The sequence below is a fragment of the Phaseolus vulgaris genome, chromosome 3 (genome assembly GCF_051622355.1).
Source record: "Phaseolus vulgaris cultivar YP4 chromosome 3, ASM5162235v1, whole genome shotgun sequence".
NCBI classification, from domain to species: domain Eukaryota; kingdom Viridiplantae; phylum Streptophyta; class Magnoliopsida; order Fabales; family Fabaceae; genus Phaseolus; species Phaseolus vulgaris.
Window position 1 is genome coordinate 54,869,285 of NC_143500.1, and position 144,179 is coordinate 55,013,463.

Consider the following 144,179-nt stretch of genomic DNA (forward strand, 5'->3'; position numbering starts at 1 on the left):
GGCTGCATGGATCAAATGACACTATTATGTGCTATCAAAATCATGACAATTTGACAATACCAAACCATGTAAGTCAACATACTTCTAATGGTTTCGCATGAAGTTTTCTTGGTTTCCCCCTAACTCTGATTTTATATATTGAACTAATGTTAGGAACCAAGAATTGAAAAAAGAAAAAAAAAATATTTTTATTGAGAAGAATGAAAAGAACAAGAAATAGGACAGCACTCTCTCTCCTCCAAGAGTTTCCCCTTCACAAAGAGCTAATGCTTAGTCTACAAAATGAACACTCATCCCCTCTCCTGTCCTTATATCCTAACAAACTATCCTCCTCCATCTAATCTACTCTTTCCTTGTTTTATTAGGGATTCTACAGGTCTTTACCACATATGCCCAGACAACCTAAGATGAGACTGCACTGTCTTCTCAAGAATAGTTGTTACCCCAAATTTCTCTTTAATGCATCATTCCTGACACATCTTTTTTATTAATTACAGTGGCGATAAAATAGTGGCATTTCATTGTAGTGAACAGATTACATTGCCCATGAGATAAAATCCACTCATATATCAAAACAATTACATAGAAGCATTATCCACTGTAAAAAATATATACTATTACATTAAACGTAAATTTGTCCTCTAAGAACATCAATCAAGGTAAAAAAGAAACAGAGAGAAAATAATACTAAGCAGGTTCTAAGAAGAAAAGTTTAAAATTAAAAAAAAATCGTGAATAGATGATAATTACTCCAATTCAACACATATGTTGTATAGATGATAAGCCAGATACCTGAACAGGAAGTTCATCAACAGAAAAATTGAACTCCTCGCCCCACATTGGATTTCTTGAACCAGGGACCATGGAACTGCATCAGCACACCAGGGCCAATGAACAATGTTGAGCAAAAATGTTGCTTTTGAGAATATATACAGAGTGTGATTATCCTATCCGTATGTCACACTTCCAACAGACTCTGACAGTGCACATTCCTTATTTTCTTGTCATTATATGGTCAATTCAGATAGTACATATATTCCCTTTAAAGTAATTATGACACAATACATATACATACATACATAAATATATATATATATATATATTATATATTTATGCATGCAATCAAATAGACATATGGGTGCAGTACACTTATTCCCAAGCATCACAGTATTATTCCTCCTAATTAATCCTAAACTTACAAAGGCAAAGTACAAATAAGATTAGCAACAAACTAAATGTCTCAACAAAGGAAAGTAGGAGAACTAAGGCTGATTTACAGTAGAGAGCTCTAAGCTAAAAGGTCAATGGCTCCACCTGGAATGATCCTCTACCCCTTTCCCCCCTCCCAAGACACAACTTTTCTCTTCACCACAATTATTTTGGAGAGATAAATTCAAATAAAGGAGGGAAATAACTAGATCAACTAACCTGAATCGCTTTTCATTGCCACATGTGATGATAGCATAAGGATCCGATGTGCCATTTAAGTTTGCACCAACAAGATTCTTAGCAGCCAACAGTTCTAACTTCAAAGAGAATTTGAAAACAGATCCACATATCATCAATAAATTCCAGCATATATATACTGCAAGAAAAGTTGCCTTCTTCCATTGGGAAGGAGGTCCGACTATACATTGCTAGAAAACCTAATTACCTTGAGCAGGTACGCTGAACTGCCTTGAGAATCAACTTTAGGCTGCCCTATCTACAAAAATAAGTGCAGAAGTGCATGTCAACAAGTTAAAAATTACCCTACAAAGCAACTATCAGGAAAATCTAGAGCCACTAAGTTATAAACCCAAACAGTATTTTTGTTCTTGACACAAACGCAAAATAACTAGTGATTACTCCTAGCAGAGATAAAACTGAATGACAACCAAGTTCAAAATTACTCCATGAAGTAACTAACAAAAAAGTTAAGCCACTAAGTTAACAGCATTTCCATTCTTGACGAGCCACGTATGCAAACGAACTAGTGAACACAATTTACAATCCTAACAAACGCGTAGTAGAGACAAAACTGAACGTCAACAAGTTAAAAATTTCTCCGTGAAGCAACTATCACGAGAATTTCGAGCCACTACCAGTACTTCCATTCTTGACAAACAAGAAACGAACTAGTGATCACAATTCACAATTATAACGAACTGAACACAATTGAATCCACGCAACTGCTCCAATTCAGGGAAACTAATCAATTGCACTAAAACCATAAAAAGATAAAAGAAAATCGAAAATAGAATGCAAGATCATTCTAAAGAACAAAACACAAGTGATCGTCAGAAAAGATTAAAAAAAGAATCTCCAAAATCCTTCCGTGATTTAGAAACAACACAATAGAAACATTAACGAAGCATTGGAAGCGAGGAAGTAACCGAAGAACTCAGAAAACAACGAAAATAACCGTGTCGTCGGCGATGTCGACGGCGGGGGAATTGTCGGGAAGCGACGGATCGTTATTGAAGTGTTCGGTTCGGGCGGCGAAGAAGCGATAGGCGAGTACAACGAAGACGGAGGCAGCGACGGTAACTTTGATCTCCCATAGAGAGGGAAGGAGAAAGGCGAAGAGCGCGGAATGAACGGTGCAGTTCATGGCGATGGCCTGAAGTGGCAACCTAAACAGAGAGAGTAACTGACGAATCAAAACCAGAGCGGTGAAAGAGTTGTTCTAGGGTTTAGGGAATGTTGTGAAGCCATGACATTAAGAAGAAGAAGGATGAAAGAACAAAGAGAGTCAAAGTTGGACCGTTGGAAGGAAAGAAAGAGAGTGCGGAAGTGTCAAACAACTGCACTCTTCTTCTTGCCTTTTTTTTTTTTTTCTTGCCTGAATGAACTAAACGGCAAGATAACATAAAAAAATTGGGATTTAGACTTTTAGACACCCGATAATTATTCCTTTTAGCAGTGAATCATAATTTTATGCCACGAAAATAGTGCAATCATAATTTTATGTCACGAAAATAGTGTATCTTTTTTTAATCTTGGATGTCATGCTTGTAATTCATTAACTCAAATTAAAACATAAATAAATAATACTATATGGAACTAATTATGATAATATATACAATTGTGTGAACTTTCACGTGAATGAATAAAAAATATTATAATTTGGATTTAAGAGAAAAGTACATTTCTAAAATTATTTTTTAGTCATTTACTATTAATTAAATTAATAAATATGAATTATGATAGTATATAACTTTTTCCAAGTGTTTTACCCTCTTTTTGTTATTTCTTTCTTTTTCATCTTCTTTAAACTAAAGTAGACTTTCACGGAAACTTGTAGTATTGGATGCAATATTATCAAAATCAATCCAATTATTGAATCAATTAAGATAATAAGTCAATGGTGGAACCCATAGACTGTTAAATCGACTGATCTGGTATATATTAAATATATATATATATATATATATTTACTAAGTTTTATATATCTATATACCAATATTTCAAACAAATAAGTTTTAGAATAACATAAATATTACAATAATTATATAATATTGGTAAAGACATAGATATTGTGGCATTTATGTGTTCACGGTCATAAAAATAATTAACATACTTATTTATACCATTATATAAAAATATTTTTTAAATAACTACTTTTTTTAATTCAAATAAATAATCACAACAAAAAAAATCATACAAAAAAAAAATTACCTGCAATAAAATAAAAAAATTATTTATCTATCTATATCTATGTATAAAGGAGATTTTCTATTATAACCATTTTTTTTACATAAATTTTTTTCGATTCTACCACAATTTAATATATTTTATTTTATTAATACAATAAAGTATTTAGTCATTTCATATGAATTATTTAAAAACTAAAATTATTTTTTAATTTTTTAAATTGATATTAATGTACAATTTTTATATAATTATTCACTCTTCCCTTCTTATTTTAAGACAATAAAGAGAGCATACTCTCACACATTTCCCCACCAAATTGCACGTATAAACTAAAATAATCTTCACTTCCAATCACTATCTGCACTCCATTTTTTACTTTTCAATTTCGACTCATCCAAAAAAAATTGTATTGTTACATTTTTATTATCGTGAAAATTGAGTAAAAGAAAAAAATGTGAATACACAGGCGCAATTTAAACTATTTATCTTTTAATAAAAAAGATAATTACATATCAATTTTTTGTTATAATGTGTAACATCTCCTTAATATAATGTGTAACATCTTCTTATATATGTTCTCATACATTAAGCTATTTGGATGATTTGATTTAGTTACAAAGATGAAAGTATTACTCAATACCATTCAACTTCTAAGATCAATAATAGTGATTCTTCACCCATTAAGCTTTAGGTGCAACATTAAATCAAGGAACTTAAATAACATGCATTTATAAATAGAAAAACACATAAATGTTGCATTGTTTTCAATCCCAACAAGAAGAATTTAGCTACTCATGTTAATATTTCCAAGAAAACTCAAGATTGAATAACTTGCAAATAATGACATGTGGCTTTAGATGATATGCTTCAACTCTCAGCCTTTTTTTTCTTCACCTCGTCAAAACCTACCTTCTTTGAACCAAGCCTTTTTATTTATAGTGTTTAGTTGAATTTACATCTGATAAACTCAACAAATTTGGCTTCAAAACTTTTCTTTGCTCAAGCTTCATGGCCTTCGCTCTGATGGAAAAAACGCACGCGAAAGCAACACACATAATCATGAATCAACTACAAAAAATAAACAACGCAGGATTTAACGTGGTTCGGTCATCAACTGCAACCTACATCCACACGGGCAACTATTATGTTTTATTTTTGTTCTGTTGCACACCAATTACAAGTACAATGATCTTTTTAAATAGAGATTATAAAGGGGACACAATGATTAAGCACACTCACTAAACATGGTGTTTAGTCAGCCCAACCCAATTTGTCTTAGCTTCATACCCAACAATCTCCCACTTGAAGCCACGGAACAATGTTCACCTGCGCTTCAACTGTGTACATGTACTTCTGTAATCTGTCGACGAAACTCAATGTTATACCTCTAGTTGCCACCAGCCTTCTTAATCCTTTTGAAGACTTTGTTAAAACTCCCCTGAGTTTCAACACGTTAGTCATGACTGAAACTGCCACTGAACCGTTCTCTGTTCCTATCGGCTCCCACTTGCAAGAACTATCGAATCCTGAAACAACCTGAGAACAAACACTCTCCATATTTAACAAGAAATTGTTTGGAGAAGTTTCAACAATTGGAATATTAGTTCTCCTAACCCACTGTCGTCTAGGAACCTCAACTGAAGCACGACCCGTGCTCCCACTACCATAAGTACCTCTGACGAGTCTACCTGAACCTTTCCATGCTCGTTCATCATGAATCTGACTTGTGGTTATGATTTTCTCTCTTGTAAAGATAACCCTCTTCTGCCCACGAGATTCTGTGAACCAGACTTTGTTTATCTTTCAAACTGGGACAACGGTCACACCTTCATACGGTAATCCGGTCATATACAACAAACCTCTCTTTCTTCCGCGGGTCATGACAAGATTTCCCTTGATGACATTCCACTGTTGCTTTCCGAACTTCACATCATGTCCTTGTTCGTCCAACTGCCTAACAGAAATCAAACTTTTCGTTAAGCTTAAAACAACTCTGACATCCTTCAAAGTCCAGAAACCGACTGGCGTCTTCAACACTATGTCACTCATACCCATAACATCAAGAGTTTTGTTGTCCGCTAGCTCTGCACCACCACCGTCGCTGGTCACCGCCGTCGCATTGCACTTCGTGCCATCTCAGACCAACACACCTATAGAACACACACACAACCCTAGCTTTGGGACGCCGCTGCAGCCGCAATTTTTATGTCTCGTCAATTAATTTCTGTTGATCGGATATCTAGTATGCAAACAAACCAAGCTCTGATACCACTTGATGGAAAAAATGCACGCGGAAGCAACACACATAATCACGAATCAACTGAAGAAAATAAACAACACAGGATTTAACATGGTTCGGTCGCCAACTGCAACCTACATCCACACGGACAACTATTAGGTTTTATTTCTGTCTCGTTGCACACCAATTACAAGTACAATGATATCTTTAAATAGAAATTGTAAAGGAGACACAATGATTAAGCGCACTCACTAAACATGGTGTATAGTCAGCCCAAACTAATTGGTTTTTGCTTCATACCCAACATGCTTAACAACACATTCTTAGGCTTGAGCTCTTTTTTGGCCCAAATCCGCTCAATGTTATGTGCTTGCGCTCAACAGATGGTCTTAATTTTCATAGTTATGACTTTGTTGCTATGTTTCCTCTATCTCGTGCAAGATTTCAATAATTTCAACATAAGATCATTCAATGCATCAAAGTAATCATTATAAGTGAGAAGAAGTATTTTTTAAGACTAAATATTCTCTATTATGTCCAATTTAGATATCTAAACTAATGTAATATCTAAGACTATTTACACCTATAAAAAAAATACATGGAGGGACATCTCCATGTCATTTAAGATTTAAAGAAAGATAAAATAATATAGATATAACCTTATATACATAGATTAATGTCATGTCGATGTTTGTATTAAAGCGTTTTAATGCATCATTACTCTTCACCAAAATTCTTGAGAAAATAAAGAGCACCAACACATAATTTTTTTCAAACTTTACACCTTAGAAATGAATTTTGTAATTCAACCAAACAACAATGGAGAAATAACAATCTTGCTTTAGTTAATGGGTAACCTAAAACTCTAATGCAAAAGCAATTTATAATAGCAGCTAGATCGATAAAGCATAAAGATCTCAAACCATGAAGAAGAAGAGAAATTCATAAATTAGTGACAAAAGCATGGGATATTGCAAAGGCAATTTGGTTTCAACATGGAATAGTATAATACATAATTATGACAAACTTTGTTTTGAAAGTCACTATTATTCGACTCGATTTCTCCTTTCAACCAATGATTACCATTCATAATCTATTTATTTACTATGACGAATAAAATCCATGCTTCAAATCGAAAGACTCACCTAAGAATAAAGAAGGATACATGTATAAATGTTTGAACTTTGCAACTATGCATGTTATCTTTCAAAAGTTTATGAATAATTAGATTTTTTCCTCCTTATTTGTTGTTCATTCTCTTTGTTTTTTTTCTTCTTTTTCATGGGTTCTTATTCTCTTATACGTGCTTTAGACTTGTTCCTTCTTTTGCCATCTTCAATCAGTTACATGATTTCGGTATTTACCATATATAGAAGAAAAAGATAAAAAGAAAACATAGAAAATACTAATGATGTAAATTTTAGTTTTTTAGGATTTCAAAAAAAAAAATGATAGATTGTATGATAAATGTGTTTTCATTCTCCTTTTCATCATTTATATCCAAAAAATGTGTTATCTATTTCTTTTTCAAATTCAAAATTTTTCAATTAAAATTAGTATTTGTCAAATTTATTATATTTTAATATTTAAAAAAAAATATGTACAAAATAAGGAAATCATCTTTATATTGTTATAAATTCTATCATCTTAATATCAATAAAATATATATTTTTTCATATCCATGACATCTTCATAAATGTTACGGTTCTTGGGTAGCATTTTTGAAGAAAAACACTCTTTCTTACTACTTGTGAGTAACTTAAGAGTATGAGTTTTTAGTCATCCTCTTTCATCTCAAAATTCTAACATTCCATATTTTTTAATTATCCTTGATTTTCCACTTCCTCTTTGTTTTCAAGGAGAATGCAGTTGTTTTTCTTATTTAAAACGATTTTTAAAAAATAAAATATCAACATGGAGTGTAACTTAATTTTTTATGAATAAGAATGTAAAATAATTTAATTTTGCACCGTCAATATTTATATTAATTTTTTTTTTTAGTTTTAAAGTCTTATTTTAAGATCCAATAAATCTAAAAAAACTTAAAAAGAAACTGAAATCTGAAATTAATCTATACCCAAAGAAAGCTAACACAAGGCGAAAGATTTGCGAAATTAATGAGCGAAAGAGTGAAAGATTCAGAAAAAAAAAGTAAAGTTGAAGAAGAGGGTGGTAATAAAAGCGTGCAAATGTTAGGGTAGTGGCGGACACGTGTGAAGACAAGGAACGGCAAGTTCCAATATATAAATAGCGGCAACCTGCGTTTCCTTTCCACTCTTCCTAGGTTTATAACGTTAACTGCTGCTGCTGCCACTACTCACTCTGTTCTTGCTCCTCACGCCGCCAACTCGCCATTGTCAATCTCTCTTCACTCTCTCGGTACTTTCTCTCACCCTCTCTTTCACCTTTTACACTCTCTCTCACCACATGCACGTCCACTTTCGCCTCTTCAACTTCCATTCCACCTTCATTTTTAGACACTTTCGTTACTTTTCCCGTTACGCTGCTGTTGTTCCACTTCTACTCAACGTGTTTATGAGTTCATGTCTGCGGTTTTTCCGAGTCTCTGTTTGTGTTGCAATTACCGATCCTTCGTTTTTTTCGATTACGGTGTGCATTGAGTTAATTGTGTGTAGTGAATGGTGGTGTGATTTTAGATGTTGGTACGAGGTACTGAAATTTATGGTTAGTTTTTTTGTGTCGTTGAAGTTTGGAGTATTTTGCACCCTTGATCACTTTTCGGTTTGCTCTGTTTTATTTACAGAGGGCCGAAAATGGATTTAAAGTTTCAAATGGAATTTGAAAGTTACAATTTTGTGTGTGCGCGCGGGTGTGATGCTTATTTAAATACAAGATCTTTTGAAATAATTTTTTATTTAAAAAGTGCTTATTTTGTTATTTTCTGTATATCAATTTCAGAAGTACATGTAATGGGTTGATTTTCTATTCGTTGAATTTGCTCATGTATCTGAACACTCTGAACCTGACCAGGAAAACTTTAAATGGAGCTAAGTTTGTGAAAAACAACCTGATGTCCCTACTCACCCATTCCTTCTCTGTAATTATAGAAAGAGCGAATCAAAATTCACTTTATAAGTTGCAAAGAAGGTGCAATATAAGGGTTTGAGTAACATGGGTCACTGTGAGAAACCCCTCATTAAGGTGGAGCCCTTTCTAGATGAACAAATTAATAGTACAAAAGTATTTGAGGACACAGAAGTCGATATAGTGAGTTGGGCAAACAAGGGTGATTTTGCATCCAACAAAAGTGAGGACCCTGATGCAACTGACTATTCAAGTTCGTTTGCTGACACTACGTCTGGTGCTGAAAATGGTTCTAGATTGAGTGATGCTGAAGTGGAGTCTGAGTTCTTGGGTGATAGTGGTGGCTTAACAGACGCTTTTGATGGTTCTGCATTTCCAATGAGGTGACTTTTCTTCCAAATCAGTAAATTTTGAATTCATTTTCTTGGAAATAAGATTGGTACCAATATCTAAAGAACCCAGATCAGGTCATATAAATTGTTGAAAATTGATTAAAGTTACATGTAAAATTCATAGTATGAACTCAATGTTCAAATTAGATAGTGGGTGTTTAGCAATTATAAATCTTAATATATCTGCATACTACTTTAGTAATGATTATTAAAAGAGCGTTAGTGTAAGTTTAAAGGTTCCAGTTGTTTATTGTATGTTGGTTTGATGTTCCAGTAAGAACATAGGTTATTTCCCCACTTTGCCTCTATGAAACTCCATAGATATTAAATGCACTTCAATTTATGTTATTAAATTCAGATAATTGTTTATCTAATATAGTTATAGCATCCAGTGAAGATTGGCATTGAAAAACCTATCACCTGTTTGTATGGTCTGTCATCATTAATGTTAATTAGTAATTGGGTGTGGGAGTGTGGTATACCACTCTACATGGTTATTTGGTGTTTATTGCATGGACGTTTTTTGTTTGACACATTACGTTTTTGTGGTGTAACTGTAGGAAGAGGAAGTTGACAGATCACTGGAGGAACTTTATAAGACCTCTAACATGGCGATGCAAATGGACAGAACTAAGAATTAAAGAAATTGACTCACTAGCATTAAAATATAGTAAAGAGCTTGCAGAATATGACAAGGGTAAACATACAACACCTGATCAATTTTCCATAGAAGAGTTTGGTTCAAAGTCATTGCCATTTTTGGGTGAACAACGTAGAAATAAGGCCAACAAGAGAAGAAAAAGGAAGAAAATTGAAGACACAACCGAAATTGGATCATATACATCACATCATTATATTTTCTCCTATCTTGGTACAACTCATTTATCTTGATACCTAACTTTCTTATGTTTTCATGGGTTATACCAATCACTTGTCCATGGTTTAGAGATAAGTGTGACTCTTTGCTTTACTTACATTGTAGAGAGTAAGAAGTCTGATCATGATGGTGGTTTGGCTGATGATTTTGGCAATCCAGGTTAGAAATTTGCTTCTGTAATGATACCTAATGTCTGGCTGCTGTCCAATGTTAAATCAGTGATGTCTTTAGCATCTGTTGCTTTCTTTTCCCATAAGATATAAGGATACAACAGAAAAAAACTGTTTTATTCAACACAATTTGCTTGTCAGTGGTTGTGCGTAGAATCATCTTTCATTGTTTTGACTATTGGCAGTTTTAGTCTACCTGTCATTTGCCTCATAATCACATTTTGAGTTGCATCTGATTCACGACTAATGCTTTTATACTCTCTTTTGGTATAGTGATCATAGAGCCACATGCTGATTCAACAGACAGGTTTGGCATCGGGGAAGTTCAACCTTTCTTGGATTTCAGTGAAACTGATGCTTCATTAGAGCAGCTCCTTTGGGCAATAGACAATCTACATGCTAGGGTCCACAAGCTGAAGGGTGATGTTGATGCAATAATGTCCAAAAATGCATCAAAGTTTTCTTCATCAGAAAATTTGAGCCTTCTTCCTCATGGTGATGTGCAGACTAGCTCTGCCCAAAGCCCTACAATCTCTGCAGGGAATGGAGATGCGGCGTCTGTCGGGGTTATTTATAATTCAATTCAGAATGGAGTTGACTTTGATATTGGAGATTTTGTTATGCATAGTGTTGTTTCAAGTTACGGAGAAGTTCCAATGGTTCCTGATATAATTGAGAGTACCGTCGGCTTATTATCTGCTGCTGATGTCACCTTTCGTTCAGCCTTGGCTGGGGACTCGTGTGAAGATGTAAGTTTCCTCAACCTATGTAAACATAGTTTTAGTTCTTCCAATAATTATGCCAATTCCTTCCCAAATGATACCTATAAAAGTGTTGTATATAAAATTCAATAGATAAAATTTTATTTTCATCTTTTTGTGTCCACTAATATGTATTGTTCATTTGCTAAATTTTCTGTGATTTATTCCTCACGGTTTCTGTTAGAATGTTGTAGATACATTAGCATCCTGTAAGTAACGTTCATATTAGGATCAATTAGATTGATTCTATATTAATGCTATCAGCTTAAAATAAGGTCTCTGAATATTTTGTTACCATGTTTCCTAAAATTCAAATACCTTCGTTGTGGTCTCAGCACCCAAAATTCATCATATGCCTCAAGGTTTCTCTCTTCTAGATGATTGAGTTTGCCAATCGCTGCATCCTTTGAGCACTTTTTCCTCTTCGGTAGTTGCTGGGTCCTTTGAGCATTTTTGTTCTTCGGCAGCTGCCACACCCTCTAAGCCTCTTAGTTCTTCGATAGTCACCCCATCCTTCAAGCAATTTTGCTCTCTAGCAACTGCCATGGTCTTCGAGCCTCTACGTTCTATGGCAACCACCATTCACACCGAGCCTCTGTGCTCTCTGGCAGCTGCCACTCTCGAGAGTCTCTTTGCTCTTTGGTAGCTGCTGCGTCCTTTGAGAAGTTTGCTCTCCGGCATGCTCTTTTGAGCATTTGTTGCTCTCTAACAGGGTGCTCTTTGAGTAGGCTTTCCTCTCTCTAGCAGTTATTGCACTCTCTCAGTATTTTTTGTTCTCCAATAGCTGTCGGGGCTATCCGAGTATACTTTTTTTGCTCTCTGATAACTGTTGTGTCCTGTGAGCATTTTTGGTCCTTGGCAGCCACTGTGTCTTTTTGACCATTTTTGCTCTTTGACAACCATTGCACCCTCTGAGCCCTTGTGCTCTTTAGCAGCCACCCCACCCTCTAAGCATGCTCTTTGATAACCATGTGCTCTTCGCTACCGCACGTCCTCTTAGAATTATGCTCTTTGGCAGTTGCTGTGCTTTCTAAGCATATTTGCAAATTGAGTTCTTTTTGCTTTTTGGTAGTTGTTGTGTCTCTGAACACAACAACTATTTCTCTCTCCGGTAGCCACTGTGCTTTCCAGGCACACTTTGCTCTTCCGGGAGAGTCACCATGTTCTCCAAGCATTATTTTTGCTTTGTACTATTAGTCGATTATTTGAACATTTTTTGGTCTCTATTAGTTGTGCCCTTGGAACATTTTTGCATATTAACTACACGAGTAACAAACTTAGTGCATATGACCTAGATGCTCCAGCTTTAGAAGGAGTGTTAGAATTCTTCAGATTTTTGTATGTTTTTTCTCCATAAATTGAATAGTTCCAATGTGTTTACAAGATGGACTTCATCACATGTCTTCTTAGTTTCTCTCTTCTCAACAGTGTTGATGATGTATGTAGTAAACAATCCAACATATAATGTTTTTTGACATGTTTGGTCGCAGATGGTGGACAATGTCTTGATACATGAAGTAGCAGAAACAGTTCAGAACTGGGAGAAAGGTGAAGGGGAAGAAAATGTGAATGTTGTGTCTATCCCCATGTCAGATATTAATACAGCAACAAACAGTAGAGTGGCTCAAGAGCAATCAAGCCTAAAGCCCTGTATGTATAGCGATGTGAACATCCCCAAGAACAAAAGAAAACGTGGGGAGCGCAAAGCGTGTTCAGGTGGTTGGAGCAAGAAATGCTCAGGGGAATCTGAGAATCACTGAACATGACTTCTCAATCTCAAGTGGCTACATCATTTATAGCCATTTTCTCTCCCTCATAACTTCACAAATGTTACACTTAATAGGTCATACGGTGAATATCTATTATAGAGTCATTTCTGGTGAAGAAGGAACTAGTTCAATTCTGATTTTATACTTCACGCCCATTTTCAACCTGGGTTTGGATTTTTAGATCCTCATCAGTATATGAAAGAAAATTCAATTTAGTTTTTACATCAACATTTGCTTTTAATTTGATTCAAGGGGAGTCATTGTCAACGGAATCTCATTCTCACAAAGTGTATAAAATTTATTTGAAGTCTAATTCAATTCTACTTACTAAGGTGAGCTGCATAAATTTCATATTAAACTGAAATTTGCTTTTAATTCAATTTAGTTTTTACATCAACATTTGCTTTTAATTTGATTCAAGGGGAGTCATTGTCAACGGAATCTCATTCTCACAAAGTGTATAAAATTTATTTGAAGTCTAATTCAATTCTACTTACTAAGGTGAGCTGCATAAATTTCATATTAAACTGAAATATATAAAATTGTTTCGTGCTGGTTTGAGAGATAAGAATGAAAGAAAAGAAGAGATGATGAAAAAAGAAAGCAGAGATTGCACGTGAATATGCCATGCACACATCATGATATCTTTGCTTTGCAGTGTTCGCCAACTAATGCATTTCATTTTAGTTTTGCATCATCAGTTTGTCGGCTTCTAAAATATTCTTGCTCTTGTGTTTTGTTTTGTTTGAGTGTTTTAGTAATCGAAAGCTATATAGTTTAAACATGAATTAAAAAATACATATAATTTTATATAGTTTAAATATGAATTAAAAAATACATAATTTTTAATATGTATGACATATCTATATGTTATATAATTATGAATTATATAATATCTATATGTTATATAATTATGAGTTATATAAATTGATAATAAAGATTCATGTGTATTTTTTATTTTTTTTGAGTAAAAAAATATTTTTTATGACTGATTCAAAAGGATTTGATCTTTATTTTTATAATTATATTAAAAGTTTATAAAATATTTTTAAAAAATTAATGTATTTTTCTTTTTTTAACTGTGTTAGAATCATGTTAGAATGATAAAAAATTTAATAAATATTTTTTGAATTGGATACTTAACCGATACATGTTTTACAAGTTGTACGGATAGAATGATAAAAAATTTAATAAATATTTTTTGAATTGGATACTTAACCGATACATGTTTTACAAGTTGTACGGATAGAATGATAAAAAATTTAATAAATATTTTTTGAATTGGATACTTAACCGATACATGTTTTACAAGTTGTACGGATGTCTTCGGTATGAACACGCTGAAACTCATAAAATAAAACAATAGTAGTTTACAATGTAAAGTTGAGAAACGCCATATAACGCAGTAGCAGCATCTCTTAGATGGTGTTGTTCCAATGGAAAGTGAGGAAAATGATTTGCATGGTCTACAATGTACAAAAAGCAAAAGATATCTGAAACCTCTTCTTTTTGACCCTCTCCCACTCACTCCATAAATAATCATATGGAATTTCTCACCATATGCACTTAATTAAGCTGCAAAATATAATCATTTTCATCACTAATTAACAATCTTTCTTAACCAAAATTCCCAAGATGCCAACCAACATCTCCCATCATAATGTCTTTTTCTCTTTGTTGCAGCTTTTTCGACTCTGGGGATACAAATACGTCGCACCACAACACCTTTAACAATAAATTAATATTTTTATATATCAAGTGGCAAAATAATTCTAACCATATTGGCTTTAGAGTTTTTAAATTTACTTCACTTGTATATATCCATAATGTATTAACTCAAAATGTTCTCGCCACCAAGAGATATTTAACAAATCATGTTTTTTTTAATAAAACTCATTCAACATGTCACATGAAAAATAATAAAAAAATATAGAAACTAGACTAAATTCAAATGAAAAAAGACATAATAAAATTTAAAGAAATTCTCAATAGTGGCCTAAATAATTATATTAGAAGTTAAAAAAAAAAAAAAACTTTCTCTAATACATAGTTCCAAAATGATAATACAAATAAATGATTGAATAAAAAATCCAATCAAATAAACTCTCGTTGGCATTTAACTTTGTTAATAAAATTCTAGGATATAGTTGCACGTTAGTATCATTATTTATTTTTTGGATTGACCTGTTTTTGAGATTATCTTATTGACTTTCACTTCAGTTTTAAGAGGATATCTTAGTCTTCTAGAGATTTAAACTAATTCATTGTTTTCACTTAATTTTTTTTAATGATTCTTTCTTTTCCATCTTTTCAACCCAGAACTTAAAGATCAAATTGATTTCTTCTAAGACAATATTTGTCGAGGTAGATTTAAATCTTGAGAAACAAATTTAAAAATAACTTGTTTAACAACAACTAATTTATGACCATTAGTTGCAAATTTGAGATGAGAGAATTCTTATAAAATACTGGATTTTCAAGAGACAATAAATTATTTTTTTAACAAATAATCCAATTCATAAATATCTTCCAAAGATAGCATATCAACAAAAATATCATCAAACCAATCAAACTACTTTTTTCTTTAGATCTCAAAAGATTAATAATTAGTAGTAGTTAATGTTATAACAAATATGAGTTGAAATTTGTTATAGAAATAAGAATAAAAAAAGTAATAAATAAAAACAATCTAATCATTATTTATGTGTCGATAATATATCTTCTAAACTAGTCTAACACTTAAACATACTTGATTATACTATAAAAAAATTGTCTATGTGAAAGAAGGAGTTGCATGAGTGTTTTATAGTTAGAGTTGGGTTGTGGAAGTATGATTTGTATGATATGTGAAAGGGTACAAAGTGTAGAGTATGAGTGAATAATTAATAAGACTATTTTTGGGGCAAGCAAAGAAAATAAAGCCTTCTTTTGAACGTCCCCATTATGATCATAAACAGAAAAGATGAAGGAGCTTGTGCAATAATTGCACAACACAAGTTCAGAGTTATTAGAATTATATGGGTCCTTTAGTGTATGCATGACACAGAGCGTTTTGAAATGGTGATGTCCACATGTAAGGAAATTATAGCTCCTTTTCTAGATATACTTTGAATGGGAAGAAATGTGATAGTGATAGGAGTAGGATACATTTGTTGAGGCAATGAATTAATAGCATATACGTCCAATTTTATGCAACTTTGTTCACCCTTCTCCAAAGGACTTCACAGATTTATGGGGGGAATATCATTTTAATTGAAGATATTGTTACTCAAATATTAAACATAAAACATTTCAAATAGATGAAATTTGGCAACATGTTAGTCACGTTTTTTGTATGCAGAGGACATTTATAACTATGAACATTTCAAATAGATGAATTTTTTTACAAGCATGATAACTTTGTTGAAGATTTGGAATGAATAAGAGAGGTTGACTAAATTTATGAAGGCATTTGCAAAAAGGGATCCATGTTATAATTCCTTGTATTGAATCTGAACATGTTAGAATAATGAGTGATGCCAGCTAGAGAAATAATACGTGAAACCCATATAACACTTTCTCTCCTACTAAATTATCTCTCAAAGCGTGTGCAACTTTCACACTATCAAACAACATTTACTCATTAGTATAAAACCCTAATCATCATCCACTCACTTATTGTTTATACTATCACCAACTTCAAACTTAACATCTTATTTAAAACATTGATTTACACAATTTTAAATACAAAATCTATATTGGATTTCACAATTAAAATAAATTAACAATTACAGACAAATCTGAAATTAATGTTTTAAAAATACTTGCTAGCATTTGTCTTGCTATATTAACTATTTGAACAAATTTCAATACATTAAAACATGGAAGTAGTTTACACAATGAGAGTTTAGTGAATAAATTTTGGTGCACTTATGATGAGCTTAACTTAATTATATTATATGAAGAATGAGTTGAGTTTGTGAAGTGTGAGGAAGTGAACAGAGTTGAGGTTTAGCAGCCCATGATTTTTCTGTGATAAAGGGAAGGCAAGCATGTCTTACACCAATTAAGTGCCTCAGTGTTCTCCTCTTCATAGCAATCATACAAGATTAGGGGCAAAATATGATTAAGGCTCCAGAAAGTAATGAATTAAATAAGGGTATTGTTTCCTTTTTGAAGAGCCAGGGGCCACCTTTGTAATTACATTAAAAGTAGTAACATTTTTACTTTGCTTTGAAATTTCAAATCTCTTTCTCTCACTCTGAATCACAAGGCATCATGGCAGCCAAAGCAAAAGAAAGGGGTTGTGTTACAATAAAGAATGGGAGAAAAGGAAAGAAGCACGTTGCCAACCCCATCTTAGTACACTCACACACTTCACCAAAACCCTCTTCTTCTTCTTCTTCTTCACTCTCAACTCAAATGAAAATACTTTGCTCCCTTCCTCCAACTCTCTCATACTTTCAGTTTTCTTTGTTCATGCAAGATCCAAAGAACGATTCAAACTCAAGGTATGTTATGTTCCTCTCCAAACACTTGAACACACTCACACACCCATGTTGAGAATTTAATAATCTTATGTACTTTGCTTTCTGTCATCATATATATGCTTACTCTATTCTATTTTTCTTACTGATAAATGTTTCTAACAAAATGTGTGATCATCTATAGTTTAGGAGATAATTTCGATTTTTGCCTTTTTGTTGGTTAGTTGTAGAGAAGATGCTCACATTATTCCTTCTAAGGCCTTAAACTAAGCTTAACTCTTGTCCTGGACTAGTCAAAGATTTGGTCATCAAGTTAGATAGGTTCAACCTTGTGTAACCTCCTCAATTTTTTTTTTCTTTTTTTTTAAAAACTTTCATATTAGAGATTAGATATTACTATGCAACTTATCGAAAATTTAAGTCTTAGTGATTTTAAAAATTTGATCAACTCCAAAACAGCATCATTCATGCCTAGATAGGAAAGTCAATTCTCTGGCTGACCTCCTTTTTAGCTTTTTAAATAGTGAGCCTAAATTTGGAAATTCTCCAGTTTAGATTAACTCTGTTGCAAGGCTTAAAAATGACCCTCCAAATGGTTTCTTAAGGTTGTGAAAGAGTTAAAAAAATTCAATTTATGCTCCACTTGTACAATTACTTCAGCATGCTATTTTGGAAAAATGAATGTAGTGAAGGGTGTTATGAACCAAGAAGCTGCTGCATCATCTGAAGAACTCACACATAATATGCACTTTTTTGAAGTTGCAGGAAGCCCTGGTATCAAAGAGCAATGGAGGTGACTAGCCTATGGAAAAGTATGTCGAAATCCACAGAAATTCCGGCAGGCAATTCCAGCATATGGAAGACAGCATCATCAATGCCAAAATCCCCTCAAGTTCCTACACCAAGTCCTAACAAGAACAAGCTAAGAAAATGTGCCTCCCTAAAGGTTGCAACATCCTTCACAAGGGTTTGTCTTTGTGCACCTATGTATTCATATAATGAGATTTTGAGAGCTGAGGTGCCACCTAGAAGAAGCAATAGTTACCCAAGATCGAAGCCATTGCAAAGTGCACATGAAAGAAGTCCTAGTGCTAGACTTAGCACAGAGGGAAGGAGAGTATTCCGGGGCAAATCATTAACTGATGATGTTCTAATGAGAAGGTTTGTGATTGAGGAAGAGGCAATGATGCAAATTAGAAGAAGAAATCAAATGGAAGTTATTAGGAAGAGGAGTATGATTAGGAGAAAGAAGCTTGGGCCTAGTCCTCTTAGTAGAATGGTAATGGCAAATCATAATCATATTGGACAATTTAATTGATTGCTCCAATTCCTGTAGTGTCAAGTCAACTCCAATCGCTGAATTTTGTTTTGTTTTTTTTTGCCACTGAACTTTTTCACCTGGTGTCACAAGTTTCTATAGTTCCACCACTACTGGGGTTATCTTCTGATTGCAACATTTAATTTTACATCACCACCCAATTTTAAGTATAGCTACCTCAGAATCACAAATTTAATTTCCTTTACATGTTCATTCATAGATTTATGTTGGAAAAATTCTCTTCTCAGTCAAAGTGTGTGTGTGTGTTTGTACTAGTTCATTTTAACTAACATTCAATCAAAAGCTTTGCAAGAGAACTTTTTGAGAGAAAACCAAACCAAACCATACCAAACGTATATCCCATGTTAACTTCTGAAATCAACAAACTCAGCCAACTAACTACTATGTGTAGACTTCTTAATTTGCTTATAAGACACTCTAAAAACACAATTCTTTAATAAAACTTGAAGAGCAAGGATAGTGGTTATCTAATTTGTATCTGAAAAGCCAAGTTAGGTTGTTTTACACTAAATTTAGAATCGTTATTTTGGAAGATTAAGAAGGTGAAGAGTGTTGTTAGTTGGTAACTTACTTGGAAATATTTATGGAATTTATGAGATATTATGAATTGATCACCAACCGAATCTTATTATCTTATTAATGTTATCGTTAGTGAAATTAAGTGAACCTAAATACTTATGAATACGGAATTTGGGTTGGTATTGATGGAAAATATTATGTAAAATATAATGGTCCTAGCACTTCCAAAAGATCATTTTGTCCTTAGCATCCTTTTAAATTTATTAATTAATATAAAAAAACACCTGGAAGAATAATAGGACATGGGATGTAATAAAGTAACAAATTAATTGAATGAATTTGCATTTCTTCAACTCTATAGTTGTATTCAAGTTAAACATTTAATTTTATCTTCATATAATAGTTTATTAAAGTATCTTGATCATTGATGTTTTTTATACATTTGTTATTTGGTTTTAATTTATATGTACAACACATGATTAAATTAATACAAGAACTGAACTAAAAGTGTGAGAAAAATGAAATAAAGATTGTGAATAGACACTTATGCTTCAACTGAAGATTAAATAGAAACAGCATATGATGATGATGATGTGATAGAAGAAAAATATTGGTTACCTACCAAGACATGCTTTATAAATTATTACAAGATAAGCACTAGTTTCTTCTCTGTCCGAGGAAATAATAAACACAACCATGTTTGAATTAAGGCAACCATAATTAATAGCCAAATTTAAAAGTTGTTGCTTGTCTTTATGATTAAATATGTAATTGAACAGTGGTGGTTGAATGTTAATGTTTTATATTCCAACAATGGTTGAAGTCACATAATGTTTTGCAGTTGTCTGAGACGAGAACACAAGTGTGTGGCTACATGCACATTATCTCTACGCACCTTCTAACAGTACCTCTACTGTGTCTGTGGGGTACGTCACTGCAACCACCCACTGCATTTTTCATTCACTCAAAACCACGCACTACTTTTCTAACCAAACACATTATGCAAATCATATCAAACATTTCTAATTAACCATCATAATATATATATATATATAATCAATAATATAACTTTATAACTCAGAAAGTTCAAAATTAATATAATAATAAATCATTTTTTATGATATTTCACTTTTTAAAAGCTGCCTAAAGGCTGTAAATTTTCTAGACACGTGTGTCATTGAAAACTCCAAACTCTCTAATTGATTTGATTCCACTTCTTAGGATAGAAGAGAGCTTTCGTTTGCTTTATTTTTTTTATAAAAAGAATTGATAAAATAGAGAAAAAAAATTATTATTATCATTATTGGCTGGAAATAATTTCATGAGCAGATGGGGAGATGCATTTTTGTGATATTCAAGTATCGAATAAAGGTTTATGAGTACATTTTAATAAGAACATAAATGATAATATTACTATTATGACGATGATTGGATTGAGGATAATTAAATAAATGCGTTTTTTAAATATTGTAGGTAAAGTTGTACAACAATATCTAAAGTAAAAGTTTTTATATAAAAAAAATAATGTATGTAAAATTTATGTCTATAAGTAAATAATTAATTTTTCTTTATAAGGATAAATGAGTTTTACATGGAGGTTGACTTCTTAAGAGTTGAGTTATGTATGCTAAATCTTCTAGTGTCAGGTTTTATCACTATGCAGATTTTTAAAAACTCAAGTGATGTGTTTAAGTGAAATCACTTTGTCTTTTTATTATTTAATTAATCATACATATGTACATTTATGAGCATATTGTGAAGCATGTCATTAATGTTCTTAATAAGGGGTTTCATAATTCTCAAAATGTTTTTACATTTTGTTGTGACTTTCACTTTTCATTTTCAATACATGACATTGAGGGAAAATGCATTATTTTGCGTGAAGTAAATTAATGTTTTCCTTTTAAAGAAGTTTGTTTACTCCTTTTGACATTTTGCATGTTTAAATCTTACAAGAGCAACACCTTCAAGAGCCTTCTTTATGGGAATTCACTTAGGTTCATAAAGATATCACAGAAAGGACACTACAACTTATAAGTCCCATAGGTGCAACAAAAGATTCAAATAAACTAAGCTTTCAAGAATGGTGTTCTTGGTTGGTCTTTGGTTTCTTTCTAGGTTGAATGTGGTTCTGTCATGGGTTGATTTTTGGTTGAATCAAGGGCTAAGATCTTGTATAAAGGTTGTGGAACTTATGTGAATGAAAGGGTAGTGATTATCAATTTCCTTTCTTTGGTTTCTTTACTTAAGGAGAAAAGTTGGTGATATTTCTTGAAGGTGTGGCCACTAGTGTGAACAAGATGGTTCGGAGTTTGTTTTTTATGATTTTGTAAGCTTGTTTCGTCTTACCTTTTTAGATCAATTATGAGACAATGCAATTGTCTCTCATATATTTTTTGCGCTTGTCATAACATGAACTTTAGATATTTCTTCTTCAGAGAGAGTGCACAAGAGGATATGTCTAACTTTGGTGTTGAGTTAGTGTAATGCCTTTTCTTTCTCATTCCATGATTCCTATTCAGTAAATTTTTCAGAGGAATTAAGAATAGGAGAGATATGTTTTTTACACAACAGTCAGAAGATCCACGTTGTTGAAGGAAGGATGCCATCCTTAACTTTCATATATCATATTCTTTCCCTTGAACATCCTTAACTTTCACAGTCATCTCAAGCAACCTGCTTAAGAGCCTTTACTGTCACAAGTATTTGAAACCTCTCTAGGCAAGATTTATGCATCTCTTCAAGTATATGTATTCTACACCTCTCTAGGTACAAGTATTCTACACCTCTCCAGGTACAACCATTCTACTTATCTCCAGGCAACTAGTCTCAATCTCCCACTGAGATCAATACCTCTCAACAAGTGATAAACACTCTCAAATTGAGAGCAACAATGAAAGTGCACAAGATTATCTTCACACAGTGAAGGATTTACAATATATGACTCACTCCCCAAACAATGAGTGCTCCAAACAACAAGTATCAAATACAATAATAGTAAAACCATTGACACTAAGAATATGATCCCATTATGTAAGCTTGGTATTGTGTGTTGTCTTCTTCATTTTCAAGGTCTTTATATAGTGTTTAGATTATGATAGTTGAAATTTTGATTTCTTCTATAGGCTAAGAATGAAAACTCTTGCTCTAATTAAGTATTCTGCGTTTTGATCATGTGAGACAATTACAAATGTTTCTATTCATACCTCAATTATGAACATTGTTGCATTAAGTCTCTTTACTCAAATATCTAATGTAATAAACCACGTTGTTTTTTGTCTTCAATGCCCTAGACACTCATTATGGAAGCTTTTGCTTTGATAGAATTTGTGTGTCTTCAATGTGTATTCACTCCTTTGAATGCTTGTATCAACCTTGAATTATTTTATTCTTTTGTTCCAAATGTGATCGTTGATACTTTAATGCTTTACCCTAATCATATCTTTCATTTAATGATATTGTTCGTCATCTTCTTTTCCTTAGACGTTGAATGTAACAACTTCTGCTTTGATCAAAATCCGCGTGTAAACAATTTGAAAATGTTTCCTTTTAATTCTTGATGTGAACGTTGAGCCTTTAATTCTTTTTAAATGATCTCTTCATTTATCTTTGCAACGTTGTTCTCTTTGAATATAGTAGACGCTGGGTTAGGAAATGTTTCCTTTGAAGTAATGTTCGCGTCTTCATCACATATTTTGTTGATGCTCTTTGAATTATTTCCTTTCTTGTGATTTGTTTGAATGTTGATGTATATATATGGAATGATCTTGAATCACGTTCTTCACTTTGTCACTTTGTCGTTAGACGCTAAGTATGGAAAGTTCTGATATACATCTTAATGCATGTTTCTCACTTGATGATTCTCTTAAATATATTCTTCTATATACATATTCTTCTTCTTCATTGATTGCAAAAGCTTTGTGAAACTTTAAATTCTTCGCGCAAATCTCACTTTACAACAACTTCGTTTTCCCGTTAGACGCTATTTAAAGAAACTTTGTACTTGTTCTCTTTTGCGTCTTTATGTTCTTAAAACACATTTAGAAACCTTTCATGAATAACAATGATTATCATAATCAACATTACAAAGCATGGGTATCACTGAAACAAAATCTTTCAATATCTTTTGAATTATCAAGACCTTCCAATCTCAGATATTAATTCAAAACATATTATCAATATATTCTGGATTTATACTTGGAATAAATCTTAATAAACATAATTTATTTTTAATATATTCCATAAACCATACTTCAAAAAATATTTTACCGTGTGAGATACATGTGTTTTGTTTTATATTCTTCATTGTAAAGCATTCTATACTTGGCTTTAAGCACTGTGTTTTGATATAATCTTAATTTATATGGATTCACATAATCAAAACGAGTTTCGAGAACATTTGATAATTATTCAAACATTTATAGAATAAAAATATTAATCTTGGAAACTTTCCTGTCAAATGATCGTTGTCTGCCATGTTGACTTGATCATCGTCTAACGTGTTCATGGCTTTCAACGTTTAGCATTTGAGTGTAATTTTCTCTAACGTTGTATTGAGCTTGGTCCATTGAGTTCTTCTATAGACATCTTCTAACGAGTTACTTGAATTGACATGCGTTGTGAGACCTTCGTATAACTTTTTCACATTTGAACATCATCTAACGAGTTATTATTGTTGGCCTTGCAAGCCATGAGTAGGAGTTTTGGTTCATTTAATTTTTCATGTTTAGTGAAGATATAATCTATCACTTCTTCATATTGACATTGTCTAGTGCTTTCAGTGAAGTCAAAACTTCTTTGTTTTTTTAGCGCATCATCTGACGAGTTACTTCATCTTTCTTCTTAAAAAGTGTACTTGTGATTTTGTTATGCTTTGCCGATCTAGTAAGTTTTGCACTCTAAATATTGTTGATAGAAATCATAACACATCTTTTTAATTTTATGTTATCATCAAAACATACTTAGAGTCTCTTATCATAAGATTGTCCAATGAGTCAAGGAATCATCTAAAACTAATTGGATCGTCTAGTATCTTAACACTCTTCTACTTTGTGTTTTTCATCCTTCATACATGAAAAACTAATTCTTGAAAGATTAATTCATTAAATCAAGGATAAAAAAAATGTGAATTGAGTTTTGTACCAATTATTTAACGCTCTGAGCTTGTTTTGTCTTGGATTTGTATTTTATGATATTAATTTCCATTTGTGTTTAGAAATCAAATTGGGAATTAATTAAATATTAATTTGATAACTAAAAATATATTAGATCGAATTATATTTTAATTTGATTCATATTTTCTAGTTTAATGACATTTCTTATATTGAATTGATTAAATCAGACACTTAATTGTTCAAAATTGGATATGATTATTTAGAGAATTATGATAAGAGAAATTGTATGGATCTTGAATCTATGAATTGACATTTCATCTTCTTGTATTTCATTTTTCAATTTTGTTTGTTTTCAATCCCTAAACCCCTAAATTAATTTGTACATGAATAATATTAAATATTGAATACAATCAATGTGTCCTCTGAAAATCAATATAAGCTGTGCTCTATATTACAAATTTTTAAAGAAAAAGTATTAATTTTATTTTAAAAAAATATAGTTAATTCGATAAATTTGTGTATATTGTAAAAAGTGAATATAAATTTTTCTCAACTATGGGCATATATACTTTTTCACGTTCAATATTGTCAAGCGTCTAAAGCAATAGGTGAATTGGCTCCATTTCAACTTAATACTTAATATTGTTTAACTTGACCATATACATCTTTATTATTGAAAGTATTTTTCATTGAACTCAAAATTAACACTACAAGGAAAAACATGAAATAGAAACCAATTTTAGATAAAAAAAATAATTAATTGTTATATAATTAAATTAGAGAACATTTTAGAAACTAAAAAAAATTGGTTTCTAAATTAGTTTCTATTATTGTTAAATAGTTTCTAAATTGATATTTAATTAGCTACCAAGGTTTTAACTACTAATTATTTATATTCTAAATTTGGTAGCAAAAACTTTGGTTGCTAATTAGATACCAATTTAGAAAACATTTAACAATAATAGAAACTAATTTAAAAACCATTTTTTTTAATCTTTAAAATGATCTCTAATTTAGTCACTATAGCAACTAATTAGTTTTGATCTATAAAATTGGTTTTTATTTCATAATTTTCTTGTAGTGTAACCATGGATAATAGATTAGTTTAACAACTATTTGCTATTGTTTTTATTAGCTAATCATATATTATTATTATTGAGGTTTAATATTTTCGTAGGTCCATAATTTTGAAATTTATTAATTAGGTATCCACACTAAGAAATTCTCAATCTTCTATAATTTGTTAATTGGATTCTTAAAATAATAATACTGTTTCAATTTTTTATTGCTTCAATCAAGCATAAACTAATTTCAGACACCCAATAACAAAAATTGAAAAAAAAAAATTAAGGATGCAAATCACAAAAGAATGGTTCTAGAAACTTATTAATTTTTAAAAAAAGTTGAAAGATGATAACCCTATTGTTTAATATTGAGATTGATAAACTAGCATTGATTAATCCTTCCTTATAATAGTATTATGTGATGTGATAAAGATGGAGCATTGAATGGTGGGAAAACAGAATATAGTATACGTGGCCCCAAGCCAAGAATTTTCCACACGGTTCTTTTGGGTTTATACTAACCCTGCCCTAGTTCAAACCAAATCATTACCCTCCCTTTTCTCCCTTTCTTCAATTCCTCCAACATGACTCCACAAATTCAATGCTTCATGTATTCTTAGATAATTAAGAAGGTTAGAGAAGATATTAACAAAATTTCCACTAATTTTGATTAAGTAGTCATAAATAAGTGCTAAACTATGAATTAATATTAATAGTGCGATGATATGTATGTGTGTCATGAGTACGTGGATGAGTGTACACACTCTCTGCACTTATGAAGATGTGTGTGTATGTTTTTGTGTGTGATGCGAGGAAAGGAGGGGGTGTGAGTGTGTGTAAGAATGTATGAGTGTGAGTATGTGTGTGTGGATGAGTGTATGAGTGTGTGTTTGTATGTCCGCGTGTTGTGTCTGATAAAGTTTATGTTTGAGATAAATAATAATATAAGTGTTTCAAAAGTTTACATAATACTATTTGTAGATATTTTTAGTATCTTTGTAAAGAATGTTCTCTCATTTGACTACCAAAATGATCTCTCAAAGATTGTCAACATTAGAAGATCTTGAGAAGTGTGTCGAATTTTTTTTATGCAAACAACTTCATTAAAATGAGAGTTTATCATCGTTGCATAGTTCATTCGCTTTGTATGATCTTGACTTTTACTCTATTAAGATAAAAGGAGTTTAACGTAATCTTGATAAGCTATGTTAAGTATCAGAACGTTCCTTCAAAACATTCCTTCAAATAGAAGTATGTATTTAAGTGTTACATGGAGAGAATTCAATAAAATCCTCAACATTTATAAGAACAAATACAATAAAAAAAGACTTCTCTTTGTTTCAAACAACTATCAAAGGATTGCCACAACTCTTTTTTTCACCCCTCTCTATATAAAATATATCTTTGAAGAAGAAAGCCGACGAACTTACAAAGTTATGGACAATTGTAAGTTGAAATCTTAAGATTGCAAGCATAACTCGTTGATAGAGCATTATTATGTTCTTTAGCAACCTAGAAGATTGAACTTCATCTTGTATGTTATAAGACGTAACACCTTTTTTAGTGAACAATCTTGTGGTGCAATCAGATATTTTTCTAACCAACCAAGTGTCTTAGCTAGAGGTGAATATGTTCCAATTAGTTGTTTAGTCAGAAGTGACTACATTTCAAACAATACTTAGTTTTAGCTATGAGTTATTGTATTCCAAACAACACACAATTATTTAGTGAAAAGTGATTGTAATCCTAATAATATTCAATTTTAATTAAGAGTGATTTCATTCCTCGGATTCCAAATAATATTTGATTGTTTAAAAAAAAACATTTCAATTCACTGCACACAATTTACAGGGTTAAACACGTTGCTGAAAAGTTGAAGGTATGAACGACAAATATTTATGAAAAAACTTAAGCAATCATCAAAGAAAGAATATTTTTAAGGTGGTCCATCCTGCATCAGTTGATAGTTAAATGACCTTTCCCCTTTTAAAATCTACCTGCCTCCTCTGGTTTTGACTGTAGCCAAACCAAGACTTTTCAAAAGATTAACGTGGCCTTTAGTTCTTAAGATTACAGATTTTCAACAAAACACCAAGTAGTTAAGGTTTGCCAAAACAAACACGTAACCAAACTTAATTAGAATCACGATGATTTGGATAATTTATTTTTTGTTAACCACGGCACTGAACTGTATCATCATCATCATCATGAAGGGAAGAACATAAATTACAGCGCAAGATTAAAAGAAAAATTGTGTTTTTCTTATTCATGACGCTGCCATATTTCATGGAAAATGTTACAAATCAAGCACTCAAATAATAATAATATGCGACAAGATAGAACCTTTCAGTGGTTCTTGAGATGCAATGGAAAGCTAAAAAATCCCCTTTTTCCAATTTCTTCTATTTCAACGGATATATCCTTCTATTATGCATTCAGAGACTAAGTATGCACGTGTTTGCAAAAGTAGGCGCGTGTGTTTGAGTCTCCAAAGAAGCGTGGTGTGGATGAACAGGTACATGGCAGGGCCATAAATAAAAGTCCATGCTTTTTAATTTGTTATGCAGTATTTTTGTCAGATCTAAAAATAACAGTGGAGATGAAAATGTTGGTAAGGTGGCAATAATGAAAGTTATAATAGAATTAATAAGGAAGAGGAAATAAAGAGCATGGTACCAAACTCAACCGTTTATAATAAGTGGCATGTAATTCTTTTGTAGGTGTCCACATAGTCTTCTCATTGAAGTAAAGTTGGTTGAAGTTGTCCACATTGAGTGAGAAAGTGGCCAACCAGCCCTTCTTTCTCCTTCTCTCATCATCATGCATCATGGAACCATAAGAAAAAAAAATTAATTATAAATCCCACAAAACATAGAAAATTATAAATCCCACAAAAGGTGAAAGGTGGCTTGAGGAAAAGTAACTTCACACAACACAGCCTAAGGGAATTGGATTCTAAGCTCTAGAGAGAGATATATTTGATCCAAGTAGCAAGAATCATGTGGTGCTGGAAAGGGGAGGGAGGCTAGAAAAAGAGGTAGATAGAGGGTACCCTCTTCTTTGCACTGTTCTGTGCCTGTTACACCACTTTTTGGAGTTCTTCTAGCAACCTCTGCCAACACAAACAAGGTATCTTCTCTATGATCCTTGTGTTTTGTGTTTTGTTTTATTAATAGGTTTTGGGGTTGTGCTAAATTTGTTAGTTATTATGGTTATCTTATAAATCTTAAGGGCATGGACTTGTCTGACTCATGATTCTTCCTTTTGCTTCTTAATTTTCATCAACATGGCATTAACTAACCTGGCCTCGGGATCCTCCTGCCATAATCTCCACTATAGAGCCTGTCAGAAGGTTATCTTTTCTCGTTTTTGTTGAAACTGTAGGAGAACAACTCAGTTCCTCTCTGTCATGTTCACAACTTGGTCTTTCTTTCTTCTTCTTCTTCTTCGGAATTGACTAAGCTTTCATTTCACAAATCATGTAGGATTTTCTTTCTACTCAATTTTCCTTGGTGCCTAGAAAAGAATTCTCTTTCCTCTTTTGTTTTGGCGTTTAATTTTGACAATTCCGCTTTCTTTTTGCTTTCATTTTTTTCAGTTCAAAGTTTCGTTCTTTTTCTCACCTTAGATTATACTGATATGAACTCATGTCCTCCTCATATACTCCATACTCTTTCTATGTGTACCTTCAATGATATAGTCATGTACCCTTAGATTGGTGTGTTTGTTTCACGAGTGTCCAGTTAAAAACTATACCGTTTTCTTCTTCTTGCGTCCGCTGCATAAAGGGGCTTTTTCATTTAATTTCGTTCTGGTGGGCTTTACTCTCCATAAATTTCTTCCCTTGGTAAAGGAGAAATATAATATGTACCAAAATTATGATAAGAAAACATGATATTGCCATTCCATATAGATTGCTATATATAGCCTTAGATGATGTTGTCACAGAAGAATGAATTATGCGTGGGTATAGTTGAAATGAATCTCTTTGTTATCTTGTATTCTAGTCCTCGTATGTCTCTTCTCTTTTTTGTTATGAGAATCAAGTTCTTAATTCATCTTATATTTGAAGCTAGCTGAAAATTTTATTAATTCTATAATAGCACCAGCATGCACAGGACGTGATCTTTTGCCTTCATTTTCTGTTTCAGGAAGAGACAGTAATGCTACTGATATGGGAAAGAAGGGGAGTTGGTTTTCTGCAATCAAGAGGGTTTTCACTCACCACTCCAAGGGGAAAGTAAGTAATATAAATGAAATGCTTGATTGAATTTTGTACGCTGTTCTTGCTTGTTGCTATATTTGGCATCTCCAATAGATGACAAAAAGATTAGCCATTTGAGACTGGAATTACAATGAATAATTTGCAGTTAGTGAATTAGGTTCCTCCATGACCACTAATGGATAATTTAATATTTTGCAAAGTGATCTAGGAGGTTGTTTGCCTTTCATTCCAGCATGTTACATCATATTGCTGTTTTATTCATTAAAAGCAAAACTACTTGATGGTGGTTATTTCTTTATTTGAAAGTCAATTTTTGTAGCATGTTTTGTTACCAATATGTCTGACCATCTTGTATAATACAGCCGGATGCAGATAACAAAGGCACAAAAGAAAAGAAGAAAAGTCTAGGAAAAGTAAAGCATGGAGAGACCAATTCATTCATCCCCCTCTTCAGAGAGCCAAGTAGCATTGAGAAAATCTTTGGGGACTTTGAAAGGGAGCAACAACTACTGGGGTTAAGGCCTGCCACTCCTCCTGAGAGACCCAAAACTCCACCTTATGTCCCTCCAAGAGCTCCTTCTCCTAGGCCTCCTTCTCCAAGGGCTCCTTCTCCAAGGCCTCCATCTCCAAGGGCTGCTTCTCCCAGGGCTTCTTCGCCACGAGTTACCAGTACCTCTCCCAAAGCTGCATCTTTCCGGATTTCTCATCACCACAAGGAGGTTGGCTACAGACCAGAACCAACTTTGAGGCACCAGAATGCCTCAGCTACTAAGATCCAGGCTGTTTATAGAGGTTATATGGTAAGCTTTCATGTGTTCTGAATGCCATAACTAGAACTTTGACTTTGTTAATGTGTGTCTCCTTAGGTCTATGTTTATGAATTAAAGTAGATATACTGGTTACAAATAAAATATGAAAATATTTTATCAAAACTTGTTATTGATGCATTCCACCATAACTACAAGTTAGGCTTTGTAAATGTGTATCTCCAAAGCATTTAATACTTTCTCCCTTAAGTAATTAGGATGATGCTGTAAGGGGTAGGTAATGGATGCTTCTCATTTATGCTAGAAAAGCAAAAATACGTAAACAAAAATCACAGAACTCAAGGGTACATGATGAACCCAATGTCTATTATTTCTTTAGGTTCATATCATAAAAATGAGAAATATTAAGTGGAAACTCTATAACATGCTTTCTTTCAAACACATTTCTTACTACTATTTGAAATTTATGGTGACTAGAAAGTGATATGGATCATGTTCCCTACTTAATTAGTCTTGGACAATAATAAAAGATGTGTTGGTAGTATTCCTTGAAAAAATTCATGTTTCTGACAGTGCAGAAGAATAAATAAATAATATAGTTAATTATTCTTCATTTAAATGCACAATATTCACAGTTAAAATGGAATATAAAAGCACATCATGTTGTGTAATTATTTTCTGGCAAAACCAAATTTCGCCATGTCTTTCGTGTCAAGCTTGAAAATTATGTGCATAAATAGGCTGATTACTGTGCTAACTTTGAGAGAATGAATGGGCTAATGAATTAAAATTGAGTCAGCAGTTGCATGAAGAATGCTCCTCCTTGATCCAATAGTTTTAACTGTTTTTTAATTTTATTATGAAAAAAAAAAGATCAACCTTGTGACACGTTATACTTGCAATGCAATGCAGGGAAGGAGGAGTTTTAGAGCACTAAAGGGTCTGGTGAGGCTCCAAGGAGTAGTAAGAGGACAGAATGTGAAGAGGCAGACAGTAAATGCCATGAAGCACATGCAACTGTTAGTGCGAGTTCAATCTCAGATTCAGTCTCGAAGGATCCAGATGTTGGAAAACCAGGCACGATATCAAGCTGAGTTCAAGAATGATAAGGAAGCAGCCAGTATCTTGGGAAAACTCACTGTAAGCCTCTCTAACTTGAGCATGCAATTTTTTTGAGAACATGGGAAAATGGATAAATGCGCGTTGCTTGTGTTGATAAAGAAAAAGTTCAATTGCTAGCTGCTAAGTAACAGGAACTAACTATGGCTTAAGTGTCAAGATCTAGAACTCATGGTTGCTCAACCCATTATAGATGTCAACTACTCTTTGCTAATTTATGCACTTCAATATTAAAAGGCTAAAAATGCCCTTCACTTTGTAGAGTTGCCTTAATGGCAAAGTTGTATTTGATCTCAAAAGTCCTTGCAATCCCTGCAATGTACTTTACCAGCTATTGTTAGGCCTCCTAACACCTTTAAATTTAATGACTAGCTGAGCCATTGGGTGGGTTACACAATTATGCCCTACTTCATTTGTAACCAGGTAAAAATTTTAAAATTGTCAAGTTGTATGTGGCAAATTATAGCTGTTGCATAATTCCTAATCCTAGGAGCAAACAATCTCAAGTTCCAACTTTATCTTTTCAACTATAGAGGTTCATACTCTTCCTTGTGACATCTATCAAGGTAGATATGAAGTTAGTGACTTAGTATGATTTTAATCAATATAACTTGAAAAAATGTGGTGGATTCTAATCTAGTATACCTTTTATTTTAAAATGTGTACTTGCATGTATTTCCAACTGCGTTCATTTTTATGTAAATCAAATCAAGTGATTTTAATAATTTGGATTTTTGGGTGTAGTCTGAAGCAGGTAATGAAGAGTGGGATGATAGCTTACTGACCAAAGAGGAAGTAGAGGCAAGGTTGCAGAGGAAGGTGGAAGCAATCATCAAAAGAGAAAGAGCAATGGCATTTGCATATTCCCATCAGGTACTCATGATGAGAACCTACTACACGTTCCATTTATGCTTTGCTATTTTGATTTCTTTGAAAGTAAAAGGAGAATTAATTCTCCAAACAAAAATGGCATTTTGTGCATTACTTCTATTATTTTCTTTGTCCAATTTTGAATGGGATCACGTATTCTATTAATTGCTTAATTCTTCAAAAGTAGCATTTTAAAAGTAAACGCTTGTTTGGAAACTTCACATTTGAGATGAGAGTTGTAACCATTAGTTTCTTAAAATCACATCCAAGACTTGGAACCAAATACACTTAAGGACAGCATAGTTGACTTTGTGTTTCCTTTGGAATAATAAAATCTCTAAATGTTATAACTTTGTTGACTCTGCCAAACAGCTATGGAAAGCCACTCCAAAATCAAGTCACACCCCAGTGACAGATGCACGATCAGGTGGATTTCCTTGGTGGTGGAACTGGTTGGAAAGACAAGCACCTGCAGCAGCAGCAACTCCACAAGAAAGACAAGTGCTGAAGAATTTTCAACTCACACCTCCAAGACCATACTCAGAGCAAAAGACTAGTCCAAGACCCGGATCCAGCACTCAAAGACAACAGCAGTCTCATTTTGCCTTTGATAACATGGACACTCCCACACCAAAGTCCACAAAATCAACCATAGTGACATCTTCAAAACCGGTACGAACACCTCCATATAGAACTCCTCAGGCAAACAGTTCAGGCTCTGGGTCTAAATATCTGAGACCAAGGGGTGTGGGAGCCAATATATCTTTTGATGTGCCACTGAAGGATGATGACAGTCTCACAAGCTGCCCACCATTTTCAGTGCCAAACTACATGGCTCCAACCCTCTCTGCCAAGGCCAAAGTACGTGCTAGTAGTAATCCTAGAGAAAGGCTTGGTGGGACTCCAACAAGTACTGATTCAAAGAGGAGACTCTCATTCCCATTGTCACAAGGAATAGGGTCTTTCAAGTGGTCTAAAGGGTTCTCAAGCAAGGATCAAAGGGTGCCAGATAAATTTCAGCCACTTGAATCTATAGGGAACGTGAGTGTGGATTCAACAGTGTCTTTGCCCGCAAGGGTGGGAAGAAAGCCGTTTACAAGATTTGTGTGATTTTTTTTTGTTTTATTCTTTTTTAACCATTTTATTTTGTCCATGTTGGTGGTGTTATCAGTTACATTATGATTATGATTTGAGTGTATTGGTGATAGTTTGATGACAGGTATACCCGTTGTAAACTAATAAAAACATAGGAAACCGTGGTTTGGTAACTTTAAATTTTCTTTTCTGGTTTCTCTTTTGTTGGGTGCAGCTGAAATCAAACTACAAAGAGACTATAATTAAATACTATTAACAAAAAAACAGGTTTAGAGCATCTGCAAGAAGAGGCTGATTGAAGATCCAACGGACGAGAAGCAATCCTATTTGAAACTCTCCTCGCTAGCATTCAATTTCTTGGACCTAGAATTTCATCTACTTCTTTCAATTTATTTGTATCAAGCATTCCTAACTGATGATGAATACAAAAAGTCATATGAGTCTTCTTTTTTATCCATGTAGGAATTTAACATGTGTGTCAGACTTACATTAACTCATACATTTTGTTCAACTCACTGAACTAGACTCTTGATATAAATGTCCATTTATATGCAAACTTGCATGTTGATCTATTCAAAGACATTAATATATTCCAATTTTTATTTGTTTTTTTTAGTATAATAATATTAATGGAAAAGATAATGTTGGAACATCATTGGTAGAAGCCAAAAGCACCTCTTGGGAGAAATAGATGCAGCCAAATCGTATTAGGTAAGCAACAGAGATAAAAGATGCTAATACATGTGGAGACACATTAACAGTGTTCACATGGGCTAAGGAAAAATTTCAACAAAGTGGTTCAAGTCTCTGCAGTGAAAGACAATGAGTGATAAGTCTGGACCACTGTGGACAGTCCTGAAGCGGTTAACTAGACAGGATTCAGATTCGATATCAAGAAAGGTTGTGAAGTGCTGAATCATAAGGTTCATAGCAAAGGTGGTTTGCGTAATAAAAGGAGGCAGGGACAACAATTTTTAAAAAGAGAAGATTAACAAACCCTCCAAAAACTCAAGAACGAATTACATTTGACAATCTCTGCAGTGCAGAAAGTCCCTTTATCATTTCCCTTAAGAGCTGCAGTAGCACAAAAGAATCCAGAAGCTGATAAAGAGTTGCTGGATGCTATAAAACAGATTCCAAAGTATGAAATTAAATGCTTTATTGGATCTTGGAACGTCTATAGATGTAATGTGATCAATAGTTTACAAAGCACTTAATCTGGGAGATTTAAAACCCACAAATGTGATAGTACAACTTGCAAACAAAAGCAGTGCTCAACCTTTGAAGATGTCTTGTAGAAGGTTAACTAGTTGATTTTTCCAGCTGATTTTTACATTCTGGATATGCAAGAAGAAAGCTCCACACAAAGTCAACACTAATTCTAGGAAGAGTATTCTTAGTGACTGCGAAAATGAAGATCGATGTTTACAGAGGCACAATATCTTTAGAATTTGGGGATGATTTAATTCAGTCCAGTGAAAAAATATTGATTATGATGAAGCCGGTTGCACTTGAGATGATTATTCATGTGTTGTATGAACAAAAATTAATGTTGTTTTAAATATCAATCCTAATCATCTGATAACTTTCCATCATCAGAAACCCATATAATCTTTTGAGATTGAACAAATATAAAAGTCAAACACTATTATTTAGGTGAATTCATCATAAAAGAAAAATGATGGTTTGACACCCATTACTCCACTTTACATCCCACTAAATATTAATATTTTAATTATTTTTAATTTTAAAAATTATTTTAACATTTTATATTTTGTCTAATATTTCAGACATTTTCTTCGCAAAATGAGTCCCCTTTAGAGCAGCTTGGGATCTTTTCGTTTCAGTTTTGGTTGTGAAGAAAAAGGATGAGAGAGAAAAGGTTTGGGGTGCTGACAGTGATAATGGGGGTTGGAGAGAAAAAGAGTGAAAGTGGGCTAAGAGGTGCAGTGAGTAAGAATATGGGTGTGAGATGGAAAATAGTTAAGGTGGGCTAAGAGGGACAATAATGAAGGTGGGCTGAGAGGTAAAAAAGAAAAATAGAGGTGTGAAGAAGGTAAAAAAGTTCTCCTCAACATTGCATGCAAGGATTACTCCTTTCCTGTACCAACTACATCATATCTAGCAACACATAAAGCTTTGTCAAATCACGATTTTTCATTAAAAAGTTACATATAACTTTTTAAAAATTAACTTTTAATTATCAAAATACAATTTAAATAAACTATAAGAAATTATACTTAATTTATGTAACTACATTTTACATTATATAAAATTGTAGAATTTGAAAATATAATAAAGATTTTAAAGATATTTAAATAATGATTATTTAATTTTAATATTTTAATAAAAGCAATCATTTAAATTTCTGTGTCCCAAATCCCAATGATTATAAATATAATACTAAAATAATATGTTAAATAAAAGATATTATATAAATTAGTATTAACAAAATTATACAGTATTTATAGTTTATTTATATAAGTTACTTTCTCTTAAAATTATATAAATTTTATAAAACTAATATTATGATTGTTTTATATATTAAATAATAAAATTTTAATTTTAAATATTTTATTACCAATATAATTTAGCTCTACGTGTCAAAATATATAATTACTCTATCTTATTAAATTTAATTCGCCTTTTTTTATATATACTACAACGAAACAAGTTAACGGTTTCATATTAAATTAGCATAATAAATAATAAGTTATGATAATATAAAATAATTATTCTATCCTATTTCCATTTTGAAAGGAAAAAAAAAATTGAGAGACTATAAGGTGATTTTCACTAAAGATGAATGCAAATTCAAATTTGCATCTTAGGTCAAATAGATTTTTTTAGATCATAAATGTTAACCATTCAAAATTGTGTAACCGTCCAATAAAAATCTTGGCAAATAAGTTTATTCCCAATGAAACGTGTTATTATAATATTATTATAATAAAAACATTGCTTTGAATTTAGTATAATGTTTTTCATGCGCTACTAATTAACTTTATATAAATTAATGTCACTTTTTTCTTTTTCTTCTTCATTAAAAGTAATGCCCACCACATCACTTGTGTTTTATAATGACTATATTGACACGTCATTAAAACAGTGACAACATATCATAAAGTTTTTTGCACTATTAACAAATTATGAATTAGTATAAGGCATATTTTCCAAAGCAAGTATTACGAAGCTATAAAAAAGTGAATATTAGAAAAACTAATAATATTACCATTATAATATATGGTTGAATAAATGTGTAAAAAGAATATCATAATTAACTTTAAAGTCAAAGTTATAAATATATTTTGAGTATAATTTTTAAAAAATAATACAAAATCTCTACTTCAATATTTTTTTTATAAAACTCAATTAACTAATTTATTGCAATTAAAGAAATTACTCACGAGAAAAAAAATTAAAGAAATAAGATTGTCTATTATTTTGTCCAAACCTCTGCAGAGGAATTCAAAATTTCATAATGATATTTTTATTCATGTGCTCTTTTAGAAGATGTTTATGAATAGAATGATTTGCTACAAAGAAAAAAGAACTTGTTGCCTCCTGAAAATTCCGGTCTTTTAGAAGGATTCTTTTGTCTCAAATTTGCAACTAATGTAACAAGTCTTAAATTAGTTGATGCCAAACAAGTTACTTGTAAGTATGTTTCTCAATATTTAGTTTTGCAAAATTGTTTTGGATCTCTTTCGGGTGAACAAGAGACCCAAGAGTCATGTCCGACCATCTTGCTTGCAGATACAGTTGAATTTACACCGATTGCTATTTTCTTAAAAAAAAAAATTGGTCTCTAAGTTCTAGATTGAAAAGATGGAAAATGAAGAACCATTGAGTGAAAACGATGAATTAGTTCAAACCTCTCATGAGACCGAGACGTCCTCCTACAATTGGAGTGAAATTCAATAAAATTACCTCCAAAACAGGTTAACCCAATAAAAAGTAATGATAGTGACCTGCAATGATATCGTAAGATTTTATTAATTTTGTTGAATGCAAATGAGAGTTCATTTGATTGAATTTTTTAGATATTGTTGTGTTTTTTTTTAATCTTTTTTTGGAGCTACACATTAAAGAATGTTTCATTATTTATCTTTTTGTCTTTATTTTTTTTATTTAAACTATCGTAGGTACTTAGATTGATTTTTGTTTTTTTTGAATGAGTTTATCTATTTTTTTTTTAGTTTTATGTATCATTCATGTGTGATGTATGGGACTTAACATGAATTTTATTAAAAAAAATATGTGAATTTAGTTTATAGTATTAAATTTCTGTTATCCTTAATAAAACTTTATAAATATTAATGGCTAGTGTTCAAATTGCTAACTTGTCAATACAATTTGTTAAGGTACTTTTGTAGAACAATTAATACGTATGAAATATCTTGAATCAATTCTACAAAAATCACATAGCACAGCATTTAATCTTACAGAAAAAATAGAGAAAGAATACCCAAAATAATGGGTCTACCTAACCTTAGAGTATTTTTATATTAATCTAGAAACATAATAAAAAAATTATAAAATATTTATCACCGTCTCAATAATTTTTAACATTGATTACCACATGCCATAGTAATTGTGTTATCATTACTCATCCCATGAGTAGTTAGATAAACAATTATTTTTTAATAAAAATATTTATAAAAATATGTATTTTTTCTAAACTAAAATTAGTTGATGCAAAAGTTAATTTTATAATTTTTTGTTTTAAAATTGTGTATAGTTAATTTTAGTTTATATATTTATAGGGAAAGGTAAAATGGTGTAGATGGTAGTTATGATTTGACGTATAATTATTGATGTGTTTCTTCCTTAAATAAATGTAAATGTTTTATAAGATTTCTTATTATCATTCAGTTATTAACTAATTTATTGGAAATATTTTTTCATATTTCAAAATATTATGAAATATTATTATGACTCACTATTATATATTTTATAATATTTTTATCCAATCAGTTGATATTAGTTCGTCCGATCCGACCGATACAATTAAAAAAAATAGCTTTTGTTTTTGTTTTTTTAAAATTTGGAGGTGAGAAGTGATTTGCATGCATTGGTGAAATGTGTATATAATGTGTTGGGTATTGCTAAATAGAGAGTTCCTAGGAGTTGTAGGTAGATTGGTAGGAAGAGTGATGATTTTGAAGTTTGAAGAACATTGATGTTAACGAAAGGCCAAATAATTAATGCATAGCTTGACTCTGCCCAACACCTTTTTCTCTCACCCATCACACATCAACTATTTTTCCTCAAGTGGGACCCATCCGAAAGAGTGCCTATTTTTCACATCATATTTCACTCTCAAATTACTTCTTCTAACACTTATTGTAAAACTACTTCTTTACGAATTTAAATACTAAGAATACGAATTTCCTCAAAATAATATATTACACTATACATCCCGAAACTAAAGAAAATAAAAATCATTCTAAAATAACTAAATTCTACTTTTTCGAACCTCTTTCCTGTCACATGAAATATAATTTCTTTTCATAATTATCATATCAATTTACATCACACACAAACTAATTATTTAAACAACCATAATGATATATAATACAGCATATGTATATTTAGATCACAAATCACGTTTTTCTAGAAGTTATACTTGAATTTCTTCTATGTTAAGGAACAATTAGTTGCAAGTATACACATTTGTTGATCACCTTAAATTTTGATTATAATAAATAATATATATATATATATATATATAAATATAAATATAAAGACAACCATCAAACAATCAAAGAATACAAAATGTCAGAAATTTCATAAGTAATTATCAACAACTTAAGTTTCAACGTCATACAAAATTAAATGTGAAATAATGATTAAGAATGGAAGCAAGACAACTTAAGTTTTGACATCAAACAAAATTAAATGTCAAATAATAACTAAGAATAATAGAAGCATGAATTGTAAGATGATTAAGATATTGGAAAACGATTTTAATAGTATACTAGACGTCCAAGAAAATCATCTATAAGTTTGAAATATTAGATTCATTAACTTTAAACATGATCTTAACATGTGTACAACCTACTTCTTAAATAATGTATAATCATTTTAGTACGGTCAATACGATCAACGTAATTGCTTAAATAAAATATGTCCTTTTACTCGATAAAAAAAAGTATAACTGTGAATTGTCAACCAAAAGTCAAACATACATTTTAAAAAACTTTAACACCAAGGATAACACACAAGTACTAAGCCACATCTTTTTTTGGAATGCCTATAAATTGAGACTCATTATGCACATGAAAACTTGATGGAACATTCATGAAAAACTCATACATGCAAACAAAATTTCCAATTAAGATATCAGATGGTAAGTGTTTCATCTGATAAACTTACACATACACAAAATTGAATTGAGCATATTTGTTGCAACAAATTGACTTAATGAAATGTATTTTCTAAACGATTTTCAACTAGTTACATTTGATGAAATACAAATTATGTAACCTCAACACTTTATAACCTATTTGGTTAAGCAGACATATTTGGAAATTTATTTTAAATGCAACCCTTTTGTCTGAGAGGTGACATTAGACACAATTTTTACAACTCAATTGAATCACTTGATTAATGTATTTTTTAATTAATTTGAAAAGTGAGCAAATCAAAGTTATTGTGTTTGACCAACCACTTATTTAAATACTTTCTCTAAAACCACTTTCAAGAAAACATATTTAGTACGTAATCTCACACTAACTCTCCTTCTTGCATAATAATAGATGATGATAACATATAATGTAAACAAGATAAGAAAGAGAGAAAATATACACATTCATTTATATTAGTTTGTCTGTCGCAACATACTACATCAAATTATTGACCAACAAGCCAAATTCAATTAAGTAGACTACTACTGCGAAGTTCACTCGAGTATTCTTTGGACTCGTAATCACTCATAGCTAATCCATTGAGTATTCTTGACACAAGTCACTCCTGACTCAACTAAGTATTTGATGGGGTGATTTCTCAACAAGTGGACCAAGTCAACTGTAGTACAATTGATAAGAAGGGTTGTCGTATCCACAAGAACTAGTTGTTGGACATCTTAGGATATTTGTCCAATTAGTGTTTGATGAAGTCTAGCTTAGTTTTGTCTTGTGCCTACATTTTATCTTTTTCAAAATGAGATGATGGATCCAAGATAAAAATTTTAAAATTGTTAAAATGCTTTTGAAAATGGTTTATGGAAGTTAAATTTTTTCTTTGTAAATATCTTTTGGTAAGTTACTTACAAATGCATTGTTTTTCAAGTTCACTTATCCTTATTGCCAAACCAAGTTAACTCTTTAATCATGGTTATTTAGAACAACAAACTATCATAATCAATTTCTTAACTTACAATAGCTCGCTTCTGCATTAAGATGGATCAGTTCAATAAAAACATTCAATTTCATTCCCAGACATTGAATTATTTGGATAATTTGAAAGAGTTAAAAAAAATGAAAGTGTTTCGCAACATCATTCAAGTTCTATAGGCAAGAGCGGTGATTTCTTGCATATTAAGCATTAAGCATAAAATAAAATTAAAGGAACTAAAATGAAAAGGCATTCATAAATAACAAAGTTCATACATTGCTCTTCAATCACAAAAATAGGACTTTATCTACACATGATGAAGTTTACAAGAAAAACTAATGAATGAATAACTAACAACTAGAGACATTAAGTCTTAGAAGTTGCATACCCACTAAGATTGTTTCTTTTACGCCTTCTTCCCTGTTTATAAAGTTGAGTGGTAAATTAATAATTATTCTTGAGATAAGAAAATTGATTTAAGCTCTCTATTACTCCAAAATTCATTCATCACCTAAACAATCATCATTCTCCTATTGCTCAAAGCTCGTACTAATGCTTTATTCATTAAATCTATCTCCAACCTTTCTTTAATAAATTTACATAATTATCTTTATCTCTAACTTTACTTTAATTAATTATTATTATTTACTCTATCGTTATACAAATTCCAAATTCTTCTTTTAATCTTTATTCTTATTTGACTTTTAAAACATTGTCTTTATTTTTGTTTTTAAACAATAAAATCCTATAATTCATTTTCCGAATTAAATAATTATATAGCTTAATAAATAATAAATAAATACTTTATGTGATTTAAATAATAAGTTAAAGTAGGTACCTAGGGTTCTGTCCATTTATTATATACAGCAATTTGGTATGTTTACTGAACAACCGTCAACTAGATTTTTCACTTGGTACTTAGGAATATATTTCACAATACAACAAATTACTTCTCAAGCTCTAATCTTAAAGAGAATTTAGAAAATATACTTTTAAATTATTTCTATTAAATAAATAATAAATATTTATAACCTATAGATGCTCTATTCTTTATCTATTTTAAATTATATTAACTATATCTCTAAAGAATATTCCAGGTCTTACAAAAGCCTGGACACATGTGTTGCTATTAATTATGATAAAGTGAATACTATTTATGTTTCCTTTTTCACTATAATTTAAAAAAAAATTATTTTTCACTCTAATATACTATATATATATTATTGATATTTAAAATTTGTAAAGTATAAAGTATAACCTTTAACAACACATAAAAAGATATGGAAGGAGTAATTATTCTTATAAACAGTATTTATTGTTATGCTCCCTCTATCCAAAAGCGAATCAGCAAAAAAAAAAATTGTTATTCCCTCTCAATTCCTTTTTAATGATTAGACTTTTAAAATATTTTTATTTCTATTTAATTTTCATTTTTAAATTCAATACAATACTAATTATTCTTTTATCCATTTATATTCTTGTTTTTCATATAATTTTTAATATATATATACACATATTTACATAAAAAAGTAAAATAAAAAAATCTTATAACTATTTTATTAAGATTAACAAAATTTATTACTTTCTTACTTTTTCTAAATAAACCTTAAACAACCTTAAAAAGAGACAAAGTAAATATTTTATTACATTTTTTTCACTATTTTTCTTATTAAAAATCTTAAATGTGTGAAATTTCATCAAGTTTATACAGTAAGCAAAAAAAATGTTCATGTTAATTATAAATGCTAGTTACGTTTATTTAATTTTCATTTTATCAAAAAAATATTTTAAATTATTATTAACCATGTTTATTAGAGATTATTTTTGAGTTTAAATTTAAGGATATTTTAAAAATATTAAAATTAAATGTTATTGAATTAATTTAAACTAGTTTATATTTGAAATGATTAAACATGTTTTTTTAATGTTTATATTTGCGTTTAGAGGGAGTATTATTTTTCTTGCTTCAAAAGGAAATATTTTTCTGATGCATTAATATTTACAAGTTAAATATAAAAATAATTGAATATGACATCATATTCCGTGTCAAAATTCAAATATTGAAATAATAAAATTGATTTTAAAAGTTTAATGAATCTGGTTGCAACATTTATATTATAAGACTTTTTTTTTCCTAGGTGTTGTACCATCAACATTGTGTGTGATAAGACATTTTGCAGTTGAGGTGCAATACAATCAAATACCAAAATATTTTAAGAGCTTAATAAACTAATTAATACATATTAATTGTTATACTAACAGTTTTCATAATACAAGGATAAGGTATTGTTAATCTCAGTTTATTTTTGCTGATCTGAAAGTTTATTTTACAGCAGTAGTTAACCTAATACAACAAAACTTTCAGCTAACTTATATTGTTTAATTAATTATAAATTAAATCAAATACTTAAATATATTTTCCATCCTTATAATACATGTTTAATGCTTTTAGTTTTTTTAGTTTTTGTCTTTAAAAAAATTATTTTACTGTTTAGAGTCCTATGTCAATTATTTATTGGAAAACAAGTATGGTGTTCTTAAATAATCAAATATCCGTAAAAGGACCAGTATCAAGACATTCTAATTTTATAATTTTTGTAGAAATATTGTCAATAATAATATAAGAATTATTATTTTTATATAAAGTATTAGCATAAAACAAGTATATTACAGTATATTAAGTGATATGATTACTACTAGGTCAATAAAACGAGATGAATAACAAATAATTAAATTTTTTAAAAAGTATGTCAAAAAAAATTAAAGAAATAGAAATGTATTTTTTTTTATAAATTTTGCAAAGTATAAAAAACTAAAATTATAATTAAGCTAAAAAAAATTAAGAATTTATGTTGCGGTACTCAAAGACACTATTTTTTTTTCCATGTTTTAAGATTTTAGTAAGACTAATCTGACTGAATTAAAAGATAAGTACATTCTAATCAAACATTGATATTCTCCTAAAATTTTAATTTTGGATTCAACTCATTAACTAATTCTTAACTCTTTAATAGCTAAGAAGCTATTATAATAAAAAAATTATTAACTATATTCCTTTCCCCGAATATAATTCAGGAAGGTTAGTAACTAAAAAAAATGTGTGGAATTTATTAAATAAAAACTGGACCAATAAAATTGATATTTTTCAATATATTTCAATTAATAATATAAAATTTAAAAAATAATATACTAAAGATATTATTAATTGTTTTTACTAACATAGTGTGCAAACATGATTTGTATCAAACCCCACGTGGACGTCCAAATTTGTTCAGTAAAAACCTAGAAAGAATATTCTGTTTATGAGAAGTTGCTTATCTAACATTTTTTTGGGACCTTGCTCCTCTTTTGAAAGAAAAACTGATTTGTTTTAACTTTACCTTTAAAACTCATTGTTTGTTAGATAGAATTAGTTAAAGAGGGAGAGAAAGGGTAAAAGGGTAATTAGAAGGGAGGAAGAGAAAAAAGACGAATGTATCCCTGAATTGATCTGCCTGAAGGATCCATTAAGTGGTTGTCCTCCTTCTTGCCCCTTTCACTCGCTACTTTCCTCCTTTGCTGCCTCACATCACTCTTCTTCTTCTCTTTGCTTCATTCGTTGCTGCTTCGTTCTTCTCACACAATTTCTGAGTAATCTTCATCTTCATCTTCCAACAAGAATGGCTCTCAGACTCAATCCTCTTCCGACCCAATCCTTCGCCCTTCCTCAGATGGCCAGCCTCAGATCTCCCAAGTTCCGCATGGCTTCTACTCTCCGCTCCGGTTCCAAGTCAGTTCTCCAACTCTCAGATCTTCTTCTCTTAACTCAAATCATGCATTCCTCCTTCTTTTCACTTCCTTCATTTCGCTCTTTCTTTTTCTTCTCTGCTTTTCCTATCTCTATAATGCCTCAAACCAAACCTAACACACCTTCTATTGTTTTTTCATCTTTCTTTTCTAATTCCACCTTTTCATATTCATTATTCGTTGCCCCCATTCCCCATGTTTCGTTTCCTACTCTCATGCTTGTGCTGCTTCCATTTCATTCAACACGGCTTCGTCAGGATTGGAAATGGATTCTTATTTCGTGCAGAACTTTGTTTCGGCCTACCACAATACCCACCACTTTTGATCTATTTCTGTCTCGTCATATGATTCTGTTGTTACCCGTTCCTGATTTTTTTTTTTTTTTTTTTTTGGTTTAAGAAAAAAATTGCATGGTTCTTCTTCTGTTAAACCATTTTGCACTTATTTTTTTTGCCTTCCCTGTCGGAATTGTTAACTTTCGTTTATTGTTTTGTAAGGGAAGTACGATTACTAAATTTTTGGGTTCGTTAATTGTTGGGATTTTTCTTTTTTCTTTTTCTTCAGTTTCGAGTTGAGTATGTGTAAACTCAACCACGGATAGTGGAGCTTGTTGTGTCTTCGTTACCTTCTGCTTGATTTGATATGTGGTCTCTGCTCTTTAGCCTTTACTTTATGCGTATGTTAGTTTGATTGATGATTGTTGCCAATATGATTCTCTTGTTGGGGGTGAATTGAAAAGTGTGGTAACAGTTCGAAATTGTTAATGGCTGCTCCAAAACTTTGTGTTGCCGGTTGGTTGGGTTTTTTGGACGAAAATTTGAATAGCCTTGGTATGATGTAGGCACGTTCGGTGAAACTGTCCATTTATGACTTTGTTTGGTGTTTGTGTTGATCGTGATGCATGTGCGCTTCATATTGTGAGCCATGCACATGCTAGGTGTGGGTACTAATTGGGTATGCTCAGGTACATAACAGGTGATGCATAATAATGTTTTTAAACAAAAAAATGGGTGTCCAATGCGGCCACTGCAGTGATGTGATCATGTGACTAGATTTAACTCGGGCATCAACTGGTCCTACTTTATTTGCCAAAATTGAACCTTTTTCCCCAAATTGAAGTTACGATCCCCACCATTCATCCTTACTCTAGACCTGTTAATTGTGAGTGTAGTGTCTCCATTTTGTTGCATAGACATGGGCATCTGTCTTGATGCATCGAAACTGATTTACTGTTTGTAGGACACTTTGCAAACTGCCCATTCTGTAAAATAGTCATTTTTATTCTATTGGATATTGATGTCCATGAAATGATATAGGCCTGTATATGTGCGGGTTGTATACGATTGTGGTTGTTATTAACGATACTGTTCACTTTGGAGATCAAATTTACCAGCATGATCATTTCAGAAGTTGCTGTATTATTTCTCTAAAAGTCATTTGAATTTTTGTAGAGAGGTTGAAAATATTAAGAAGCCTTTCACGCCTCCGAGAGAAGTGCATGTTCAAGTAACCCATTCTATGCCTCCCCAGAAGATTGAGATTTTCAAATCGTTGGAGGATTGGGCTGACCAGAACATCTTGACTCTTCTTAAACCTGTAGAAAAATGTTGGCAACCACAGGATTTTTTACCAGATCCTTCTGCAGATGGATTTGACGAGCAAGTGAAGGAACTGAGAGAGAGAGCAAAGGAGCTTCCAGATGATTACTTTGTTGTTCTGGTTGGAGACATGATCACAGAGGAAGCCCTTCCTACTTACCAAACAATGTTAAATACATTGGATGGAGTTCGTGATGAAACAGGCGCTAGCCTTACTTCCTGGGCAGTCTGGACAAGGGCATGGACTGCTGAAGAAAATCGACATGGTGATCTTCTTAACAAGTATCTTTACTTATGTGGACGAGTTGACATGAGACAAATTGAGAAGACAATTCAGTACCTGATTGGATCTGGAATGGTAAGATCTTATACATCTTCCGTAGTCTATCATGGCCTTCAGCGATTGTAGTTCTCATAATGAAACATACTCATACTTGCCGTTTAACAGATACTACTGTTGGGCGGGGGGTTGCCGGTTGAATAAGTGCCTGAAATATAAATTTTATTATCTAATGCATCCAGATGTATTAATGTCTTTCTGTCTGCAAAAATCATAACACGAATGCCTTTGAACTATCATATGATCTACCTTGTCAAAATCAATGTTTAGATTAATAGAGTAGGATTCAACTTTCTTGAAATTCCTCATGAGCTTGTTTGGATAAATTTTTCTACTAGTACTTTTAGGAGTAGAAAAAATGAATAAGTTTCTCTATAAGCCAAAATTAGCTTATGCATAAGTTAAAAAATCATCTTTTAGAGAAGCTAATAGTAGAGTAGATAACTTCTACATAATAACTAATGCATAAGCTATTTTTTAGCTATGAAGAAACGCATTTTATTTTATTTTTCTTATAGAAATGTTTGTGAAGAAGTTTATGCAAGCAGATCGTACATGACATACAGCATTATGTTGCTCTGAGGTCATAAAACTAATTGACTTTTCATAGCTTCGCTTCTCACTTTTCTAGTATTGTCCTTCCTTGACTGATTGATATTGATGGATAGGATCCTCGCACTGAGAACAGTCCCTACCTTGGTTTCATTTACACTTCATTTCAAGAGCGGGCAACCTTCATATCCCATGGAAACACAGCCAGGCTTGCTAAGGAGCATGGTGATATAAAGTTGGCCCAGATCTGCGGCATGATTGCCTCGGATGAGAAACGCCATGAGACTGCATACACAAAGATAGTGGAAAAGCTGTTTGAGGTTGATCCTGATGGAACTGTTATGGCGTTTGCAGACATGATGAGGAAGAAAATTGCCATGCCAGCACACCTTATGTATGATGGCCATGATGACAACCTCTTCGATAACTACTCTGCAGTGGCCCAGCGCATTGGGGTCTACACTGCCAAGGACTATGCTGATATACTTGAATTTCTGGTGGGGAGGTGGAAGGTGGAGAATCTAACAGGACTATCAGGTGAGGGAAGGAAGGCTCAGGATTACGTTTGTGGGCTGCCACCAAGAATCAGAAGGTTAGAGGAGAGAGCTCAAGCAAGAGTCAAGGAGTCATCAAAAATTCGGTTCAGTTGGATTCATGACAGGGAAGTACTACTCTAAACGCACCAAGGAAGCATCGTGAATGTTCCTGCAAAACCGTTCTGAGAGATGTTGAATAGTTGAAAATGCAGTTTGTCAATTTTTTTCTTCTCTTTTTTTGGTCTGCTATATGTCACTGTAAGGTGAAACAGTTGTTCTTGCATGGTTCGCAAGTTACGCAGTTAGGGGCAACTGTAGTATTAGAAATGCTATTTTTTGTTTCCCTTTTATTTGTGGTAGTGATGTCTGTTGAAGCATAAGCAAAACGTTTTTCTCTGGCAATTTTGATGATAAAGAAAATTTAGTTCATCTGTGGTTGGATATATTTCCACATAGTAGAAGTTGGTTTGATGATGGTGTGTAGCGACCATTTTTTGCTTATTTGCCATTTTGCAATAGGATAACCGAGACATGCACTAACCAGATTAATTTTCACTACGGCTACTAGGCAATCTTCTTGCGTGTGATTCTGTCAAATTACATGTAATTTTGGTGGGATATATGATTTGTTAGTATACTCATATTTGCATACGCAACGTTAATGCGAGAAGCTTGCAAACAAAAGTTGTGTTTTATATTCTAACTTATGTGCTTTAGGTTAACTTTTTATATGCTTAAAAATAGTCTAAAGATCTTTTTCCTTGGTCATAATACTTTCTCTACAGTGAACTTCGCACATCAACATATTCATTTTGATGAGGGGGATAGATGATATAATTATGATATAATTAGGGTTTGTGGTTTATAAATTATTGTTGGGGTTTAGGGTATAACTTTTTATATTCAAGTATTTTGATTTTAAATATATATTATCTTTAAGACTAATTATCATGATAAAATTAAGAAAAAACTTATTCGACAATCTAAAAGTTTGGTTCGAACATGTTGTAGCACCCAAATTTAGGAGAAGATTGGGGTTTAGGTAATCTAAATTATCGTTATAGGTATTTTAATTATTTTAATTCAGGTACTTTGTATTCTAATGTCTTTCTTAAATTAGAGATAAATTTTGATGAACTTTGTATTCAAATTCTTATATATATATATATATATATATTAGTTTTTAACTAAGCATTTAATTTTAAATATTAGTTTGCGAATAAGTGAAAAATATTCCTACCCTTCCACAGAAAAATAAATGAGTGTAATATTTGACAATAATATTATTAATTGCGATGAAGCAGGTACAAAATTATAGGTGTTTGGCAAATCAACTTACCAGTCAATGGCATGCCAATTGGTGGATATGAATGCAACAGCAGAAAGAAGATTTTTTTGAAAAGTAACATTAAAATACTTTTTAATTTTTAGATAATTGGTTTATTTATTCCAACATGTATAATCTTCACGATCTCAACGAACACATATTTCAACAGTTAATTCATAATAGTGATTGGGTCTCTGGTGCCTTTAAGTTACACCGTGCTGCTTCACTTCCTTTCCTTCACAATTTTTCAGGATAACTCATTCAAATGGCTGTTACACAGCATTCAAGGAAGGCTTTTGGATGGGCAGCTAGAGACACATCTGGGGTTCTCTCCCCCTTCATCTTCACCAGAAGGTTCTCATTTCAACTTCTTCAATTCCTCAACTTCAAAAATGTTTCATGCTTCTCATGTTCTATTTTCTAATGGGTGTGGAAACAGGAGAGAAAGATGTAGCAATCAAAGTGTTATTCTGCGGTATATGCCACACCGACCTCCATAATGCAAAGAGTCAATGGGGCCAATCCTTTTATCCACTCTTACCCGGGTATGCTTCCTCCACTTTTTGAAGTCTATTGAACAAGCTTCAAACACAAAATATTGTCTTCACTTTTGCCTTTTATTTCTGAAACAAGAAAGAGTTCTGTAAATCTATTGAAATAAATAATTCACAGTATGATTTGAAAAGATGAAAAAGAAATGTTAATTATATTGTTTTCTAATTTAAGTCATAAGATTATGACTCGAAAAATATTCCTACAAAGTTAGGACTTCGTAGCACACTTTCTTTTGTCGTAATCTTCTCGTCTTCTCAGTTTGTCAGTTGGGTTTTCTGTCTTGGTGTCTTCCTTCGGTCTCCGAGTGCAAAGAAGGATACCTGCAAAGACACTCCAACGATTAAGTCAGTCTGAAAGCTAAGTACCACGAGAGTAAGGAGTGAATAGTTACCTTAGATGTTGTGGTTGTCTTCCTATTTATACTGTTATGGATGGTCCCTAACTGTCTTGGACCTGCTTGGGGTCCAGTTGGAGGCCCAATTGTGCCTTAACCATACTTTGCATCTAAGTTGGCTTATTTGTGTCTAATCATGTGTTTAATTGTAATTCTTGTCGGTTTCTCGGCCATCCGGTAGCACATATGCTTCAGGCTCGAATGCAGTCATAACGTAACGCAGAGTCTTAAGTGCGCTTCGGAAAATGTTTTAGGCCGCTAGGTTGAATAGCCGGTAGTTGATGTGAGTGCTAGACCTTGTGGCCTGCCGTTTGGCGAACCATATCTTTTTCATGGGGCGAGTAAGGTGTGGCTATTGTACTTGGGGTGTGTGAGGTTTCGTGACGTGAGAGAGAGAGAGAAACGAGGGTTGATCTGCACCGTTGATTGGAGGTTGATCTAACGGTGGAGGATGCACGTGACAGTTCACATTCTCATTTTCTTCACTATAAATAGGGGTCATAGTGAACCAGATTTTTCTTGCGTTTATCATAACTAGCTCCGAGAACCGAAAACCCTATTCTTGCAATCTTTATCTGTCGGTTGAAGAGTTTCTAGAGGTAACGATGTCTTCTCTTTCGGTTACCAGTTTATTTTCGTCAGTATCTGGGGGTCTGAGTAGGAGGCCATTGGTCGAAGATGTTGTTTCTAGTGATGCCGAGAGTGTTGAGGATTCTTCCCGTGTTGTCGGTCCTTTAAGTCGGGAGAGTATGGAATCGACAGTGTCTTTGTCATTGAGTGGGTATGAAGGTGAGGAGACCCGAGAGGCCAAATATGTGTGGGGGTTCATGAGAAGGTCCATAAAGTTCTTTTTCTGTGTTTACAGAGGTCTCAATTTAATGTTGCATCTTTAAGGGAGGTGGGGAATATTCGGCACCAAAGTGCATCTTCGGCCATGTGCAGGATAACTTGCGTCAGATACGCGTTTACATGTTCATTCGGATCAATGGTTTCGTCATATTTGTTCAAAGTTGGATTGTTCCAGGTTCCTGGCAAGGGCACTTTGAGGATGGCATCAACAAAGGGGCTTTTTCGAGGAACGGTGCTAAGAGCGTTAGGCGAAGTCGACCTCGTGTTCTCTTGATATGAGCTTCCGGCTTCGTGTATTCCCGTATCAGCTTCCGGGATGTCCAACTTTTCAACGAGTTTCTACTTGATCCGGACATTCTCCTTCCGCAATGTTTCCATCTCCTCCTCATTCTTTCTCTTTATCCCTTTTATCTCCTCTTCATTCTTCTTCTTCAGCATTTCCATTTCTTCTTGTATTTTCGATATCAATGCCATAGGATCTGACTGACTGGTCTCGTCTTGAGTGTTCCTTTCGTTGCCTATCATGTTTTTCGTGGTCACCATGCAGATATTTCGTGGGATTTCCTTTCGGACCCACAGTGGGCGCAAAAAATGTTCCTACAAAGTCGGGACTTCGTAGCACACTTTCTTTTGTCATAATCTTCTCGTCTTCTCGATTTGTCGGTTGGGTTTCCTACCTTAGTGTCTTCCTTCGGTCTCCGGGTGCAAAAAAAGGGGTACCTGCAAAGGAACTCCGACGATTAAGTCAGTCCGAGAGTCAAGTACCAGGAGAGTAGGGAGTGAATAGTTACCTTGGATGTTGTGCCTGTCTTCTTATTTATACTGTTCTGGATGGACCCTGACTGTCATGGACCTGCTTGGGGGTCCAGTTGGAGGCCCAATTGTGCCTTAACCATACTTTACGTCTAAGTTGACTTATTTGTGTCTAATCATGTGTTTAATTGTAATTCTTGTTGGCTAACCGACTTCTCGGCCATCCGATAGCACAAAGTATATGAAATCCTGGTCCATGAAAGAGAGATGGGCCAAAGGCTGCCCACCTCATTTTAACGTGAAGGGGCACCAGCTGCCCAAGTTGTTCAGCATGGGCTTGCCCCGCCTCATGCAGCCTTTTGTTGGCATCTTTCTTGGCCTTCTGAATTAGCCTCAAGAAATCCTTATAGGCCTCCTTTTGGCGCTCCCAGCGACGGACCAAGGTCTCTTTTTCCTCTTTCAGCGAGGTGTTTGCTTTCTCCAAAGCTTGAAGGGCAGAGGCCTCAATAACTTTGGCTTTAGCTTGCTCGCGTCAGGTGTTGGCACAAGCAATGAAGGCACCCATGTAGTAGTTCATGCCTTCCTTCTTGGACCCTTCAGGTAGGCTGCGTGGAGACAATTTTTCCAGGTAACCCCTTAGCGTTTCTTGGATTGGCATGGAAAATTCTGGAGCAGGTGGTGGAGCTGATGTGAGCTCAGTTTCAATCCCACCCTCCAAGGCCATTGGTTGTGAGGGAGAGGTGGTGCTTGGAGGGTGCTCCCTTAGCGAGTCAGCGTCATGGTTGGAAGAGGATGTGGAGGTAACGACTTGGGGGGCCGCCCAGGTGGTCATTCTTCTCTTGAAGATTTGTCCTTCAGCAAACTCGTCTTCGTTCTCAGAAGGAACCACCACCACCCTTTTACCTTTATCAAGGGGGTTTGGTGTAGCAGTGGATTCGGCTAGTGCAAGAGGCATGACTGCTATGGGAGGTGGTGAGTTTGGAGAATGAGTTGGAGAGGGTAGAGTTTGGGGAGTTGATGTTGGAAGTGGACTTTGGGGGCGAAGGGTGGGGGAGGTGGGGGCGTTTTCAGAGGTTGGAGGTATGGAGACCCCACCCCCTTTTGGGTGAAACAGACTTCATGACTTGGGCAAGTTTCCATCTCCTTTGCTTATGTATTTTTGAATCTGTATCAAGAGGGCAAACGCAGTAAGAGTTAGGCACAAGCTAAATTACGGCATGAGAAAGCAGATAAATCATGCACAAAGCAAAAACAAGCAGAAACAGAGAATAGATGATTAGAAGGGGTGATTCTCATACTTATGTAATTAGCAAGGGCTTCAACGTCGTATTCACGACCTATCAGATAGTTGATGTGTCTCGCTTTGAGTATCATTGTCTCTGACACAGGTCTGTCATGTGTAACATCAATGAGAGTAGCCTCTTCAGGTTGCAATATTAACCAACCATTAACATTAAGGAATAACACAAGAATGATTTGTTTAATAAACTACAAAAAAAATGGAAACAAAGACTAAAATAAAACAATTTATCATCTCACATTGGGCAAAGTATTTTCCCTACAGATATATTCTGCAGGTCCAAAACCATCACTTTCTTGACAGGAAAATGTTACATACTTCTTGTTTACAATAATGACAACCTCTTCGCTACCGATAATACTAATGATATTACTGCAGATCCTAGCAAAGACGGACGATCGCATCTTAACCATGGCTGTATACTCATACTCTGGGTCCGCATTCGGCAGTATCATACCCGGTTTAGCAATATCCATCAACACCAGCCACATCTCGGAATGGGAAATCTTATCCCGTGCTTTAAAGAACAACAAAGTGAATTAATTCGTCAATAAAAAAAAAACTAAATCACGTACCAGGGTTCTCAATTGTGAATTTCACGATGTTGGAACCGTCATCGACTTTAATGGTGATGGTGTCATCATCATCCGCATAGTTTAGCACTCCAACCAAGCTGTTAACATCCATATCCATGATGATGTCGCGGTCGCAACGGTAGTGCACAAACCCCCTAGATCGGAGGATAAAGTTGACGATTAAATTGTCCGAATACATAGTATCGAAGAAGATTCCTCCCGAGGAGAAGCAGTGGAAACTGGCGACTTCGACTAACTCCTTCATCATTTTCGAAAGGTTCTTCAGAATAATGTCTCCTTTCACGAGATGGACTTCAAACATTTTGATGGAAGATGAAAATACTCGATGGTGGCTGGTGAGGACTAGTGATCCAGAGCTATCGTGAATTTGATTGCAGCTGCTCTAGCTAGGGTTCCCTTTTTATAGGGTTTAGGGTTTAAGGTTTAGGGTTTATGGTTTAGGGCTAAGGGGTTAGGGTTTAGGGGTTAAGGCTTAGGGCTTACGGTTTTAGGGCTTAAGGCTAAGGGCTTAGGACTTAGGATTTAGGGTTTAGGGCTTATGGCTTAGGGTTTATAGTGTATGGTTTAGGGTTTACGGTTTTAGGGTTTATGATTTTAGGGAGGTTTAGGTTTCGGCATGGATTCACTTTGGTGAATTCTTCCTTGGCCGAGAGGTTTTTAACGTGCTCTCGGCAGGGATTCACTTTGGTAAATTCTTCCTTGGCTGAGAAGTTTTTAACATGCTTTCGGCAGGGACTCACGGGTGAATTCTTTCTTGGTCGAGAGGTTACCATGTGGTGCATTACTACTTCAGGGCTCTGGCTTCGTATGTTCAAAGCTATCTTGCCAAATTTGTCCATAAAGGTTCTTAGGGACTCATCTTTTTCTTGCCGGATATTTACTAAGGCGATGGAGGTGAGGTGGTGTGGACAGCTGGTAGTAAAATGCGCTCCGAACTTTGTCGTGAGCGTGTCAAAACAGTCTATGGACTGAACCGGTAGTCGAGCAAACCAATTTAATGTTGCATCTTTAAGGGATGTGGGGAATATTCGGCACCATAGTGCGTCTTCGACCATGTGCAAGATAACTTGCGTCAGATACGCGTTTACATGTTCATTCGGGTCAATGGTTTCGTCATATTTGTTCAAAGTTGGATTGTTCCAGGTTCCTGGCAAGGGCACTTCGAGGATGACTTCAACAAAGGGGCTTTTTCGAGGAACGGTGCTAAGAGCGTTAGGCGAAGTCGACCTCGTGTTCTCTTGATATGAGCTTCCGGCTTCGTGTATTCCCGTATCAGTTTCCGGGATGTCCAACTTTTCAGCAAGTTTCTACTTGATCCGGACATTCTCCTTCCGCAATGTTTCCATCTCCTCCTCATTCTTTCTCTTTATCCCTTTTATCTCCTTTTCATTCTTCTTCTTCAGCATTTCCATTTCTTCTTGTATTTTCGATATCAATGCCATAGGATCTGACTGACTGGTCTCATCTTGAGTGTTCCTTTCGTTGCCTGTCATGTTTGTCGTGGTCATCATGCGGATATTTCGTGGGATTTCCTTTCGGACCCACGGTGAGCGCAAAAAATGTTCTTACAAAGTCGGGAATTCGTAGCACACTTTCTTTTGTCGTAATCTTCTCGTCTTCTCGATTGGGTTGGGTTTCCTACCTTAGTGTCTTCCTTCGGTCTCCGGGTGCAAAGAAGGGGTACCTGCAAAGGAACTCTGACGATTAAGTCAGTCCGAGAGCCAAGTACCAGGAGAGTAGGGAGTGAATAGTTACCTTGGATGTTGTGCCTGTCTTCCTATTTATACTATTCTGGATGGACCCTGACTGTCATGGACCTGCTTGGGGGTCCAGTTGGAGGCCCAATTGTGCCTTAACCATACTTTGCCTCTAAGTTGGCTTATTTGTGTCTAATCACGTGTTTAATTGTAATTCTTGTTGGCTAACCGACTTCTCGGCCATCCGGTAGCACAGAGTATATGAAATCCTGGTCCATGAAAGAGAGATGAGCCAAAGGCTACCTATCTGCTTCCAGTGAAATTCAGATCATATTTATCTTATCTATGGAACAAATTTACCTTAGTGGACAAGCAATTTTAATGCAAATAATTTCTTTAATAAATTATTACCTACCTTTTCATAAAAAAAAATGTTATTGTTTATGCATGACATGTTATACAAGTCTACTAGTATTATTAATGATAAATTGTATTATAATTTGTGCACCAAAATAGGCACGAGATTGCAGGTGAGGTGAGGTAGGAAGCAAGGTAGAGAAGTTCAAAGTGGGAGAGAAGGTGGGTGTGGGGTGCATGGTTCAATCTTGTAGGTCATGCGACAACTATAGTGATAATCTTGAGAATTTCTGTTCAAAAGTGGTTTTGACGTATGAATCGAAGTATGTTGATGGAAGCATCATACAAGGAGGGTACTCTGATATGGTGGTCGTAGATGAACACTTTGTGATAAGCATTCCTGATGGCCTATCTCTTGAGGCTGCTACTCCTCTCTTATGTGCTGGGATCACTGTGTATAGCCCTCTCTTATATTTTGGAATTGGCAAACCAGGCTTGCATGTGGGTTGGTTGGTCTTGGTGGCGTTGGTCATATGGCTGTGAAGTTTGCCAAAGCTTTTGGGGCTAAGGTCACTGTAATCAGTACATCTCCCAACAAAAAGAAGGAAGCCATTGAGCATCTTGGAGCTGACTCATTTCTTATCAATCGTAATCAAGATGTCATGGAGGTATTTACCCTTTTCGAACCTTTCCATAATAATTTTATAAAACCAATTATCAGACCAAAATCATGTATTAACAAGTAGTATGGTTTGAATTCTACTTTGCACTATTTTGAATTTTTGAATATGCTTTAACTTTTGTATCTGTGAGGAACAGTTATCGGTGAACTTCTGATGGCTATTTTTGGATTTAGGCTGCAAAGGGTACCTTGGATGGTATAATAGACACATTTTTTGCAGTCCATCCTCTTCTCCCTCTGCTTGAATTGTTGAAGGCTCATGGGAAGCTTGTCATAGTTGGTTTACCATATAAGCCTTTGGAGCTATCTGCCTTTCCTTTAATTGGAGGTATGCATGCACATGGAAAATAATTACATAATAATTACATAATAATTACATATGTATAAAGAACCTTTGTACTACTCAATTGGAATAACTATTAATTTTATAATGATTTGAATATTGTTACAATTTTGAAGCCAAGAGAACATGCCAGCAGTTGACAGGCAGTTCCATAAATGGAGGCCCAAGTGGGGAGACAGTTACTGTAGCATCCACCGAATGGTTCTTTGGGAATTCCTTTCCCTCAGTGTCTCCTTCAACAAGCAATGGTGGTGCCAATGTTAACCACACTAGCAACGATCCAAACAACAACTGGACTGGTGTCCTTGCCTAGGGAGATTTGCAGTAGTAACCATACAGCGCATTGCCCTAGATTTAACCAAGAGGAGTTAGAGAGGAGTTGCAGGTAGAGCTACCTTTTCTTAATCTTGCAAAGCAAATGAACAAGTTATAATTAGGCCATAGGTTTGAGATATACATGATAGAGTGTCGTTTGCCATTGATTTGGGAGAATACGTATGAATTAGAAAGGACTGCTTCTTCATGCAATTCCATCTATCTTTTCAAGCACCCGATAATAAAACCGATTTTATTATTATACTTTCAATATTTTAAAAAAATAAAATTTAATTTAATTTTTACTTTAATCTACTCCTATCTTTTCAAATTTATGCTCATTCACTCTATATTCTACTCCAAACGACGCCCTCCAAAGCTCTCACCTTCTTCAAAACTCTCATCTCTGGTAAATCTCTTCTCCAAATCTTTCTTCTAAACATTGTACTTCATCATTCATGTTATCCTCTTCATCCACATGTTAGTAGGTTTTTATGATTTTCCTTTTTAATTTGAATTTAGTGAAAATAAAGTATTCTAGTAGTTTTAGATCATTAAATAGATTACATAATCTGGTTAGTGTTTACTTAGGTCTCGAATTATGTAATCCGATAGATTTATTTTAAATGAGTTCTGAATAGGTTTTGGACTACGTAGTCCAAAAGTCGTAACTTTTGTGTTTTAGATTACGTAATCCGGTAGGGTTAAGGTTTCAATAAGTTATGGATTACATAATTTGGTATTGGTAGTTGCTAAATAGATTATGAATTACATAATTCAGTAGGTTTATTTTCTTAAATAAGTTATGGATTATGTAATTCGGTATTGTTAGTTTTTAAATAGGTTATGAATTACATAATCTAGAAGTGGTAATTTTTTAGTTATGGATTATGTAATTCGGTAGATTTATTTTCTTAGATAAGTTATGGATTACATAATCCAATAGTATGAGTTGTTAAATAGATTTTGGATTATGTAATCCGGAAGTTTGTTAAATAGATTTTGGATTATGTAATCCGGAAGTTGTAACTTGTAATTGAGTTTTGGATTAGGTAATCCGTAGTGTAAAACATTTACTTTTACTTTTATCTTTTTTATTAAAGGGTGATTTTGGAAATTTCAAAATTTATGGAGGTGGCTGAAGAAGTGATGGAGGTGCAGGAAGAAGATGGCATTAGAAAGTCATGGTAATTTGTTTGAGTTCGGGCCCATTTTGCTTTCTGGCCCAAAATGTTTTATATACATACCCCTTTTTTCTGTTTTTCTAAAGAGCCTGGGGCCATTTGACTTGCCCAGAATTTTTGCTACTGCCACTCGAGTTTGTTATGCATCCATCACTTTCTTAAAATCCTGGCCCATTCATTTTATTCTGCATTTTTGTTATTAGAACTTCCTCTTTTATATTTCCACCACCACTTTTCTTAAACAATCTAGTAAAACTCTATAAGTGTGTCCAAAATTGAATATATCATTATTATTCTTTTGAAATATAAGGAGTAGTGATTTAGTAATAACAAGAACTAAAATGACTGTTACCGAGTAATTTATTTTATCCTTGTACTTTTTAAATTGTTGTTTGAAATTTTTGTTTGTATAAATAATAAAAAAATTACTATTTTTTTTAAATGAGTTTAATTTTGATACATAATTTTTTATATTAATCAATTAAAAATATCCTAAATATGATTTTTCAAGCCATTATTATAAAAAAAATAAAAATTCATAATCAGATGATAACTTATAAAGGATTAATATTAAATTTAGTTATCCAAGAAAATAGTAAACAAATTAGTAATTAAACATTTTTCAATTAAAAAATTTATTCTTTTCATTTTTCGTTGATACATGCTAGTTCGGAGCTTCGTGGCAATTTTGCTTGCTCCATCGCGTTAGGGTTTTCATAGTTTCCCAAAACAAGTTCCTAGGGTTTGTTCATTCAGGCAAAAAAAATGATCGACTTGTTGTTGACGAAGCCCAATTGGAACGACGTCGTAGACGAAGAAGATTCAATTCGATCCGGATTGTCCCTTCTGAGCGACTTGGAAACCGTTATTTGGTCCGCGGTGGGTCGCGCCGAGGCGCGTTTATGGCTCTGCAACACCGTCGCGGGTTTCAACTGCGTGACTTTACTCGATCAGGGTGACCTGTTTCGGGCTTCGCTAAGAACACGAAGGACGAAGCGTGATTTGGCGTCTCAGCTTCTGCATTTCTTGTTTGACACCTCGCCCCACAAACTGGGTTCCGTTTTGGCTCGGAGGAGTCACGTGCTTGAGAATTTTTTTCAAGGTTAGTTCCGTTTGCGCATTCTTTACTCTTTTAAAGTGCTGTTGGGAGTAGTTATTGAAGTTGCCGTTAATTGGGAACGAGAGCTCTGAATTTTGGTTGTGTTGCAATTTGTATTGACTCTTAAACACTGAAACCATAAAATTGTGGCCACTGTTGCTCGTCGCAATTTCAAGGTTTTTTAAAATTCTGATAAGTTCTCGTTGCAATCATATCATAGGAAACTGTGGGCAAATACTGGTGATTTGCTGTCGGAATGCTGTTGCAGTTTCTTGGATTGGTTCAAGCCCAGAGGAAATCACCCGGGCCTCCTAACCAAGGTTCACAGGTATCATTATGCAATCTTTTCTTCTTACATTAAAATATTATTATTAGAAATCTCACAAACATTCTATAATATATAAAGACATAAACATAAAGCATTATACTTATTTACATTAATAATCCTTAAATTAAGGTAATGAAAAGTAAGCAAATAGGAGAAGTGGTCCGACAAAATATAACTTTAGAGTATTCTAATATATTTTTCACATATTGTACCATACATAAAAAGGAAGTTTTTGTTTAACCAGAATGGAGAACAATTGTAGGTGGATGATGCTAAGATAAACGAACTTGAAGTTTGACTTGGTTTGGCAAATTTACACGCAAGCCTTTCTCACTGGAAGGATGCCGAAATCTGTTTGCAAAAGGCCAGAGAGTTAAAGGAAGACTCACCAGCAACAACACACTGAAGGCAAGAACAAAACAATGTGTTATCAACAGGTTGAACTTATGCTTTTGCTCTTGTTTTAATCAAATTGACATTTCATATGTTTGAACGTGATTGTACCAGCTATTAGAAGCTCTCACTGCTAGCGGTTCTGTTTGAACCAAACTACGTGCCAAGCAAGATCTTGATGGCTTCTTTGATACTGAAAATTGGTTTTAATGCTGTTGCTAGATGTCTACTTTGTGATGCACTTAGAATAGAACCCACCAACCGCATGGCTTGGTATTACTTGGGATTAACTCACAAGGCTGATGGCCGAATAACTGATGCTGCTGATTGCTTCCAAGCAGCTTCCTTGCTTGAAGAATCAGATTCCATTGAAATCCATTTCATTTTTTCTTGTCACTTTCCAAAATGTATCTTTTTTTTCCTTTTTTCCATTTTATTCTTGTCATAAGAAACTACGTTCCAAGAAAAATAGTTGGGTTATATCCCAGAGTAGAAAATAAGATAACACTGAGATGATGAACTGTAAAGAACTTAAGGGAGTTTAAGGTGTTTGGTTACTATTTTGCTTATAGGTATGAGATGCTTACTTGAAGAAGGTAAACTTGTTTTATTTGCATACACTATCCTTTGTAAAATATTGTTGTTAAGTTTGTGTGAGAACTTGGTTGCTACTTATTCTATAGTTTGATAGGAAAGATAGATATATATTTTATTATATTTATTAAGTATATTTGTTCATTATGGGTTAAATATGTTTTTTACTCTAATGTGTTCACATTGGTATATCTTAAAATCTTTATAATAAAAAAATTATTAAAATAAGTTTATTAGGTTAAAATATTTCATGCCAACTCATTACAGATGCTAACTCATTACTGATTATAATATTGTAATACAATTTACACTGTAAATTCGTTTTTTACATAAAAAGAAATACACTAATAAGGTCTCATTCCTTTTCTTACTACAAGCATTCAAAATAAATAAAGTTTCTCATTACTGATGTGTATTACTAATTATAATATTGTAATACAATTTACATAAATTACATAAAAAAAATACACTAATAAGGTCTCATTCCTTTTCTTACTACAAGCATTCAAAATAAAATAAATAAAGTTTGGACTAGGGACAAAAATTAATTTCATCTTATAATATAAGAAAAAAACATATTTAACTCATTCATTAATAATATTTTTATTTTATGTTTTATTTTAATTATTTATTTGATTATAATAAAAAAATGTAAAAAAAATATATTTTATTAATATTTATAATATAATTGATTATGTAAAATATAACTGTCTTAAAAGAAAGTTACTAAATTAATTAAGAAAATTCATTATCAAGTCTGGTGGGAGGACATTTATCAATGGTTTAAAAGAGCTTAAGAGCATCTAGAATGATACACTCTTGCACAAGTTCTTGATACATCAAGATTAAGAAGTTTATCTAACTTTTAGTCCTAATGTGAACTACTTAAGAATTTCAATTAATTTTCATAAACTACTCAAAAAAATATGTGAAATAAATATTTAAAAATGTGTAAAGTGGAATAACTAAAATTAATTTTAATTAGTATTTCTTTGCGATCAAAATGTGATCTTATTTTTTCACCAATTTTAATGAATTGAAACAAAACCCAATGCCTTTAAGCACAATTTTAATAATTTAAATATATTTTTAATTCATTAAAATCACTATAATGTGAGCTTTAACTAATTTGAATTTAGTAAAACAATGTGATTATTGGACTTTGAAATGTTTAAGTGAAATTAATGGATTAAATGGAATTTAGTAAAATTAAGTGATTATTGGATTAACTTGTGATGAAAATAGTTGCAATTTTAATTTTACTTTCCGTTATGAAAATACTATTTTACTAAAATGTATTAAACTAGCTAGAGCAGCTGCAATCGAATTCACGATAACTCTGGATCACTGGTCCTCGCCAGCCACCATCGATTATTTTCATCTTCCATTGAACATTATTCTGAAGAACCTTTCGAAAATGATGAAGGAGTTAGTTGAAGTCGCCAGTTTCTACTGTTTCTCTTCGGGAGGAATCTTCTTCGATACTATGGATTCGGACAATTTAATCGTCAACTTTACCCTCCGATCTAGGGGGTTTGTGCACTACCGTTGCGACCGCGACATCATCATGGATATGGATGTTAACAGCTTGGTTGGGGTGCTGAACTATGCGGATGATGATGACACCATCACCATTAAAGTCGATGACAGTTCCAACATCGTGAAATTCACAATTGAGAACCCTAGTACGTGATTTAGTTTTTTTTTTTTTACGAATTAATTCACTTTGTTGTTCTTTAAAGCACAGGATAAGATTTCCCATTCCGAGATGAGGCTGGTGCTGATGGATATTGCTAAACTCGGTATGATACTGCCGAATGCGGACCTAGAGTATGAGTATAAGCCATGGTTAAGATGCGATCGTCCGTCTTTGCTAGGATCTACAATAATATCATTCGTACTATCGGTAGCGTAGAGGTTGTCATTACCGTAATATGTAACATTTTCCGATCAAGAAAGTGATGGTTTTGGACCTGCAGAATATATCTGCAGAGAAAATACTTTGCCCAATGTAATAATAATAATAATTATAAAAGATCATCGTACAAGATAAAAAGTAAAGTCATCGTACAAAATAAAATGTTATAAAATATAATTGTATAAAATAATAGTTCATGCATTCTATCAAATAAAATATCATAAAAGTTCATCTTACAACTTTTTTTTGAGAATGGAAAAATTATAGTGGTTAGTTTTCAGTTTTAAACTAATTTTCTTCTATATTTTTAAAATTGAAGATATTTTTAAACTAATTTTCTTCTATATTTTTAAAACTTACTAGATATTGATTTTAAAAAATAAAAAAAATATTAATTTAAAAAATTTGAAAAAACAGTTTTCAAAATCAAACATCATAAAAATCATTGTACAAAATAAAATATCATAAAAGATCATCGTATAAAAATAAGAGTATTTTCATCTTCCATCAAGATGTTTGAAGTCCATCTCGTGAAAGGAGGCATTATTCTGAAGAACCTTTCGAAAATGATGAAGGAGTTAGTCGGAGTCGCCAGTTTCCACTTCTTCGATACTATGGATTCGGACAATTTAATCGTCAACTTTATCCTTCGATCTAGGGGTTTGCGCACTACTGTTATGACCGCGACATCATCATGGATATGGATGTTAACAGCTTGGTTGGAGTGCTAAACTATGCGGATGATGATGACACCATCACCATTAAAGTTGATGACGGTTCCAACATCGTGAAATTCACAATTGAGAACCTGGTACATGATTTAGGTTTTTTTTTTTTGACGAATTAATTTACTTTGTTGTTCTTTAAAGCACGGTATAAGATTTCCCATTCCGAGATGAGGCTGGTGCTGATGGATATTGCTAAACCCGGTATGATACTGCCGAATGCGGATCCAGAGTATGAGTATACAGCCATGGTTAAGATGCGATTGTTTGTCTTTGCTAGGATCTGCAGTAATTTCATTAGTACTATCGGTAGCGAAGAGGTTGTCATTACCGTAAATAAGATGTATGTAACATTTTTCCGTCAAGAAAGTGATAGTTTTGGACCTGCAAAATATATCTGCAGGGAAAATACTTTGCCCAATGTAATAATAATAATTTTAAAATATCATCGTACAAGATAAAAAGTCTATCGTACTAAATAAAATGTTATAAAATAATAGGTCATGCATTCTATCAAATAAAATATCATAAAAGGTCATCTTACCACGTTTTTTTGAGAATGGAAAATTATAGTGGTTAGTTTTCAGTTTTAAACTAATTTTCTTTTATATTTTTAAATTTGAAAATATTTTTAAACTAATTTTCTTCTATATTTTTAAAACTTACTAGATATTGATTTTAAAAAATAAAAAAATATTAATTTAAAAAATTTATTTGGAAAAACAGTTTTCAAAATCAAACATCATAAAAATTCTGTATATATAGTTATATTTTCAAATACGTATCTTTTATTTTCACTATTTTCTCTTTCTCTCTTAAATTATCTTTTTCCCAATTAGTCCAACTAATCATCTTCCTCTACCTAGAACTCAAAGATTTAAAAAATTCAATGGTCAGACGTCTCTTAGGATTTAGGATTGAGATCCAAACCTCTAATAAGAATAAAAATAATAAAAAATCATTGTACAAAATAAAATATCATAAAAGATCATCGTATAAAAATAAGAGTATTTTCATCTTCCATCAAGATGTTTGAAGTCCATCTCGTGAAAGGAGGTATTATTCTGAAGAACCTTTCGAAAATGATGAAGGAGTTAGTCGAAGTCGCCAGTTTCCACTGCTTCTCCTCAGGAGGAATCTTCTTCGATACAATGGATTCGGACAATTTAATCGTCAACTTTATCCTCCGATCTAGGGCACAATTTAATCGTCAACTTTATCCTCCGATCTAGGGGTTTGCGCACTACCGTTGTGACCGCGACATCATCATCATGGATATGGATGTTAACAGCTTGGTTGGGATGCTGAACTATGCGGATGATGATGATACCATCACCATTAAAGTCGATGACGGTTCCAACATTGTGAAATTCATAATTGAGAACCCTGGTACGTGATTTAGTTTTTTTTTTTGAAGAAGCACGATATAAGATTTCCCATTCCGAGATGAGGCGGGTGCTGATGGATATTGCTAAACCCGATATGATACTGCCGAATGCGGACCCAGAGTATGAGTATAAGCCATGGTTAAGATGCGATCGTTTGTCTTTGCTAGGATCTGCAATAATATCATTAGTACTATCGGTAGCGAAGAGGTTGTGTATGTAACATTTTTCCATCAAGAAAGTGATGGTTTTGGACCTGCAGAATATATCTACAGGGAAAATACTTTGCCTAATGTAATATAATAATAATAATAATAATAATAATAATAATAATTAATAAAAGATCATCGTACAAGATAAAAAGTCATCGTACAGAATAAAATGTTATAAAATATAATTGTATAAAATAATAGGTCATGCATTCTATCAAATAAAATATCATAAAAGATCATCTTACAACATTTTTTTAGAATGGAAAAATTAAAAACAGTTTATAATACGTAAACCGTTTATATATCTTAAAAAATTTGAAAAAACAGTTTTCAAAATCAAAATCATAATAGTTATATTTTCAAATACGTATTCAAGTATCTTTTATTTTCGCTATTTTTTTCCTCTCTCTTAAATTATGTTTTTCACAATTAGTTCTTATGTTATTCATGAAAGACCTGTGTGAAAGACAATGATACTTACACGAAACCCACGGCTATGTATCCTTATTCCTTGGATGATTATCGACTAATTGTGGCATGATCGGTATGATCTGTGGGCAGTAAGTTTAATTAATTGATTATCATTTGAAATTAAAGTTGGGATTGAAATGTAGTACTGTAAGACTGGTTAGTATTACATTTTGAAAATTGTTAAGAATTTTTATTATTAACACTGATTCATTCAATTTGAATGTAATTACCTCTTGTAAAAAATACTAATAGAAGAATATTTATTTAAAAAATCACGTCTGGATTATTCTTATACAAATTTTGCAGTTATAGCTTTTAAATTATATTGTGTAATCCTATGGACAGAATTAGGCTATACCCTGCATTCCTTCCTATTACTCCTTTGAATTTGGTGATTGTATCCAGAACGCAATGAGTCGTCGTAAGTGCTGATTGGTCAAAATATAAATCGTTTTGTTGATAATCGTTGCTGCATTGAATTCAATTGCATCAATGGCGGGGGTTTCTCTCAAGTGCGGTGACTGCGGTGCTCTTTTGAGAACCGTAGAAGAAGCCCAAGAGCACGCCGACCTCACTTCCCATTCCAACTTCTCTGAATCCACTGAACCGGTTCTCAACCTCGTTTGCACCGCTTGCTCCAAACCCTGCCGATCCAAAACCGTTAGTCCAATCCACAATTCTCGATTCTCATTTTAGGGTTCAACGATTTTCTTCTTATTTCTTTTATATATGATGTATGTGTGTTATTAACTGAATCTGTTACTGTTATTTTTTCTGTTGTTTGGATCACGTATACAGGAGTGATTTGCACACTAAAAGAACCGGTCACTCTGAGTTTGTTGACAAGACTTCCGAGACCGTCAAACCGATTAGTTTGGAGGCACCGAAGGTGGATGCAGCTGCTTCGTCGGAAAACCCTTCCGGCGCCGCATCAACTGATCAAAATGAAGGTGTTTTTTTAAATTTAAACCGAGTTAATTAACATGGGATATTCCTAATCTAAAATTGTAGAGTTATGAATTAAAGGCTGAATTACGTGTAACATGTTTTCTTAATCCGTTTTAGTTCCTACTATTTAGATTAGAACTGAATAGAAAGTGTGTGGGTTAAGGACTAAATAGTAAAGATCCTGAAGGTACAGGATCAAACGAGTATTTAAATATAAACAGATTTCACCATTATTCATTTAGGTAGAATGATGGAATTCGATTCTTTAGTTAATGAATAATTGTGAAGATGGTGTTGTGGTTTTAGTTTGTACTTTGTCTGATTGTGATGTATGATGTTAACGCAGAAATGGTTGTTCCCGAAGTTGACAAAAAGCTGCTTGAGGAACTCGAATCAATGGGTTTTTCAACGACGGGCTACGCGGGCGCTTCATCACTCTGGTGAACTTACTCGCAGTCTTGCATAGTTGTGTAGTAGTGTCTTTACTGGTCCAAAATTGTAATATTGTCGTATTTCTGTTATTTTTTTCCAACTGGTTTGTTTTTTGCTTTCTCATGTGAGAAGACTAATATAGGCTTGTGTAGTTTAGGTGGATGAAATGGAGGATCGTCCAAGTAAAATAAATAGAGGAAGACCAGTTATGTTTAGCTTGCATGGGGACTGTTTTTATTGAAAATGTGATTTGCAATACAGCCTAGCAGCATTGCTTGATCCTAGAGCTAATCTCACCTAGTGTGACGAGGCTTGATTGCTATTGTAGATTTTTTAATTTTTCTTCCTGCCTTGAAAATTATTTTATTTTGATGGGATAGTGATAGAAAAGGGGAATAATGAGATGGTGTGGTAAGTTTATTATAGAAGGAAATTTAAAAGTTAGTTAGCTGTTTACAGCGGTTGCGGAAGGGGGCTGAGACTTTCTTTCAGGAAGTCTATATATTCTTCTCTTATCTGGTAGATGGAAGGAGGATTATTGTTTTGTAACCGGGAAGGCCCTATTTTCCTTTCTAAACCTTGGTTTGGAAGTTTTCTGAGAAGTAATACAGTTTTGAGGGACTGCCTCTACAATTTCTTTTTTGTGTTTTACCTTCTCTGTGAAGGCTCCTAACAAATAGTTTGTGATCATCTTTAGTTATTATTGCATCATTGTACATTTCTGGAGTATGTTAGCTGCTTATGTATATGTAAGTGAGTACAATTGATTATAATAGTGCCTTTTGTCATGGGACATTCTTGGACGCTTGGGAAATGTTTTAGTCATATTTTCAAAAATATTGCAATACTTTATTAATATTTGCATATATCTGAACATTTATAGTTATCAATACTCTATGTAGATATTATTAAATTCAATTTCTCCCTTCTACAGGTAATGCTGGCCTTGAGGCTGCTGTAAGTAGAGCACGAGAATGATTCTGACATAGACCAGATGCCCTTGGTACAGTATTATATTATTACTATCTCTCTTTGTTATTGTGTGCTTAACTGTTGATTGCTGCATAAGTAACAAATTTGATGTTGCAAACTTAAACAAAAATAAGTCTAGTTCAAGTAATGTATAAGTGCCAAAATTTGTTCAGTGTAATCAACTTGCATCTCTAGTTTCTAACCTGCTGAATAATGATTCACTCAGGTACCTGTCAACACCAAAATTGAGGCTCCTAAACCTTCTCTTACTCCTGAAGAACTGAAGGCCAAACAACATGAACTAAGGTATAAAACTGAATTCAGAAAACATTCATACTAAAGGGAAAAGTTATGAAAGAGTTTTAATATTATTATGGAGAAAGGACTTGAGAATAATTTTATAAATGTATTGATTCACTTGATGGAAGTAATGTATAATTATGACCCAGGGTAATCCCTAATTCAGATAACATTAACACTAAAGGGTGAAGTTACGAAGCTATTTTAGAGTTTTAATATTTTTATGGAGAAAGGAGTAGAGAATAATTTTAGAAATGTATTGATTTACTTGATGAAAGAAATGTTTGATGATGACCCAAGGTAATCCCTAATCTGCTTTCACCTGATCTTTAAAGGACACAGTTGATGCACTCTTTATTTTCCTTAGTAGCATAGGATGATTAAGTTAACACCTAATGCGAATGTGTACTGCACCCTGAGTCCCTGATTTAAAATTTTAGGTAGTCTTGAAGTTGTTAATTATTAGAAATTAGAAATGTGTCTTCTTCTGTGTCCTCTACCATTTCATGTCAGTTGTATAAATGCCATTAATACACGACAATATTAATGTTATTGAAATTAGTGTCGATGTATTGAGTTCTGGCCTTGTGTTCAGTTGATATTGTCATAAGTTCATAACATAATGGCCTTTTGTTCTGGCCATTAATACACAAACATGTAGATTTTTTATATTATGTAGTTTAGCACATATGCACATGTGTCCAGAGCTAGTGTACATGGAGTTACTTTTTAACCCTATTTATTATTGCTTATATATCTTTAGATTGTGTAATAATTTGACTTTAAAACTATAATATCAAGGGAGAGAGCTCGCAAAAAGAGGAATAGAAGAGAGCAGAAAGAGAAAGAGAAAAGGTATTTTGTGGATTCATCCATTTGCTTCTCACTTATTTCTTGTGACTTTCTTTACTGAAATACACTTTGTTTAAAATTTTTACATCATGGAAAATATGGGGATGTGCTTGTATGAAGACTTTGTTAGAGATATAAAACCAACCATGGTTCTCCATGTACGTTTTTTGGCTTTTGGTATTGGGAGAGTTGGTCCCTGACATGGTGTATGACTCTATGACCCATTGGTCCATGAAGGGTTGAATTTTAGAACAACATAATGAATCTTGTTTGATGCATGTGATGTGATATGAAATCATCTTGAGCCTCCACTTTTATTTTATTTTTCGATTACCAATTTAATTATATTGAAGACTATACGGTAAATGGACTGTTGTTGTTGACATATTGGTAAGGTTTGGGTTGATTAAAAGTAAGGATGACCTAAACCCTAAACATTTTAAGCCATTGATTGAGTAACTGACTTCAAACATAGAAGTTTAACATAGCCATTTAAGCCTATGTGAAACAGAAAATTGCTTGAAGCCAGTTAAGGTTTCACAAAAAATGTGCTAAAAGGGGAAAAAAGAAGTTTCACATAGGCTTAAATGGCTATGTGAAACTTCTATGTTTGAAATCAGTTACTTAATCAATGGCTTAAAATGTTTTTAGGCATTCTTTGTACTAATTTTTCTGCTCTTATACAAGTCTAGTTATTCCCATGCAGTTGGACCAGTTTATAACATTGTAATATAGTATTTCTAAATACGTTTGTCCATATTTGTTAATGACTTTGGATTGTCATTTTCTTTATTTTTATGAAGGAGAGAATTCGCATTGGTAAGGCTTTGCTGGAAGCAAAGAGGATTAAAGAAGACAATGAGAGGAAGCGGTCTGGCTTAGCTAATAAATTTACTGTTGCACATCTTGTGTTTTGTTTTGAATGCAGTTGGCTACAATAAAATTTTGTTCCTCTTGCAGGTTGTTGGCCTTGAGAAAGGCAGAGAAAGAGGAAGAGAAAAGGGCTAGGGAGAAAATCAAGCAAAAGTTGGAAGAAGACAAGGTTTCAACATTTCCTAACCATTTTGTTCTCTCTCTTGATCTTTTATTGAGCCAGTTCTTACCTGGCTTTTGAATCAGATCATAGGAACTGTCTTTAATTGGAATATGAATGTGAAATATATAAGTCCTAATTCAGTCCTAAATCTGTGTTGCTTACATCTATTTGATTTTGGTTTACCTTATGCGTTAAATCCAGATCGTTTGTCATGTGGCTGTTGTTGGATACTGATAATACATTTTGGGATTTAAATTTATTTTCCCTCAAGATCATTAACTTTCAAGACATGATTGCTTAACTTTTTGTCTCAGTCTCTGGTAAAAAGATATAGAAGTCTAGGACATTAATTCAGGCTGTATATGTAAAGATAAGTCACCATTGTCCATACATGGTTGTCAAAAATGAATAAAAATTGTACTTTATTGATAAAAAGTTATTTATATCTGATAGATTTATGATCTTTTGAATTATACTATATATTGTTTACATTTTGGAGTTGCATTACACTTGGCATTTAGGTTATCCAAGTTATAGGTTAGATAAAAATGGTTGAGTTATGCTCCAACCCACAAATAAAATGTTCTGCAATATGCATATTAATGAAACCTATTTCAAAAAAGTTTGGTGAAAGAGCTAATTTCTGTTTTGCCATTTTATTGTTTTAATGAAAGAATTGAATGATTTGAGATACACATAAATAGGAGCATTAAGTGCAGAGAAAAATGTGTGAAATTTGAAGATACAGTGACTATTTGTGTTCAATGAAAGTTTCCGCAATGCCCATTTCCATACATGCTATACCAGAAACACCCATTCCGAAAATGACAGTCTACTTTTTGTTATTGCTAATCAAATTAAATATGGACAGAAGGAGCTTATGCATTTTGAACAAAACTGTTGGTAACGAAAAATAATCTTGGAGTTTGCTACTAACGCATTTATGGCTGCATGAGTTTTTTAGAAAAACTTGAGGAGTACAACAAGCCTTTTTCTTTCAAAAGATGGCATAGGAAATCATATATCTTTTATCACGGAATTTAAATCAAGTCACCTTGTTTGTCTATTATGACAGGCAGAAAGAAGGCGGAGACTTGGATTGCCTCCAGATGAACCTTCAGCAGCCAAACCTTCACCAGCACCTGTTGTGGAGGAGAAAAAGGTATGATCTTGGCCAAAAAAGTTATGGGAACTTTATTTTTGTCAGTTACATGTTTATTTGAAATTTGTGCATGCAGAGTTTTGTGCCTGTTAGGCCTGCCACAAAAGCTGAGCAAATGAGAGAGTGCCTCCGTCCTCTCAAGCAAAACCACCAGGTACATTATTGGGAACACCTTTGTAGTTGAGAGTATTAATAACTGTTTGATAGTTGATGAACTGGTGTCAATCTAACGTTGAATAGCATTAGCTTTAGAAACGTTAAAGTAGGTATTAAATATATTACTTAGGGAAAACTTCTATATGCTGTACTTATGAGTTGCATGACTCTAAATCTGGCTTTTGATCTCTGCTCTTCCCTCTATTGATTATATCAGAATTCTATAATGAGGAGAGGTGTGTGATCAAGCTCTTTGAAATATATTGTCTCTTTTATTTATCTTTAAGTTGGTATCAGAGTGGGTTGATCCCGCCATGCTGGTATCAGTCTTCTCCATCAAAGTATTCGCCGTCCGTCGTCATAGTTTTCTCCGGTATCCACCGGATCTGAAGTGTCTCTCCAAGCGATGACCAACCCTGTCGGTCTTGAAAGCAGATTCTGCTCCACGTGGCACCACGTGCACACTCTTGGTTTGTTGTTGTTAGGTGCGTGACATCTCGCCAAACCTCCTGGTCTCTGTTTTGACCGCGAGTTCTTCATTTCCGGCATGGTTTGAGGCCAAACCTAGGGTTCTCTATTTGTTTATTGGTGGTTGTTTCTTCTCTCTCAGTCTCCACTGTCGATAATGTCTTTTGCACCTGCTGTCTCCTTCTCCGAAACTCCCACCATTACTTTTGAAAAATTGAATTGGATAAATTATCTCTCTTGGGTTGCATCAATTGAACTTAATAGTGTATGTTGATGATATAGTCATTCCAGGGAATGATGCTACCGGGATATCTCAGCTAAAGGAACACTTGTGTAAAGATTTTCAATCCAAGGATCTTGGAAGCCTCAAATACTTCTTGTGTATTGAAGTAGCTTAGTCAAAAGAAGGTGTTGTAATCTCTCAAAGGAAATATGCTCTATATATCCTAAAAGAGACAAGTATGATTGATTGTAGATTAGTGGAGTTCTATTCTATGGACCTAAATTAGAAATTAATGACGAAGCAAGGTGAATCTGTCTCTGATCCAGATCTAAAAGACATAGAAGACTGGTCCGAAATCCTCTTTATCTTACTATTACTAGACTTGATCTATCTTTTGTAGTTGTTATTGTTAGGCAGTTCATGCAGGCTTCTTGTATAGGCCATTGGAATGCTATCATCTGTATTTAAAGATACCTCAAAAAGGCTCCATTACAATCTCTGGTAGTAGTGATGTTGATCATGCAGGATCCCCTATTGACAAAAGCTCTACTATAGGACATTGTATTTTCCTTGGAAGGAAAAATTATTTCTTGATAACGTAAGAAACGAAACGTAGTTGCTTGATCAACTGTTGAAGCTGGATATAGAAGAATGACGTCTCTTGGGAACTTGTATGGGTGAAACAATTTCTTCAGGAACTTAACTTTTGTGAGATTCAACAAATGAAGATGCATTGTGAATGTGATAACCAAGCTACTCTGCACATTGCTTCTAATCCAATGTTCCATGAGAGGACTAAACACAGAGAAATTAACTGTCATTTTATTTGTGAATGATCAACTTGCAAAAAGAGTGTTTACAAAATCCTTAAGAGGACCTCAGATTGAATTTATGTGTTCTAAGTTTAGTATATACAATTTGTATGCTCTAGCCTGAGGGTAATGTTAGAATAGGTATTGAATATAGGTTGTAAGTAGTTGTATTGGAAAACTGCTATGTAGTGCTATGTAGTGTACTTATGAGTTGTACCTATCTTTGTACCTATTTCCTGAATGAACCATGATGCCAGGATGAACTTGTTCATAACCTTATAGCCTAAATAATGAGTATAAGTGGTTGTTGCATAAAATAAGGTTATAAACAACCAAAGGTTCCCTTCAACCTCTGACAAAACTGTAATCCTCCCAAACATCCTACTAGGAGATAATGGTGAGGCTTCAAACTTAACAACTTTATAGTGGGGTTGAGGTTTACTAAGGCTGCCTGATGATCTCTCATCGCACTTTTTGAGCGTAAGTTGGTGAAGGAATCTCTTTGTAACAGCAAGCGTATTTAAGATGGTTGGATCAATTGATTATTTTTCTGTTTTTGGTTACAAAAGTTGTGAAGGGGTGGAAAGGCTATTGAGTACCTCATTGTTTAATTCTTTGGGTGAGGTTGAACCTAAGCCTTTCAAACATGGCGCTTTGATCCTTAGTAACTAAATCAACCTTTGTTGGCTTCATTTCTCTGTAAATAATCAGTTTCGTTAATGAGTGGGAGGATTTTCCATTAATTAATCGGAGGACATTCCGTTAGTGATCAGGTTTCAGTTGGTGTACAATTATTGGTGTGCTTGACTTTTTTTTTATTGCATATCCGGGTCTTAACTGGCAACCGTGCGCAATATGATTAGTCCATGATATCTGAACAAAGGGAAATGCTTGAATCGCAGTTTCCAACTCAGAATGCCCTGCAAAGCATAGTAGATAGTTCATGCTATATTGGCATCATGGTGTGTCATTGAAGTCTGTCACATTGCAGCTCACTATTGTGCTTGGAGTTGCATGAATCAGTGCTGCTATTTCATAAGAGACATAAACCTCTTTTTTGGCCCTTAGAACAATGCTATTTGGTGCTGTTTATGGGGGCAAATCTTTGGGTTTTGTGTCCTCTCCCCCTTGTATTTGATTAGAGCACAACACTAATTCCCACTCTCACTCCTTTCAATGGTTAATTATCTAACTACTCTCGTTAGTCTCTTCTCTATTCGACGCAAACCATCTAACCCAGAGCTCTCAGCTGCATTTCTGTCCAACCCATGGCACTTTGGTGGAGTATAGGCCTACTCAAAATCTGTGGAACTCTGGCTCATCATTTTGTGTTCTATGCTCTGTTCACATAAACGGAGGATGGTCTCTTGGCCAAGAGACCTCAAATGTGTTACCAGCCAACCAACAATCTGTATTTGTGGAACTCTAACACACCATTTTGTGGTCTCTACTTTGCTCACATCCTCTTGGGTTGTATATATATATTTGAGCTTGTGTGCCTTTTGTTTTCACTTTCTTGCACTGTCGTGCTCTTGTAAGTAACCTATGTTGCCCGTTTGTACTTTTACTTTTTTTCCATGTATTTTTACCTTACTCTTGCTATTAACTTCTGTGTTTGGCATAAAATTATGGCTTTTAATCATGGATATGTTCGTTGAGAACACACACAACACACTCATATGTGCATTATTTCATTTATGTCTATTCATTTTGTAATGGTAGTCATCCCAATTCGTTATCATGCTTTATCTGTTTTGGGGTTGGTTGCTCCACTATTATCTAGTATTGATGACTTTGCTGTTTAGATTTCAATTTAAGTGCACCAGTTCCATCTTGTCAGTTTGATAAGTGATTTAGTTTTTATTTACACATGGGGATGATTTTTCCCACTAATTGTTGGTTTCATTTGACAAAAGTCGAAGTTTCCAATATATAGGTGTATGATTATTGCCTATTGATGAGCAATAATTTTGTGAACAGGGCAATTCTGAGTCATTAGGTCGGTTGAATGAACTTGAGGAGATGCGTGGGAAATTGGAATCAAAGAAAATGGTGATGGAGAAAATGTCAATACGTTCTAGGCTGGCTAAGGAGGATGCTAGCAAGCAGGAGGAGCAGCTTACTGGTGAAGTGCAATCACTTTTGGTTGCAGGGGTGCTCTTTCTGGATCCAGCAGAAACCTCCAAGTATAATATTTTTTTCCTGGAAATAATTAAAATTAATAAGTTCAGTAAGTCTGTATGAATTTTTCTCTATCTTTTTTTTTATCAGCAATGATGAAGAGTGTTTCTGAAAAAAGAATCTATGTTATGAATATTGGCAAACAATTGGGATGGTACACATGGATTGAACCTTTTCTTTTTTGCATCATTGTGGTTGACATTTTGAGTGAAATTAATAGAAGAGTATATAAGGGTCTTCTATTCTATAAAACACTTATACTTCTATATGATCACGTCTATGTATCAGATATATGTATACAGTTTTGCTACACTTTGATACTTAACTAATTTGTATCTGTAACACATCCAAGCCTTTAAAAAATTATGAAAATATAATATAGCCTAGATATGAGAATAGAAGTATGTATAAGATTTACTAGCATTGTCTCAATGTACAAGAGTAGAAGTTGTCCTCTTTATGAATGATGCTCAAGAAAGGAATAAATTTGATACTATTCCTAAGTGTAGATAATAGGTGTTGATTTATGAATACAACAAACAGTAATGACAAGTTGACAACTGTTAAATCGTAGAAAATAGAGTCATTGAGCTGAAATCGTGTATTTTTTGAAAGAACACAAATGCTTTATTTATATTAGGAAAACAGAATTAATACCGTGAATAGAAAGAGAGATTTGATATCCTCTAAGAATAAAGATATGATACGAGAATAAAAACAAACATTCCTAATAATACATATATTTATTTCTATAATCATAATAACAACAATAATCATATCCCCTAAGTGAGGCTAGCTATATATATCACATGATGCCATTGAACTTGATCTAAACATAATTCTCAATAATTATTTGAGATATGATTTGATTACATTAGATAGATGATTTTATTACATTAGGGAGATATGGTATGATTTGAAAAGGAGATATCATGCTAAATATTTCCCATTATTAGATATTGATTTTGTTCCTTATTACTGTATCTCTTCGTCATTATAAATAAGAATAATCATGTGTACCCAATACATGGAATTTTAGTATATTCCTTCTCGGTTTATCTCTTCTCAACATGGTACCAGAGCAGTACCATCCTTCATGAATTGTTTTGTCACTAATCCTTTCAACATGGTATGAGGAGCCTAAAGAGAACAAGACCCTAATCTGTGCATTTCCTATAGGTCCACTGCTCATACGTGTAATTTTTAGAAGCATAGTATGCTTGATGGTTTTTGTTTTTTTTTCCTTGTTGTCATTGTTCACTCCGGATACACTATTCACCACCGTTTGCCTAGTTCAATGCTGACAACTTCTTGGGGAGTTTTTTTTCTGACAAGCATTATACCTCCGTCCCCGTCAGGGAATGTATGGTTACGAAGCAAGGAGAGGAAGATTGGGTGTCCGACATGAAAAAAGTAATCAAGATCGAGAAGAAGGGAAGGATGGCCATGACTTGTCTCTCGCCAAGAAAGCTTCCCGATTTGTCTTTGGGGAATGTACATAATAGGTCCCTTCCCGCAAGCTACTGGGCATAGGAAGTTTTTGTTGGTAGCAGTGGATTATTTTACAAAATGGATAGAAGCAGAACCCCTCGCAAGCATCACAACTCGACAAGTTCAGAGTTTTGTTTGGAAGGACATCGTTTGCAGGTTTGGAATCCCGCACACCATCACGGATAATGGAAGACAATTCACAGATCGAAAGTTGGCCGAATTCTATGAAAGCTTGGGCATCCGACACAAAACAAGTTCTGTGGAACACCCGCAAACTAATGGCCAAGATGAATCTGCCAACAAAGTCATCCTAAATGAATTAAAGAAAAGAATTGGCAGTGCCAAAGGTAAGTGGGTAGAAGAGCTCGTGGAAGTTCTCTGGGCGTATCGGTGTACCCCCCACTCGGCAACTGGGGAAACCTCGTACAACCTCACCTACGACACAGACGCCATGCTACCAGTCGAAGTCGGAGAGCCGACAATCCGAAGAGAACTCCATAACTTGAAGATAAATGAAGAATGTTTGAGAACGGAGTTGGACTTACTCCAGGAGTCACGAGACAAGGCCAAAATAAAGGAAGAAGCTTGCAAACGAATAGTTGCAAGAAGACACAATTCAAAAACTAAACCCAGAGCATTCCAAGAGGGAGATCTGGTTTGGAGGGAGAAGCTCGCAAGGTCCTGGCAGAAAGAAAGATCAATGCAAATTGGGAAGGCCCTTTCAAAATCAGAGAAAATCTTCAGAACGACGCGTATCTCCTAGAACAACTGAATGGCCGAGAAATTTCCAGGACGTGGAACGCGAGCCATTTTAAAATGTACTTTAGTTGATATGTATCATAGGTGTACTCTTTCCTACCTTCAATCTTTTTTCCCAGAGGACTTTCCCGAAGGTTTTTGATTGAAGAAAGGTTTTAACGAGGCACCACATTCAATGAAATCATGCTTATCAGCTAAATTCTCTAGCAAATCACTAATGCAAGCACCTAAGAAGAGAACCTCTCAGTCAAGGAAGAATTCACCCAAGTGAATCCCTACCGAGAGTCTAATGAAAACCCTCTCGGCTAAGAGAGTCTCAAAGAAAACCTCTCGGCCAAGGAAGAATTCACCTAAGTGAATCCCTGCCGAGAGTCTAATAAAAAGCCTCTCGGCCAAGAGTCTCAAAGAAAACCTCTCGACCAAGGAAGAATTCACCCAAGTAAATCCCTGCCGAGAGTCTAATAAAAAACCTCTCGGCCAAGGAAGAATTCACCCAAGTGAATCCCTGCCGAGAGTCTAATGAAAAACTTCTCGGCCAAGAGTCTCAAAGAAAACCTCTCGGCCAAGGAAGAATTCACCCAAGTGAATCCCTGCCGAGAGTCTAATAAAAAACCTCTCGGCCAAGAGAGTTTCAAAGAAAACCTTTCGGTCAAGGAAGAATTCCCCCAAGTGAATCCCTGCCGAGAGTCTAATAAAAAACCTCTCGGCCAAGAGAGTTTCAAAGAAAACCTCTCGGCCAAGGAAGAATTCACCCAAGTGAATCCCTACTGAGAGTCTAATAAAAAACCTAAGGTATTTTGTAATAGTGACAACACTAGAGTTTTCTTTTTCAAATTTCTAATAGCATCTAACTTGTTGTTTTGGGTATTTTTTACCATTAATTTCAAAGTTATTGTTATTAATATGTATTCCTATTAAATAAAGATGTTCCTAATAATAAATATATAATCTAGATATTCCTGATTATAAAAGTTTGCACCTTATATAATTCTGACTATTTGTTCCTGGTTCACTCTGGCACACTGCATGCAACATATAACATACTAAAAGTGCCATCTAGAAGATCTGAATAGTACCAATTCAAATAAAGCATTTCGTTAAATCTCTTTCTTTCATGGACTAGAATGAAAAATCACTTACTTTTTTGGGATTATGTAATTAAAGTGATAGACATCAATGAGTGCTTGTATATCTTCATGTTAAATTGATTACAATACAAACATCAATGGTTTACTAACTAAGCTATAGTGCAGAAGCAGTGTTAGCAAAAAAACCAGTATGTCCACTTCAATAATGGTTTTTTCTTTTAACAGAATAAAAGTATCCTTGATGAATTGGGAAAGCTGTTTGAACTTTGAAACAAATATTTTGTATATGCCTGCTAATATTCTTTCTGAAGTTCTATTATGCACCCTAAGACAAGTATTAGGAGATTTGTTATGTCTAATAGCTACTTAGTTTTTCATTTCCATGCTGTTTTTTCAAGGTGACAAAACTTGTTGGAGTCGTGGAAGCTGATTTAAAATAAAAAACCGAGCAAAGCATAAAGAATGTCAACAAGTCAGAAATAGAATTATGCAAGGATATAAACAAAATTGAGGTAAGCCAATCTATTTCTTTTGACAACGAATAGTATATATATTTGTTTTTTCTTTTATAGGAAGAGTTTTCTTTTAATTTTTCTATAGGAAGAGTACTAGATAAGACATGATAGTATGAGGTTATGTTGGGACAAGTCTGGTTATGTTGTTGATTTTGTTGTTATTGCTGATCTGTGGTTTGTGGTTAGTATTTAACTGCTTGGAAGAAGTTTTTCTTTGATAATTTATATTTGTTTATGCTGTGAACTATATTTACAGGACATCTGTGGAAATGAGTCTGAATGATTTCACTGGGAAGGTTATACTGATTGTGAATGTTGCCTGACAATGGTAACATACTGTGTGTGTTCAGAAAGCTTAGATCTTTGCTGGTGAATGTGAAATAATCTCTACAGGGTAGGGATATTGTAAAGCTAGGGATATTGTAAAGCTATAGTTTTCAGGGCTAGAGCATAGGTTTTTAGGTTGGACTATGCCACACAACATTGTTTCTTAGTAATAGAAACCGTTCTTAAGAAGATATAATATAAATTGATATTATCAAAGTCTGCACAATGAGTTTCATGATGTTTGGCATGATTTTTTTAATGTTATTAAATTGAAAAATACAAGCTCAATTGTAAAACTAACAGTTGTATCAGGAAGCTTATAGAAAAAACAATATTCAATTTTCAAGGTAAGTAAAAAGTATAAAGAAAAAGTTATAAATAATTTTTTTTTAATAAAAAAAAAGAAATAGAGTAATTTAAAATTAATTTCACATTAGTTAATGTAATTTTAAAATTGATTTATTTTAATAAAAAAATAGTTTTCTTTTTAAAATTAATTTATTTCAATAAAAATATATTTCAAATTGTAAACTAGAAAGTTATTTGAAATTCTTTGTGTGTCAAACTTGTAGGTTAAGCCTACATTTTTTCAAATAAATAATATAAAAAATATTTTAAAGGTTAAGTCCACGCTAATTTGTGGCCAACATGAAGGTTTAGCTTACGCTTATTGTGTGTCTCTCTCGCAGCTAAACTCACTCAACTTGGACATTTTGAAGGTTTGGCTCACGCTAATATAATTTTGTGTGGGCTCAGCAGGGGTCAAACTCATAATTTTTTATAAATTTCTAAACTCTTTGTAGGCTAAGCCTACGCTTGATCTACGCAATAAACACCCGCTAATATATTTACGTGAAGTATATTAGCTACAAAATTCTTATTAACGCTATGCCGACGATAATGATCCTTTTGTGTAGGTTTTTCAAAGTTAGGGTTCCTTTTTGGCTCACGATAATAAACCTTTTATTTTGTAGTTCACTGCCAGAGCTGAAAGGAAGGTTCGTTTGTGTATGAAACTGTTTGATTTTTTTCGTGGGTGAATACTCCTCCGTTTGACCTGAAATTTGTCGCGTTTTGTCCCAAATTCAGTGGAGATTCTTGGGTGGAATTTCAGGAAAAAACTATTCCGGGAGAATTTTTTAAAAATTTTGTGCAAACCAAGGCTACCGAAACTTGTGAAATTCTGGCCTAATTTCTGCAATTTCATTCTGGGTCCGTATTGCGCCGAAAAAAACATACACAGTCACTTTCGTATGTTTTTTGCACCTAGACAAGGAGGCACGTCCATAAACGAATCACAAAAAGAAGATACGGGGAAGAAAAAGTCAGGACGTTTTGTTTTCGGAAAACCGGTTTAGTTCACTCTCGGTCTGGGACTTACTGCGCCTTACTCCTTGGGTATTTTGGTCTGAAATTTTTACCAGACATTCGTCACTGTGTCTATTGAGTTTTGGCTGAGGTTTGAGCCCCAGATTCGTCCCACAAGATTAGTAATAAATTTATTATTCGTCACTGCTAGGGCTGAAAGGAAGGTTCGTTTGTGTGTGAAACAGTTTCATTTTTTTCCTGGGTGAATACTCATCCGTTTGACCTGAAATTTGTCGCGTTTTGTCCCAAATTCAATGGAGATTCTTGGTTGAAATTTCAGGAAAATACTATTCCGGGAGAATCTTTCAGAAATTTTGTGCAAACCAAGGCTATCCTCTACCGAAACTTGTGAAATTCCGGCCTAATTTCTGCAATATCATTATGGGTCCGTATTACTCCGAAAAAACTTCACACAGGCACTTTCGTATGTTGTTTGCACCTAGGCAAGGAGGCACGTCCATAAACGAATCACAAAAAGAAGATACGGGGAAGAAAAGCCAGGACGTTTTGTTCTCGAAAAACCGATTTTGTTCACTCTCGGTCTGGGATTTACTACGCCTTACTCCTTGGGTATTTTGGTCTGAAATTTTTACTAGACATTCGTCACTGTGTCTATTGAGTTTTGGCTGAGGTTTGAGCCCCAGATTCGTCCCACAAAATTGGCAATGAATTTTTTATTCGTCACTGCCAGGGCTGAAAGGAAGGTTCGTTTGTGTGTGAAACTGTTTCTTTTTTTTCGTGGGTGAATACTCGTCCTTCTGACCTAAAATTTGCCGCGTTTTGTCCCAAATTCAGTGGACACTCTTGGGTGAAATTTCAGGAAAATACTATTCCGGGAGAATTTTTCAGAAATTTTGTACAAACCAAGGTCTAATTTCGGCCTAATTTCTACCGAAACTTGTGAAATTCCGGCCTAATTTCTGCAATTTCATTCTGGGTCCGTACTGCGCTGAAAAAAATTCACACAAGCACTTTGGTATGTTGTTTGCACCCAGGCAAGGAGGAACGTCCATAAACGAACCACAAAAAGAAGATACGGGGAAGAAAAGCCAGGACGTTTTGTTTTCGGAAAACCGGTTTTGTTCACTCTCGGTCTGGGACTTACTGCGCCTTACTCCTTGGGTATTTTGGTCTGAAATTTTTACCAGACACTCGTCACTGTGTCTATTGAGTTTTGGCTGAGGTTTGAGTCCCAGATTCGTCCCACAAGATTGGAAATAAATTTTTTATTCGTCACTGCCAGGGATGAAAGGAAGGTTCGTCTGTGTGTGAAACTGTTTGATTTTTTTCCTGGGTGAATACTCATCCGTTTGACCTGAAATTTGTCCCGTTTTGTCCCAATTTCAGTGGAGATTCTTGGGTGGAATTTCAGGAAAAAACCATTCCGGAAGAAGTTTTCAGAAATTTTGTAAAAACCAAGGCTATCCTCTACCGAAACTTGTGAAATTCTGGCCTAATTTTTGCAATTTCATTCTGGGTCCGTACTGCGCTGAAAAAAATTCACACAAGCACTTTGGTATGTTGTTTGCACCCAGGCAAGGAGGAACGTCCATAAACGAACCACAAAAAGAAGATACGGGGAAGAAAAGCCAGGACGTTTTGTTTTCGGAAAACCGGTTTTGTTCACTCTCGGTCTGGGACTTACTGCGCCTTACTCCTTGGGTATTTTGGTCTGAAATTTTTACCAGACACTCGTCACTGTGTCTATTGAGTTTTGGCTGAGGTTTGAGTCCCAGATTCGTCCCACAAGATTGGAAATAAATTTTTTATTCGTCACTGCCAGGGATGAAAGGAAGGTTCGTCTGTGTGTGAAACTGTTTGATTTTTTTCCTGGGTGAATACTCATCCGTTTGACCTGAAATTTGTCCCGTTTTGTCCCAATTTCAGTGGAGATTCTTGGGTGGAATTTCAGGAAAAAACCATTTCGGAAGAATTTTTCAGAAATTTTGTAAAAACCAAGGCTATCCTCTATCAAAACTTGTGAAATTCCGGCCTAATTTCTGCAATTTCATTCTGGGTCCGTACTGCGCTGAAAAAAATTCACACAAGCACTTTGGTATGTTGTTTGCACCCAGGCAAGGAGGAACGTCCATAAACGAACCACAAAAAGAAGATACGGGGAAGAAAAGCCAGGACGTTTTGTTTTCGGAAAACCGGTTTTGTTCACTCTCGGTCTGGGACTTACTGCGCCTTACTCCTTGGGTATTTTGGTCTGAAATTTTTACCAGACACTCGTCACTGTGTCTATTGAGTTTTGGCTGAGGTTTGAGTCCCAGATTCGTCCCACAAGATTGGAAATAAATTTTTTATTCGTCACTGCCAGGGATGAAAGGAAGGTTCGTCTGTGTGTGAAACTGTTTGATTTTTTTCGTGGGTGAATACTCATCCGTTTGACCTGAAATTTGTCCCGTTTTGTCCCAATTTCAGTGGAGATTCTTGGGTGGAATTTCAGGAAAAAACCATTTCGGAAGAATTTTTCAGAAATTTTGTAAAAACCAAGGCTATCCTCTATCAAAACTTGTGAAATTCCGGCCTAATTTCTGCAATTTCATTCTGGGTCCGTACTGCGCTGAAAAAAATTCACACAAGCACTTTGGTATGTTGTTTGCACCTAGGCAAGGAGGAACGTCTATAAACGAACCACAAAAAGAAGATACGGGGAAGAAAAGCCAGGACGTTTTGTTTTCAGTAAACTGGTTTTGTTCACACTCGGTCTGGGACTTACTGCGTCTTACTCCTTGGGTATTTTGGTATGAAATTTTTACCAGACACTCGTCACTGTGTCTATTGAGTTTTGGCTGAGGTTTGAGCCCCAGATTCGTCCCACAAGATTGGAAATAAATTTTTTATTCGTCACTGCCAGGGCTGAAAGGAAGGTTCGTCTGTGTGTGAAACTGTTTGATTTTTTTCGTGGGTGAATACTCATCCGTTTGACCTGAAATTTGTCCCGTTTTGTCCCAAATTCAGTGGAGATTCTTGGGTGGAATTTCAGGAAAAAACCATTCCGGAAGAAGTTTTCAGAAATTTTGTAAAAACCAAGGCTATCCTCTACCGAAACTTGTGAAATTCTGGCCTAATTTTTGCAATTTCATTCTGGGTCCGTACTGCGCTGAAAAAAATTCACACAAGCACTTTCGTATGTTGTTTGCACCCAGGCAAGGAGGAACGTCCATAAACGAACCACAAAAAGAAGATACGGGGAAGAAAAGCCAGGACGTTTTGTTTTCGGAAAACCGGTTTTGTTCACTCTCGGTCTGGGACTTACTGCGCCTTACTCCTTGGGTATTTTGGTCTGAAATTCTTACCAGACACTCGTCACTGTGTCTATTGAGTTTTGGCCGAGGTTTGAGTCCCAGATTCGTCCCACAAGATTGGAAATAAATTTTTTATTCGTCACTGCCAGGGCTGAAAGGAAGGTTCGTCTGTGTGTGAAACTGTTTGATTTTTTTCGTGGGTGAATACTCATCAGTTTGGCCTGAAATTTGTCCCGTTTTGTCCAAATTTCAGTGGAGATTCTTGGGTGGAATTTCAGGAAAAAACCATTTCCGAAGAATTTTTCAGAAATTTTGTAAAAACCAAGGCTATCCTCTAGCGAAACTTGTGAAATTCCGGCCTAATTTCTGCAATTTCATTCTGGGTCCGTACTGCGCTGAAAAAAATTCACACAAGCACTTTGATATGTTGTTTGCACCTAGGCAAGGAGGAACGTCTATAAACGAACCACAAAAAGAAGATACGGGGAAGAAAAGCCAGGACGTTTTGTTTTCAGAAAATTGGTTTTGTTCACACTCGGTCTGGGACTTACTGCGTCTTACTCCTTGGGTATTTTGGTCTGAAATTTTTACCAGACACTCGTCACTGTGTCTATTGAGTTTTGGCTGAGGTTTGAGTCCCAGATTCGTCCCACAATATTGGAAATAAATTTTTTATTCGTCACTGCCAGGGATGAAAGGAAGGTTCGTCTGTGTGTGAAACTGTTTGATTTTTTTCGTGGGTGAATACTCATCCGTTTGACCTGAAATTTGTTCCGTTTTGTCCCAATTTCAGTGGAGATTCTTGGGTGGAATTTCAGGAAAAAACCATTCCGGAAGAATTTTTCAGAAATTTTGTAAAAACCAAGGTTATCCTCTACCGAAACATGTGAAATTCCGGCCTAATTTCTGCAATTTCATTCTGGATCCGTACTGCGCTGAAAAAAATTCACACAAGCACTTTCGTATGTTGTTTGCACCTAGGCAAGGAGGAACGTCCATAAACGAACCACAAAAAGAAGATACGGGGAAGAAAAGCCAGGACGTTTTGTTTTCGGAAAACCGGTTTTGTTCACTCTCGGTTTGGGACTTACTGCGCCTTACTCCTTGGGTATTTTGGTCTGAAATTTTTACCAGACACTCGTCACTGTGTCTATTGAGTTTTGGCTGAGGTTTGAGTCCCAGATTCGTCCCACAAGATTGGAAATAATTTTTTTATTCGTCACTGCCAGGGCTGAAAGGAAGGTTCGTCTGTGTGTGAAACTGTTTGATTTTTTTCGTGGGTGAATACTCATCCGTTTGACCTGAAATTTGTCCCGTTTTGTCCCAATTTCAGTGGAGATTCTTGGGTGGAATTTCAGGAAAAAACCATTTCGGAAGAATTTTTCAGAAATTTTGTAAAAACCAAGGCTATCCTCTATCGAAACTTGTGAAATTCCGGTCTAATTTCTGCAATTTCATTCTGGGTCCGTACTGCGCTGAAAAAAATTCACACAAGCACTTTGGTATGTTGTTTGCACCTAGGCAAGGAGGAACGTCTATAAACGAACCACAAAAAGAAGATACGGGGAAGAAAAGCCAGGACGTTTTGTTTTCAGAAAACAGGTTTTGTTCACACTCGGTCTGGGACTTACTGCGTCTTACTCCTTGGGTATTTTGGTCTGAAATTTTTACCAGACACTCCTAACTGTGTCTATTGAGTTTTGGCTGAGGTTTGAGCCCCAGATTCGTCCCACAAGATTGGAAATAAATTTTTTATTCGTCACTGCCAGGGCTGAAAGGAAGGTTCGTCTGTGTGTGAAACTGTTTGATTTTTTTCGTGGTTGAATACTTATCCGTTTGACCTGAAATTTGTCCCGTTTTGTCCCAAATTCAGTGGAGATTCTTGGGTGGAATTTCAGGAAAAAACCATTCCGGAAGAAGTTTTCAGAAATTTTGTAAAAACCAAGGCTATCCTCTACCGAAACTTGTGAAATTCTGGCCTAATTTTTGCAATTTCATTCTGGGTCCGTACTGCGCTGAAAAAAATTCACACAAGCACTTTCGTATGTTGTTTGCACCCAGGCAAGGAGGAACGTCCATAAACGAACCACAAAAAGAAGATACGGGGAAGAAAAGCCAGGACGTTTTGTTTTCGGAAAACCGGTTTTGTTCACTCTCGGTCTGGGACTTACTGCGCCTTACTCCTTGGGTATTTTGGTCTGAAATTTTTACCAGACACTCGTCACTGTGTCTATTGAGTTTTGGCTGAGGTTTGAGTCCCAGATTCGTGCCACAAGATTGGAAATAAATTTTTTATTCGTCACTGCCAGGGATGAAAGGAAGGTTCGTCTGTGTGTGAAACTGTTTGATTTTTTTCGTGGGTGAATACTCATCCGTTTGACCTGAAATTTGTCCCGTTTTGTCCCAATTTCAGTGGAGATTCTTGGGTGGAATTTCAGGAAAAAACCATTTCGGAAGAATTTTTCAGAAATTTTGTAAAAACCAAGGCTATCCTCTATCAAAACTTGTGAAATTCCGGCCTAATTTCTGCAATTTCATTCTGGGTCCGTACTGCGCTGAAAAAAATTCACACAAGCACTTTGGTATGTTGTTTGCACCTAGGCAAGGAGGAACGTCTATAAACGAACCACAAAAAGAAGATACGGGGAAGAAAAGCCAGGACGTTTTGTTTTCAGAAAACTGGTTTTGTTCACACTCGGTCTGGGACTTACTGCGTCTTACTCCTTGGGTATTTTGGTCTGAAATTTTTACCAGACACTCGTCACTGTGTCTATTGAGTTTTGGCTGAGGTTTGAGCCCCAGATTCGTCCCACAAGATTGGAAATAAATTTTTTATTCGTCACTGCCAGGGCTGAAAGGAAGGTTCGTCTGTGTGTGAAACTGTTTGATTTTTTTCGTGGGTGAATACTCATCCGTTTGACCTGAAATTTGTCCCGTTTTGTCCCAGATTCAGTGGAGATTCTTGGGTGGAATTTCAGGAAAAAACCATTCCGGAAGAAGTTTTCAGAAATTTTGTAAAAACCAAGGCTATCCTCTATCGAAACTTGTGAAATTCCGGCCTAATTTCTGCAATTTCATTCTGGGTCCGTACTGCGCTGAAAAAATTCACACAAGCACTTTGGTATGTTGTTTGCACCTAGGCAAGAAGGAACGTCTATAAACGAACCACAAAAAGAAGATACGGGGAAGAAAAGCCAGGACGTTTTGTTTTCAGAAAACTGGTTTTGTTCACACTCGGTCTGGGACTTACTGCGTCTTACTCCTTGGGTATTTTGGTCTGAAATTTTTACCAGACACTCGTCACTGTGTCTATTGAGTTTTGGCTGAGGTTTGAGCCCCAGATTCGTCCCACAAGATTGGAAATAAATTTTTTATTCGTCACTGCCAGGGCTGAAAGGAAGGTTCGTCTGTGTGTGAAACTGTTTGATTTTTTTCGTGGGTGAATACTCATCCGTTTGACCTGAAATTTGTCCCGTTTTGTCCCAGATTCAGTGGAGATTCTTGGGTGGAATTTCAGGAAAAAACCATTCCGGAAGAAGTTTTCAGAAATCTTGTAAAAACCAAGGCTATCCTCTACCGAAACTTGTGAAATTCTGGCCTAATTTTTGCAATTTCATTCTGGGTCCGTACTGCGCTGAAAAAAATTCACACAAGCACTTTCGTATGTTGTTTGCGCCCAGGCAAGGAGGAACGTCCATAAACGAACCACAAAAAGAAGATACGGGGAAGAAAAGCCAGGACGTTTTGTTTTCGGAAAACCGGTTTTGTTCACTCTCGGTCTGGGACTTACTGCGCCTTACTCCTTGGGTATTTTGGTCTGAAATTTTTACCAGACACTCCTCACTATGTCTACTGAGTTTTGGCTGAGGTTTGAGCCCCAGATTCGTTCCACAAGATTGGCAATAAATTTTTTATTCGTCACTGTCAGGGCTGAAAGGAAGGTTCGTCTGTGTGTGAAACTTTTTGATTTTTTTCGTGGGTGAATACTCAACCGTTTGACCTGAAATTTGTCCCGTTTCGTCCCAGATTCAGTGGAGATTCTTGGGTGGAATTTCAGGAAAAAACCATTTCGGAAGAAGTTTTCTGAAATTTTGTAAAAACCAAGGCTATCCTCTACCGAAACTTGTGAAATTCCGGCCTAATTTCTGCAATTTCATTCTGGGTCCGTACTGCGCTGAAAAAAATTCACAAAAGCACTTTCGTATGTTGTTTGCGCCCAGGCAAGGAGGAACGTCCATAAACGAACCACAAAAAGAAGATACGGGGAAGAAAAGCCAGGACGTTTTGTTTTTGGAAAACCGGTTTTGTTCACTCTCGGTCTGGGACTTACTGCGTCTTACTCCTTGGGTATTTTGGTCTGAAATTTTTACCAGACACTCCAAACTATGTCTACTGAGTTTTGGCTGAGGTTTGAGCCCCAGATTCGTCCCACAAGATTGGCAGTATATTTTTATTCGTCACAGTCAGGGCTGAAAGGAAGGTTCGTCTGTGTGTGAAACTGTTTGATTTTTTTCGTGGGTGAATACTCAACTGTTTAACCTGAAATTTGTCCCGTTTTGTCCCAGATTCAGTGGAGATTCTTGGGCTGAATTTCACGAAAAAACCATTCCGGAAGAAGTTTTCAGAAATTTTGTAAAAACCAAGGCTATCCTCTACCGAAACTTGTGAAATTCCGACCTAATTTCTGCAATTTCATTCTGGGTCCGTACTGCGCTGAAAAAAATTCACACAAACACTTTCGTATGTAGGATGCACCCAGGCAAGGAGGAACGTCCATAAACAAATCACAAAAAGAAGATACGGGGAAGAAAAGCCAGGACGTTTTGTTTTCGGAAAACCGGTTTTGTTCACTCTCGGTCTGCGACTTACTGCATCTTACTCCTTGGGTATTTTGGTCTGAAATTTTTACCAGACACTCCTCACTGTGTCTACTGAGTTTTGGCTGGGGTTTGAGCCCCAGATTCGTCCCACAAGATTGGCAAAAAAATTTTTAATCGTCACTGCCAGGGCTGAAAGGAAGGTTCGTCTGTGTGTGAAACTGTTTGATTTTTTTCGTTGGTGAATACTCATCCGTTTGACCTCAAATTTGTCCCGTTTTGTCCCAGATTCAGTGGAGATTCTTGGGTGGAATTTCAGGAGAAAACCATTCCGGAAGAATTTTTCAGAAATTTTGTAAAAACCAAGGCTATCCTCTACCGAAACTTGTGAAATTACGGCCTAATTTCTGTAATTTCATTCTGGGTCCGTACTGCGCTGAAAAAAATTCACACAAGCACTTTCGTATGTTGTTTGCACCCAGGCAAGGAGGAACGTCCATAAACGAACCACAAAAAGAAGATACGGGGAAGAAAAGCCAGGACGTTTTGTTTTCGGAAAACCGGTTTTCTTCACTCTCGGTCTGGGACTTACTGCGTCTTACTCCTTGGGTATTTTGGTCTGAAATTTTTTCCAGACATTCCTCACTGTGTCTACTGCGTTTTGGCTGAGGTTTGAGCCCCAGATTCGTCCCACAAGATTGGCAATAAATTTTTTATTCGTCACTGCCAGGGCTGAAAGGAAGGTTCGTCTGTGTGTGAAACTGTTTGATATTTTTCGTGGGTGAATACTCATCCGTTTGACCTGAAATTTGTCCCGTTTTGTCCCAGATTCAGTGGAGATTCTTGGGTGTAATTTCAGGAAAAAACCATTCCGGAAGAATTTTTCAGAAATTTTGTAAAAACCAAGGCTATCCTCTACCGAAACTTGTGAAATTCCGGCCTAATTTCTGCAATATCATTCTGGGTCCGTACTGCGCTGAAAAAAATTCACACAAGCACTTTCGTATGTTGTTTGCACCCAGGCAAGGAGGAACGTCAATAAACGAACCACAAATAGAAGATACGGGGATGAAAAGCCAGGACGTTTGGTTTTCGGAAAACCGGTTTGTTCACTCTCGGTCTGGGACTTACTGCGTCTTACTCCTTGGGTATTTTGGTCTGAAATTTTTACCAGACACTCCTCACTGTGTCTACTGAGTTTTGGCTGAGGTTTGAGCCCCAGATTCGTCCCACAAGATTGGCAATAAATTTTTTATTCGTCACTGCCAGAGCTGAAAGGAAGGTTCGTCTGTGTGTGAAACTGTTTGATTTTTTTCGTGGGTGAATACTCATCCGTTTGACCTGAAATTTGTCCCGTTTTGTTCCAGATTCAGTGGAGATTCTTGGGTGGAATTTCAGGAAAAAACCATTCCGGAAGAATTTTTCAGAAATTTTGTAAAAACCAAGGCTATCCTCTACCGAAACTTGTGAAATTCCGGCCTAATTTCTGCAATTTCATTCTGGGTCTGTACTGCGCTGAAAAAAATTCACACAAGCACTTTCGTATGTTGTTTGCACCCAGGCAAGGAGGAACGTCAATAAACGAACCACAAATAGAAGATACGGGGATGAAAAGCCAGGACGTTTGGTTTTCGGAAAACCGGTTTGTTCACTCTCGGTCTGGGACTTACTGCGTCTTACTCCTTGGGTATTTTGGTCTGAAATTTTTACCAGACACTCCTCACTGTGTCTACTGAGTTTTGGCTGAGGTTTGAGCCCCAGATTCGTCCCACAAGATTGGCAATAAATTTTTTATTCGTCACTGTCAGGGGTGAAAGGAAGGTTCGTCTGTGTGTGAAACTGTTTGATTTTTTTCGTGGGTGAATACTCATCCGTTTGACCTGAAATTTGTCCCGTTTTGTCCCAGATTCAGTGGAGATTCTTGGGTGGAATTTCAGGAAAAAACCATTCCGGAAGAATTTTTCAGAAATTTTGTAAAAACCAAGGCTATCCTCTACCGAAACTTGTGAAATTCCGGCCTAATTTCTGCAATATCATTCTGGGTCCGTACTGCGCTGAAAAAAATTCACACAAGCACTTTCGTATGTTGTTTGCACCCAGGCAAGGAGGAACGTCAATAAACGAACCACAAATAGAAGATACGGGGATGAAAAGCCAGGACGTTTGGTTTTCGGAAAACCGGTTTGTTCACTCTCGGTCTGGGACTTACTGCGTCTTACTCCTTGGGTATTTTGGTCTGAAATTTTTACCAGACACTCCTCACTGTGTCTACTGAGTTTTGGCTGAGGTTTGAGCCCCAGATTCGTCCCACAAGATTGGCAATAAATTTTTTATTCGTCACTGCCAGAGCTGAAAGGAAGGTTCGTCTGTGTGTGAAACTGTTTGATTTTTTTCGTGGGTGAATACTCATCCGTTTGACCTGAAATTTGTCCCGTTTTGTCCCAGATTCAGTGGAGATTCTTGGGTGGAATTTCAGGAAAAAACCATTCCGGAAGAATTTTTCAGAAATTTTGTAAAAACCAAGGCTATATCCTCTACCGAAACTTGTGAAATTCCGGCCTAATTTCTGCAATTTCATTCTGGGTCTGTACTGCGCTGAAAAAAATTCACACAAGCACTTTCGTATGTTGTTTGCACCCAGGCAAGGAGGAACGTCAATAAACGAACCACAAATAGAAGATACGGGGATGAAAAGCCAGGACGTTTGGTTTTCGGAAAACCGGTTTGTTCACTCTCGGTCTGGGACTTACTGCGTCTTACTCCTTGGGTATTTTGGTCTGAAATTTTTACCAGACACTACTCACTGTGTCTACTGAGTTTTGGCTGAGGTTTGAGCCCCAGATTCGTCCCACAAGATTGGCAATAAATTTTTTATTCGTCACTGTCAGGGGTGAAAGGAAGGTTCGTCTGTGTGTGAAACTGTTTGATTTTTTTCGTTGGTGAATACTTATCCGTTTGACCTCGAATTTATCCCGTTTTGTCCCAGATTCAGTGGAGATTCTTGGGTGGAATTTCAGGAGAAAACCATTCCGGAAGAATTTTTCAGAAATTTTGTAAAAACCAAGGCTATCCTCTACCGAAACTTGTGAAATTCCGGCCTAATTTCTGCAATTTCATTCTGGGTCCGTACTGCGCTGAAAAAAATTCACACAAGCACTTTCGTATGTTGTTTGCGCCCAGACAAGGAGGAACGTCCATAAACGAACCACAAAAAGAAGATACGGGGAAGAAAAGCCAGGACGTTTTGTTTTCGGAAAACTAGTTTTGTTCACTCTCGGTCTGGGACTTACTGCGCCTTACTCCTTGGGTATTTTGGTCTGAAATTTTTACCAGACACTCCTCACTGTGTCTACTGAGTTTTGGCTGAGGTTTGAGCCCCAGATTTGTTCCACAAGATTGGCAATAAATTTTTTATTCGTCACTGTCAGGGCTGAAAGGAAGGTTCGTCTGTGTGTGAAACTGTTTGATTTTTTTCGTGGGTGAATACTCAACCGTTTAACCTGAAATTTGTCCCGTTTTGTCCCAGATTCAGTGGAGATTCTTGGGTGGAATTTCAGGAAAAAACCATTCCGGAAGATGTTTTCAGAAATTTTGTAAAAACCAAGGCTATCCTCTACCGAAACTTGTGAAATTCCGGCCTAATTTCTGCAATTTCATTCTGGGTCCGTACTGCGCTGAAAAAAATTCACACAAGAACTTTCGTATGTTGTTTGCGCCCAGGCAAGGAGGAACGTCCATAAACGAACCACAAAAAGAAGATACGGGGAAGAAAAGCCAGGACGTTTTGTTTTCGGAAAACCAGTTTTGTTCACTCTCGGTCTGGGACTTACTGCGCCTTACTCCTTGGGTATTTTGGTCTGAAATTTTTACCAGATACTCCTCACTGTGTCTACTGAGTTTTGGCTGAGATTTGATCCCCAGATTCGTTCCACAAGATTGGCAATAAATTTTTTATTCGTCACTGTCAGGGCTGAAAGGAAGGTTCGTCTGTGTGTGAAACTGTTTGATTTTTTTCGTGGGTGAATACTCAACCGTTTGACCTGAAATTTGTCCTGTTTCGTCCCAGATTCAGTGGAGATTCTTGGGTGGAATTTCAGGAAAAAACCATTTCGGAAGAAGTTTTCTGAAATTTTGTAAAAACCAAGGCTATCCTCTACCGAAACTTGTGAAATTCCGGCCTAATTTCTGCAATTTCATTCTGGGTCCGTACTGCGCTGAAAAAAATTCACAAAAGCACTTTCGTATGTTGTTTGCGCCCAAGCTAGGAGGAACGTCCATAAACGAACCACAAAAAGAAGATACGGGGAAGAAAAGCCAGGACGTTTTGTTTTCGGAAAACCGGTTTTGTTCACTCTCGGTCTGGGACTTACTGCGTCTTACTCCTTGGGTATTTTGGTCTGAAATTTTTACCAGACACTCCTCACTATGTCTACTGAGTTTTGGCTGAGGTTTGAGCCCCAGATTCGTCCCACAAGATTGGCAGTATATTTTTATTCGTCACTGTCAGGGCTGAAAGGAAGGTTCGTCTGTGTGTGAAACTGTTTGATTTTTTTCGTGGGTGAATACTCATCCGTTTGACCTGAAATTTGTCCCGTTTTGTCCCAGATTCAGTGGAGATTCTTGGGCTGAATTTCACGAAAAAACCATTCCGGAAGAAGTTTTCAGAAATTTTGTAAAAACCAAGGCTATCCTCTACCGAAACTTGTGAAATTCCGACCTAATTTCTGCAATTTCATTCTGGGTCCGTACTGCGCTGAAAAAAATTCACACAAACACTATCGTATGTAGGATGCACCCAGGCAAGGAGGAACGTCCATAAACGAATCACAAAAAGAAGATACGGGGAAGAAAAGCCAGGACGTTTTGTTTTCGGAAAACCGGTTTTGTTCACTCTCGGTCTGCGACTTACTGCATCTTACTCCTTGGGTATTTTGGTTTGAAATTTTTACCAGACACTCCTCACTGTGTCTACTGAGTTTTGGCTGGGGTTTGAGCCCCAGATTCGTCCCACAAGATTGGCAAAAAAATTTTTAATCGTCACTGCCAGGGCTGAAAGGAAGGTTCGTCTGTGTGTGAAACTGTTTGATTTTTTTCGTTGGTGAATACTCATCCGTTTGACCTCAAATTTGTCCCGTTTTGTCCCAGATTCAGTGGAGATTCTTGGGTGGAATTTCAGGAGAAAACCATTCCGGAAGAATTTTTCAGAAATTTTGTAAAAACCAAGGCTATCCTCTACCGAAACTTGTGAAATTACGGCCTAATTTCTGTAATTTCATTCTGGGTCCGTACTGCGCTGAAAAAAATTCACACAAGCACTTTCGTATGTTGTTTGCACCCAGGCAAGGAGGAACGTCCATAAACGAACCACAAAAAGAAGATACGGGGATGAAAAGCCAGGACGTTTTGTTTTCGGAAAACCGGTTTTGTTCACTCTCGGTCAAGGACTTACTGCGTCTTACTCCTTGGGTATTTTGGTCTGAAATTTTTACCAGACACTCCTCACTGTGTCTACTGAGTTTTGGCTGAGGTTTGAGCCCCAGATTCGTCCCACAAGATTGGCAATAAATTTTTTATTCGTCACTGTCAGGGGTGAAAGGAAGGTTCGTCTGTGTGTGAAACTGTTTGATTTTTTTCGTTGGTGAATACTCATCCGTTTGACCTCGAATTTATCCCGTTTTGTCCCAGATTCAGTGGAGATTCTTGGGTAGAATTTCAGGAGAAAACCATTCCGGAAGAATTTTTCAGAAATTTTGTAAAAACCAAGGCTATCCTCTACCGAAACTTGTGAAATTCCGGCCTAATTTTTGTAATTTCATTCTGGGTCCGTACTGCGCTGAAAAAAATTCACACAAGCACTTTCGTATGTTGTTTGCACCCAGGCAAGGAGGAACGTCCATAAACGAACCACAAAAAGAAGATACGGGGAAGAAAAGCCAGGACGTTTTGTTTTCGGAAAACCGGTTTTCTTCACTCTCGGTCTGGGACTTACTGCGTCTTACTCCTTGGGTATTTTGGTCTGAAATTTTTACCAGACACTCCTCACTGTGTCTACTGCGTTTTGGCTGAGGTTTGAGCCCCAGATTCGTCCCACAAGAATGGCAATAAATTTTTTATTCGTCACTGCCAGGGCTGAAAGGAAGGTTCGTCTGTGTGTGAAACTGTTTGATTTTTTTCGTGGGTGAATACTCATCCGTTTGACCCTATAATTTGTCCCGTTTTGTCCCAGATTCACTGGAGATTCTTGGGTGGAATTTCAGGAAAAAACCATTCCGGAAGAATTTTTCAGAAATTTTGTAAAAACCAAGGCTATCCTCTACCGAAACTTGTGAAATTACGGCCTAATTTCTGCAATTTCATTCTGGGTCCGTACTGCGCTGAAAAAAATTCACACAAGCACTTTGGTATGTTGTTTGCACCCAGGCAAGGAGGAACGTCCATAAACGAACCACAAATAGAAGATACGGGGATGAAAAGCCAGGACGTTTGGTTTTCTGAAAACCGGTTTGTTCACTCTCGGTCTGGGACTTACTGCGTCTTACTCCTTGGGTATTTTGGTCTGAAATTTTTACCAGACACTCCTCACTGTGTCTACTGAGTTTTGGCTGAGGTTTGAGCCCCGGATTCGTCCCACAAGATTGGCAATAAATTTTTTATTCGTCACTGTCAGGGGTGAAAGGAAGGTTCGTCTGTGTGTGAAACTGTTTGATTTTTTTCGTTGGTGAATACTCATCCGTTTGACCTCAAATTTGTCCCGTTTTGTCCCAGATTCAGTGGAGATTCTTGGGTGGAATTTCAGGAGAAAACCATTTCGGAAGAATTTTTCAGAAATTTTGTAAAAACCAAGGCTATCCTCTACCGAAACTTGTGAAATTCCGGCCTAATTTCTGTAATTTCATTCTGGGTCCGTACTGCGCTGAAAAAAATTCACACAAGCACTTTCGTATGTTGTTTGCACCCAGGCAAGGAGGAACGTCCATAAACGAACCACAAAAAGAAGATATGGGGAAGAAAAGCCAGGACGTTTTGTTTTCGGAAAACCGGTTTTCTTCACTCTCAGTCTGGGACTTACTGCGTCTTACTCCTTGGGTATTTTGGTCTGAAATTTTTACCAGACACTCCTCACTGTGTCTACTGCGTTTTGGCTGAGGTTTGAGCCCCAGATTTGTCCCACAAGATTGGCAATAAATTTTTTATTCGTCACTGCCAGGGCTGAAAGGAAGGTTCGTCTGTGTGTGAAACTGTTTGATTTTTTTCGTGGGTGAATACTCATCCGTTTGACCCTATAATTTGTCCCGTTTTGTCCCAGATTCAGTGGAGATTCTTGGGTGGAATTTCAGGAAAAAACCATTTCGGAAGAATTTTTCAGAAATTTTGTAAAAACCAAGGCTATCCTCTACCGAAACTTGTGAAATTCCGGCCTAATTTCTGCAATTTCATTCTGGGTCCGTACTGCGCTGAAAAAAATTCACACAAGCACTTTCGTATGTTGTTTGCACCCAGGCAAGGAGGAACGTCCATAAACGAACCACAAATAGAAGATACGGGGAAGAAAAGCCAGGACGTTTGGTTTTCGGAAAACCGGTTTGTTCACTCTCGGTCTGGGACTTACTGCGTCTTACTCCTTGGGTATTTTGGTCTGAAATTTTTACCAGACACTCCTCACTGTGTCTACTGAGTTTTGGCTGAGGTTTGAGCCCCAGATTCGTCCCACAAGATTGGCAATAAATTTTTTATTCGTCACTGCCAGGGCTGAAAGGAAGGTTCGTCTGTGTGTGAAACTGTTTGATTTTTTTCGTGGGTGAATACTCATCCGTTTGACCTGAAATTTGTCCCGTTTTGTCCCAGATTCAGTGGAGATTCTTGGGTGGAATTTCAGGAAAAAACCATTCCGGAAGAATTTTTCAGAAATTTTGTAAAAACCAAGGCTATCCTCTACCGAAACTTGTGAAATTCCAGCCTAATTTCTGCAATTTAATTCTGGGTCCGTACTGCGCTGAAAAAAATTCACACAAGCACTTTCGTATGTTGTTTGCACCCAGGCAAGGAGGAACGTCAATAAACGAACCACAAATAGAAGATACGGGGATGAAAAGCCAGGACGTTTTGTTTTCGGAAAACCGGTTTGTTCACTCTCGGTCTGGGACTTACTGCGTCTTACTCCTTGGGTATTTTGGTCTGAAATTTTTACCAGACACTCCTCACTGTGTCTACTGAGTTTTGGCTGAGGTTTGAGCCCCAGATTCGTCCCACAAGATTGGCAATAAATTTTTTATTCGTCACTGTCAGGGGTGAAAGGAAGGTTCGTCTGTGTGTGAAACTGTTTGATTTTTTTCGTGGGTGAATACTCATCCGTTTGACCTCAAATTTGTCCCGTTTTGTCCCAGATTCAGTGGAGATTCTTGGGTGGAATTTCAGGAGAAAACCATTCCGGAAGAATTTTTCAGAAATTTTGTAAAAAAAAAGGCTATCCTCTACCGAAACTTGTGAAATTCCGGCCTAATTTCTGTAATTTCATTCTGGGTCCGTACTGCGCTGAAAAAAAATCACACAAGCACTTTCGTATGTTGTTTGCACCCAGGCAAGGAGGAACGTCCATAAACGAACCACAAATAGAAGATACGGGGATGAAAAGCCAGGACGTTTTGTTGTCGGAAAACCGGTTTTGTTCACTCTCGGTCTGGGACTTACTGCGTCTTACTCCTTGGGTATTTTGGTCTGAAATTTTTACCAGGCACTCCTCACTGTGTCTACTGAGTTTTGGCTGAGGTTTGAGCCCCAGATTCGTCCCACAAGATTGGCAATAAATTTTTTATTCGTCACTGCCAGGGCTGAAAGGAAGGTTCGTCTGTGTGTGAAACTGTTTGATTTTTTTCGTGAGTGAATACTCATCCGTTTGACCTGAAATTTGTCCCGTTTTGTCCCAAATTCAGTGGAGATTCTTGGGTGGAATTTCAGGAAAACACCATTCCGGAAGAATTTTTCAGAAATTTTGTAAAAACCAAGGCTATCCTCTACCGAAACTTGTGAAATTCCGGCCTAATTTCTGCAATTTCATTCTGGGTCCGTACTGCGCTGAAAAAAATTCACACAAGCACTTTCGTATGTTGTTTGCACCCAGGCAAGGAGGAACGTCCATAAACGAACCACAAATAGAAGATACGGGGATGAAAAGCCAGGACGTTTGGTTTTCGGAAAACCGGTTTTGTTCACTCTCGGTCAAGGACTTACTGCGTCTTACTCCTTGGGTATTTTGGTCTGAAATTTTTACCAGACACTCCTCACTGTGTCTACTGAGTTTTGGCTGAGGTTTGAGCCCCAGATTCGTCCCACAAGATTGGCAATAAATTTTTTATTCGTCACTGTCAGGGGTGAAAGGAAGGTTCGTCTGTGTGTGAAACTGTTTGATTTTTTTCGTGGGTGAATACTCATCCGTTTGACCTGAAATTTGTCCCGTTTTGTCCCAAATTCAGTGGAGATTCTTGGGTGGAATTTCAGGAAAAAACCATTTCGGAAGAATTTTTCAGAAATTTTGTAAAAACCAAGGCTATCCTCTATCGAAACTTGTGAAATTCCGGCCTAATTTCTGCAATTTCATTCTGGGTCCGTATTGCGCTGAAAAAAATTCACACAAGCACTTTGGTATGTTGTTTGCACCTAGGCAAGGAGGAACGTCTATAAACGAACCACAAAAAGAAGTTACGGGGAGGAAAAGCCAGGACGTTTTGTTTTCGGAAAACCGGTTTTCTTCACTCTCGGTCTGGGACTTACTGTGTCTTACTCCTTGGGTATTTTGGTCTGAAATTTTTACCAGACATTCCTCACTGTGTCTACTGATTTTTGGCTGAGGTTTGAGCCCCAGATTCGTCCCACAAGATTGGCAATAAATTTTTTATTCGTCACTGCCAGGGCTGAAAGGAAGGTTCGTCTGTGTGTGAAACTGTTTGATTTTTTTCGTGGGTGAATACTCATCCGTTTGACCTGAAATTTGTCCCGTTTTGTCCCAAATTCAGTGGAGATTCTTGGGTGGAATTTCAGGAGAAAACCATTCGGAAAGAATTTTTCAGAAATTTTGTAAAAAAAAAGGCTATGCTCTACCGAAACTTTTGAAATTCCGGCCTAATTTCTGTAATTTCATTCTGGGTCCGTACTGCGCTGAAAAAAATTCACACAAGCACTTTCGTATGTTGTTTGCACCCAGGCAAGGAGGAACGTCCATAACGAACCACAAAAAGAAGATACGGGGAAGAAAAGCCAAGACGTTTTGTTTTCGGAAAACCGGTTTTCTTCACTCTCGGTCTGGGACTTACTGTGTCTTACTCCTTGGGTATTTTGGTCTGAAATTTTTACCAGACACTCCTCACTGTGTCTACTAAGTTTTGGCTGAGGTTTGAGCCCCAGATTCGTCCCACAAGATTGGCAATAAATTTTTTATTCGTCACTGCCAGGGCTGAAAGGAAGGTTCGTCTGTGTGTGAAACTGTTTGATTTTTTACGTTGGTGAATACTCATCCGTTTGACCTGAAATTTATCCCGTTTTGTCCCAAATTCAGTGGAGATTCTTGGGTGGAATTTCAGGAAAAAACCATTCCGGAAGAATTTTTCAGAAATTTTGTAAAAACCAAGGCTATCCTCTACCGAAACTTGTGAAATTCCGGCCAAATTTCTGCAATTTCATTTTGGGTTCGTACTGCGCTGAAAAAAATTCACCCACGATAACCTCACCCACGATAACCTCACCCACGATAAACGCACCCACGATAAAATCACCCACGGTAACTTCACCCACGATAACCTCACCCACGATAACCTCACCCACGATAAAGTCACCCACGATAAAATCACCCACGATAAAATCACCCACGATAACCTCACCCACGATAACCTCACCCACGATAAAGTCACCCACGATCACCTCACCCTCGATAACCTCACCCACGATAACCTCACCCACGATAACCACACCCACGATAAACTCACCCACGATAAAATCACCCACGATAACCTCATCCACGATAACATCACCCACGATAAAGTCACCCACCCACGATAACGTCACCCACGATAACCTCACCCACGATAAAGTCACCCACGATAAAGTCACCCACGATTACCTCACCCACGATTACCTCACCCACGATAAACTCACCCACGATAACCTCACCCACGATAACCTCACCCACGATAAAATCACCCACGCTAACCTCACCCACGCTAAAATCACACACGATAACCTCACCCACGATCACCTCACCCTCGATAACATCACCCACGATAACCTCACCCACGATAACCTCACCCACGATAACCTGACCCACGATTATCTCACCCACGATAAAACGATATCCTCACCCACGATAAAATCACCCACGATAACCTCACCCACGATAAAATCACCCACGATAACCTCACCCACGATAACCTCACCTTCGATAACCTCACCCACGATAACCTCACCCACGATAACCTCACCCACGATAAAATCACCCACGATAACCTCACCCCCGACAAAATCATCCACGATAACCTCACCCACTATAAAGTCACCCACGATAACCTCACCTTTGATAAAGTCACCCACGATAAAATCACCCACGATTACCTCACCCACGATAACCTCACCCACGATAAAATCACCCATGATAAACTCACCCACCATTTCCTCACCCACGATAACCTCACCCACGATAAAATCACCCACGATAACCTCACCCACGATCACCTCACCCTCAATAACCTCACCCGCGATAACCTCACCCACGATAACCTCACCCACGATCACTTCACCCTCGATAACCTCACCCATGATAACCTCACACACGATAACCTCACCCACGATAACCTTACCTACGATTACCTCACCCACGATAGGCTCACCTGCGATAACCTCACCCACGATAACCTCACCAACGATAAAGTCACCCACGATAAAATAACCCACGATAACCTCACCCACTATAACCTTCCCCACGATAACCTCACCCACGATAACCTCACCCACGATAAAACGATATCCTCACCCACGATAACCTCACCCACGATAACCTCACCCTCGATAACCTCACCCACGATAACCTCACCCACGATAACCTCACCCACGATAACCTCAACCACGATAAACGCACCCACGATAAAATCACCCATGATAACCTCACCCACAATTACCTCACCCACGATAAAATCACCCACGGTAACTTCACCCACGATAACCTCACCCACGATAACCTCACCCACGATAAAGGCACCCACGATAACCTCACCCACGATAACGTCACCCACGATAAAATCACCCATGATAACCTCACCCACAATTACCTTACCCACGATAACATCACCAACGATAAAATCACCAACGATAACGTAACCCATGATTCCCTCACCCACGATAAAGTCACCGACGATAAAGTCACCCACGATTACCTCACCCACGATAAAATCACCCATGATAACCTCACCCACTATAACCTCACCCACGATTACCTCACCCACGATAAAATCACCCACGACAACCTCACCCACGATAACCTCACCCACAATTACCTCACCCACGACAAAATCATCCACGATAACCTCACCCACTATAAAGTCACCCACGATAACCTCACCTTTGATAAAGTAACCCACGATAAAATCACCCACGATTACCTCACCCACGATAACCTCACCCACCATAAAATCACCCACGATAACCTCACCCACGATAACCTCACCCTCGATAACCTCACCCACGATAACCTCACCCTCGATAACCTCACCCACGATTACCTCACCCAAGATAACCTCACCCACGATAACCTTACCTACGATTACCTCACCCACGATAGCCTCACCCACGATAAGATCACCCACGATAACGTCACCCACGATAAAGTCACCCACGATAAAATCACCCATGATAACCTCACCCACAATTACCTCACCCACGATAAAATCCCCCACGGTAACTTCAACCACGATAACCTCACCCACGATAACCTTACCCACGATAACCTCACCTACGATAACCTCACCCACCATAAAGTCACCGACGATAAAGTCACCCATGATTACCTCACCCACGATACAATCACGCACGATAACCTCACCCACGATAACCTCACCCATAATAAAATCACCCACGATAACCTCATCCACGATAACCTCACCCACGATAACCTCACCCACGATAAAGTCACCCACGATAAAATCACCCATGATAACCTCACCCACAATTACCTCACCCACGATAAAATCACCCACGATAAAGTCGCCCACGATAAAGTCACCAACGATAACCTCACCCACGATAAAATGACCCACAATAAAATCACCCACGATAACCTCACCCACGATAACCTCACCCACGATAAAATCACCCACGATAACCTCACCCACGATAACCTCACCCACGATAAACGCACCCACGATAAAATCACCCACAATTACCTTACCCACGATAAAATCACCCACGGTAACTTCACCCACGATAACCTCACCACGATAAAGTCACCCACGATAACCCTAAACCCTAAACCCACGATAACCTCACCGACGATAACCTCACCCACGATTACCTCACCCACGATAACCTCACCCACGATAACCTCACCCACGATAAAATCACCCACGTTAACCTCACCCACGATAACCTCACCCACGATAACCTTACCCACGATAAAGTCACCCACGATAATTTCACTGATGATAACCTCACCCAGAATTACCTCACCCACAATAAAATCACCCACGATAAAGTCACCCACGATAACCTCACCCACAAAAAAAGACCCACAATAAAATCACCCACGATAACCTCACCCACGATAACCTCACCCACGATAAAATCACCCACGATAACCTCACCCACGATAACCTCAGCCACGGTAACTTCACCCACCATAACCTCACCCACGATAACCTCACCCACGATAACGTCACCTACGATAAAATCACCCACATTAAAATCACCCACGATAAAGTCGCCCACGATAAAGTCACCAACGATAACCTCACCCACGATAAAATGACCCACAATAAAATCACCCACGATAACCTCACCCACGATAACCTCACCCACGATAAAATCACCCACGATAACCTCACCCACGATAACCTCACCCACGATAAACGCACCCACGATAAAATCACCCACAATTACCTTACCCACGATAAAATCACCCACGGTAACTTCACCCACGATAACCTCACCACGATAAAGTCACCCACGATAACCCTAAACCCTAAACCCACGATAACCTCACCGACGATAACCTCACCCACGATTACCTCACCCACGATAACCTCACCCACGATAACCTCACCCACGATAAAATCACCCACGTTAACCTCACCCACGATAACCTCACCCACGATAACCTTACCCACGATAAAGTCACCCACGATAATTTCACTGATGATAACCTCACCCAGAATTACCTCACCCACAATAAAATCACCCACGATAAAGTCACCCACGATAACCTCACCCACAAAAAAAGACCCACAATAAAATCACCCACGATAACCTCACCCACGATAACCTCACCCACGATAAAATCACCCACGATAACCTCACCCACGATAACCTCAGCCACGGTAACTTCACCCACCATAACCTCACCCACGATAACCTCACCCACGATAACGTCACCTACGATAAAATCACCCACATTAAAATCACCCACGATAAGCTCACCCACGATAACCTCACCCACGATAAAATCACCCACGATAACCTCACCCACGATAAAATCACCCCTGATAACCTCACCCACCACTTCCTCACCCACGATACGATAAAATCACCCACGATAACCTCACCCACGATTACCTCACCCACGATAACCTCACCCACGATAACTTCACCCAGGATAACCTCACAATTACCTCACCCACGATAAAATCACCCACGGTAACTTCACCCACGATAACCTCACCCACGATAACCTCACCCACGATAAAGTCACCCACGATAAAGTCACCTACGATAAAATCACCCACACTAAAATCACCCACGATAACCTCACCCACGATAAAGTCACCCACGATGACCTCACTCACGATAAAATCACCCACGATAACCTCACCCACGATAAAGTCACCCACGATAAAATCACCCACGATAACCTCACCCACGACTACCTTACCCACGATAAAATCACCCACAATAACCTCACCCTCGATAACCTCACCCACGATAAAATCACCCACGCTAAAATCACCCACGATAAAATCACCCACGATAACCTCACCAACAATTACCTCACCCACGATAACCTCACCAACGATAAAATCACCCACGATCACCTCACCCTCGATAACCTCACCCACGATAACCTCACCCACGATTACCTCACCCACGATAAAATCACCCACGATAACCTCACCCACGATAACCTCACCCACGATAAAATCACCCACGCTAACCTCACCCACGCTAAAATCACCCACGATAACCTCACCCACGATCACCTCACCCTCGATAACCTCACCCACGATAACCTCACCCACGATAACCTCACCCACGATAACCTCAACCACGATAACCTTCCCCACGATAACCTGACCCACGATAACCTGACCCACGATAACCTGACCCACGATAAAACGATATCCTCACCCACGATAAGATCACCCACGATAACCTCACCCATGATAACCTCACCCTCGATAATCTCACCCACGATAACCTCGCCCACGATAACCTCACCCACGATAACCTTACCCACGATTACCTCACCCACAATAAAATCACCCACGATAACCTCACCCATGATAACGTCACCCATGATAACGTCACCCATGATAAAGTCACCCACGATAAAGTCACCCACGATAAAATCACCCATGATAACCTCACCCACAATTACCTCACCCACGATAACCTCACCAACGATAAAATCACCCACGATAAGCTCACCCACGATTCCCTTACCCACGATAAAGTCACCCACGATAAAGTCACTGACGATAAAGTCACCCACGATAACCTCACCCACGATAAAATCACCCACGATAACCTCACCCACGATAACCTCACCAACGATTACCTCACCCACGATAAAATCACCCACGACAACCTCACCCACAATTACCTCACCCACGACAAAATCATCCACGATAACCTCACCCACTATAAAGTCACCCACGATAACCTCACCTTTGATAAAGTCACCCACGATAAAATCACCCACGATTACCTCACCCACGATAACCTCACCCACGATAAAATCACCCATGATAAACTCACCCACCATTTCCTCACCCACGATAACCTCACCCACGATAAAATCACCCACGATAACCTCACCCACGATCACCTCACCCTCAATAACCTCACCCGCGATAACCTCACCCACGATAACCTCACCCACGATCACTTCACCCTCGATAACCTCACCCACGATAACCTCACCCACGATAACCTCACCCACGATAACCTTACGTACGATTAATTCACCAACGATAGCCTCACCCGCGATAACCTCACCCACGATAACCTCACCAACGATAAAGTCACCCACGATAAAATAACCCACGATAACCTCACCTACGATAACCTTCCCCACGATAACCTCACCCACGATAACCTCACCCACGATAAAACGATATCCTCACCCACGATAACCTCACCCTCGATAACCTCACCCACGATAACCTCACCCACGATAGAATCACCCACGATAACCTCACCCACGATAACCTCACCCACGATAACCTCAACCACGATAAACGCACCCACGATAAAATCACCCATGATAACCTCACCCACAATTACCTCACCCACGATAAAATCACCCACGGTAACTTCACCCACGATAACCTCACCCACGATAACCTCACCCACGATAAAGTCACCCACGATAACCTCACCCACGATAACGTCACCCACGATAAAATCACCCATGATAACCTCACCCACAATTACCTTACCCACGATAACATCACCAACGATAAAATCACCAACGATAACGTAACCCATGATTCCCTCACCCACGATAAAGTCACCGACGATAAAGTCACCCACGATTACCTCACCCATGATAACCTCACCCACTATAACCTCACCCACGATTACCTCACCCACGATTACCTCACCCAGGATTACCTCACCCACGATAACCTCACCCACAATTACCTCACCCACGACAAAATCATCCACGATAACCTCACCCACTATAAAGTCACCCACGATAACCTCACCTTTGATAAAGTAACCCACGATAAAATCACCCACGATTACCTCACCCACGATAAAATCCCCCACGGTAACTTCAACCACGATAACCTCACCCACGATAACCTTACCCACGATAACCTCACCTACGATAACCTCACCCACCATAAAGTCACCGACGATAAAGTCACCCATGATTACCTCACCCACGATACAATCACGCACGATAACCTCACCCACGATAACCTCACCCATAATAAAATCACCCACGATAACCTCACCCACGATAACCTCACCCACGATAACCTCACCCACGATAAAGTCACCCACGATAAAATCACCCATGATAACCTCACCCACAATTACCTCACCCACGATAAAATCACCCACGATAAAGTCGCCCACGATAAAGTCACCAACGATAACCTCACCCACGATAAAATGACCCACAATAAAATCACCCACGATAACCTCACCCACGATAACCTCACCCACGATAAAATCACCCACGATAACCTCACCCACGATAACCTCACCCACGATAAACGCACCCACGATAAAATCACCCACAATTACCTTACCCACGATAAAATCACCCACGGTAACTTCACCCACGATAACCTCACCACGATAAAGTCACCCACGATAACCCTAAACCCTAAACCCACGATAACCTCACCCACGATAACCTCACCCACGATTACCTCACCCACGATAACCTCACCCACGATAACCTCACCCACGATAAAATCACCCACGATAACCTCACCCACGATAACCTCACCCACGATAACCTTACCCACGATAAAGTCACCCACGATAATTTCACTGATGATAACCTCACCCAGAATTACCTCACCCACAATAAAATCACCCACGATAAAGTCACCCACGATAACCTCACCCACAAAAAAAGACCCACAATAAAATCACCCACGATAACCTCACCCACGATAACCTCACCCACGATAAAATCACCCACGATAACCTCACCCACGATAACCTCAGCCACGGTAACTTCACCCACGATAACCTCACCCACGATAACCTCACCCACGATAACGTCACCTACGATAAAATCACCCACATTAAAATCACCCACGATAAGCTCAGCCACGATAACCTCACCCACGAAAAAATCACCCACGATAACCTCACCCACGATAAAATCACCCCTGATAACCTCACCCACCACTTCCTCACCCACGATACGATAAAATCACCCACGATAACCTCACCCACGATTACCTCACCCACGATAACCTCACCCACGATAACTTCACCCAGGATAACCTCACAATTACCTCACCCACGATAAAATCACCCACGGTAACTTCACCCACGATAACCTCACCCACGATAACCTCACCCACGATAAAGTCACCCACGATAAAGTCACCTACGATAAAATCACCCACACTAAAATCACCCACGATAACCTCACCCACGATAAAGTCACCCACGATGACCTCACTCACGATAAAATCACCCACGATAACCTCACCCACGATAAAGTCACCCACGATAAAATCACCCACGATAACCTCACCCACGACTACCTTACCCACGATAAAATCACCCACAATAACCTCACCCTCGATAACCTCACCCACGATAAAATCACCCACGCTAAAATCACCCACGATAAAATCACCCACGATAACCTCACCAACAATTACCTCACCCACGATAACCTCACCAACGATAAAATCACCCACGATCACCTCACCCTCGATAACCTCACCCACGATAACCTCACCCACGATTACCTCACCCACGATAAAATCACCCACGATAACCTCACCCACGATAACCTCACCCACGATAAAATCACCCACGCTAACCTCACCCACGCTAAAATCACCCACGATAACCTCACCCACGATCACCTCACCCTCGATAACCTCACCCACGATAACCTCACCCACGATAACCTCACCCACGATAACCTCAACCACGATAACCTTCCCCACGATAACCTGACCCACGATAACCTGACCCACGATAAAACGATATCCTCACCCACGATAAGATCACCCACGATAACCTCACCCATGATAACCTCACCCTCGATAATCTCACCCACGATAACCTCGCCCACGATAACCTCACCCACGATAACCTTACCCACGATTACCTCACCCACAATAAAATCACCCACGATAACCTCACCCATGATAACGTCACCCATGATAACGTCACCCATGATAAAGTCACCCACGATAAAGTCACCCACGATAAAATCACCCATGATAACCTCACCCACAATTACCTCACCCACGATAACCTCACCAACGATAAAATCACCCACGATAAGCTCACCCACGATTCCCTCACCCACGATAAAGTCACCCACGATAAAGTCACTGACGATAAAGTCACCCACGATAACGTCACCCACGATAAAATCACCCACGATAACCTCACCCACGATAACCTCACCAACGATTACCTCACCCACGATAAAATCACCCACGACAACCTCACCCACAATTACCTCACCCACGACAAAATCATCCACGATAACCTCACCCACTATAAAGTCACCCACGATAACCTCACCTTTGATAAAGTCACCCACGATAAAATCACCCACGATTACCTCACCCACGATAACCTCACCCACGATAAAATCACCCATGATAAACTCACCCACCATTTCCTCACCCACGATAAAATCACCCATGATAAACTCACCCACGATAAAGTCACCCATGATTACCTCACCCACGATACAATCACGCACGATAATCTCACCCACGATAACCTCACCCATAATAAAATCACCCACGATAACCTCACCCACTATAACCTCACCCACGATAACCTCACCCACGATAAAGTCACCCACGATAAAATCACCCATGATAACCTCACCCACAATTACCTCACCCACGATAAAATCACCCACGATAAAGTCACCCACGATAAAGTCACCAACGATAACCTCACCCACGATAAAATGACCCACAATAAAATCACCCACGACAACCTCACCCACGATAACCTCACCCACAATTACCTCACCCACGACAAAATCATCCACGATAACCTCACCCACTATAAAGTCACCCACGATAACCTCACCTTTGATAAAGTAACCCACGATAAAATCACCCACGATTACCTCACCCACGATAACCTCACCCACCATAAAATCACCCACGATAACCTCACCCACGATAACCTCACCCTCGATAACCTCACCCACGATAACCTCACCCTCGATAACCTCACCCACGATTACCTCACCCAAGATAACCTCACCCACGATAACCTTACCTACGATTACCTCACCCACGATAGCCTCACCCACGATAAGATCACCCACGATAACGTCACCCACGATAAAGTCACCCACGATAAAATCACCCATGATAACCTCACCCACAATTACCTCACCCACGATAAAATCCCCCACGGTAACTTCAACCACGATAACCTCACGCACGATAACCTTACCCACGATAACCTCACCTACGATAACCTCACCCACCATAAAGTCACCGACGATAAAGTCACCCATGATTACCTCACCCACGATACAATCACGCACGATAATCTCACCCACGATAACCTCACCCATAATAAAATCACCCACGATAACCTCACCCACTATAACCTCACCCACGATAACCTCACCCACGATAAAGTCACCCACGATAAAATCACCCATGATAACCTCACCCACAATTACCTCACCCACGATAAAATCACCCACGATAAAGTCACCCACGATAAAGTCACCAACGATAACCTCACCCACGATAAAATGACCCACAATAAAATCACCCACGATAACCTCACCCAGGATAAAATCACCCACGATAACCTCACCCACGATAACCTCACCCACGATAAACGCACCCACGATAAAATCACCCACAATTACCTCACCCACGATAAAATCACCCACGGTAACTTCACCCACGATAACCTCACCACGATAAAGTCACCCACGATAACCCTAAACCCTAAACCCTAAACCCACGATAACCTCACCCACGATAAAATCACCCACGATAACCTCACCCACGATAACCTCACCCACGATAACCTCACCCACGATAAAGTCACCCACGATAATTTCACTGATGATAACCTCACCCACAATTACCTCACCCACAATAAAATCACCCACGATAAAGTCACCCACGATAACCTCACCCACAATAAAATGACCCACAATAAAATCACCCACGATAACCTCACCCACGATAACCTCACCCACGATAAAATCACCCACGATAACCTCACCCACGATAACCTCAGCCACGGTAAATTCACCCACGATAACCTCACCCACGATAACCTCACCCACGATAACGTCACCTACGATAAAATCACCCACATTAAAATCACCCACGATAAGCTCACCCACGATAACCTCACCCACGATAAAATCACCCACGATAACCTCACCCACGATAAAATCACCCCTGATAACCTCACCCACCATTTCCTCACCCACGATACGATAAAATCACCCACGATAACCTCACCCACGATTACCTCACCCACGATAACCTCACCCACGATAACTTCACCCAGGATAACCTCACCCACGATAAAGTCACCCAGGATAACCTCACCCACAATTACCTCACCCACGATAAAATCACCCACGATAACCTCACCCACGATAACCTGACCTACGATAAAGTCACCCACGATAAAGTCACCCACGGAACCTCACCCACGATAACCTCACCCACGGTAACTTCACCCACGTTAACCTCACCCACGATATCGTCACCTACGATAAAATCACCCACATTAAAATCACCCACGATAAGCTCACCCATGATAACCTCACCCACGATAAAATCACCCACGATAACCTCACCCACGATAACCTCACCCACGATAAAATCACCCCTGATAACCTCACCCACCATTTCCTCACCCACGATACGATAAAATCACCCACAATAACCTCACCCACGATTACCTCACCCACGATAAAATCACCCACGACAACCTCACCCACGATAACTTCACCCACGATAACCTCACCCACGATAAAGTCACCCAGGATAACCTCACCCACAATTACCTCACCCACGATAAAATCACCCACGATAACCTCACCCACGATAACCTGACCCACGATAAAGTCACCCACGATAAAATAACCCACGGTAACCTCACCCACGATAACCTCACCCACAATTACCTCACCCACGATAACCTCACCAACGATAAAATCACCCACGATAAGCTCACCCACGATTCCCTCACCCACGATAAAGTCACCCACGATAAAGTCACTGACGATAAAGTCACCCACGATAACCTCACCCACGATAAAATCACCCACGATAACCTCACCCACGATAACCTCACCAACGATTACCTCACCCACGATAAAATCACCCACGACAACCTCACCCACAATTACCTCACCCACGACAAAATCATCCACGATAACCTCACCCACTATAAAGTCACCCACGATAACCTCACCTTTGATAAAGTCACCCACGATAAAATCACCCACGATTACCTCACCCACGATAACCTCACCCACGATAAAATCACCCATGATAAACTCACCCACCATTTCCTCACCCACGATAACCTCACCCACGATAAAATCACCCACGATAACCTCACCCACGATCACCTCACCCTCAATAACCTCACCCGCGATAACCTCACCCACGATAACCTCACCCACGATCACTTCACCCTCGATAACCTCACCCACGATAACCTCACCCACGATAACCTCACCCACGATAACCTTACGTACGATTACTTCACCCACGATAGCCTCACCCGCGATAACCTCACCCACGATAACCTCACCAACGATAAAGTCACCCACGATAAAATAACCCACGATAACCTCACCTACGATAACCTTCCCCACGATAACCTCACCCACGATAACCTCACCCACGATAAAACGATATCCTCACCCACGATAACCTCACCCTCGATAACCTCACCCACGATAACCTCACCCACGATAGAATCACCCACGATAACCTCACCCACGATAACCTCACCCACGATAACCTCAACCACGATAAACGCACCCACGATAAAATCACCCATGATAACCTCACCCACAATTACCTCACCCACGATAAAATCACCCACGGTAACTTCACCCACGATAACCTCACCCACGATAACCTCACCCACGATAAAGTCACCCACGATAACCTCACCCACGATAACGTCACCCACGATAAAATCACCCATGATAACCTCACCCACAATTACCTTACCCACGATAACATCACCAACGATAAAATCACCAACGATAACGTAACCCATGATTCCCTCACCCACGATAAAGTCACCCACGATAAAGTCACCCACGATTACCTCACCCATGATAACCTCACCCACTATAACCTCACCCACGATTACCTCACCCACGATAAAATCACCCACGACAACCTCACCCACGATAACCTCACCCACAATTACCTCACCCACGACAAAATCATCCACGATAACCTCACCCACTATAAAGTCACCCACGATAACCTCACCTTTGATAAAGTAACCCACGATAAAATCACCCACGATTACCTCACCCACGATAACCTCACCCACCATAAAATCACCCACGATAACCTCACCCACGATAACCTCACCCTCGATAACCTCACCCACGATAACCTCACCCTCGATAACCTCACCCACGATTACCTCACCCAAGATAACCTCACCCACGATAACCTTACCTACGATTACCTCACCCACGATAGCCTCACCCACGATAAGATCACCCACGATAACGTCACCCACGATAAAGTCACCCACGATAAAATCACCCATGATAACCTCACCCACAATTACCTCACCCACGATAAAATCCCCCACGGTAACTTCAACCACGATAACCTCACGCACGATAACCTTACCCACGATAACCTCACCTACGATAACCTCACCCACCATAAAGTCACCGACGATAAAGTCACCCATGATTACCTCACCCACGATACAATCACGCACGATAATCTCACCCACGATAACCTCACCCATAATAAAATCACCCACGATAACCTCACCCACTATAACCTCACCCACGATAACCTCACCCACGATAAAGTCACCCACGATAAAATCACCCATGATAACCTCACCCACAATTACCTCACCCACGATAAAATCACCCACGATAAAGTCACCCACGATAAAGTCACCAACGATAACCTCACCCACGATAAAATGACCCACAATAAAATCACCCACGACAACCTCACCCACGATAACCTCACCCACGACAAAATCATCCACGATAACCTCACCCACTATAAAGTCACCCACGATAACCTCACCTTTGATAAAGTAACCCACGATAAAATCACCCACGATTACCTCACCCACGATAACCTCACCCACCATAAAATCACCCACGATAACCTCACCCACGATAACCTCACCCTCGATAACCTCACCCACGATAACCTCACCCTCGATAACCTCACCCACGATTACCTCACCCAAGATAACCTCACCCACGATAACCTTACCTACGATTACCTCACCCACGATAGCCTCACCCACGATAAGATCACCCACGATAACGTCACCCACGATAAAGTCACCCACGATAAAATCACCCATGATAACCTCACCCACAATTACCTCACCCACGATAAAATCCCCCACGGTAACTTCAACCACGATAACCTCACGCACGATAACCTTACCCACGATAACCTCACCTACGATAACCTCACCCACCATAAAGTCACCGACGATAAAGTCACCCATGATTACCTCACCCACGATACAATCACGCACGATAATCTCACCCACGATAACCTCACCCATAATAAAATCACCCACGATAACCTCACCCACTATAACCTCACCCACGATAACCTCACCCACGATAAAGTCACCCACGATAAAATCACCCATGATAACCTCACCCACAATTACCTCACCCACGATAAAATCACCCACGATAAAGTCACCCACGATAAAGTCACCAACGATAACCTCACCCACGATAAAATGACCCACAATAAAATCACCCACGATAACCTCACCCAGGATAAAATCACCCACGATAACCTCACCCACGATAAACGCACCCACGATAAAATCACCCACAATTACCTCACCCACGATAAAATCACCCACGGTAACTTCACCCACGATAACCTCACCACGATAAAGTCACCCACGATAACCCTAAACCCTAAACCCTAAACCCACGATAACCTCACCCACGATAAAATCACCCACGATAACCTCACCCACGATAACCTCACCCACGATAACCTCACCCACGATAAAGTCACCCACGATAATTTCACTGATGATAACCTCACCCACAATTACCTCACCCACAATAAAATCACCCACGATAAAGTCACCCACGATAACCTCACCCACAATAAAATGACCCACAATAAAATCACCCACGATAACCTCACCCACGATAACCTCACCCACGATAAAATCACCCACGATAACCTCACCCACGATAACCTCAGCCACGGTAAATTCACCCACGATAACCTCACCCACGATAACCTCACCCACGATAACGTCACCTACGATAAAATCACCCACATTAAAATCACCCACGATAAGCTCACCCACGATAACCTCACCCACGATAAAATCACCCACGATAACCTCACCCACGATAAAATCACCCCTGATAACCTCACCCACCATTTCCTCACCCACGATACGATAAAATCACCCACGATAACCTCACCCACGATTACCTCACCCACGATAACCTCACCCACGATAACTTCACCCAGGATAACCTCACCCACGATAAAGTCACCCAGGATAACCTCACCCACAATTACCTCACCCACGATAAAATCACCCACGATAACCTCACCCACGATAACCTGACCTACGATAAAGTCACCCACGATAAAGTCACCCACGGAACCTCACCCACGATAACCTCACCCACGGTAACTTCACCCACGTTAACCTCACCCACGATATCGTCACCTACGATAAAATCACCCACATTAAAATCACCCACGATAAGCTCACCCATGATAACCTCACCCACGATAAAATCACCCACGATAACCTCACCCACGATAACCTCACCCACGATAAAATCACCCCTGATAACCTCACCCACCATTTCCTCACCCACGATACGATAAAATCACCCACAATAACCTCACCCACGATTACCTCACCCACGATAAAATCACCCACGACAACCTCACCCACGATAACTTCACCCACGATAACCTCACCCACGATAAAGTCACCCAGGATAACCTCACCCACAATTACCTCACCCACGATAAAATCACCCACGATAACCTCACCCACGATAACCTGACCCACGATAAAGTCACCCACGATAAAATAACCCACGGTAACCTCACCCACGATAACCTCACCCACGATAACCTCACCCACGATAAAGTCACCCACACTAAAGTCACCCACGATAAAGTTTCCGACGATAAAGTCACCCACGATTACCTCACCCACGATAAAATCACTCACGATAACCTCACCCACGATTAGCTCACCCACGATAAAATCACCCACGATAACCTCACCCACGATAACCTCACCCACGATAACCTCACTCACGATAAAGTCACCCACGATAAATTCACCCACGATAACCTCACCCACGATAACCTCACCCACGATAAAGTCACCCACGATAAAGTCACCCACGATAAAATCACCCACGATAACCTCACCCACAATTACCTCACCCACGATAAAATCACCCACGATAACCTCACCCACGTTAACCTCACCCACGATAAAGTCACCGACGATAAAATCACCCAGGGTAACCTCACCCACAATTACCTCACCCACGATAAAATCACCCACGGTAACTTCACCCACGATAACCTCACCCACGATAACCTCACCCATGATAAAATCACCCACGATAACCTTACCCACGATTACCTCACCCACGATAAAATCACCCATGATAACCTCACCCACGATAACCTCACGCACGATAACCTCACCCACGTTAAACTCACCCACGATAAACTCACCCACAGTAAACACACCCACGATAACCTCACCCACGCTAAACTCACCCACGATAACGTCACCCACGATAAACCCACCCACGATAACCTCACCCACGATAAACTCACTCACGATAACCTCACCCACGATAATCTCACCCACGATAAACTCCCCCACGATAAACTCACCCACGATAAACTCACCCACGATAACGTCACCCACGATAAACTCACCCACGATATCTTCACCCACGATAACCTCACCCACAATTACCTCACCCACGACAAAATCACCCACGATATCCTCACCCACGATAATCTCACCCACGATAACCTCACCCACTATAAAGTCACCCACGATAACCTCACCCTTGATAAAGTCACCCACGATAAAATCACCCACGATTACCTCACCCACGATAACCTCACCCACGATAAAATCACCCCTGATAACCTCACCCACCATTTCCTCTCCCACGATAACCTCACCCACGATAACCTCACCCACGATCACCTCACCCTCGATAACGTCACCCACGATAACCTCACCCACGATAACCTCACCCACGATCACCTCACCCTCGATAACCTCACCCACGATTACCTCACCCACGATAACCTCACCCACGATAACCTTACCTACGATTTGCTAACCCACGATAGCCTCACCCACAATAAGCTCACCCACGATAACCTCACCCACGATATAGTCACCCACGATAAAATCACCCATGATAACCTCACCCACAATTACCTCACCCACGATAAAATCACCCACGGTAACATCAGCCACGATAACCTCACCCACGATAACCTCACCCACGATAACCTCACCTACGATAACCTCACCCACCATAAAGTCACCCATGATTACCTCACCCACGATAAAATAACCTACGATAACCTCACCCACGATAACCTTACCCACGATAAAATCACCCACGATAACCTCACCCACTATAACCTCACCCACGATAACCTCACCAACGATAAAATCACCCATGATAAGCTCACCCACGATTCCCTCACCCACGATAAAGTCACCCACGATAAAGTCACTGACGATAAAGTCACCCACGATTACCTCACCCACGATAAAATCACCCACGATAACCTCACCCACGATAACCTCACCCACGATTAACTCACCCACGACAACCTCACCCACAATTACCTCACCCACGACAAAATCATCCACGATAACCTCACCCACTATAAAGTCACCCACGATAACCTCACCTTTGATAAAGTCACCCCCGATAAAATCACCCACGATTAACTCACCCACGATAACCTCACCCACGATAAAATCACCCATGATAAACTCACCCACCATTTCCTCACCCACGATAACCTCACCCACGATAAAATCACCCACGATAACCTCACCCACGATCACCTCACCCTCAATAACCTCACCCGCGATAACCTCACCCACGATAACCTCACCCACGATCACCTCACCCTCGATAACCTCAGCCACGATAACCTCGCCCACGATAACCTCACCCACGATAACCTTACCTACGATTACCTCACCCACGATAGCCTCACCCGCGATAACCTCACCCACGATAACCTCACCAACGATAAAGTCACCCACGATAAAATAACCCACGATAACCTCACCCACGATAACCTTCCCCACGATAACCTCACCCACGATAACCTCACGCACGATAAAACGATATCCTCACCCACGATAACCTCACCCACGATAACCTCACCCTCGATAACCTCACCCACGATAACCTCACCCACGATAGAATCACCCACGATAACCTCACCCACGATAACCTCACCCACGATAACCTCAACCACGATAAACGCACCCACGATAAAATCACCCATGATAACCTCACCCACAATTACCTCACCCACGATAAAATCACCCACGATAACCTCACCCACGATAACCTCACCCACGATAAAGTCACCCACGATAACCTCACCCACGATAACGTCACCCACGATAAAATCACCCATGATAACCTCACCCACAATTACCTCACCCACGATAACCTCACCAACTATAAAATCACCCACGATAACCTAACCCATGATTCCCTCACCCACGATAAAGTCACCGACGATAAAGTCACCCACGATTACCTCACCCACGATAATATCACCCATGATAACCTCACCCACTATAACCTCACCCACGATTACCTCACCCACGATAATATCACCCACGACAACCTCACCCACGATAACCTCACCCACAATTACCTCACCCACGACAAAATCATCCACGATAACCTCACCCACTATAAAGTCACCGACGATAACCTCACCTTTGATAAAGTAACCCACGATAAAATCACCCACGATAACCTCACCCACCATAAAATCACCCACGATAACCTCACCCACGATAATATCACCCTCAATAACCTCACCCACGATAACCTCACCCTCGATAACCTCACCCACGATTACCTCACCCAAGATAACCTCACCCACGATAACCTTACCTACGATTACCTCACCCACGATAGCCTCACCCACGATAAGATCACCCACGATAACGTCACCCACGATAAAGTCACCCACTATAACCTCACCCACGATAACCTCACCCACGATAAAATAACCCACAATTACCTCACCCACGATAAAATCACCCACGGTAACTTCACCCACGATAACCTCACCCACGATAAAGTCACCCACGATAAAGTCACCTACGATAAAATCACCCACACTAAAATCACCCACGATAACCTCACCCACGATAACCTCAGCCACGATAACCTCACCAACTATAACCTCAGCCACGATAACCTCACCCATGATAAAATGACCCACAATAAAATCACCCACGATAACCTCACCCACGATAACCTCACCCACTATAACCACACCCACGATAAAATTACCCACGATAACCTTACCCACGATAACCTCACCCACTATAAAATCACCCACAATTACCTCACCCACGATAAAATCACCCACGGTAACTTCACCCAGGATAACCTCACCCACGATAAAGTCACGCACGATAAAGTCACCTACGATAAAATCACCCACACTAAAATCACCCACGATAACCTCACCCACGATAACCTCAGCCACGATAACCTCACCAACGATAAAGTCACCCACGATAAAGTCACCCGCTATTACCTCAACCACGATAAAATGACCCACAATAAAATCACCCACGATAACCTCACCCACGATAAAGTCACCCACGATGACCTCACTCACGATAAAATCACCCACGATAACCTCACCCACGATAACCTCACCCACGATAAAATCACCCACGATAACCTCATCCACGATAACCTCACCCACGATAAAGTCACCCACCCACCATAACCTCACCCACGATGACCTCACCCACGATAAAGTCACCCACGATTACCTCACCCACGATAAAATCACCCACAATAACCTCACCCACGATAACCTCACCCACGATAAAATCACCCACAATTACCTCACCCACGATAAAATCACCCACGGTAACTTCACCCACGATAACCTCACGCACGATAACCTCACCCACGATAAAGTCACCCACGATAAAGTCACCTACGATAAAATAACCCACACTAAAATCACCCACGATAACCTCACCCACGATAACCTCACCTACGATAACCTCACACACCATAAAGTCACCGACGATAAAGTCACCCATGATTACCTCACCCACGATAAAATCACCCACGATAACCTCACCCACGATAAAATCACCCACGATAAAATCACGGACGATAACCTCACCCACGATAACCTCACCCACGATAAAGTCACCCACGATAAAATCACCCATGATAACCTCACCCACAATTATCTCACCCACGATAAAATCACCTACGATAAAGTCACCCACGATCACCTCACCCATGATAAAATGACCCACAATAAAATCACCCACGATAACCCCACCCACAATAACCTCACCCACGATAAAATCACCCACGATAACCTCACCCACGATAACCTCACCCACGATAAACGCACCCACGATAAAATCACCCACGATAAAATCACCCATGATAACCTCACCCACAATTACCTCACCCACGATAAAATCACCCACGGTAACTTAACCCACGATAACCTCACCCACGATAAAGTCACCCACGATAAAGTCACCTACGATAAAATCACCCACACTAAAATCACCCACGATAACCTCACCCACGATAACCTCACCCACGATAACCTCACCAACGATAAAGTCACCCACGATAAAGTCACCCGCTATTACCTCACCCACGATAAAATGACCCACAATATAATCACCCACGATAACCTCACCCACGATAAAGTCACCCACGATGACCTCACTCACGATAAAATCACCCACGATAACCTCACCCACGATAAAATCACCCACGATAACCTCATCCACGATAACCTCACCCACGATAAAGTCAGCCACCCACGATAACCTCACCCACGATAAAGTCAACCACGATTACCTCACCCACGATAAAATCACCCACGATAACCTCACCCACGATACCTCACCCATGATAAAATCACCCACAATTATCTCACCCACGATAAAATCACCCACGGTAACTTCACCCACGATAACCTCACCCACGATAAAGTCACCCACGATAGAGTCATTTACGATAAAATCACCCACGATAAAATCACCCATGATAACCTCACCCACAAATACCTCACCCACAATAAAATCACCCACGATAACCTCACCCACGAGAAAGTCACCCACGATAAAGTCACCCACGATAAAATCACCCACGATAACATCACCCACAATTACCTCACCCACGATAAAATCACCCACGATAACCTCACCCATGTTAACCTCACCCACGATAAAGTCAACGACGATAAAATCACCCAAGATAACCTCACCCACAATTACCTCACCCACGATTAAATCACCCACGATAACCTCACCCACGATTACCTCACCCACGATAAAATCACCCACGATAACCTCACCCACGATAACCTCACGCACGATAACCTCACCCACGTTAAACTCACCCACGATAAACTCACCCACGGTAAACACACCCACGATAACGTCACCCACGATAAACTCACCCACGATAACCTCACCCACGATAAACTCACCCACGATAACCTCACCCACGATAAACTCACTCACGATAACCTCACCCACGATCACCTCACCCACGATAACCTCACCTACAATTGCCTCACCCACGATAAAATCACCCACGATAACATCACCCACGATAAAATCACCCTTGATAACCTCACCCACGATCACCTTACCCTCGATAACCTCACCCACGATAACCTCACCCACGTTAACCTCACCCACGATAAAGTCAACGACAATAAAATCACCCAGGATAACCTCACCCACAATTACCTCACCCACGATAAAATCACCCACGGTAACTTCACCCACGATAAACTCACCCACGATAAGCTCACCCATGATAAAATCACCCACGATAACCTCACCCACGCTTACCTCACCCACGATAAAATCACCCATGATAACCTCACCCACGATAACCTCACGCACGATAACCTCACCCACGTTAGACTCACCCACGAGAAACTCACCCACGGTAAACACAGCCACGATAACCTCACCCACGATAACCTCACCCACGATAAACTCACCCACGATAACGTCACCCACGATAAACTCACCCACGATAACCTCACCCACGATAAACTCACTCACGATAACCTCACCCACGATAACCTCACCCACGATAACCTCACCCACGATAAACTCCCCCACGATAACCTCACCCACGCTAACCTCACTCACGATAACGTGACCCACGATAAACTCACCCACGATAACCTCACCCACGATAACCTCACCCACGATAAACTCACCCACGATATCTTCACCCACGATAACCTCACCCACGATAAAGTCACCCACGATAAAATCACCCATGATAACCTCACCCACAATTACCTCACCCACGATAAAATAACCCACGGTAACTTCAGCCACGATAACCTCACCCACGATAACCTCACCTACGATAACCTCACCCACCATAAAGTCACCGACGATAAAGTCACCCATGATTACCTCACCCACGATAAAATCACCCACGCTAACCTCACCCACGATAAAATCACCCATGATAACCTCACACACAATTACCTCACCCACGATAAAATCACCCACGATAAAGTCACCCACGATAAAGTCACCCACGATAACCTCACCCACGATAAAATGACCCACAATAAAATCACCCACGATAACCTCACCCACGATACAATCACCCACGATAACCTCACCCACGGTAACCTCACCCACGATAAAATCACCCACAATTACCTGACCCACGATAAAATCACCCACGGTAACTTCACCCACGATAACCTCACCCACGATAACCTCACCCACGATAAAGTCACCCACGATAAAGTCACCTACGATAAAATCACCCACGATAACCTCACCCACGATAACCTCACCCACGATAACCTCACCAACGATAAAGTCACCCACGATAAAGTCACCCACGATAAAGTCACCCGCGATAACCTCACCCACGATAAAATGACCCACAATAAAATCACCCACGATAACCTCACCCAAGATAAAGTCACCCACTTTGACCTCACTCACCATAAAATCACCCACGATAACCTCACCCACGATAAAATCACCCACGATAACCTCATCCACGATAACCTCACCCACGATAAAGTCAGCCACCCACGATAACCTCACCCACGATAAAGTCAACCACGATTACCTCACCCACGATAAAATCACCCACGATAACCTCACCCACGATACCTCACCCATGATAAAATCACCCACAATTACCTCACCCACGATAAAATCACCCACGGTAACTTCACCCACGATAACCTCACCCACGATAACCTCACCCACGATAAAGGTACCCACGATAAAGTCATTTACGATAAAATCACCCACACTAAAGTCACCCACGATAAAATCACCCATGATAACCTCACCCACGATAAAATCACCCACGATAACCTCACCCACGATAAAGTCACCCACGATAAAGTCACCCACGATAAAATCACCCACGATAACATCACCCACAATTACCTCACCCACGATAAAATCACCCACGATAACCTCACCCATGTTAACCTCACCCACGATAAAGTCAACGACGATAAAATCACCCAAGATAACCTCACCCACAATTACCTCACCCACGATTAAATCACCCACGGTAACCTCACCCACGATTACCTCACCCACGATAAAATCACCCACGATAACCTCACCCACGATAACCTCACGCACGATAACCTCACCCACGTTAAACTAACCCACGATAAACTCACCCACGGTAAACACACCCACGATAACGTCACCCACGATAAACTCACCCACGATAAACTCACCCACGATAACCTCACCCACGATAAACTCACTCACGATAACCTCACCCACGATCACCTCACCCACGATAACCTCACCCACGATAAACTCCCCCACGATAACCTCACCCACGATAAACTCACCCACGATAACCTCACCCACGATAAACTCCCCCACGATAACCTCACCCACGCTAACCTCACCCACGATAACGTGACCCACGAAAAACTCACCCACGATAACCTCACCCACGATAACCTCACCCACGATAAACTCACCCACGATATCTTCACCCACGATAACCTCACCCACGATAAAGTCACCCACGATAAAATCACCCATGATAACCTCACGCACGATAACCTCACCCACGATAAAGTCACCCACGATAAAGTCACCTACGATAAAATAACCCACACTAAAATCACCCACGATAACCTCACCCACGATAACCTCACCTACGATAACCTCACACACCATAAAGTCACCGACGATAAAGTCACCCATGATTACCTCACCCACGATAAAATCACCCACGATAACCTCACCCACGATAAAATCACCCACGATAAAATCACGGACGATAACCTCACCCACGATAACCTCACCCACGATAAAGTCACCCACGATAAAATCACCCATGATAACCTCACCCACAATTATCTCACCCACGATAAAATCACCTACGATAAAGTCACCCACGATCACCTCACCCATGATAAAATGACCCACAATAAAATCACCCACGATAACCCCACCCACGATAACCTCACCCACGATAAAATCACCCACGATAACCTCACCCACGATAACCTCACCCACGATAAACGCACCCACGATAAAATCACCCACGATAAAATCACCCATGATAACCTCACCCACAATTACCTCACCCACGATAAAATCACCCACGGTAACTTAACCCACGATAACCTCACCCACGATAAAGTCACCCACGATAAAGTCACCTACGATAAAATCACCCACACTAAAATCACCCACGATAACCTCACCCACGATAACCTCACCCACGATAACCTCACCAACGATAAAGTCACCCACGATAAAGTCACCCGCTATTACCTCACCCACGATAAAATGACCCACAATATAATCACCCACGATAACCTCACCCACGATAAAGTCACCCACGATGACCTCACTCACGATAAAATCACCCACGATAACCTCACCCACGATAAAATCACCCACGATAACCTCATCCACGATAACCTCACCCACGATAAAGTCAGCCACCCACGATAACCTCACCCACGATAAAGTCAACCACGATTACCTCACCCACGATAAAATCACCCACGATAACCTCACCCACGATACCTCACCCATGATAAAATCACCCACAATTATCTCACCCACGATAAAATCACCCACGGTAACTTCACCCACGATAACCTCACCCACGATAAAGTCACCCACGATAGAGTCATTTACGATAAAATCACCCACGATAAAATCACCCATGATAACCTCACACACAATTACCTCACCCACGATAACCTCACCCACGATAAAGTCACCCACGATAGAGTCATTTACGATAAAATCACCCACGATAAAATCACCCATGATAACCTCACCCACAAATACCTCACCCACAATAAAATCACCCACGATAACCTCACCCACGAGAAAGTCACCCACGATAAAGTCACCCACGATAAAATCACCCACGATAACATCACCCACAATTACCTCACCCACGATAAAATCACCCACGATAACCTCACCCATGTTAACCTCACCCACGATAAAGTCAACGACGATAAAATCACCCAAGATAACCTCACCCACAATTACCTCACCCACGATTAAATCACCCACGATAACCTCACCCACGATTACCTCACCCACGATAAAATCACCCACGATAACCTCACCCACGATAACCTCACGCACGATAACCTCACCCACGTTAAACTCACCCACGATAAACTCACCCACGGTAAACACACCCACGATAACGTCACCCACGATAAACTCACCCACGATAACCTCACCCACGATAAACTCACCCACGATAACCTCACCCACGATAAACTCACTCACGATAACCTCACCCACGATCACCTCACCCACGATAACCTCACCTACAATTGCCTCACCCACGATAAAATCACCCACGATAACATCACCCACGATAAAATCACCCTTGATAACCTCACCCACGATCACCTTACCCTCGATAACCTCACCCACGATAACCTCACCCACGTTAACCTCACCCACGATAAAGTCAACGACAATAAAATCACCCAGGATAACCTCACCCACAATTACCTCACCCACGATAAAATCACCCACGGTAACTTCACCCACGATAAACTCACCCACGATAAGCTCACCCATGATAAAATCACCCACGATAACCTCACCCACGCTTACCTCACCCACGATAAAATCACCCATGATAACCTCACCCACGATAACCTCACGCACGATAACCTCACCCACGTTAGACTCACCCACGAGAAACTCACCCACGGTAAACACAGCCACGATAACCTCACCCACGATAACCTCACCCACGATAAACTCACCCACGATAACGTCACCCACGATAAACTCACCCACGATAACCTCACCCACGATAAACTCACTCACGATAACCTCACCCACGATAACCTCACCCACGATAACCTCACCCACGATAAACTCCCCCACGATAACCTCACCCACGCTAACCTCACTCACGATAACGTGACCCACGATAAACTCACCCACGATAACCTCACCCACGATAACCTCACCCACGATAAACTCACCCACGATATCTTCACCCACGATAACCTCACCCACGATAAAGTCACCCACGATAAAATCACCCATGATAACCTCACCCACAATTACCTCACCCACGATAAAATAACCCACGGTAACTTCAGCCACGATAACCTCACCCACGATAACCTCACCTACGATAACCTCACCCACCATAAAGTCACCGACGATAAAGTCACCCATGATTACCTCACCCACGATAAAATCACCCACGCTAACCTCACCCACGATAAAATCACCCATGATAACCTCACACACAATTACCTCACCCACGATAAAATCACCCACGATAAAGTCACCCACGATAAAGTCACCCACGATAACCTCACCCACGATAAAATGACCCACAATAAAATCACCCACGATAACCTCACCCACGATACAATCACCCACGATAACCTCACCCACGGTAACCTCACCCACGATAAAATCACCCACAATTACCTGACCCACGATAAAATCACCCACGGTAACTTCACCCACGATAACCTCACCCACGATAACCTCACCCACGATAAAGTCACCCACGATAAAGTCACCTACGATAAAATCACCCACGATAACCTCACCCACGATAACCTCACCCACGATAACCTCACCAACGATAAAGTCACCCACGATAAAGTCACCCACGATAAAGTCACCCGCGATAACCTCACCCACGATAAAATGACCCACAATAAAATCACCCACGATAACCTCACCCAAGATAAAGTCACCCACGATGACCTCACTCACCATAAAATCACCCACGATAACCTCACCCACGATAAAATCACCCACGATAACCTCATCCACGATAACCTCACCCACGATAAAGTCAGCCACCCACGATAACCTCACCCACGATAAAGTCAACCACGATTACCTCACCCACGATAAAATCACCCACGATAACCTCACCCACGATACCTCACCCATGATAAAATCACCCACAATTACCTCACCCACGATAAAATCACCCACGGTAACTTCACCCACGATAACCTCACCCACGATAACCTCACCCACGATAAAGGTACCCACGATAAAGTCATTTACGATAAAATCACCCACACTAAAGTCACCCACGATAAAATCACCCATGATAACCTCACCCACGATAAAATCACCCACGATAACCTCACCCACGATAAAGTCACCCACGATAAAGTCACCCACGATAAAATCACCCACGATAACATCACCCACAATTACCTCACCCACGATAAAATCACCCACGATAACCTCACCCATGTTAACCTCACCCACGATAAAGTCAACGACGATAAAATCACCCAAGATAACCTCACCCACAATTACCTCACCCACGATTAAATCACCCACGGTAACCTCACCCACGATTACCTCACCCACGATAAAATCACCCACGATAACCTCACCCACGATAACCTCACGCACGATAACCTCACCCACGTTAAACTAACCCACGATAAACTCACCCACGGTAAACACACCCACGATAACGTCACCCACGATAAACTCACCCACGATAAACTCACCCACGATAACCTCACCCACGATAAACTCACTCACGATAACCTCACCCACGATCACCTCACCCACGATAACCTCACCCACGATAAACTCCCCCACGATAACCTCACCCACGATAAACTCACCCACGATAACCTCACCCACGATAAACTCCCCCACGATAACCTCACCCACGCTAACCTCACCCACGATAACGTGACCCACGAAAAACTCACCCACGATAACCTCACCCACGATAACCTCACCCACGATAAACTCACCCACGATATCTTCACCCACGATAACCTCACCCACGATAAAGTCACCCACGATAAAATCACCCATGATAACCTCACCCACAATTACCTCACCCACGATAAAATAACCCACGATAACTTCAGCCACGATAACCTCACCTACGATAACCTCACCCACCATGAAGTCACCGACGATAAAGTCACCCATGATTACCTCACCCACGATTAAATCACCCACGGTAACCTCACCCACGATTACCTCACCCACGATAAAATCACCCACGATAACCTCACCCACGATAACCTCACGCACGATAACCTCACCCACGTTAAACTAACCCACGATAAACTCACCCACGGTAAACACACCCACGATAACGTCACCCACGATAAACTCACCCACGATAAACTCACCCACGATAACCTCACCCACGATAAACTCACTCACGATAACCTCACCCACGATCACCTCACCCACGATAACCTCACCCACGATAAACTCCCCCACGATAACCTCACCCACGATAAACTCACCCACGATAACCTCACCCACGATAAACTCCCCCACGATAACCTCACCCACGCTAACCTCACCCACGATAACGTGACCCACGAAAAACTCACCCACGATAACCTCACCCACGATAACCTCACCCACGATAAACTCACCCACGATATCTTCACCCACGATAACCTCACCCACGATAAAGTCACCCACGATAAAATCACCCATGATAACCTCACCCACAATTACCTCACCCACGATAAAATAACCCACGGTAACTTCAGCCACGATAACCTCACCTACGATAACCTCACCCACCATGAAGTCACCGACGATAAAGTCACCCATGATTACCTCACCCACGATAAAATCACCCACGATAACCTCACCCACGATAAAATCACCCATGATAACCTCACATACAATTACATCACCCACGATAAAATCACCCACGATAAAGTCACCCACGATAAAGTCACCCACGATAACCTCACCCACGATAAAATGACCCACAATAAAATCACCCACGATAACCTCACCCACGATAAAATCACCCACGGTAACTTCACCCACGATAACCTCACCCACGATAAAGTCACCCACGATAAAGTCACCTACGATAAAAGCACCCACACTAAAATCACCCACGATAACCTCACCCACGATAACCTCAGCCACGATAACCTCACCAACTATAACCTCAGCCATGATAACCTCACCCATGATAAAATGACCCACAATAAAATCACCCACGATAACCTCACCCACGATAACCTCACCCACTATAACCACACCCACGATAAAATTACCCACGATAACCTTACCCACGATAACCTCACCCACTATAAAATCACCCACAATTACCTCACCCACGATAAAATCACCCACGGTAACTTCACCCAGGATAACCTCACCCACGATAAAGTCACGCACGATAAAGTCACCTACGATAAAATCACCCACACTAAAATCACCCACGATAACCTCACCCACGATAACCTCAGCCACGATAACCTCACCAACGATAAAGTCACCCACGATAAAGTCACCCGCTATTACCTCAACCACGATAAAATGACCCACAATAAAATCACCCACGATAACCTCACCCACGATAAAGTCACCCACGATGACCTCACTCACGATAAAATCACCCACGATAACCTCACCCACGATAACCTCACCCACGATAAAATCACCCACGATAACCTCATCCACGATAACCTCACCCACGATAAAGTCACCCACCCACCATAACCTCACCCACGATAACCTCACCCACGATAAAGTCACCCACGATTACCTCACCCACGATAAAATCACCCACAATAACCTCACCCACGATAACCTCACCCACGATAAAATCACCCACAATTACCTCACCCACGATAAAATCACCCACGGTAACTTCACCCACGATAACCTCACGCACGATAACCTCACCCACGATAAAGTCACCCACGATAAAGTCACCTACGATAAAATAACCCACACTAAAATCACCCACGATAACCTCACCCACGATAACCTCACCTACGATAACCTCACACACCATAAAGTCACCGACGATAAAGTCACCCATGATTACCTCACCCACGATAAAATCACCCACGATAACCTCACCCACGATAAAATCACCCACGATAAAATCACGGACGATAACCTCACCCACGATAACCTCACCCACGATAAAGTCACCCACGATAAAATCACCCATGATAACCTCACCCACAATTATCTCACCCACGATAAAATCACCCACGATAAAGTCACCCACGATCACCTCACCCATGATAAAATGACCCACAATAAAATCACCCACGATAACCCCACCCACGATAACCTCACCCACGATAAAATCACCCACGATAACCTCACCCACGATAACCTCACCCACGATAAACGCACCCACGATAAAATCACCCACGATAAAATCACCCATGATAACCTCACCCACAATTACCTCACCCACGATAAAATCACCCACGGTAACTTAACCCACGATAACCTCACCCACGATAAAGTCACCCACGATAAAGTCACCTACGATAAAATCACCCACACTAAAATCACCCACGATAACCTCACCCACGATAACCTCACCCACGATAACCTCACCAACGATAAAGTCACCCACGATAAAGTCACCCGCTATTACCTCACCCACGATAAAATGACCCACAATAAAATCACCCACGATAACCTCACCCACGATAAAGTCACCCACGATGACCTCACTCACGATAAAATCACCCACGATAACCTCACCCACGATAAAATCACCCACGATAACCTCATCCACGATAACCTCACCCACGATAAAGTCAGCCACCCACGATAACCTCACCCACGATAAAGTCAACCACGATTACCTCACCCACGATAAAATCACCCACGATAACCTCACCCACGATACCTCACCCATGATAAAATCACCCACAATTATCTCACCCACGATAAAATCACCCACGGGAACTTCACCCACGATAACCTCACCCACGATAAAGTCACCCACGATAGAGTCATTTACGATAAAATCACCCACGATAAAATCACCCATGATAACCTCACCCACAAATACCTCACCCACAATAAAATCACCCACGATAACCTCACCCACGAGAAAGTCACCCACGATATAGTCACCCACGATAAAATCACCCACGATAACATCACCCACAATTACCTCACCCACGATAAAATCACCCACGATAACCTCACCCATGTTAACCTCACCCACGATAAAGTCAACGACGATAAAATCACCCAAGATAACCTCACCCACGATTAAATCACCCACGATAACCTCACCCACGATAACATCACCCACGATAAAATCACCCTTGATAACCTCACCCACGATCACCTTACCCTCGATAACCTCACCCACGATAACCTCACCCACGTTAACCTCACCCACGATAAAGTCAACGACAATAAAATCACCCAGGATAACCTCACCCACAATTACCTCACCCACGATAAAATCACCCACGGTAACTTCACCCACGATAAACTCACCCACGATAAGCTCACCCATGATAAAATCACCCACGATAACCTCACCCACGCTTACCTCACCCACGATAAAATCACCCATGATAACCTCACCCACGATAACCTCACGCACGATAACCTCACCCACGTTAGACTCACCCACGAGAAACTCACCCACGGTAAACACAGCCACGATAACCTCACCCACGATAACCTCACCCACGATAAACTCACCCACGATAACGTCACCCACGATAAACTCACCCACGATAACCTCACCCACGATAACCTCACCCACGATAACCTCACCCACGATAAACTCCCCCACGATAACCTCACCCACGCTAACCTCACTCACGATAACGTGACCCACGATAAACTCACCCACGATAACCTCACCCACGATAACCTCACCCACGATAAACTCACCCACGATATCTTCACCCACGATAACCTCACCCACGATAAAGTCACCCACGATAAAATCACCCATGATAACCTCACCCACAATTACCTCACCCACGATAAAATAACCCACGGTAACTTCAGCCACGATAACCTCACCCACGATAACCTCACCTACGATAACCTCACCCACCATAAAGTCACCGACGATAAAGTCACCCATGATTACCTCACCCACGATAAAATCACCCACGCTAACCTCACCCACGATAAAATCACCCACGATAACCTCACCCACGATAAAGTCACCCACGATAAAATCACCCATGATAACCTCACACACAATTACCTCACCCACGATAAAATCACCCACGATAAAGTCACCCACGATAAAGTCACCCACGATAACCTCACCCACGATAAAATGACCCACAATAAAATCACCCACGATAACCTCACCCACGATACAATCACCCACGATAACCTCACCCACGGTAACCTCACCCACGATAAAATCACCCACAATTACCTCACCCACGATAAAATCACCCACGGTAACTTCACCCACGATAACCTCACCCACGATAAAGTCACCCACGATAAAGTCACCTACGATAAAATCACCCACGATAACCTCACCCACGATAACCTCACCCACGATAACCTCACCAACGATAAAGTCACCCACGATAAAGTCACCCACGATAAAGTCACCCGCGATAACCTCACCCACGATAAAATGACCCACAATAAAATCACCCACGATAACCTCACCCAAGATAAAGTCACCCACGATGACCTCACTCACCATAAAATCACCCACGATAACCTCACCCACGATAAAATCACCCACGATAACCTCATCCACGATAACCTCACCCACGATAAAGTCAGCCACCCACGATAACCTCACCCACGATAAAGTCAACCACGATTACCTCACCCACGATAAAATCACCCACGATAACCTCACCCACGATACCTCACCCATGATAAAATCACCCACAATTACCTCACCCACGATAAAATCACCCACGGTAACTTCACCCACGATAACCTCACCCACGATAAAGGTACCCACGATAAAGTCATTTACGATAAAATCACCCACACTAAAGTCACCCACGATAAAATCACCCATGATAACCTCACCCACAATTACCTCACCCACGATAAAATCACCCACGATAACCTCACCCACGATAAAGTCACCCACGATAAAGTCACCCACGATAAAATCACCCACGATAACATCACCCACAATTACCTCACCCACGATAAAATCACCCACGATAACCTCACCCATGTTAACCTCACCCACGATAAAGTCAACGACGATAAAATCACCCAAGATAACCTCACCCACAATTACCTCACCCACGATTAAATCACCCACGATAACCTCACCCACGATTACCTCACCCACGATAAAATCACCCACGATAACCTCACCCACGATAACCTCACGCACGATAACCTCACCCACGTTAAACTAACCCACGATAAACTCACCCACGGTAAACACACCCACGATAACGTCACCCACGATAAACTCACCCACGATAAACTCACCCACGATAACCTCACCCACGATAAACTCACTCACGATAACCTCACCCACGATCACCTCACCCACGATAACCTCACCCACGATAAACTCCCCCACGATAACCTCACCCACGATAAACTCACCCACGATAACCTCACCCACGATAAACTCACTCACGATAACCTCACCCACGATAACCTCACCCACGATAACCTCACCCACGATAAACTCCCCCACGATAACCTCACCCACGCTAACCTCACCCACGATAACGTGACCCACGATAAACTCACCCACGATAACCTCACCCACGATAACCTCACCCACGATAAACTCACCCACGATATCTTCACCCACGATAACCTCACCCACGATAAAGTCACCCACGATAAAATCACCCATGATAACCTCACCCACAATTACCTCACCCACGATAAAATAACCCACGGTAACTTCAGCCACGATAACCTCACCTACGATAACCTCACCCACCATGAAGTCACCGACGATAAAGTCACCCATGATTACCTCACCCACGATAAAATCACCCACGATAACCTCACCCACGATAAAATCACCCATGATAACCTCACACACAATTACCTCACCCACGATAAAATCACCCACGATAAAGTCACCCACGATAAAGTCACCCACGATAACCTCACCCACGATAAAATGACCCACAATAAAATCACCCACGATAACCTCACCCACGATACAATCACCCACGATAACCTCACCCACGATAACCTCACCCACGATAAAATCACCCACAATTACCTCACCCACGATAAAATCACCCACGGTAACTTCACCCACGATAACCTCACCCACGATAACCTCACCCACGATAAAGTCACCCACGATAAAGTCACCTACGATAAAATCACCCACGATAACCTCACCCACGATAACCTCACCCATGATAACCTCACCAACGATAAAGTCACCCACGATAAAGTCACCCACGATAAAGTCACCCGCGATAACCTCACCCACGATAAAATGACCCACAATAAAATCACCCACGATAACCTCACCCACGATGAAGTCACCCACGATGACCTCACTCACGATAAAATCACCCACGATAACCTCACCCACGATAAAATCACCCACGATAACCTCATCCACGATAACCTCACCCACGATAAAGTCAGCCACCCACGATAACCTCACCCACGATAAAGTCAACCACGATTACCTCACCCACGATAAAATCACCCACGATAACCTCACCCACGATACCTCACCCATGATAAAATCACCCACAATTACCTCACCCACGATAAAATCACCCATGGTAACTTCACCCACGATAACCTCACCCACGATAACCTCACCCACGATAAAGTCACCCACGATAGAGTCATTTACGATAAAATCACCCACGATAAAGTCAGCCACCCACGATAACCTCACCCACGATAAAGTCAACCACGATTACCTCACCCACGATAAAATCACCCACGATAACCTCACCCACGATACCTCACCCATGATAAAATCACCCACAATTACCTCACCCACGATAAAATCACCCATGGTAACTCACTCACGATAACCTCACCCACGATAACCTCACCCACGATAACCTCACCCACGATAAACTCCCCCACGATAACCTCACCCACGCTAACCTCACCCACGATAACGTGACCCACGATAAACTCACCCACGATAACCTCACCCACGATAACCTCACCCACGATAAACTCACCCACGATATCTTCACCCACGATAACCTCACCCACGATAAAGTCACCCACGATAAACTCACCCACGATAACGTCACCCACGATAAACTCACCCACGATAACCTCACCCACGATAAACTCACTCACGATAACCTCACCCACGATAACCTCACCCACGATAAACTCCCCCACGATAACCTCACCCACGCTAACCTCACCCACGATAACGTGACCCCCGATAAACTCACCCACGATAACCTCACCCACGATAACCTCACCCACGATAAACTCACCCACGATATCTTCACCCACGATAATCTCACCCACGATAAAGTCACCCACGATAAAATCACCCATGATAACCTCACCCACAATTACCTCACCCACGATAAAATAACCCACGGTAACTTCAGCCACGATAACCTCACCCACGATAACCTCACCTACGATAACCTCACCCACCATAAAGTCACCGACGATAAAGTCACCCATGATTACCTCACCCACGATAAAATCACCCACGCTAACCTCACCCACGATAAAATCACCCATGATAACCTCACACACAATTACCTCACCCACGATAAAATCACCCACGATAAAATCTCCCACGATAAAGTCACCCACGATAAAGTCACCCACGATAACCTCACCCACGATAAAATGACCCACAATAAAATCACCCACGATAACCTCACCCACGATACAATCACCCACGATAACCTCACCCACGGTAACCTCACCCACGATAAAATCACCCACAATTACCTCACCCACGATAAAATCACCCACGGTAACTTCACCCACGATAACCTCACCCACGATAACCTCACCCACGATAAAGTCACCCACGATAAAGTCACCTACGATAAAATCACCCACGATAACCTCACCCACGATAACCTCACCCATGATAACCTCACCAACGATAAAGTCACCCACGATAAAGTCACCCACGATAAAGTCACCCGCGATAACCTCACCCATGATAAAATGACCCACAATAAAATCACCCACGATAACCTCACCCACGATAAAGTCACCCACGATGACCTCACTCACGATAAAATCACCCACGATAACCTCACCCACGATAAAATCACCCACGATAACCTCATCCACGATAACCTCACCCACGATAACCTCACCCACGATAAACTCACGCACGATAACCTCACCCACGATAACCTCAACCACAATAACCTCACCCACGATAAACTCCCCCACGATATCTTCTCCCACAATAACCTCACCCACGATAAACTCACCCACGATATCTTCTCCCACGATAACCTCACCCACGATAAAGTCACCCACGATAAAATCACCCATGATAACCTCACCCACAATTACCTCACCCACGATAAAATAACCCACGGTAACTTCAGCCACGATAACCTCACCCACGATAACCTCACCTACGATAACCTCACCCACCATAAAGTCACCGACGATAAAGTCACCCATGATTACCTCACCCACGATAAAATCACCCACGATAACCTCACCCACGATAAAATCACCCATGATATCCTCACACACAATTACCTCACCCACGATAAAATCACCCACGATAAAGTCACCCACGATAAAGTCACCCACGATAACCTCACCCACGATAGAATGACCCACAATAAAATCACCCACGATAACCTCACCCACGATACAATCACCCACGATAACCTCACCCACGATAAAATCACCCACAATTACCTCACCCACGATAAAATCACCCACGGTAACTTCACCCACGATAACCTCACCCACGATAACCTCACCCACGATAAAGTCACCCACGATAAAGTCACCTACGATAAAATCACCCACGATAACCTCACCCACGATAACCTCACCCATGATAACCTCACCAACGATAAAGTCACCCACGATAAAGTCACCCACGATAAAGTCACCCGCGATAACCTCACCCACGATAAAATGACCCACAATAAAATCACCCACGATAACCTCACCCACGATAAAGTCACCCACGATGACCTCACTCACGATAAAATCACCCACGATAACCTCACCCACGATAAAATCACCCACGATAACCTCATCCACGATAACCTCACCCACGATAAAGTCAGCCACCCACGATAACCTCACCCACGATAAAGTCAACCACGATTACCTCACCCACGATAAAATCACCCACGATAACCTCACCCACGATACCTCACCCATGATAAAATCACCCACAATTACCTCAACCACGATAAAATCACCCACGGTAACTTCACCCACGATAACCTCACCCACGATAAAGTCACCCACGATAGAGTCATTTACGATAAAATCACCCACACTAAAGTCACCCACGATAAAATCACCCATGATAACCTCACCCACAATTACCTCACCCACAATAAAATCACCCACGATAACCTCACCCACGATAAAGTCACCCACGATAAAATCACCCACGATAACATCACCCACAATTACCTCACCCACGATAAAATCACCCACGATAACCTCACCCATGTTAACCTCACCCACGATAAAGTCAACGACGATAAAATCACCCAAGATAACCTCACCCACAATTACCTCACCCACGATTAAATCACCCACGATAACCTCACCCACGATTACCTCACCCACGATAAAATCACCCACGATAACCTCACCCACGATAACCTCACGCACGATAACCTCACCCACGATAAACTCACCCACGATAACCTCACCCACGATAAACTCACCCACGATAACCTCACCCACGATAAACTCACTCACGATAACCTCACCCACGATCACCTCACCCACGATAACCTCACCTACAATTGCCTCACCCACGATAAAGTCACCCACGATAAAGTCACCCACGATAACCTCACCCACGATAAAATGACCCACAATAAAATCACCCACGATAACCTCACCCACGATACAATCACCCACGATAACCTCACCCACGATAACCTCACCCACGATAAAATCACCCACAATTACCTCACCCACGATAAAATCACCCACGGTAACTTCACCCACGATAACCTCACCCACGATAACCTCACCCACGATAAAGTCACCCACGATAAAGTCACCTACGATAAAATCACCCACGATAACCTCACCCACGATAACCTCACCCATGATAACCTCACCAACGATAAAGTCACCCACGATAAAGTCACCCACGATAAAGTCACCCGCGATAACCTCACCCACGATAAAATGACCCACAATAAAATCACCCACGATAACCTCACCCACGATAAAGTCACCCACGATGACCTCACTCACGATAAAATCACCCACGATAACCTCACCCACGATAAAATCACCCACGATAACCTCATCCACGATAACCTCACCCACGATAAAGTCAGCCACCCACGATAACCTCACCCACGATAAAGTCAACCACGATTACCTCACCCACGATAAAATCACCCACGATAACCTCACCCACGATACCTCACCCATGATAAAATCACCCACAATTACCTCACCCACGATAAAATCACCCACGGTAACTTCACCCACGATAACCTCACCCACGATAACCTCACCCACGATAAAGTCACCCACGATAAAGTCATTTACGATAAAATCACCCACACTAAAGTCACCCACGATAAAATCACCCATGATAACCTCACCCACGATAAAATCACCCACGATAACCTCACCCACGATAAAGTCACCCACGATAAAATCACCCACGATAACATCACCCACAATTACCTCACCCACGATAAAATCACCCACGATAACCTCACCCATGTTAACCTCACCCACGATAAAGTCAACGACGATAAAATCACCCAAGATAACCTCACCCACAATTACCTCACCCACGATTAAATCACCCACGATAACCTCACCCACGATTACATCACCCACGATAAAATCACCCACGATAACCTCACCCACGATAACCTCACGCACGATAACCTCACCCACGTTAAACTCACCCACGATAAACTCACCCACGGTAAACACACCCACGATAACGTCACCCACGATAAACTCACCCACGATAACCTCACCCACGATAAACTCACCCACGATAACCTCACCCACGATAAACTCACTCACGATAACCTCACCCACGATAACCTCACCCACGATAAACTCACCCACGATAACCTCACCCACGATAAACTCACCCACGATAACCTCACCCACGATAAACTCACTCACGATAACCTCACCCACGATTACCTCACCCACGATAAAATCACCCACGATAACCTCACCCATGTTAACCTCACCCACGATAAAGTCAACGACGATAAAATCACCCAAGATAACCTCACCCACAATTACCTCACCCACGATTAAATCACCCACGATAACCTCACCCACGATTACATCACCCACGATAAAATCACCCACGATAACCTCACCCACGATAACCTCACGCACGATAACCTCACCCACGTTAAACTCACCCACGATAAACTCACCCACGGTAAACACACCCACGATAACCTCACCCACGATCACCTCACCCACGATAACCTCACCCACGATAAACTCCCCCACGATAACCTCACCCACGATAAACTCACCCACGATAACCTCACCCACGATAAACTCACTCACGATAACCTCACCCACGATAACCTCACCCACGATAACCTCACCCACGATAAACTCCCCCACGATAACCTCACCCACGCTAACCTCACCCACGATAACGTGACCCACGATAAACTCACCCACGATAACCTCACCCACGATAACCTCACCCACGATAAACTCACCCACGATATCTTCACCCACGATAACCTCACCCACGATAAAGTCACCCACGATAAAATCACCCATGATAACCTCACCCACAATTACCTCACCCACGATAAAATAACCCACGGTAACTTCAGCCACGATAACCTCACCTACGATAACCTCACCCACCATGAAGTCACCGACGATAAAGTCACCCATGATTACCTCACCCACGATAAAATCACCCACGATAACCTCACCCACGATAAAATCACCCATGATAACCTCACACACAATTACCTCACCCACGATAAAATCACCCACGATAAAGTCACCCACGATAAAGTCACCCACGATAACCTCACCCACGATAAAATGACCCACAATAAAATCACCCACGATAACCTCACCCACGATACAATCACCCACGATAACCTCACCCACGATAACCTCACCCACAATAAAATCACCCACAATTACCTCACCCACGATAAAATCACCCACGGTAACTTCACCCACGATAACCTCACCCACGATAACCTCACCCACGATAAAGTCACCCACGATAAAGTCACCTACGATAAAATCACCCACGATAACCTCACCCACGATAACCTCACCCATGATAACCTCACCAACGATAAAGTCACCCACGATAAAGTCACCCGCGATAACCTCACCCACGATAAAATGACCCACATTAAAATCACCCACGATAACCTCACCCACGATAAAGTCACCCACGATAAAGTCACCCACGATGACCTCACTCACGATAAAATCACCCACGATAACCTCACCCACGATAAAATCACCCACGATAACCTCATCCACGATAACCTCACCCACGATAAAGTCAGCCACCCACGATAACCTCACCCACGATAAAGTCAACCACGATTACCTCACCCACGATAAAATCACCCACGATAACCTCACCCACGATACCTCACCCATGATAAAATCACCCACAATTACCTCACCCACGATAAAATCACCCACGATAACCTCACCCATGTTAACCTCACCCACGATAAAGTCAACGACGATAAAATCACCCAAGATAACCTCACCCACAATTACCTCACCCACGATTAAATCACCCACGATAACCTCACCCACGATTACATCACCCACGATAAAATCACCCACGATAACCTCACCCACGATAACCTCACGCACGATAACCTCACCCACGTTAAACTCACCCACGATAAACTCACCCACGGTAAACACACCCACGATAACGTCACCCACGATAAACTCACCCACGATAACCTCACCCACGATAAACTCACCCACGATAACCTCACCCACGATAAACTCACTCACGATAACCTCACCCACGATAACCTCACCCACGATAAACTCACCCACGATAACCTCACCCACGATAAACTCACCCACGATAACCTCACCCACGATAAACTCACTCACGATAACCTCACCCACGATTACCTCACCCACGATAAAATCACCCACGATAACCTCACCCATGTTAACCTCACCCACGATAAAGTCAACGACGATAAAATCACCCAAGATAACCTCACCCACAATTACCTCACCCACGATTAAATCACCCACGATAACCTCACCCACGATTACATCACCCACGATAAAATCACCCACGATAACCTCACCCACGATAACCTCACGCACGATAACCTCACCCACGTTAAACTCACCCACGATAAACTCACCCACGGTAAACACACCCACGATAACCTCACCCACGATCACCTCACCCACGATAACCTCACCCACGATAAACTCCCCCACGATAACCTCACCCACGATAAACTCACCCACGATAACCTCACCCACGATAAACTCACTCACGATAACCTCACCCACGATAACCTCACCCACGATAACCTCACCCACGATAAACTCCCCCACGATAACCTCACCCACGCTAACCTCACCCACGATAACGTGACCCACGATAAACTCACCCACGATAACCTCACCCACGATAACCTCACCCACGATAAACTCACCCACGATATCTTCACCCCCGATAACCTCACCCACGATAAAGTCACCCACGATAAAATCACCCATGATAACCTCACCCACAATTACCTCACCCACGATAAAATAACCCACGGTAACTTCAGCCACGATAACCTCACCTACGATAACCTCACCCACCATGAAGTCACCGACGATAAAGTCACCCATGATTACCTCACCCACGATAAAATCACCCACGATAACCTCACCCACGATAAAATCACCCATGATAACCTCACACACAATTACCTCACCCACGATAAAATCACCCACGATAAAGTCACCCACGATAAAGTCACCCACGATAACCTCACCCACGATAAAATGACCCACAATAAAATCACCCACGATAACCTCACCCACGATACAATCACCCACGATAACCTCACCCACGATAACCTCACCCACGATAAAATCACCCACAATTACCTCACCCACGATAAAATCACCCACGGTAACTTCACCCACGATAACCTCACCCACGATAACCTCACCCACGATAAAGTCACCCACGATAAAGTCACCTTCGATAAAATCACCCACGATAACCTCACCCACGATAACCTCACCCATGATAACCTCACCAACGATAAAGTCACCCACGATAAAGTCACCCGCGATAACCTCACCCACGATAAAATGACCCACATTAAAATCACCCACGATAACCTCACCCACGATAAAGTCACCCACGATAAAGTCACCCACGATGACCTCACTCACGATAAAATCACCCACGATAACCTCACCCACGATAAAATCACCCACGATAACCTCATCCACGATAACCTCACCCACGATAAAGTCAGCCACCCACGATAACCTCACCCACGATAAAGTCAACCACGATTACCTCACCCACGATAAAATCACCCACGATAACCTCACCCACGATACCTCACCCATGATAAAATCACCCACAATTACCTCACCCACGATAAAATCACCCATGGTAACTTCACCCACGATAACCTCACCCACGATAACCTCACCCACGATAAAGTCAACCACGATTACCTCACCCACGATAAAATCACCCACGATAACCTCACCCACGATACCTCACCCATGATAAAATCACCCACAATTACCTCACCCACGATAAAATCACCCATGGTAACTCACTCACGATAACCTCACCCACGATAACCTCACCCACGATAACCTCACCCACGATAAACTCCCCCACGATAACCTCACCCACGCTAACCTCACCCACGATAACGTGACCCACGATAAACTCACCCACGATAACCTCACCCACGATAACCTCACCCACGATAAACTCACCCACGATATCTTCACCCACGATAACCTCACCCACGATAAAGTCACCCACGATAAACTCACCCACGATAACGTCACCCACGATAAACTCACCCACGATAACCTCACCCACGATAAACTCACTCACGATAACCTCACCCACGATAACCTCACCCACGATAACCTCACCCACGATAAACTCCCCCACGATAACCTCACCCACGCTAACCTCACCCACGATAACGTGACCCACGATAAACTCACCCACGATAACCTCACCCACGATAACCTCACCCACGATAAACTCACCCACGATATCTTCACCCACGATAACCTCACCCACGATAAAGTCACCCACGATAAAATCACCCATGATAACCTCACCCACAATTACCTCACCCACGATAAAATAACCCACGGTAACTTCAGCCACGATAACCTCACCCACGATAACCTCACCTACGATAACCTCACCCACCATAAAGTCACCGACGATAAAGTCACCCATGATTACCTCACCCACGATAAAATCACCCACGCTAACCTCACCCACGATAAAATCACCCATGATAACCTCACACACAATTACCTCACCCACGATAAAATCACCCACGATAAAATCTCCCACGATAAAGTCACCCACGATAAAGTCACCCACGATAACCTCACCCACGATAAAATCACCCACACTAAAGTCACCCACGATAAAATCACCCATGATAACCTCACCCACGATAAAATCACCCACGATAACCTCACCCACGATAAAGTCACCCACGATAACCTCACCCACGATAACCTCACCCACGATAAAGTCACCCACGATAAAGTCACCTACGATAAAATCACCCACGATAACCTCACCCACGATAACCTCACCCATGATAACCTCACCAACGATAAAGTCACCCACGATAAAGTCACCCACGATAAAGTCACCCGCGATAACCTCACCCATGATAAAATGACCCACAATAAAATCACCCACGATAACCTCACCCACGATAAAGTCACCCACGATGACCTCACTCACGATAAAATCACCCACGATAACCTCACCCACGATAAAATCACCCACGATAACCTCATCCACGATAACCTCACCCACGATAACCTCACCCACGATAAACTCACGCACGATAACCTCACCCACGATAACCTCAACCACAATAACCTCACCCACGATAAACTCCCCCACGATATCTTCTCCCACAATAACCTCACCCACGATAAACTCACCCACGATATCTTCTCCCACGATAACCTCACCCACGATAAAGTCACCCACGATAAAATCACCCATGATAACCTCACCCACAATTACCTCACCCACGATAAAATAACCCACGGTAACTTCAGCCACGATAACCTCACCCACGATAACCTCACCTACGATAACCTCACCCACCATAAAGTCACCGACGATAAAGTCACCCATGATTACCTCACCCACGATAAAATCACCCACGATAACCTCACCCACGATAAAATCACCCATGATATCCTCACACACAATTACCTCACCCACGATAAAATCACCCACGATAAAGTCACCCACGATAAAGTCACCCACGATAACCTCACCCACGATAGAATGACCCACAATAAAATCACCCACGATAACCTCACCCACGATACAATCACCCACGATAACCTCACCCACGATAAAATCACCCACAATTACCTCACCCACGATAAAATCACCCACGGTAACTTCACCCACGATAACCTCACCCACGATAACCTCACCCACGATAAAGTCACCCACGATAAAGTCACCTACGATAAAATCACCCACGATAACCTCACC

At 39.0% G+C, this 144,179-nt stretch overlaps 5 protein-coding genes, 2 long non-coding RNA genes and 2 pseudogenes across 16 annotated transcripts in view; 8 read left to right on the forward strand and 1 right to left on the reverse strand.

Annotated features, from left to right (window-relative positions):
* Window positions 1–2,921, reverse strand: part of LOC137808787 (C2 domain-containing protein / GRAM domain-containing protein) — a 10,240-nt gene extending 7,319 nt beyond the window's left edge. The window contains exons 1-4 of one of the 2 annotated variants that reach the window (XM_068610064.2): window positions 2,405–2,921; window positions 1,655–1,705; window positions 1,429–1,526; window positions 793–868 (exon numbers count right to left, since the gene is read on the reverse strand). In XM_068610064.2, coding sequence (XP_068466165.1) covers window positions 793–868; window positions 1,429–1,526; window positions 1,655–1,705; window positions 2,405–2,593 — 414 coding nt within the window. In that variant the 5' untranslated portion in view covers window positions 2,594–2,921. Of the gene's footprint in view, window positions 1–792; window positions 869–1,428; window positions 1,527–1,654; window positions 1,706–2,404 lie in introns of those variants that run through there. The other variant, XM_090299929.1, reaches the window with a different exon arrangement.
* A 5,145-nt stretch (window positions 2,922–8,066) lies between these two features.
* On the forward strand, window positions 8,067–13,111 carry LOC137808788 (elongation factor). Of its 2 annotated transcripts, none has more exons than XM_068610065.2 (6): window positions 8,067–8,254; window positions 8,867–9,303; window positions 9,873–10,183; window positions 10,295–10,348; window positions 10,633–11,108; window positions 12,611–13,111. In XM_068610065.2, exons 2-6 carry the CDS (start codon window positions 9,008–9,010, stop codon window positions 12,878–12,880), a joined length of 1,407 nt encoding a protein of 468 aa, XP_068466166.1. In that variant the 5' UTR covers window positions 8,067–8,254; window positions 8,867–9,007; the 3' UTR covers window positions 12,881–13,111. The 2 variants fall into 2 exon arrangements, with proteins under 2 accessions (XP_068466166.1, XP_068466167.1); XM_068610066.2 differs by having other exon boundaries at window positions 8,149–8,254; window positions 8,944–9,303.
* A 3,997-nt stretch (window positions 13,112–17,108) lies between these two features.
* Window positions 17,109–18,886, forward strand: LOC137808789 (Serine/Threonine-kinase). Of its 2 annotated transcripts, none has more exons than XM_068610067.2 (2): window positions 17,109–17,379; window positions 18,115–18,886. In XM_068610067.2, exons 1-2 carry the CDS (start codon window positions 17,147–17,149, stop codon window positions 18,671–18,673), a joined length of 792 nt encoding a protein of 263 aa, XP_068466168.1. In that variant the 5' UTR covers window positions 17,109–17,146; the 3' UTR covers window positions 18,674–18,886. The 2 variants fall into 2 exon arrangements, with proteins under 2 accessions (XP_068466168.1, XP_068466169.1); XM_068610068.2 differs by having other exon boundaries at window positions 18,121–18,886.
* A 9,196-nt stretch (window positions 18,887–28,082) lies between these two features.
* Window positions 28,083–33,647, forward strand: IQD13 (IQ-domain 13). 4 transcript variants are annotated; one of them, XM_068610069.2, is made up of 6 exons: window positions 28,083–28,520; window positions 29,543–29,631; window positions 29,979–30,416; window positions 31,296–31,523; window positions 32,247–32,375; window positions 32,745–33,647. In XM_068610069.2, the coding sequence occupies exons 2-6, from the start codon at window positions 29,566–29,568 to the stop codon at window positions 33,480–33,482; spliced, it is 1,599 nt and encodes a 532-aa protein (XP_068466170.2). In that variant the 5' UTR covers window positions 28,083–28,520; window positions 29,543–29,565; the 3' UTR covers window positions 33,483–33,647. The 4 variants fall into 4 exon arrangements, with proteins under 4 accessions (XP_068466170.2, XP_068466171.2, XP_090156057.1 ...); XM_068610070.2 differs by having other exon boundaries at window positions 28,149–28,872; XM_090299931.1 differs by lacking the exon at window positions 28,083–28,520 and adding an exon at window positions 28,600–28,743.
* A 10,489-nt stretch (window positions 33,648–44,136) lies between these two features.
* LOC137808796 (stearoyl-[acyl-carrier-protein] 9-desaturase, chloroplastic) lies at window positions 44,137–48,046 on the forward strand. Its single transcript, XM_068610083.1, has 3 exons — window positions 44,137–44,574; window positions 46,043–46,547; window positions 47,198–48,046. Exons 1-3 carry the CDS (start codon window positions 44,465–44,467, stop codon window positions 47,756–47,758), a joined length of 1,176 nt encoding a protein of 391 aa, XP_068466184.1. The 5' UTR covers window positions 44,137–44,464; the 3' UTR covers window positions 47,759–48,046.
* A 1,074-nt stretch (window positions 48,047–49,120) lies between these two features.
* LOC137805716 (putative mannitol dehydrogenase) lies at window positions 49,121–57,002 on the forward strand (annotated as a pseudogene). Its single transcript, XR_016519376.1, has 5 exons — window positions 49,121–49,298; window positions 49,384–49,489; window positions 55,605–56,113; window positions 56,302–56,455; window positions 56,587–57,002. The product of XR_016519376.1 is annotated as a putative mannitol dehydrogenase (transcript).
* Window positions 57,003–58,611: 1,609 nt separating this feature from the next.
* Window positions 58,612–60,390, forward strand: LOC137808797 (uncharacterized). Of its 2 annotated transcripts, none has more exons than XR_011080738.1 (4): window positions 58,612–59,071; window positions 59,289–59,396; window positions 59,641–59,804; window positions 59,904–60,390. It is a non-coding gene; the product is annotated as an uncharacterized LOC137808797 (long non-coding RNA). The 2 variants fall into 2 exon arrangements; XR_011080737.1 differs by having other exon boundaries at window positions 59,659–59,804.
* A 4,082-nt stretch (window positions 60,391–64,472) lies between these two features.
* LOC137805717 (uncharacterized) lies at window positions 64,473–74,888 on the forward strand (annotated as a pseudogene). The gene is made up of 10 exons (XR_016519430.1): window positions 64,473–64,552; window positions 65,893–66,044; window positions 66,389–66,482; window positions 67,409–67,477; window positions 67,673–67,752; window positions 68,548–68,601; window positions 69,559–69,640; window positions 70,710–70,796; window positions 70,873–70,950; window positions 74,436–74,888. The product of XR_016519430.1 is annotated as an uncharacterized LOC137805717 (transcript).
* Window positions 74,889–78,354: 3,466 nt separating this feature from the next.
* On the forward strand, window positions 78,355–79,035 carry LOC137826866 (uncharacterized). Its single transcript, XR_016519377.1, has 2 exons — window positions 78,355–78,486; window positions 78,746–79,035. It is a non-coding gene; the product is annotated as an uncharacterized LOC137826866 (long non-coding RNA).
* The last annotated feature ends 65,144 nt before the right edge of the window (window positions 79,036–144,179 follow it).

Coding starts and splice junctions, on each gene's coding strand:
- LOC137808788 (XM_068610065.2), top strand. CDS start 9,008: ATGGGTCACTGTGAGAAACCCCTCATTAAGGTGGAGCCCTTTCTAGAT. Junction 10,184..10,294: donor TTATATTTTCTCCTATCTTG/GTACAACTCATT, acceptor CTTACATTGTAG/AGAGTAAGAAGTCTGATCAT. Junction 10,349..10,632: donor TGATGATTTTGGCAATCCAG/GTTAGAAATTTG, acceptor CTTTTGGTATAG/TGATCATAGAGCCACATGCT.
- LOC137808789 (XM_068610067.2), top strand. CDS start 17,147: ATGGCAGCCAAAGCAAAAGAAAGGGGTTGTGTTACAATAAAGAATGGG. Junction 17,380..18,114: donor AAGAACGATTCAAACTCAAG/GTATGTTATGTT, acceptor ACTTTTTTGAAG/TTGCAGGAAGCCCTGGTATC.
- IQD13 (XM_068610069.2), top strand. CDS start 29,566: ATGGGAAAGAAGGGGAGTTGGTTTTCTGCAATCAAGAGGGTTTTCACT. Junction 30,417..31,295: donor CTGTTTATAGAGGTTATATG/GTAAGCTTTCAT, acceptor AATGCAATGCAG/GGAAGGAGGAGTTTTAGAGC. Junction 31,524..32,246: donor GTATCTTGGGAAAACTCACT/GTAAGCCTCTCT, acceptor TTTTGGGTGTAG/TCTGAAGCAGGTAATGAAGA.
- LOC137808796 (XM_068610083.1), top strand. CDS start 44,465: ATGGCTCTCAGACTCAATCCTCTTCCGACCCAATCCTTCGCCCTTCCT. Junction 44,575..46,042: donor ACTCTCCGCTCCGGTTCCAA/GTCAGTTCTCCA, acceptor GAATTTTTGTAG/AGAGGTTGAAAATATTAAGA. Junction 46,548..47,197: donor ACCTGATTGGATCTGGAATG/GTAAGATCTTAT, acceptor ATTGATGGATAG/GATCCTCGCACTGAGAACAG.